General features: G+C 42.1%; 1 long non-coding RNA gene across 2 annotated transcripts; it reads right to left on the minus strand.

The window, feature by feature from the left end:
• Positions 1-527: 527 nt before the first annotated feature.
• On the minus strand, positions 528-103,937 carry LOC309353787. 2 transcript variants are annotated; one of them, XR_014162010.1, is made up of 4 exons: positions 103,784-103,937; positions 95,775-95,960; positions 2,965-3,045; positions 528-1,258 (listed from the first exon to the last, which is right to left on the minus strand). It is a non-coding gene; the product is annotated as an uncharacterized lncRNA (long non-coding RNA). The 2 variants fall into 2 exon arrangements; XR_014162011.1 differs by lacking the exons at positions 528-1,258; positions 2,965-3,045 and adding an exon at positions 57,474-57,919.
• Positions 103,938-144,179: the final 40,242 nt, after the last annotated feature.

Raw genomic sequence — 144,179 nt, forward strand, 5'->3', positions numbered from 1 at the left:
ACTTGTTAAAAGTCTGCAACATGGTAGACAAGATTTGGAGTTGCACAAAGCAGGCTCTCTCTCTCTCTCTCTCTCTCTCTCTCTCTCTCTCTCTCTCTGTGTGTGTGTGTGTGTCTGTGTGTGTGTTAAAAATTAGCAGCAGACAAATAAACCGATGATGAACCAATGATGAATGATGCTAATAATGAGTCCAGACTTTGCTGAAAGTGACCAAAGGGGTTATAGGGCAAGGAGTGGTTAGACAGAGGAGGCGGTGGGACAGAGAGAATTAACATAACAAAAAACTTTTAAAAGTTCATTTCATCATGATGCGTTTTAAAGTCTTACACATGCCACAAAGAGATGGCTATGATACTGGTATCCATGCACTTCAGTGCTCTCACCAGCTTTATGTTACAAGCAAAAGCAACATTAGCAGCCATAAGTCTTTTTAATATGCCAAGAAATAATGACATACAAAATGTATGCTATAAAATCTTAATACGGACATTCATACGACATAAATTTTGCATACATTTAAATGAGCCCGAGATACAAATGATATTGAGCCTGTACCCCAGGGCATTATCCATTGTCATCTGCAGTAATCCTAATTTGAATATATATTTTTTCTCTATTTTTGCTCATCTTAATTTATCTCCAAAATGAGGCTGTACAGTATGGGGCTGATGTTCACAGATACTAAACTGCTGAAACTCCAGCTGTCTTTAATCAGGATTAAGAGTGAATAGTGCCTCCAAAAGATATGTTTCCCCTGTGAAGAGCAATCCGTTGCCAGTGATCACATAATACATGAAAATGTATCCTGCTGGTAAGACCACTTGCCCATTCAGTCCTTTAAAGTAGCCAAAGCAATGTACAACAATGCAGCATTCTGTTCCCAGACTTTGAGCCTCTAGCCCCTGAAGTTACTTTCCTATAGATTAAAGTACTTCCCCATATATTAATAGTATATTCAAGGAATTCTTTTCGAAAAATCTAATATTTGGAATGATCAGGTTCACACCCAAAGCTGTGAATTCTGCAAGGCATTGACCTCTGTGAAAGAACCCGTCTGGCTATTCATTTCCCCCTAAGAGTGCTTTCATATCGGACAGAATTTCAGGATACTTGCTTTTGTTTCATGTTTAATGCAATACTTCATGTCAACAACGTTGTTCCAGACTAATGTCCCTTTCACTATACAATTGACATGTTTCTTTTAGGGTGCCTCACAGTAGGGGTCCTTGCAGAGAACATTGCTGTGAGCTGGCTTCACCTAGCAAAATATCAAAAAGGGTGGATGGAGAGGGAGAGAAAGAGAAAGAGATGGATAAGTTTTTCTGGGGAATTGCCAGCAAAATATTTTGCCCATTTACAGAACAAGATTTCAGATTGCATTTGATAAGAAGGTAGCTTTCCTCATAGGGAAAGACTTACAGAAATAAATGGGTGGTTGGGTGAAATAAATAAAAATTGAAATTGAAAAGCAAAGCAAGATATATATTTTTAAGCGGTAGACTCATTCACTATGGCTTACAGCTAGGAGGTGTTCATGAATATGAAAAGAAAATACAGTCAAGATAATAAAAAAAAACCTTTGAGCCACAAATTATTGTGAACAAAAGAGGATGGGTTGAATTCCTTGTGAACAATAGTGGCATTTTTATTGACGCCACTTCTTCCCAGTTTTCTGTTTCTAGTTTACTGAATCAATCTGAATAATTTAGAAACAGGATATTTAGAAAAGGCACATATTTGGAAAAGGCAGTGCTGGCCCTACCATTAGTAGATACTGGTGGGTTGTGATGAGGTTTGGAAGCACTGAGCTGTGTGGGCTGTGCAGCCAGTGGCAGAGGAAGGGGGCGGGGGGCAGTCTGCCCCGGGTGCCATCTCTGAGGGGGGTGACAAGAAGGCACCCTGCCGGGGGGTCACCCCACCACCCCTGGGCGCGTTGGCATGAGCCACTGCCATTGCTCCGCTGCAGCCGCGTGCGGAGAGTCCTCCGCTCATGGCTGCACCCTCCGCTGCCGTCCATGCGGCGCTCAAGTGGAACTGTCAGCAAACTGCCTGGCAGCACATGCACAGCAGTGCTACTTACTGTGCTGCGCATGCACCCTACATACGGCGCGCACGCACGTCCCGCCCCCCAACACCCCACACCAAGTGCCGGTTCCCCTTCCTTCGGCCCTGCATGCAGCTTGTCTTGTACCCATGAACTAGCAGTAACCACTAGTTATGGGAGGAAAAACGTAATCTTGCCCTTCTCCTCGGGCAGCAAACTGTCTTGGGCTGGCTGCGCTGTTTTGTCTGTAAACTCGGCATCACACTATCAGATGCAATAGATATCAGATGCTTTCCCCAGCCTTGTGGCCTCTTGATGTTTCAAATTACAATTCCCATCATCCGTTTCCACTACCTGGGGCTGATTGGAATTCTAGTGGAAACATCTGGAGGGCCATAGGTAACCCATCCTTTGTTCTATTTTCTGACAAGAATTGCTACCTATTTTTTACAAAAATATATAAATCAGTAAATGTTTTCTCAAGATATTATTGGGAAACTGAGAAACAGGAGAGAAGTAGCAGAGAGTCCCCGTTGGGGCAGCCTCCAAAAGCACAACTGCTCTCTGTATTTTAGGAAATGCTAATGCAGCTGGTTGCAAATGCCAGAAAGGCAACACAGACATCAGCCTGGGATTTGATTTCTCAATCTGGAGCTCACTGTAGATCGGTCCTGGGTGGGTTGGCTCACAAGCAGCCCTGCGGTGGTATTAGACTATGGAGAACTGTTATGTGTCAGCGTGCGTTTTACGCACACTCCTCATAATGAATTATGAAGCGGCAGGACAGCATCTTTGTGGGAATGGCAGCGAGGAATAGAGCCGGTGTGTGCGCATTAAGAGCGAGGAGTGAGAAATGGGAATAAATATCACACCAGCTCGCTGAAATACAGTTTGATCTTCTTGAGTTTCCATTGGCTCACCTGGGAAATGAGGATTACAACAGCCTCATTTGGAACATTGGAGTCTTCCTCAATTAAAGGAAATGGCAAAGAGCAGGAGATCTGAAAGAGAGTAAAACTTTGTCAAAGTCAGCACACTAACACTATTGCGTGTTTTGCTTCTCAAAGGTTCTGTTTTCAAACAGAACTAGCAAGAATATTAATTCTTCATGCATTACAATGCCATTGTTTCTTTTGAATGCTCGTAGACATAGGATCGAATTCAATGTAGTACTAAGGAGATTGTTCTGTTGGTGCAAGGATTTCTGGCTGTCTTGTGGAATAGCGGCGCTTTCCACCACCCATATGCTGTTCTGGGTGTTCTCCTGACCCCTTCAGAGTGGATGTTGGGGAGGGCAAATATTGTTAGGATATTTCCGTTCCACCTTAAGAGAGAGCAGGCTTGTGAGTCACAGAGTCTGCGTATTTCCTGTTTCTCAGGATGTTTTATGTTTGCTATTGCTTTCGTTTTCTCTCTCTGCGCCAGAACATGATAGCAGTCGGTCATGCTTTTCTTTGTTCTGACCAACGCTGAATAAACATTCTAAATGATACCCTCCTGAGTGCGACTTTTGCTGTGTGAATTCTGCTGACAGAGTGTAGCCCAGGAATGTGGCAATCTGTTTCTGAGGCTTGGTGCCGCTAATTGCTGATACTGCGTGACTACGGGAGGTCGATGGATCGTCTGGAGACGACGTGGAGGCAGTGATGGCTTTGTCTCCCTGGCAGTATCCCAACAAATATGGGTGTGGGGAGATGAAAGCCCCATTGCATGAGTGGCAGTCCTTCTGCTGGTTTCCGGTAGTGGAATCAGGTGCATAGTCACACAATAAAAATCCCATTCTAAACAGAATATATTCTGGTTCTCACCTCTTAGTGATTTTACTGTTTAAGTCTTTCCCCCCAGTCTTTAAAATCACATAAGCTGCATGGGGAATTTTATTAAAGGGCGTGGTACGAATTTCTCTGACAAACAAGCAAGCATAGGTTGTGCATCATAGCACTCTATCTGAATGTAGTCAATGGAAGATAAAAGAGAAAGCTGCCCTCCCACCCTGCCCTCAACAAAATGGCAGGACACAAGGCGCAGCTGTTGCTTTGCCAGTATATCTCTTCTTCCCTTGTCAGAGTGCTCTGTTAGGCTGCAATCCGGTGAATACCTTTCTGGGAGTAAACCCCATTAACGTAAATCCATTGGGACTTGCTTCCAGGTAAGCATGGCTAAGATTAGACTGCACAAGGCATCTCACTGGCTTGGGGAAAACTAAATTGACTATAGATTCTTTTTTCATATCATTAATCAAATGAAGAAGTGCTTTGGCAGTGATGGATCTGTTAGGCAGGCCTCCTTACAGAGGTGAAAGCAGTTGTTACAAGAGTTGAAAGTTTGTTTTTTTGATCCTTATGCTGTAGATTTATTGGCTTACTCAAAATCAAAAGCTGTGTAGCTTCTAAAAACAAAAGAGTTGATTAATTATTCTGCAGGCAAATATTTATTAAGCACTGTAAAGGTTTGGCCTACCAGAGGCATGTTACACCAAGCCATGTTACACCTAATCTATCTACATTGTTCCAAGCCTGGAATGGAAGTGATGTTTTCAGGCCGAGCCTTACTATTAGGCAAGGCACAGCAGTGAGACCTTATTCAGGTGGCATATTTTGCAGGGTATCATGCAAAGGCAGCAAACTACCAGCTATTTCATTCATTTATCTTCTCCTGCAACAGGTATTTGAATTTTCTGCATCATCCAGCAAAACATCTTTAGCTAACTCTGCATCCACCTTCTGAGTATTATGGTAAAAGTTTATGTTGGAATAATTTTGTTTGTCGAAGTATCTAGCATTTCACACATTGTTAGGGCCTTGTATGAAACACACTTTCTTAGCAAAAGTATGCATTTCAAAGTGCAGTGAGCTGTGCAATATGGCCATTTTAATTATGCAAGGCCGTAAGTGACTTTATGAATTACATTGCAAAAAGGCATTATAATTCCTCAGTTGCAATTATGCAGCAAATGAAAAATCTCATAAGGAAAATGAGGTTCAAAGGGAGGCCAGAAGAAATATCAACATGTGTATATACTGTACAAGGACACAATCAATATTTAATTGTCTCAAATGATCACATAGATACCTGCTGTTTCCGGGGCTGGATGAACCACCTTCCTAAGCATTTAATAGTGCCAGGTTCTGTCTAGGTTTGCAAGGCTTTATCAAGATTTGGGCCTTTATTATGGGTTATAGAGGGCTCCAGCATAGAAAATATGCTATACTTGCTGTCCGCATAGAAAAGATGAGTGGCTTCCTTATTTCTTGCAGCATATAAATGACAACAAAATGGCACACGAAACAACATAATTGTGCTTTCTTTGCCAGAAAAACATAAGAAGCCATTTTAGGTTTTAGCTCTTTGGTTGCATGCAGGGCCAGCACAAGACATTTTGATGCCTGAGGCAAAGGAAAAAATGGCACCTTCACTCCATTCCATATAAAGAAGTCAACCAGACTGGAAGCTGAATCTTATTTCAGCAGCACCTGGTTTCAACAGCAGTAGGGCAGCATCCTCTGTCACACCTGAGGGCAGTCGGCTATTAAGGAGCACATTGCTGGCCACACTGCTCTGTCCTCCAACAGAGGGAATGCTCAGGGGACTCGGAAGGAATGGCCAGGAGACTGATGCTGCTGCTATTCCCACCCACCAGCATCGGCCACCTGAGATGGCTGCTTCACTCTGCTTAATGGTAGGATGGCCCTGCATGAATAGTAACAGAAGAGCTATGCGAAATCCTTGAGGAGTTATATAACTCTACATGGCTTGGCCCAATGGGTTGGGTCCCATTGCACCCACCACCGAAGCTCTTTGAATTAGTGGAAGCATCAGTTGGTGGGAAAGGGTGGAACCAATTTTCACTGGTTCTCCCTTTCCCATGCAGCCCCCTAGATTTGCTCTAAAGATTTGGAAGAGTGTGGCAGGTAGCACAGAGGAGTGCAGAAGGAAGGGAGAATTTATAAAGAGCACCTCCCTTATGGAAGCTTCTGCTGAGTCAAAGATTCTTCCATAAGTGGATGGACAGAACCCCAGTGGGCCTGCAGGTATTTTGTAACCAACTATCAATACTCAAATACAAATGTAGAGACTGAGAACCCCGGCTGTAGAGTTGAAAATATTCTCTGTCATTCTTCTCTCTGATTGGAAGATCTTTACATGTCAAACTTCAGCCTTCTAAAGAGATGTTAAGATGTTTGTTAATGTCATTATTGCCTAAATTTGCATATTTAATATTGACTTCGAAATGGAAATGCTTTTTAAAAGATGAGAATTTTCTTCTTCCAAAGATACTTCTGCACACCTGGTCTTCCTAAGTCAGCAAAGGGGGAAAATTAAAACAGTATGAATATGTAAAGAAATTTCCCAGAGCCATCCGTGCATGAAAGCCATGTGTTAGGAAAATGAACAAGTCTAAATGCTAAATGATGTATTTGAAAAATGTAAATGTTATAAAATATTACCTACATTATGTGAACCTCGCATCTCAGAAATGGCTGATTATCTGAATCTACCATGTGTCTCCCATCTAATTAGCCTGTGTAAATAGCACTGCTATATAAACCTCAAGTTATTAAGTTATTTGCATGTTCCACAGCCATTAAGTTAAATGATTCCCCCCCCTCTAAAACCAAGATTCTCCAATAGAAGTATATAAAAGTTTCTGGGGTGTGCTTACCAAAAACTGAAAAGGAGTTGTGCTATTTTATTAACAAACAAACAAACAAACAAACAAACAAACACCATACCATCTGATCCACAATACGACTCATGTACTTACTGTATTTTTCACTCTATAAGACACACTTTTTCCCCTCCAAAAATTAAGGGGAAATGTGTGCGTCTTATAGAGCGAATGCAGGCTCCATGGCTTCAGTGAAAGCAACGCGAAGCCTACGGAGCACACCGATCCGTCTTACTCTCCTGACTTCGCTTCACTGGAGAGGCACTGCGCAGCTTTCCCTCTCTGCGCAGTTCCCCTTCAGCGAAGCGGGAGGAGAAATGGAAGGGTCTCTGTTTCTCCTGCCGGTTCGCTGAAGGGGCGCTGCGCAGAGAGGGAGAGGTTTTTTTTTCTTGTTCTCCCCCTCTAAAACTAGGTGCGCTTTATGGTCGAGTGCATCCTATAGAGCGAAAAATACGGTATTCATCTTACTCTCTGAGCCTGAGGGCTGGTTTAAAATGTGATTGATGGAAGTGCCCCTGTGATGCCTGTAGGTGACACCTCTTCTCCATAGGGAGATTTCTCATACTACGTCCTACCATTGGTTCAGCTAGCACAGAACTTTCTGCTCTTAATGACAGCAAATCCCCAGGGTTTCAGAGAAGTCTTTCTCAATCCCATTGGGGAAATGTTGGGGGTTGTTCCTGGGCCCTTTTCCATGCAAACCAGGAGTAGCACCATTGAGCTGTGGCTCTTCCTGCCCTTGACCCAGCCTTGCAGAATCTAGAGTGTATGTGGTTTTCAGATCCTGGTACAAATAGAATACATTGCAATAGTGTACATTGAAATGGATGCACTGGAACTAGGCAACTTCTGAACCAATTAGAAGAACAGCCACAGGTAAATAGCACTGCAATAATTCAGTCTTGAGGCAGCCATGACATCGGCTCCTTTGAGAGGAAAAGTGAGATATAAATTTAATAATAACAAAATAAATTAATGGATCACTGTAGCCAAGCAATCCCTATCCAAGAAAGGCTAGAAGGCATATCAGCCTAAGCTAGTGAAAGGAATGACCTGAAGGCCACTTGAGCTTCCATCAACCTTGCTAGATCTTTCCTTTTTCTGCTGTTGCCAAGTTACATATTCAAGCAGACAACTACAGTGGCTTCCTCTCTTTCCCCTCCCCTTCTACTTATTTAATGGCATGGAAGCCCCAAAGAAAAATGAAGCAAATAGTATATTCCATCACACTAACATGCCTCCATAAGCAGCTGCCACGTTAATCGGTTCTCTGCCGTTGACCTTTTCGGAATGGCCTTATTTTGCTACAGCATTTATCACTGGGCCAAAATGTCAGTGAAGAACAGGGTAGCAGCACTTACAGCAGTTTGCATATATTTCTGGAAATATCACCTTTGCTGATGCCCCCATAAAGATCTCCTCGGACAGGAACAAATAGAAATAGGCTAGGAGCTGATTTCTTAGCCATTGTTTCCTCTGTATAAAGGCAGGCAACCTGATTAGAAAATGTCAGGGGGGAAACTATTGCAAAATATATTAGCTATAAAGGCAATAAGAAAGTAGCAGGAAAGGCTAAAATAAGCTCTTTATTCAAGCAAATGCAAACGACTCTTAAAAAGGTGCAAAGTTTCTTTGCTGTTTGTTCCTGTACTGCCAATGAACTGAGCCAGTCAAACAATTATAAACACTTGGATAAATGCTTAATTGTTTTCATCTAAAATAGCACCCTTGGCATTCAGGGCACTTTCCACAAATGGGTACTCAATTCTAAACACATTTACTTAGAATTTACTTCATGCTCCATGAAAATTACATCCAGACACAGGAGGACAGAAGCCCAGAATAGGTGACTTGTAGACAGGGACACTTTGTTTATACAGCAGCTCATTCCAAAGAAAATATAGCCACAGCACACACATTTGGAGGTCAATAAAATATAACAAATCTTGGGTTTGGACCCACAGAAACTGCCCAAGTTCCCATATTTTTAATGGCCCCTCTTCTGCCTATAACAGCAGCTGAATGTGCAGAAATCTTCAGATTAACTTGGCAATGAAGTTCTTTCCAATAAAATAGCAGGAAAAGCTTCACTTGCTTGATTTTTTTTTCATTTGTACCACATTTTATTGTATTACATTTTTAGCAGCTGTGAAAAAGCGGAACTCCATGTTGGGGATCATTAAGAAATGGATCGAAAATAAAATGCCTGTAGTGAAATGTGATCCTGAACAGACCACAGTGGCTTATGCAGTACAGTGGTACCTCGGGTTACAGACGCTTCAGGTTACAGACTCCACTAACCCAGAAATAGTACCTCGGGTTAAGAACTTTGCTTCAGGATGAGAACAGAAATTGTGCGGCAGCGGCACAGCGGCAGCAGGTGGCTCCATTAGCTAAAGTGGTACTTCAGGTTAAGAACAGTTTCAGGTTAAGAACGGACCTCCGAAATGAATTAAGTTCTTAACCCGAGGTACCACCGTATAGGCAAGGCTTTATAGAGTGTGTGGAATGGAAAGTGAAACTAGAACAGATGACTGAAATGCAAAGGCGATATGTGTTAGTGAGTTTATTAGGACTGTTCTGTTGTCATCATTAGACAATAACAGAGTTGGTTAAAATGCTGAAGTCTCTGACATTCATGAGAGAACCTTCATTTAAATATGTGGTGCAGCCACACTTGGAATACTGTGAGCAGTTATGGGTATCTCCTCTTCTTGCTCAGTTCCAGTTTGTACTGGCTCTCTTGGTCTTACGTTGAACATGGCCCCTTAAACATGCCTACATTCAGTTCTGTTCTCAACAGAGGGGATTTCAGGAGTCCAGTCCCCGGCTTGATAACACAGTGAGCGTAGTTAATTAAAAAGGATGATTTATTGTCAAACAAAGAGGTAGCTCTGGACGGCTTTCAGACAGCCTCCACTCTCATCAATCAAGATGTCCTTTCTGAAGACTGCTTCCGGCATGACCAGGAGCAACTGAACTTTTGCTTCACACGCCTTTTGTTTTGCTTCCTAGCTTGCAGCCCTCCCATTCGTCGAGACCTCGGACTGAGTGGGTCAGCTCCCGCCTCTTCCCCATTCTCTGAGAGGCTGTCTCTTAACTCTTTCCCACCTGTTTGTGCTTCCGGCAAGCTTTGACTGCGTTCTAGCTTGCTCCCCGCCATTTCCTTATCAGCCGGCATTCCAAGGGGCGGGGGAGTTGGCACTAGTTGATGCTCATTCTGAATGGCAGTTAACCCTCTCTGTTCTTGGCTGCTTTCTTCAGTTGGCAGCAACCCTTCCCTGGGAGCTGGCTCATTCATGACAGGGGAGGTGAAAATAGCTTGTTTCTTTGAGTGCAGTGGTGGCTGATGTAGGTACATTTCCCCCACTGATGCGATGCTCACATCATTTTATGAACCTCTCTCTTATCTTGCTATTTTAGAGGTGGTAGCCATTTTGTCCCTAGCAGACTCGAGAAAGTTGGTGACTCCTGGCCTATACAGAGACTGAAACCATATGGAGCAGCAACACCCAAACAACAAAAATTCCCAGTTTTGTGTCACAGACCAGCAGTTTCTGACACTCCCTTGGTTCAGAACTATATTACAAATTATATTTCATATGGCAGTAGTAGTAGGTGTAATGAAAGCTTACATTAATGGTCCCAAATATACACAACACAATGCCATTTTGGAAGATAAAACAGCAAATAGGACATAACAGTGTATAAATCACACTCAGTGTGATTACCTAGTCAACATAAAATGCCATATTTTAGCTTTTTTTAAAAAAAGGTTTTTTTAAAGCTATAAAGAGCCATAAAATAAGAGAACATGTAAATCAATATATCTTTTCATTTTATGCTACCATTGATCCTGTACAGTTATGGAATAATCACAAATGGCGTTTTGACTGACTAAACAATTATTAGTTCAAACTTAGCTAGTAAAATGCTCTGCTTCATATACTGCAAAATGTGATTTGCACAGCTTATTACAAAGAGCACAATGATAAACTTGATCCAAACCCTATAAAAATGTATGGGAGACATTTATGTGACTACTGGGCTATAGATGAGGCTTGTGCAGTAATAACTAGTACTGTTTAATAGCAGGAACAATAGCAGCAGCATTTTAGTACATGTATTTATCCACCCTTAATGGGGATGCATTGCAGAAATAACATGAAAAATATGGCTGAACTGAAATGTCTACCCAGCTTCACATGTAATTTTATTAGTATTTGTCTATTTTGCTTTAAATATTTATAGCCTGCCTTTTGATCTGAAGATCCTCCAGGATAGCTTACAACAGATGATACTGCATGGTCATCATAAGTTCTATACCACTTTCCACCCAAAGCAGCTTGTAAAATATCAAAAGAAGAGCAATAATGATTTCTAAAAATAATAAGAATCATTACAAATCATCATAATGTCAATAAGTAAAAGAATCGTTTAAAAAGATCAATCCACGAAGCACTGTATGAAACAATACGAATAAACTACCCTAATTTAACAGTTTAAAATGAAGCAGGAGACTCTCCAGAATAACATCCAACAGAGAAATGAAATAAAAATAGTACTATAAAATCCCCCCATGTGCACTGTATTTCTTGTCATTTCCTATTTGCAGTTTTATCTTCCAAAAGGAAATTGTATTGCGCATATCTGAGACCATTTAAAATATTCTTTCATGATGCCTATTACGAATTATATCTTATATGGCAGTAGAGGTATAGCTCTGCACCAAGGAAGTGTCAGCAGCTGTTTGTTGGGCACCTAAACTGGAATTTTTGTTTGTTTGGTTTAATAATCAACCCCTTTTCCAGGGAACTCTGGGAATTGTAACTCTGGGAGAAGAGGAGGGGTTTCCTATCAATGCTCAGCACATTTAACAAATGACAGTAATTCTTGTGGGGGAAGATCTAACTGTATAAAGTAGTCTGATACGGCTTTAAATGTATAGTGCCAATGGGGTCACAAGTTCAGAAAGTGCTGTTGCAACCATGTCCTGTTATGGGCTTCCCACAGACATATGGTTGTACAGTGTGAAAATAGGATGCTGGTCTAGGTGGGCCACTGGCCTGATTCAATAGGCTATTCTTATGTTCTTACAGGGACACTGGTGGCACTGTGGCTTAAACCACAGAGCCTAGGACTTGCTGATCAGAAGGTCAGTGGTTCGAATCCCCGCGACGGGGTGAGCTCCTGTTGGTCCCTGCTCCTGCCAACCTAGCAGTTCGAAAGCACGTCAAATTGCAAGTAGATAAATAGGTACCGCTCCGGCGAGAAGGTAAACAGCATTTCTGTGTGCTGCTCTGGTTTGCCAGAAGCGGCTTAGTCATGCTGGCCACATGACCCGGAAGCTGTACGCCGGCTCCCTCAGCCAATAAAGCAAGATGAGCTCCGCAACCCCAGAGTCGGTCATGACAGGACCTAATGGTCAGGGTTCCCTTTACCTTTACCTTATATTCTTACATGGTGTACAAGTTAAGGTAGGAAACATGATGAAGATTAAGATGAGGATGATTATGCTTTTATTGCTTTCACACAATGGATGTCGCAGCTTTCTAGGGAAAGTTTTTCCCTAGCTTTTAAAAAAGTATGTGGTTAAAATGAGCACACATCAAACTGGAACTTAGGTGTACAAACAGTTGAAAATAGGCATCCTCTACTCCTGCCCAAATATTTTTCCAATATAGTTTCAACATAATCACTGTTATGAGGAACTTTATTATATGGTTAGATTATTTAAACAGTATTAGTTCAGCTTAATTAGTTTGTGTATCAAGAGATCTCTCCACTTTAAACACCAGATTAATTATGTATCAATCCTGGGCAGTTTTGTATAGATTCAGTGCTCTTTCAAGGTGAAGCAGATGTCATCTGCTGTGTCCTGGACTGAACATATTTCTCCTGAAGACCTTGGAGGGAAATGTAGATAGCTCCTATTTTCTGAAGCAAAACTTGAGTGTTTTTGAGCCAAAGTAAGACAGAAAAAAATTAGACTATAGAATCATAGAATTGGAAGGGACTTCTAAGGTAATCTAGTACAACCCCCTTCAATGCAGGATTCTCAACTAAAGCATCCATGATAGATGGCTATCCAACCCCTGCTTGAAGATCTCCAAGGAAGGTGTGTCCACAACCTCCCAAGGGAGCCCGTTCCACTGTTGAACAGCTCTTACCATCAGAAAGTTCTTCCTGATGTTTAGTCAAAATCTCCTTTCTTGTAATTTGAATCAATTGGTTTGGTCCTACCCTCCAGAGAAGGAAAAAACAAGCTTGCTACATCTTCCATGTGACAGACCTTTAAATATTTGGCTATAGTATCTCTGGAGGGTAGCATTAGCTTTTTTTTTTTTTGCTGCTGCATCACACTGTTGTGTCATGTTAAGCTGGGGGTCTACTGCAACCCCTAGATCATTTTCACATCTACAACTGACAAGCCAAGTGTCCCCCATCTTATATGTGTGCAGCTGGTTTTTCCTGCCCAAGTGCAGAACCTTACATTTGTCCCTACTGAAATTCAGTTTCTTAGTTTTAGCCCAGTTCTTCAATCTGTTAAGGTCATCTTGAATCTCGATTCTGTCTTCTGCGGCATTAGCTACCGCTCTCAGTTTTATGTCATCTTCAAGTTTGATTAGCATCCCCTCAATTCCTTCATTCAAGACATTTATAAAGATTTTGAGCAAGAGACACTTCACTTGTCCCTTTTTCCCAGGATGATGAAGACCATTAGTGAGCACTCTTGCGGTTCAGTCAGTCAACCAGCTACAAAGCCACCTAACAGCCACCTAATTTGCTCATCAAATTGTTATCAGGTTGAATCCAGAAGCTCCAAAAGAAAGCATCGTCTTCCAAGGAACAGAGTATTCCTTCCCTCAGAAGAAGCTCTTTTAACAGGAGAAAATGGAACCTTTTGATCCAACCCTGTTTGTGTGTGCGCATGTGCATATGTCAATAGCGAGATAGATATCATGCTTGAAGTGTGGTCTATTTCAGCGCTGTATAGTCACTTGGGATTCTGATTTATTAGTCGTAGAACACAAAAGCTAGTTTCGAAACTTTATCTCAAAATGAGCATCTAGTTTCATGATATCAGCTCATTTTCAGACCGAAGTTCAGATCTGCAGATAAGTGACTCATCGGAAAGAGATAACATTCAGAATGTGTAATCACGGCTTGTCACTTTACCTAACAAACAGCAACATCGCTGAAATTAACATGATTTACTCACATTAATTTGTGGGTGGATAATTACACTATTTTGCTCTTCGGTGTGTCATACAGGAAGTAGTTGAAACAATTGAAGCTCAGATTTATCTCGCAGAGCTCTGCGCTCCCCCAACCCTTTTCTACGCATCTGTGAATATGTGAAATAAAAAGGTTTAAAGAAATAGTTACACTGACAAGGTACTCCCTCCCTTAGCCCTCCCCTGCCCCCACACTGTGATGGATGTATATTAACTGTTTTCAAATGTCATGAAGATGCTTAGACGAAGCACAGTGGCGAAGAGGAGGAAATGGAGATCAGCTTCAAAAGTTAATGTTTCCAATCATGCGTGGTAATGGCTCTTAGTAAATTGATATGTTGTTATTGCTTAATTTTAGTAAACATTCTTGCTGAAAAGTATTCTCTCCATCACAGCCTATCTAAAATAAGCTCATTTATGCTAATGTCTTTCTCCTTGACATTCGGTAAATTTCTTCTAATGCATTAATTATGACTCCAGATAGACCAATGATTATTTCATATATGCTAATTAGGAATCATTTCATTCAGTCTGCCATACACATCAGTAAACAAGTGGAATCAATTCCCCACAGAGAGGATAAAAAGACAATGATTTCCTTTCCACCAGCAGCTCAGAGTTTACCCCACAATCAAGAAGTAATTAGAGAAGAAAATGACGAGTTAGAAAATACTCTTACAGGTGTGAGAGCCAGTGAGTAGAGCCTTCTTTCCAGCAGAAGGGATAAAGGCAGACAGCATCAGCGCTAATGAGTTTTTACCATATATGATTAAAAGCCTTCATCTCCTTTCAACAAAAGTAAATAAAAATAACAATCAAATTAGTTCCATTTCTAGGAGAACAGATTGATATGAAAGAGCCTGATTTTCATTGCCAGGCTTGCAAGAGATGTTTCTACAGTCTGTGAAATTCACTCATCTGCCTTCTGAACTTTGAATATTAAGGCTAGCTCTAACATTAATAGGATAATTGACAGTTGTTTTTTTGTTTTGTTTTTTGTGCGCTATTCAGACCCCTGTTTAAATCCCTAGCCCACAAATTAAGGCATTTTGGTATTGCAGTCCTCCCGGACACCATATACAGGTCAGGAATCCCCCTGCGTAGATTTCACCCGGTTCTCAAATCTAAAGTATGAAGTCCTATATCATCAATTACAGCAAAAATTCTACTGGTACTTTAAAATATCATTATCTCTATTAATTGAAGCATGTTAATGTTGGCATATATGTGCAGACAGAAGGCCCTATATATTTCAGGACCAGAGAGACTGCCTTATCCATTATATATCCAGTAGGTCACTGTGTTCTGTTGTCGATTTTATCCTTAAAATCCCCCAAACAACAGAAGCCCGCTCCACATTCACTTGCAGTGAATTTTGTTTTGGAAAGCATACCCAGCTGGATGAAAAGGTCTGCACCTTAGGCATTCATTCTGTAGTATTTTTAGCCTATGTTCCGTTGTTTTAGTACTGTTTTTAAACTATTTTCACTGTTTTTATGATATGGCTGTAAATTGCCCTGTGACATATATGCAAAAGGTGATTCATAAATTATTATTATTAATCATAATCATCCCTTTTTAAAATAGTGTGCTTATATATGTGGCACCTGTATTGAGCAAACATAAAACTGGAAGTTAGATTTTGAAACATTTGAAAAAAGGTATCCTCAACTTCCTTCTCATTTCTTTTCCAATTTAGTTTCAACATAACCTCTCTCGTGAAGATCTCTGCTATAGGGTTAGATCTGTTTAGGTGCTGTGGGTGGTTTTCAACGGAGTGAGGAAAAGGACTTCCGCTTTCCTCAGGAAAGCAATGGGACTTCCCCTTGCTTTCCCAATGTATGACCAGCGCTATCCCCAAATCTGTCCCCAAATCCAACAGAAACTGTTTCACACATGCAAAGAGCTGTTTAGTGCCACTTTGAATACAGCTCAATTAGGTTTTGCATCAAGATATCTCTTGATACAGTAATCATATTGATAATGGGCAGCTTCAGAGTTATTCAAGGGTCTTGTGAGGCAAAGCAGATGTCCTCTGTGGCAACCTGAACTGAACTGAACTGTGTTGCTCCCAAAGCTCCAGTGCCATCTCAGAGGAAAACTTGATGGGTCATCCACATCAGACAGAAGATAGCTTTTCTCTTCTGAGGCAGAATATAACTGTGATCAGACTAAAATAGCACAGAGAAATTCAGAGAAACAAAGAGCAGAACAGAATATAGTGTGGAAGGCAACTTTGAAGCTGAGAAATCCCACAGAGACAGTCTTGGACTTTCCATCTCTATAACCTTTTAATTATGGAGCAAGTAGCATTTTGAGTGGCAGCTGTACTTTTTACTTCCAATCACAATGCTTCAATTGAGTAGAAAACAAGAAGAAAAGCCTGAGATTATCTTTCATTCATCACAAGTCCATATTTCTTCTGCCTACCCCTCTAATATTTTGCAGGTTACTTACCTAAGGGATCCTCTATGATGTATTCCATTTTCTTACAAAGTGCATTACAGAGTAAGTGAATCCATTTCACCTCAACATTTTAGACTATCGGTTTTAAATTTGACAATATTCATCCCCTCAGAAGAAACAAAAATATCCGTAAAATGTTATCCAGTTCTGCATGGGGGCGGGAACCAAAGTTGTAGGTGTCCTATTAAACTTTAAGGTTCTTAGTGTTGAAACCCATCTGCCTGAAATAGGGATGGGGGAGAAATCCAAATCAGTTCTCATTTAAAGGTGAATCTATCAAATTTATACTTTCTGAAACAAAACAGATTTTATTGGGAAATTGCACTTATCTGAATTTTGTAATGCAGTTATTCAATGCACTTCCTGTGTATTAGATATCTTTTTCTTCAGCTGTTTTTATTTCATTTAGCAATATATAATGGACAAGACTGTTACAAACATCTTGACCATCTTTGCATTATTCACCCATAAGAGCATACATGCTACCATGACGGAGATGAAATATGTTGTCACCCCCATAAATATAGCCTACAAAAACATACTCTAATCTACTGTAATCAAGATCTCTGTGAAGTCGGCCATGAGAATGTGCGGGGGGGGGGAGACTTGGAAAACAAGCAAATCCTGGAAGATGGGTCTGTATTTAAGTTCCCTTCAGAGTAACCTGCCAACATCCTTCCAATTGACAGCAGTTCCATGTGGAGGTCATAATAGTTTGTGCTAGTCAAAAAGATCGCAAAGGCCAGGGATCCCCGGTTATTGCTTTATTGTCTTTTATTATTATGCTATGTAAATTATGTTTCTAATGTTGTACACCATCCTGGGAACTTTGGATAAAGGGCAGTATATAAATTGAATGAATGAAAGAAACAACAACAACAATAATACCATTAATACCATTAGTAGCCACTGTCCAGTTACCAGCCACCTTAGCAGACAGATATGACGAAGGTACTGTGTATGTATCTGTGTATGAATCTATTGTGGGTAAGGAAAATCTGGGCAAATTAGGCTTCATACTTGCAGACTTTCATGTACATCTTGGGAGCTGAGGTACATAAAAACTCACGAGCTATCATGAGCTAACGTGGATTCCTGTAAGATTTGATGATTTCCTGGTTTATAGCCCAGGGAAATGGAAAAACACTTTGATTAAATATAGAAGAGGTATTATATATACAGGCACACACAAAAGAGCACATTTTAAATATTTTATACTTCCCCCCTTTTATACTAGTGTTCCTATTAAAAAAATAGTTCCCTCTTCTGCATAATTTGGTTCTTATCAAGTGAAGCAGGTGCCTTCTGTTATTCCTATGGGGAGAATAAAGAGATGAGCCTGGTAACTACTATATGAAACAACCCATTTAGACAGGAAGTCAATAACTGTCCACTTAAGATTGTTGAGGCAACCCTACTGCCAAGGAATAATGGTTGCTTGCATTCAGATTCTGTTGATGCCATACTTGTAATGGATTCAAAGTGGGTAATTTTGGGAAGTGCCGTGGAAATAAGCAAGCTACAGAAGTCAAGAGTTTTCCACCCATTCACTTTTTTATGTCTAGAAGTGCAGTGATTCTCAACAGAGAATCACTGCACTTCTAGACATAAAAAAGTGAATGGGTGGAAAACTCTTGACTTCTGTAGCTTGCTTATCAGGTGTTTGTTGAGGGGATGATAATGAAAAAGCAGAAAGGTGTTGAAGAGCATTAGCCACCATGGTGCTAATAATCAGTGCAATTAGCAATTTAATTGTTTGAAAACAGAGAATGGGGGATTGATTCTAGAACACCGACAGGATCCAGCCAAAATTAAGCACTTGTGCCCCATTGAGTTCAATGGGAGCACTTCAAAAGTGCTTAACTCCTAGTTAATATGTGAGACTTTAAAGCAGAATTACAGCAAAGCAACATACTTCATTTTGTAGTCTTTTTCACCCCTCAATGTTGGCAGTTTTCAGTATTTGTTCCAATACAGTACTTGTTCCATTCCTGCTCTGTCAAGATTGTTCTTCTGCATACCACATTCCCTTTCTCTGCCTTTGTCCTCACAACATTTGCTCACACTGCTGTTTAATCCTAATGATGCTGGCAACTAGCTGCTCATGCTGGTCATGTCATGTCACCACAACTCATGGCACAATTCTGCAGATGTTCATAAACAAAACCATGTGGGTCACGATGGCCAATCAAACTGAACAGCTGCGTTGGTCAAAGAACTGGTCTGAGCAATAAGGTTATGATTTATGTCTGTTATGTCTTGTTTGCTTTATGTTTTTGTTTGTCATTGATATTGTAAAAACTAATAATTTTTTTGCAAAAAAAACCAAAACTGGTCTGAGCAAAGTGAGAGCAAAGAAGGAGAAATAGCACAAAGAAGAGTCAGTAGCTAGAACAGGGGCAGCCAGCGTATTGCTGTCCATATGTCCCTCAACTCATATTCCTGTTATCCCTGGCCATTGGGGCTGATGGGAGATGGAGTCCAACAATATATGGAGAGGTCCATGCTGGCTATCCTTGAGTTAGAGGAGCAAAAGGGCTTTGAACAGTGACAATGTTTGGCATGCTGATTTTGTGTGTGGAATGTGCTGCTTTCAATGCAAGTATCAAATTAGATATAAGAAATTAAATCTTAATAATATAATGTTGGCCTCCATCTGTCTCAAGAGACAATGGAGTGCGCCTCCTGGGGACAAAGCCACACTACTGCATTATCAGCACTGAAGTGACCTCCCTGGGGTGAAAGCTTGGGCAGTGTGTATGGAGGTCATGGGCTGCCCAGATGACAAAACCACCATCTTGGCCCTGCTGGTGTGGTCCAAAGGAAGGCAGAGCAATTCATTTGGCACCAGCTTGGATGCAGGAGTTACCAGGAGGAGGCATACAAGGTGCCATCCAGCTGTCTTAGAGACTCCACTTTGGATTTGTGTAAGCTTTACTCCATAGCCTTTTCTTCCCCAAAGATATCCCACAAGGCAAAGTTTAGGATCACAGTTTACTTCTCCAAGATGAGCTGCCCTCTCAGGTTGATGAGCCCCATCTGCCCCTCATTTCCCTCCACAGCATGAGCAGAAACTGCCTTCTTGACCATTGGATCCGCTATTGGTCTTGTCTGCTCAATCCGCCGGAGCCTGTCTTCGCATGCAGGGGGACTCCCAAACTCACTGAGGGTTTGACATGTCCCCCAGCAGAAGTACTAGCCCTCCCCTTACACCCCATGCACTTTTCTGGAAAAACAAGATGCAAATAGAACAAAACTACATCTCATAACTAAAACCGAGCAGAGTGCATTTTAAAGACGCTCTTCCAGGAAATTTCTGTTACCTTTCCTTGAGCTCTAATTGAAGTGTGGGTAGCCAGGAATGCTGCAGAATGCAGACCACTTGGTGTGATGATTTGTCAAATGAAAGAAAGGCCACTCAGAGACACTCCTTGGAATGACAAAATCCCAGCATCTCAACCCATAAAAATTTCATGGAAATGTTCTGTCCACTTTGATAATTTTTGAACCCAATTCTGTTTTTCATTAATTGATGGAGAATGGTTGCAGTGGGGTGCGGAGCACAGAATAAATTTGCAGCACAGCGCTAGGGGTTGTTGCTTTTGCACTAAGAATTCCTTTAGCTAATCAAGTCAAATAAAGAACATGACCCACCTTTCCTGCTTGTTCTTCCAAACACTTAGAAGAAGGGCTTCAGAGAGCTCTGTGCCTCTTCCCTTTGCTTCCCCACCACGAGAAATACTTCTGGCATGCCTGACCCTCTCATAAAGCAATCTAGGAGACAGATTGTGCCCCAAGTTTCCGAGTTCTCTTAAGATTTAGAAATGAAATGGTTCACTTAATGTTTATTTGAATAAAAGTTACGATTAGTAAAAATTCAATTAGCTCACGAATAACACATGGGAAAAAATGATTAAACTTTAATTACACTTTCTCCGAGGTGGTAAAAGAGTGAGATGCCTTACTTGCTGTTCAATAATATCTTCTTCTTTTTAATGTACAACTCTTGCAAAATATTTAATGGGACCATTCGAAAATTGAAAATGCCTGCTAATTTTCTTGTGTGTGCAGCTGTGCATGCTTTGTTAGGTGCACGTTAAAAAGATGCACGGATACTTAATGAATACAGCAGTATTTAAAATATTGTAATAGTTCTTTCACATTATTTTTTTCCTTTTTTGCCAGCCTAAGCCTCGTGGTGATTTCAGTTTTGTTGACCCTCACTTTTGTTAACCTGGATCATATAAATAACTGAGGAAAAATTGATGGATGAATCAACAAAGTCATGATTCTTGGAACTGCACACATCCAGAAATATAGACATTAACAGCCACCTTGATTAAAGTCATAATAATGTAAGAGCAGCTTTTTATCTATGCACACCTTGAGCTCCGCCTAAATGAGTGGCTGTGTCCTACATGTGATTTTCTAACCTGATTCAACCCCAGGGTTATATGTTCATAGCTCTTTAAAGGAAACTACTGTACAGTCCTACAGCTCAGCTGTTCATAAGGGGAAAGAGGAGACTTTATTGTGTCTTTCTGATTCTCCACCAAACCCTTGATCCATATAATTTTCATTTAAAGGGCTACATGAGCAGCTTTGGCACGGTTGGATCAGGGTGAAAGTCTCCATTATTTTAAGCCTCCTTTTCTCTTTGTGCCCTTTCTAATCTCACTCTTCTTCAACCTCCCACAACACAATCCTCAGCCCGCTTTGACTTTATCCTTTCCTTTTCCAACAATTTTATTACCCATTTCTTCACAAATAGGAAAGCTTGACCCCATGCAGTATTTTTGATCCCAGGCTTGTGAAAACACACTTAAAGCAAGATATTTTGTGGTGCTAGTGGGCGGCAGCATCTCAAATAATGCGAAAGAGCCAAGAAGTCAATACAAGCTTTTTATAACATTTACAATGCAATCCAATGAATTTCTAATCAGAAATAAGCCCTGCTGCTGTCGATGATCCTTATAGGATTTCAGGTTTAATGTTATTAAATAATTGTGCAGCTCTTTTTTTTTTTACATATTGACTAAGGAAAAAGTTCCCCAGAAAGCAGGCATAGGATTCCAGCTGTTCTTGATGCATTTTAATTTTAATACTGATAATGTAATTAATATTTTTTTTAAAGATCACTAGATTTAAATCCCCAAAATGGATTTATCACAGGGTGTGTGTGTTGGGCCAGTTGTGGTTTCTCCTCCCATCTCTGAGATGGGTGAAAGCACCACTTGAAATTCCCAGCTGTATGCAATTCTTAAAACATGTATCCTACAGAGCCCAAATCGTACTTATAATTAAGGATCTTTCCATGGGATTGTATTTGAAAAAAAAAGTAAGTTTCATCCTTCTGCAGAACACTAAAAGTAAAGCTTTAATTCCTGTCAGTAGTTAAAAACATTACCCAAGCTCCTCCTTGCAACTCTTGCTCCTGTAATTGCCATTGATGTTTTAGTTCAACTTTATTGTTATATGCTGTTGTTTTACTGTTCTCTACTGTTCTATGGCATGGGTAGGCAAACTAAGGCCCGGGGACATCCCCCCTTCTAAATCTGGCCCGCGGACAGTCTGGGAATCAGTATGTTTTTACATGAGTAGAACGTGCCCTTTTATTTAAAATGCATCTCTGGGTTATTTGTGGGGCCTGCCTGGTGTTTTTGTTAGAATTCCTGCTCCGTGATTGCAGTCATGGGATTTTGGGCTATCACATGACTGTATATGTTTTGACTCCACAGAGTGGGAAGCGACGGAGACAGGATGTTTGTGTTACTGTGTTTCCTGAAGTGGGACTATTGTCCTTTGTTTTCTTTTTCTCTTTGCTGTCTGATGCTAGAGAGAGAGGGAGCCATGTTGCAGTGCTCCATGTGTGTTTATATGTAAATAAAAATAGATTAGCCAAAATGCTGAGTTGCTGAGGTCCGTCACGCAAGTTGCAAAGACTCTGCGGATCCCTAAGTGTGCCAGTGTCGGTTGGCATTGGTCGCTGTGATGACCGGGCTGAAGAAAGCTTTTGAAGCTCCCAAAAGAAAGACCAGGAGGGAGAGAACATGCCAGTTGGGCATGTGTCTCTGCCAGGGTCCTACTTGAGTGTAGGCTGTGCTCCTAACAGTTTTTACATGTGTAGAATGTGTTCCTTTATTTAAAATGCATCTCTGGGTTATTTGTGGGGCAGAGGAATTTGTTCTCCCCCCCCTTCAAAATATAGTCCGGCCCCCCACAAGGTCTGAGGTAAGTAAGTAAGTAAGTAAGTAAGTAAATAAATATTTATAGGTATGTCTGATGCTACAAGTGAGTGTAAAATGTGATCTTCTCAAGGTTTGGATGTGTTGGTGTATAAATTTACATTACTGGCAGAGAGCTAGTCTTCTACTTGAAATGGTTTACACATGCAGAATCTTTACATTTTCTCACTCTCTCTCACACACAGAGAATTTATATGCTGCCCTTCACTCAAAGGTCATCTCAGACAAAAGCTGGGCTGATAATTTTCATAAAGATGAGCCAAAAAGATGATGGCTCTTTGAAGTTAAGCATGAACAGGCATATCAATCCAACAGATCAGCCATTTTATTTCTGTTGACAAAACTCATGTCATTTCAAAGGGCGGCAGTCCTAAAGATGCAATTTAGAGCAGGCATTTGATTTCAGAATTTGTTTGTAAAGCATGAATAGATGGGGATCAGACTAGAAGCCTGATTTATAAACTCCATGCTGTATTCACAAGCCATGAACCCGCACCACGTCTCTGAGTGAATGTGATTGGTACTGAGTACCTTTGTGCCTCTGCTGTGCTCTGGGAGAAAACCAACCAAGAAGAAAATGGATTTCTTAGTCATTTATATTTATTGTCATTGCATTTATAGTCCTGACACTCAAAACTAGAATCTTTCATTTGTTCTTGTAGATTTCTTTATTCTCTATTGCCTTTCTACTCTAAATGTCTGCCATATCTGTTTCAAATTTTGTCTTTTACATACTGGGGCTTGCAAGGATATTATGGAGATTTCTTGTCACACTGTTGTGTTAGCAAATCACCTGACTAGGGACTGCAGAATTGGGAATTATTATAAGTTTTAATTCAGTAAATCAAGTGTCTTTATTATAAATACTGTTTGCTATTTCAGAGACAAAGACCCCTCTCTTGACAAGTGCAGTAACCACTGAACAGGGACATTTGGGGCAGCTTGTGGGATGGGTAATTGTATTAATTACTTGCATAAATACCTGAGTTTCATCCCTGTAATGATTGTTTTTGCTTTTTATCCATATTAAAGGTAAAGGTACCCGTACGGGCCAGTCGTGTCCGACTCTAGGGTTGTGTGCCCATCTCACTTAAGAGGCCGGAGGCCAGTGCTGTCCGGAGACACTTCCGGGTCACGTGGCCAGCGTGACGAAGCTGCTCTGGCAAGCCAGCACCAGCGCAGCACACGGAAATGCCGTTTACCTTCCCGCTATAAAGCGGTACCTATTTATCTACTTGCACTTAGGGGTGCTTTCGAACTGCTAGGTGGGCAGGAGCTGGGACCGAAAGACGGGAGCTAACCCCGCTGCGGGGATTCGAACCGCCGACCATGCGATCGGCAAGCCCTAGGCGCTGAGGTCTTACCCACAGCGCCACCCGCGTCTCTTTATCCATATTAGATAACCCTGTCAGGCTTAGCTGCCTTTTTAGTTGCACGGTTAATGGAATTCCATTGTATTTTTGAGAAGAAAAATCAAAATTACAAAAGTATAGCAGGACCTAAGAGCAGTCCTGTTGGATCAGGCCAAAGACCCATCTAGGCATGGCATGAGAAGGGATAGATCAAACTAGAGTCTTTTGGAATATGACCACAAATCCTTCTAATAAAAGATCCAAATGTGGCCAACAAGGCAAAACTGATGTGTTTCCAAACACAAGTGGCCATCATGTAAGGAAATTACAAAGGAGAAGGGTTTGGTTTTTTCCCTGTTTCATTCCGTTTTTTATGATATTGCCATTTGGCATGGCCTTCTGTACTTTCTGTTAGAACTTTCTCCACAAGCCTTATTTGTCAAAGTTATGTGATATTATTCCAGTGCTGGGAAATACTTTATGTGTACCATTGGTTTCCTGGCCAGCAAAATCCAATTTGGGGGATGGTAAAACACTGTGGTCTCAGCAAAACACATTAAGAAAATGGGGAGGCTGATTTAGATCAAAGTTCCTTTATCTATCTAGTAAATATTCATGGACACAAGGAGTTATGCTCTTCAGAGCATAAACATATAAATTTTATTAACCCCTTTCAGTTTCTGTATATCTATCTGCATGGTTACAGATAGTTTTGCTACAAAGTTAGGAGTCACTGTCCCTGAAATTGTACATTAAAGGTTTAAAGCCAAACACAAACCTCCATATTTTATAGATCAATAAGGAAATAAAAGTTAATGAAGTGTTGCCGAGGCTGAATACAGCATTATACAGGCATTTAAAAAAGGAGGCCAATATTCTGGGCAACTCTCTGGTCTCGTGTTAAGCTTCATTTGGTACAATTGGGTGAGGAAATAGCATTAATGACTTGGCTATAAGTTACTATCTCCTTGAGAGAGGGTGGCTTTGGATGATAAAAAATCTAGTTTATGCCACCTCTCAGTGGCCTCCTGAGATCGTCTTCTTCTTTTCCCAACAGCAGCTCACCAGGCCACTCATCCTCACTGGTTCAAATGGGCACCCTCTGAGCATCATCCTCAGTTGTCTTTCTGTACACACAGGATCACAAAACAACTACATTGGGTTATCTCCCGCTTGGACTACTGCAATGCACTCTACGTGGGGCTACCTTTGAAGGTGACCTGGAAACTACAACTACTCCAGAACGCGACAGCCAGAGTGGTGACTGGAAGCAGCCGCCGAGACCATACATTGAAAGACCTACATTGGCTCCCAGTACATTTCCGAGCACAATTCAAAGTGTTGGTGCTGACTTTTAAAGCCCTAAACGGCATCGGTCCAGTATATCTGAAGGAGCGTCTCCACCCCCATCATTCTACCCGGACACTGAGGTCCAGCGCGGAGGGCCCTCTGGCGGTTCCCTCACTGCTAGAAGTGAGGTTACAGGGAACCAGGCAGAGGGCCTTCTTGGTAGTGGCACCCTCCCTGTGGAACAACAACTACCAGACTTTTAGAAGACATCTGAAGGCAGCCCTATTTAGGGAAACTTTTAATGTTTGATGTTATCACAGTATTTTAATATTTTTTTGGAAGCTGCCCAGAGTGGCGGGGGAAGCCCAGCCAGATGGGCGGGGTATAAATAAAAAATTATTATTATTATTATTGAAAACTCACAGTTGAAGAGAAGAAGAGTTTGGATTTGATAGCCCACTTTATCACTACCCGAAGGAGTCTCAAAGCGGCTAATTCTCCTTTCCCTTCCTCCCCCTTCCTCCCCCACAATAAACACTCTGTGAGGTGAGTGGGGCTGAGAGACTTCAAACAAGTGTGACTAGCCCAAGGTCACCCAGCAGCTGTATGTGGAGGAGCGGAGACACGAACCCGGTTCACCAGATTATGAGTCTACCGCTCTTAACCACTACACCACACTGGCTCTCAGTAGAGTAAATTGTGTACAGTAGAGCAGAGGAGCATGAAAAAAAGGGAAACCAAATCCAGAAAAGTTCTACTGCTTTTGTAAATGATTGGACAAGAGCATGCACAACCTTTGTTCAAGCAGGACTGCCACAGAATCTATGTATTATAGTGCTGGCCATAACTACACATGTGAAACAATTTGTAGGATGGTGCCAGCAGCTATTTACCTTCTGTTCATGGTTTTTTGGATCCAGCCTGCTGATCTAGTGTACAAGCATGACTGAAGCAGCCGCCATAGATTAATCGCTGCAGACTAAACTTTTCACCCACCCAGTTGTAATTCAAACACAATATATTTTTGTGTGTCACACATCTGTCTGAGTGTCATCAAGCAAAAAATTGGTGATCTAGGATAGTGACTGGGAAGCTGAGCTATGAAGGAGGAAGGCCTCAGTTCAACACTTGTTTCTGCCATGAATTCAGTATCCTGCTTTAGCCCTTTGTTATCAGGACAAGACTCACCTTAAAACCATTTACTCAATATGGGGGTGATAACACTGACTAGACATTGCATGATACTTCATGGGGAGTGGGGACTTGAAATGCATATCTGACTCTATTTTGAGTCAAGTGCAGAGCCTTTCAAGACAGACCTCCTTGAAAATGGGATTTTCAGCCTGCCCCTGGTGCTATTCAACTTTGCAGCTACATACCCCCACTTTCATGCAATTTCTAAGACAAACCAATCTTGGGTTGCAAGAAACAATGGAATGTCTTTTCCCACCTGGAAAGAACTACAAGTCCCATACTCTCCATTAGGAGAAGGGCAATAGCTCAGTGCTAGAGCATGTGCATTGCATGCAAAAAGGCCCAGGTTCAGTCCCTGGTGACTCCATGTTGGGTTGGGGAGACTTCTGTCTGAATCCCTGAAGAGCTGCTACCAATTGGCATTGAGCATATTGGGGAAGATGGGCCAGTGGTATGACTTGGTTTAAGACTATGGTCCTATGCATGTTCCATTAGGAGATGACAATCTGTTCAGAGCAACATTTCTCCCTAAGTAAAGTCCTTTCCTGTGCCTTGTACTTCCCCACAGAAAGTCAGGTTTTGCTTGGAGAAAACGAGTGGGACAGGGATGATGGGGTGCATATTTGGGGATGTTTATGCATTTTACTGGAATGCTTCAAAAGCCCATTTAGCCCATTTTATATTTCTTTGTATACTGCCTATTTCTATTTTGCTTTACGAAACCAAAGTTCTCGTGGAGTGAGCCTGGTGCTTGCACTGACTTCCTTTTCATAATTCTTATATGGATTCAATAATATCCAGTGCCTAATAAGAAAAAAACAATAACTAAGCATTCAGCTAATGCAACTAGACATCTGAGGAAAAGAGCCATAACTCAGTAGTAGAGCACACATTCTGCATACAAAAGGTGCCATGTTCAAGCCCTGCCTTCTCCAGGTAGAGAACACTGAGTTAGATGGTGCAGTGGTCTTGACTTGCTTGAAGGCAGCTTCCTATGTTGCAAGTTCAGTCAGGCTGAAGCATTTTATGACCATAATTCAGCAGAGAAAAATAAGTGAATGGTGAGACAGCCAGAGATAGATAGATAGATAGATAGATAGATAGATAGATAGATAGATAGATAGGTGACACTGTGAGATGCAATTTTAAGAACACTCTGAATAGTCAAAACAAAATAAAAAGATTCCTTCCAGTAGGACCTTAGAAACCAACTAAGTTTGTTATTGGTATGAGGTTTCATGTGCATGCTACTGGAAGGAATTTTTTAATTTTGTTTTGACTACGGCAGACCAACACGGCTACCTACCTGTAACTAGAACTCTGAATAGTGTCATTCAGAGTGTGGTATGTGCAAGAGATGTTTTCTTTTGAGGAAAAGAAAAAGGCGAGATAGAAATTATCTTCCAGTAGTCTGCGTGTGTATGTGTGTGCCTGTACAAACACACACGCACACAAATTTACAGACCACTTTTCAGCCAACGAGGCCCCCAAAGCACTGCACAATTAAATTAAAAATTCAATATAAAAGATAAACAAACGTAATAGCACAGATATCTCATCTTGGCACAACCCATAAGAGAACCATATTAAAACCAACTACCCAGGGAAGCAGGAAAATTAGCCTCAAATCAAAAGCCTATCTAAACAATATGGGCTTCACTAGGTGCCAAAAATTAAGACACCCCAATTAGACAGATGGATGAAACAACTGAAACTTGATTTGGATGGGCTGTCTTCTCCCTGAAGAACCAGGTTCAAATCCTACAGTTGTGGATGGCAAGGCGGGGCAGTGGTACTCAACTGAGCTCTGGTCAATCAATGTGCCACTTCTTATCAGGAGAGAAAGGGAAAGAGGCAAGATTGCCCATGTACCAACACACTGGTAGACTCTGATGGGACACGGAATTTGTGCATCCCCAGCAGACCTCAAAGAGAAGTCAGTTTCTATGTCATTTTGAAAGAGTAAGAAATAATTGAGTTGCAGTAGAGACTGTGGATTTCTCCTCTGCTCCCCAGCCATAAACCATGTGACCAAACTTTTGTGTATTCATATGTACCTAGAGCACTCAATAAAGAAACTTTCATTACAGTTCCACCTTGCCTATCCTAATAGCTCAAGGGGATAGCTGTAAATTAAAAGACCACCCCATGTTCAAATAAATTGGAGAGCTGGGTTTTCTGCACATAGTTTCATCAAGATATGTTGGCTAACACAGAGAATTAATTGATTGGAGGATGCTGTGGATTTTAGAATAACTGGCACAATTTGATATGATCTGAGCTACTTATATTACTTGGCAACATAGTATCAATGATCAGAATATGAAAGTGATACTAAATTATTTCACATATCTGTACAAATATACAGATATATGTGCAATCATTTACATGGATGAGGGTTCCTACCAAAAGTGCACAGCTATTATTTTGAATTAAACACTTTTGGAAGAACCTCCACCTCTGCCCATTGCAATGATCTGTGTTCCAGGTTTTATATTTTTTGTTTTGGCCTCTGCTGTTTTGATTGCATTTCTATTTCCATGCCTAACATTAGTGAGCATTGACAAGAAAGTGGCACAGATAAGAGGGTCCTTGTTCACCTATTTATTAACTGCACAGTAATTCAGAGAGATGGGCTTTGCTTAATCAGTACCTCAAAGAGTCTAGTTAAGATTCTGCCTGTATCAACAAATTGCTAAAACACAGTTTCCGAAGCAAACGGCTTGAGCTCAGGGAGGAAAAAACCAGTATAAATCTTCCCACTTTGCTCATCAGCTGCAAAGCCCCAAAGGCAAGCAAAAATCTAAAAGGCACAACAGTCTAAGAGGTCGCCAATCACATCTTCCACTCCATGCATGGCCAAAGAATATTCCCTTTGCTCACATTGGCTTTTATAGCAATCATAGATTTGGAATGGAACATCTGACCTGACTCGTATGGTGATTAGCAGATAATTACTTTTAATTCATCGCTAATGGTGATATTAAAAAAATAAGAGAAGGTGGATGGTGTAGAAAGCTTTAATCCTTTCAAGCATGGTTTTTGGAAAGCCCAATCTTTTATATGAAGATAGAGCCTCTATTTCTGGTTACATTACACCCCTATTCATAGAGTATAAATCTTTCACGGATAGTCTAGTCTATTCCTAATGAAAGTCTTAAACCTTAGAATAAGCACTCAGCTGAAGTGCTTTAGAAATAGTATCTCATTCCAAGAGTGTAGGAGGCTGGCTAAGTACCTCACTGTCCAAATGACTTAGGGAAATTAATGGTCCAAATTAAAGTAAAAAATCTTTCCTTGCCACAAAATCAGGGCAAGTAAAATGTAGAAAATTGCCAGAAAGATTATATAAGCAATCAGCTGCTAAAAATGCTTTCTTAAGTGAGCTAATATATCAACATTATGTGGAATTTCAAGAGATTTATGGGAAACCACAATTATCAGTTAAAGTTAAAGGGATTTTAGGCTGTTTAGAACTTCAAGAACTTCCATTTTGTTATGCTGTAACTTTAAAAAAGCACAAAAAACCCACCAAGAACCACTGCTACAAGGCAACTGAATTATTCAGTTGAAAGTACTGATACTCTCCTGGATATGCAAAAAACCTGACCCAGATACTTATTATTTTAGCACTTGGAAAAGTTTGGTTTAGAGATGTTCAGGACATTTTAACCAGAAAGCAACTTGTTTAATTTAGCAACAGTGTCACTTTTTGCCATCTGTTTTGCTATTAGTTGGGAAAGACTGCCTTTTGATATATGACAGCTTTATTAATGGAGAAACTCTAGAATAGAGGTTCATTTTGGTGGAATGTCTTTAATTTCTCCTTTCCGTCCATGTTCAAAATTTTTGACCTGATAATGACAGACAGGGTAAGAGCATAATGAACTGAGCATCAGTTGCAAATTTATTAACTTATAACCTCAAGCTTGCATAATTTACTCTGTTGACCTACAGGTATTATGGTGCAAAAGAGACTCTAAACTCCACAGAAAATGTTTTAATCTAACTGAGTAATCAAAACCCCAGTCCATTTTGGAGTAAACAGCCTCTCTTTAAATGATTGTATGCTGTTAAATGTGGCTAGATGAAAAAGGATTTACAATAAGTAACTTCAGCCTAATTTTATGCATGCTCAGAAGAAAGTCCTACTAAGCTGAATTGAATTTCTCCCCAATCAAGCGGGCATATGATGGCAGCACTTGATGCAATAATTATTTCCACTCTTATGCAATGGTTCCAATCCACAAAGTCACCCACAACTAACTGGGTTGGACCAATGACCATGTTGTATTAATCAATGTTTGATGCATGTCATAAGCCCCATTCTGGGGTTTGAATATGCATAGGCAGTGCTTTTTTTTTCTAAGAAAATGTTTAGGGGTACTCTCATTTTCCTACTCATATTGAAATACTGCCCCGAGAGAACTAACAAACAACAACAACAATTTATTATTTATACCCCGCACATCTGGCTGGGTTTCCCCAGCCACTCTGGGCAGCTCCCAATATAATATTAAAAACACTATAAAACACCAAACACTTAAAAACTTCCCTAAACAGAGCTATCTAAATGTCAGATAGCTGTTTAATTCTTTGACATCTGGTGGGAGGGTGTTCCACAGGGCAGCTGCCACTACCAAGAAGGTCTTCTGCCTGGTTCCCTGTAACCTCACTTCTAGAAGTGAGGGAACCTCCAGAAGGCCCTCGAAGCTGGACCTCAGTATCCGGGCTGAACGATGGGGGTAGAGACGCTCCTTCAGGTATACTGGACCGAGGCCATTTAGGGCCTTAAAGGTCAGCACCAACACTTTGAATTGTGCTCAGAAATGTACTGGGAGCCAATGTAGGTCTTTCAGTCCCGGTGTTATGTGGTCTCAGCGGCCACTCCCAGTCACAAGTCTAGCTGCCACATTCTAGATTAATTGTAGTTTCCGGGTCACCTTCAAAGGTAGCCCCCCATAGAGTGCAATGCAGTAGTCCAAGCAGGAGATAACTAGAGCATGCCCCACTCTGGAAAGACAGTCTGCGGGCAGGTAGGGTCTCAGCCTGTATATCAGGTAGAGCTGGTAGACAGCTGCCCTGGACACAGAATTGACTTGCTCCTCCATGGATTGCTGCGAGTCCAAAATGACTCCCAGGCTGTGCACGTGGTCCTTCAGGGGCACAGTTACCCCATTAAGAACCAGGACCAGGGAGTCCTCCACACCTGCCCACCCCCTGTCCTCCATTAGAATGGTAACCTCCAAATCTGTAGCACATATTGCTTCTGAGAGATAGCAAGTAATTTCAAAAGGCTTTGTAGAACTTTGGGAATTGAGAGAGACTGAAGCAGTCAACAGAGTTGCCACATATCAAATGTTTTTCAAGTTAACCCAGACATCTGTGAAGGAACTTGTCAAAGGAGATATCACCAACCAATGTATCCCTTGATACTCATTAGAGCCAATTAAGCTTTCTTGGGGGATTTAAATTTGCCAGTAGTAAGCAAGTCAGTGCCATTGAGGGTGTGAGGAACCAATTCAAATGTGGAGCCAAACTAGCCATGATCACTGGAAAGGGAATGTAAGAAAAGCCTAATTAATTCCATGTGAAATGCTTGGTAAATGCTTGAAAGGCTTTCAGGGGATTCCAACCTTGTCAACAGCAAAGTTTCCAGCTATTCATACACTCAGGAGTAAAGCAACAACATTTGCAATAAGTTACAATGGGGGAAGCAATAGACAGAAAGGCAATATTTTCTACCCCAACACTAACTGATCAGAGGCTTACATGAAGTAAGCCTGTACTTGAGTGGCTTTGTTTCCTAGGAGTAATAAACCTTAAGTTTCTTTAGTCTTTCAACCAGCAGTTTTACTAGATTATTTCTGCACTCAGGTCTCCTTCCCACTTTTTAAAAGTAGGGTCATAATTAATTGTTACCGTACATTTTTCATTCCTGATTTTGCTTCAGAGTCATGCACATCCTTCTGTGAAAGATCCATGTCACTTACCTCTGAGGAACATTACCTCATTGACCTTATTTGGGCTGAGCATAAAAAAATGCACGATTCTCCTGAAGTTTATATGTGTTAAGAACATGCAGGTCACTTTATCAGGATATTCCCTGCTGTTAAACTTTGTATTTTAGGACTTCTATAGCAGTTTGAAATCACGCCAAAAAGTGCAAGTAGATAAATAGGTGCTGCTCCGGCGGGAAGGTAAACGGCATTTCCGTGCGCTGCTCTGGTTACGCCAGAAGAGGCTTAGTCATGCTGGCCACATGACCTGGAAAAACTGTCTGCGGACAAACACCAACTGTCTGCGGACAAACACCAACTCCCACAGCCTGTAAAGCGAGATGAGTGCTGCAACCCCAGAGTCGTCCGCGACTGGACTTAACTGTCAGGGGTCCTTTACCTTTTTATACAGAGTTACCCTTGGAACAATTTGTATTGAACACAGTGGGGCTTATTTCTGAGGGATTAAATTGCACCTTCCTAGACATATATTTCACCAAACCCAAATATTTGTGATCTAGGTACATGAAACAGCTAAACCTGCAGAAAACTTTCTACAACTCTCAGAAATAACCATGCTTCATATACTTAATTATGGGCTTTAATATATTACCCTTCAACTAAATTCTGAGGATGAATCATCTTTGGGTGCTAATTGATTTTAAAAATATCCAAGTAAATATTTTCCCAAGTAATGTTTGGCACAGGGAATTCTGTAAAAAGCAGTTATATAACATATATTGTTGACTTGTATAACATTATTAATTTAAGAGTATATTTACTCTGCAGATCCCTAATCTCTCTCTTAAAGCTACACCCCCCTGGGTTCTCAAGAAAGAGACGATAGTTAAACCACTTTAAGTCTGTATGCCCAAAGGGGAAGGAGATGCAGGAACCACACATTACATATAAACATTTGTAACGAAGCCCTAATGGCTGTGTAGGAAAAGCAGCCTTGGGAGGGGTGATTTAGAGTTGTGTTCCCCCTACCTGCTGCTTCTCTAAAACTCAGAGTAATATCTAACCCCTTAGAATGGCAGTGCTTGCTTTATTTGGAGAACTTCATCTCATTGATCCTATTGAAGCTGTACATCATGCACAATCCCTCAGGAGAACTGCAATAATCCCCAAGGCCATTACAATACAATTTGAAGACTATGTGGGAGGAGGATCCCGTCAGATTTCCTGTCAGTCCAGGAGAAGTTAAACCTCCCATTATGATAAAGCTCCTATATTATTAATATTAGGAAAATGGGATATTTGTTTTTTTGGTAACAGAATTAAGTTTAATAGTGCATTTTCAACATCTAAAGCCCACATCCCCACTTTCAGTAGCATGATGGTGAACTCTAAACCTTTGCTAGAAGCATTGGAGATGACTTTATACATGTTTTGTCTTGCAGCAGGCACACACATCTTTGCCTTCCATATTCATATTCAGAGCTGCCTATACACGATATATTTTTGACAGGATGTACTTCTAGCACATACCATTTACTAACTGAATTTGAATAGATATGATCAACTAACCATCTTTCATTTTCACATCATGGAGAATTGCTAAAAGATATTGTCAGGAGAATATATAGCTGGACTTTTCAGACTGATTCCCAAAGACTCACTCATTGTTTGAATAAAGAACTCATTTCACTGAAGAGCTATGTCAATTTTCAGAAGTGTTCACAATCAGATTTCAGATGGATGTTCACCATGGAAAACACTGTAATATATATTACTGGGAGTGGGGGAAAGAGGAGACAATTCAATATGCTAGAAACAGAAGGCCCCATTCAGACATTGCCACATTACTCACACGAATAGGACTGGCCCTATCATTATGCAAAGTGTGGCAGCTGCCTCAGAAAGCTAATTTGTGGTGTCGTGAAAGGGCAGCAAATTGTTATCTGCTTATTAAAAGTGCAATCCAAAGCCAATATCCACTGGGATGAGCCAGTTTGTATTTAGCAGATGTTCAGTTTTCACACTGACTAAGTCCCTCACCCTAGCCAAACTGGAGATATGCTAGCATAAATCTCCCACTCCCACTCATCTGATGTAAATCCCTAAAAGAAGCGTGGCAGGGTAAGGACTCCAAACCCTGTTCAACTTGTTAAATCACCTAGGCACCAACCCTCAAAACTCAGGCCCATACTCAGCTGGCAGTAAGATCACCAGTGTTGAAGCAATGATTCTTCAACATCAACTTTGTTAGACTGGTCATGTTGTGCAGATGCCTGATGATCGTCTTCCAAAGCAACTACTCTATTCCGAACTTAAAAATGGAAAGCGTAATGCTGGTGGTCAACAAAAGAGGGTTAAAGACTGTCTCAAGGCAAATCTTTAAATATGAGGTATAAACACCGACAACTGGGAAACAATGGCCTGTGAGCACTCCAGTTGGAGAATAGTCTTTACGAAAGGTGTCATGGACTTTGAGGACACTCAAACTCAGGATGCAAGGGAGACACATGCTAGGAGGAAGGCACACTTGGCAAATCCACACCGTGATCAACTCCTGCCCGGAAACCAATGCCCCCACTGTGGAAGGACGTGTGGGTCTAGAATTGGCCTCCACAGTCACTTACGGACTCATTGTTAAAACCGTATTTATGGAAGTCAATCTTACTTGGCTACGAGTGATCTCCAAAGAAGAAGAAGATCACCTAGGGACCAATCCTCAAAACTCAGGCCCATACTCAGCTGGCAGTAGCTCCTTCCAGAGGCTCCTGAACAGAGTTTGGAATAGGGATAATTTATGCAAGTGTAAATTAAAAAGGGGGACGCAGGTGGCGCTGTGGGTTAAAGCCTCAGCGCCTAGGAATTGCCGATCGAAAGGTCGGCGGTTCGAATCCCTGTGGCGGGGTGCGCTCCCGCTGCTCGGTCCCAGCGCCTGCCAACCTAGCAGTTCGAAAGCACCTCTGGTGCAAGTAGATAAATAGGGACCGCTTACCAGCGGGAAGGTAAACGGCGTTTCCGTGTGCGGCTCTGGCTCGCCAGAGCAGCGATGTCACGCTGGCCACGTGACCCGGAAGTGTCTCCGGACAGCGCTGGCCCCTGGCCTCTTAAGTGAGATGGGCGCACAACCCCAGAGTCTGTCAAGACTGGCCCGTACGGGCAGGGGTACCTTTACCTTTACCTTTAAATTAAAAAGGTAAAGGTACCCCTGACCCTTAGGTCCAGTCGCGGATGACTCTGGGGTTGCGGGGCTCATCTCTCTCTATAGGCCGAGGGAGCCGGCGTTTGTCCGCAGACAGCTTCCGGGTCATGTGGCCAGCATGACTAAGCTGCTTCTGGCAAATCAGAGCAGTGCACGGAAATGCCATTTACCTTCCCGCCGGAAGGTACCTATTTATCTACTTGCACTTGACGTACTTTCGAACTGCAAGGTAGGCAGGAGCTGGGACCGAGCAACGGGAGCTCACCCTGTCGCAGGGATTCGAACTGCCGACCTTCCGATCGGCAAGCCCTAGGCTCTGTGGTTTAGACCACAGCACCACGTTAGCCTACATTGGGCTGACTTCCTTTAGTTTGGATTGCGATGTTAATTACTATCATAGCTTTGTTAGCCTCAGTTGCTGCCTATGTGAATGGAAAGGGGGAACATTTGCTTCTCTGCTTCAAGCAGCAAAATGTCTTGCACCAGCAATGCAAGATTCAGTTTAGACTCTGATTTGGAGCTTCAGGGGGGAAAAAGCACAATTATGTCGGAAGCACTTTGAGGGCTTTGGGTCCAAATCTGGATACTCATTCAGAAAAACAAAACTTCATACATTCCCCTTTCACTATCACAGGGAAATAGAGTAACATTTTTTTAAAAAAAATCAGATACAACTTCTTTTCTTTTTGACAGAATTGGGTAGACATTGCAGTCACTGAAGTCCTGCATGGATAAAGCCTCATACGTCCAAATACAAACAATTCTACCAAATTTCAGAAGGACAGCTGCAGTGGTTTTCCTGAAATGACATGTTTTAAAGTTTTGAGTTAGTTACAAAAGATTTGCTTAATCTCGTCTATGGTTTATGGGCAATTTGTATGAAAACTGCATACACCAAAGTGGTATACCCCTAGGTAAGAAAATAGTCAAATTGCAGACAAATAGACACAGGAGTTTTTGTGTGTGTGCTAGGCACCTTTAAAGGGTTTTGGGGAAGCATTAAAATGTCCTTTCCTTCCTGTGGTTTTTGGGCAATGGTTTTATTATGAAAATGGCATAGAACATACATCATAGAGGTCCCCCTAGGCTTCAAATTTTGCAGGTAGTCTGGAAAAATTCAGAAGGATGAGGTCAGGAGCCATGGAATTATGATGAATGAAAAAAACACCTTCAGGCTTGTGCTCTGTTCAATTGACACCAAAGTCACAGAAAGTAAGTGCAATGATGATTTGACTTGAGTGGATGTGTAGGCATGTGTCCCAGAGGCAGTAGGGCTTGAATGAAACAACTACCACTAGCAGAACTGGCCAAGAATGCAGATCAGACAGGAACAAGGTAATGCTTTGCTTTATTATCCCTTCCTGAGAACACTGTGAGTAGAGCTCTTCCCTCTCATTGGAAGCCAGACCTGTCTCTCACAAGAGAACTATCCTTTCTCTCCCCACCTTGGTGTTTTATTTATATGGCAGACAAGGAGAGGAATGTTTCATGTTTTCAGGGTTATTTTCAATCCAACTCTTCAAAGTGCCTACTTTGGGGGTTTTGCTGCAGTTTGGGGTGTTTTGGAAAGAGCCTCCTTTGGCTCAAACAAGCCTGGATCTGTCCAACATGCCATTTTGATTCTGGACTCATCTGAATCTGATGCGCACCCCTAATATTTACATAAATATGTCCAGCAAGTTCAGAAGCACTTTTTCCTCTTTTACTGATATATTTTCTTTTTAGGGTTTTATGTTAAAGTTAACTTGGAAACTTTTAGAATTTCGTTATATAGAACAAATGCTGCATCACAACCATGTTCTTTCCATTGGACATTTCCTGTACAGCTGTTTCCAATTTCTTCAAAATAATGTTACCTCTTCTTTGGTTGCTTCCATTCTTCATCAGTCTATCACCGAAATGTTACAAAAGCTAAATTATATGTGTACATTGTACCTTCAAAACTGCCTTTATAGATTCTAGACAACCACACCATGCATTTCTTGTGTATCTCCTTAATTAAACAAATGTCTTCCTTCTTCATTGTGGGATGCTCAACAAAAGCACCCATAGCTTCAGATACATGTTTCTCTCTCATGCTATGGCATGAAGAACAGATTAATATCTTAATTACAGGCTCCAAAATGAATAGGGGTTTGAAGAGTGTCCTTTGAATGGTTACAATAGCTTGAGAGATTTTGCCAGCACTTTGACAAACCCTTGCAAAACCCTAATGTAATTGTGACAATTGAAATCAATGATATCCTAATTGCTTTCAACAGTACATTGAAAGAGGCATCAAAAGTGCTGGGTGAAGGCAAGGAGAGACTCAGCCTTGAAGACCCACTTGCTGTTTGTCCCCTGCCAGCCACCCACAGAAATGTGCTTGTTTCAGCAGGATATGCATTAAGAACACACCTGTTCCTAACGAGGTTCCAACATAAGAACTACTGGAACAAAGTGGTCACAATGCAGTTGGCTGAGTGGCAGATGTTGATTAATAAAGGTTCATAAACTCCTCTTTGAGCCACCGTGCTGCCTTGAAAGAAACTGATGATGCTGTCACACACTTCCAGTAGCTGGTGAGATGATAACTTTAGTCTCAGCATCAGGAAGCTTGATTGCTGACTGTTGTGACTTCATTGGCAACAAAAAGTATTAACATGTCTGCAGAGCTTCTCTGAAGAAGTCATACAACTTTTTTTATCACCATCTCATTTAGGCATGTTGAGGCATTTGCCTGAACAGGTGAACTCTGCATCTATGAATAATGGTGGTAGTATGGGGAGAGGCATACAGGCAAGCCTCATCCCCCATGTCTCTGTGCACATTCCTCAATGCGCTTGGTCCCCAACCATCCCCACACTGAGTGAAGAAAATCTGCAGAGGCATTCTACTTGGGTTTGCTTGAGTGCAAGTAGAGTGCTCCTTGCAGCTGGGGAGCATGACATAGAATTCTAATGAATGCAGGTGGAAACCTTTTGCAGCCCTTGCAACATGAGGATGGTCAGGGATATGGGACGTGAGGCATCTGAGGATGCTGTGTGCACACTTTTGCCTCTGTCCACATGTTGAGAGTTTATATGTCATATGTAAGGGATATACTTTCTTACTGAATCTATTGAGATTTCTCAAAGCCAGAGGTGCTGCTTGCAGTGTCTTTGCCTGCCTCTGCTCTCATCACTTTGTTTTCCAGTAGCTATGAGAAATGAATAGGTAAGTTTCCTAATAGTACCCTATCACACCATGACTGCTTATGATATTTATTTCCTTCAGAGCCTGACCTTTTTGACACATTCTCATTATCCCAATGAGCCTGCCTTATCCTAACTCTGTCTAAACCTAAGCTAGCTTTCAAGAAGCTCAATAATTGGAGTAACACAATTTGCTGCGGGTGCGGCATGAACATCAACTATGCATTATTTAATTCTGCACAATGGAAATGGTTGTGGTTCTGACCATATTAGATGGTCTGATTTGGTGTTAGGCCCTTGTAAAATAGTCAGAAGTTTACCCTGTACTATCAAGGTGCAACTGGCCAAGAGTGCTTCCCACCAATGTCCTCCAAAGCCCTTAACTCCCAACTGCATCTCCATAAGAAAGTCCAGTGTGGAGTGAGGGTATCTATCAATTGATCAATATCTTCAGGGTTGTGCATCTTTACCCCAAGAAAGGAGTGGGATTTTATCAAGCCTTCTCCTCCTTCTTCATGGGCTCCACAAACAACATAACAAGGATCTCCTGGGTGCCCCTTTGCACTGGATAGTGCATTTGACAGAAAACATTCCAGAAGCATGCCTCTGCCTACCCCTTGACCACCACAAAATTAGTTCCAGCATCTGCTTCTCTCCCTCCACCTTCCCATCAAGTTCTATTTCTGAGCCGAGATGACTTAGAAAAGCTTATGTAACCAAAAAAAGCTTATGCAAGTGTAACCAGATCTTCATAGCATATGTTGAGTCAGTGTGGAGAAATATTACATATACTCAAATTAATTGTTGTGCAAGACATTTAAACCTTCCATTGTTATGCAACTGTAACTATATATAGCATTATAGTTATATAAAGCCATTATTAGAACCACGAAAGGAAGAAGAAGCACTCATGACCCATAAGAATGAAGACTGTTTCTAGCACTGAGATCAAACAAACCATTTGGCCAGGATGTACTTTCTCCATGCCATCCTGCATACCAGCCATGCATGGGCATAACATAACATAACATAACATAACATAAAACATAACATAACATAACATATGAGCAGGGTTGATGCGCCCATTATCCAACGGGCATGATTCAAATCAACAGTGCCACTGGGCTGATGTGTCATGGACTTTTCATAAAATGTTATGCCCATGTTCCTAGGGGGAAAGCACAGTTTCACTTCCCACTGTCTGTACAGGGAAGAATGGGAAGAAAGTAACATCCATTCAAATGTCAGTTTCTCTCTTGCAAGAAAAGAAGCACAGAGTAAAAGGGATGTGCTGCATCCTGAAAGCAGACCCAAAATACCACAGCAGACTTGGCTACATTTCTATCCATCTGTTTAATTGAAGGTATGTCATATTGCTAGCAGTGGCACTCACTTCCAAGTAAGTTCTCTTACAATTTCAGGCTTTAATAAGAAGTTAGTTCCAGGTGCTTCAGCAATAGCATTTTACAGCCCATCCACAAAAACACAGCACTTCATTTCTTATTATTGATTTCAAGCCTCCAATGGTCTAAAGTATCCAGAAACAAACTGGGCATGATTCAGCCAAAGCCAAGCATTCTTCAGTCCCATTGATTTCAATATGAGAGTTAAGACACCTTCAAAACTTCCCCATTAAAAAGGCTTAACTTGGGCTAGATCATGCACTTTGCCACATGAAAATGCATGCTCCGAATACTTTAAAGGCTATTAATATCCTTGGCTTTGATTGAATTGTTTACCATCAAAGGCCATTGACCATCCATAAATTCTATGTCAGAATGTGATCATGGGTGATGATGCCCACAGCTAGGTGAGGAGAACGTCTTCAGGTGCCCTGCTGCAGTTAAAGCAGCCCTAATGCTCAGCAGCTTCCAACACACGAGAGGGAAATCAGCACCATGGCAACGGTGAAAGCCCTTTGCCCACCTGCCCCCAAAAACCAAATAGTTATGCTATGAAATTTCTAAGGGGAAAATGAAATTTTTGGAAGTCAGTGCTGGGTTTCTGTCAGCCCCCTCCATTTTTGTGGGGGAGCAGACTCAGTGCAGTTTCTGGCAGGTTAGCACTGGATACAGATTTGGATGCCATATTATGCAAAGTTATGCCATTTCTGCTGAGGTTCCTCTAGGCTACTACTGCTGGGTCAGAATGTGTATCATGGTAGCACTTATAGGGAAACCAGTAGCTTACAGAAATGGTTGCCTGTACCCAGGTAAAGAAAAAAGGGAAGGGAAGGTGGCCAGCAGAAATAACAAGCTGAGTGAAAGCATTCAGAACAAGAGATAAATGGCTGAAAGGGAGAGGTAGATGAATCACTAAAAGGAATATTGTAGTAACTGAGATGACGAATAACAAGAAGGGGGGAAATAAGAAAAAAAATATCAATAGACAAAGAAGATGTACTATGAAAGAGAAAATAAATAACAGATTTTGGAAACAGATTGGATCTGGGGAACAAAGGAGTCGCAAATTCATCCCAAGAATGTGCCAGGGCAGAAGGATGGATAGTGAGATCAGCACAGTTCAGAGAAACAGATTGAGAGAGAGACTGTCATGGAGAGAAACAGCAACAAGCAATTACATATTTTGGTGAAATCTGAAAAAAATGGGAGGGTGTCTAAGGAGAAAAAGAAAATGGAAAATGAACGGTATCAATTCAGAAAAAGAATGACAGGAAGATATGGCTACAGACTGGCTGCATAAACGTGATTAGACAAGTTGAAGGATGACATGAGTGGGTAAAGGGGTAGGATATAGAGGGGAAAAGAAACTCTCAGGGCTCTTTGGGGCCCAGTGTTGAGGGGCCTGGGTCCCCTGCCAAAGTTGATGGGCATTGCCATTCAAATAGGGTGGGTGTACCACATATTGTGATTGATTATGCAGAGCGGGGCTTACCTGCCTCTTCCCAATATTTTATTCATGCTGGCACCTGTGACTGCTGGTGTAACCTGGGAGTGTGTGAGTGGCTGGAAAGGGGAGCAGACTGTTTTTGGGAGAGACTCATAGTTGAGTTCAGGGATGAACTTAGGCAATATGGCATCCTGTGTGAGGACAAAATCCCACCCCCGGCAATGGTGGAACAAGCATGTAAAGAGCAGGTTTGCTACTTTAAGGCTGTGAAAGAGCGAGCTTGGCTGAGGAAGACAGAGCTGCACTGTCTTGCTCTCCCTGCCTTCTCCTGCCTTGAAGTCAATCAGAGGGATCTCTCTGGATTCCCTCCTTCCTTCCTTTCTATCCTTCTCAAGCAGAAAGCAATAGGCAAAGCTTCAGAACTCCCCACTTTTTTCCTTTCCCCTTTTCTCAAAAAACAAAACAAAACCACCATTCACTAAAAAAAATTTTAAAAAAATCCAAGCACAAACCTTTGGCTTCCAGTCTCCAAACGTGCCTTACTGTTCTCATGCATGACATCTAAGAAGATAATTTATTAAAATTAAAATAAATCTAGTCAAAGGGATGAGGGTGCTGGCTTTGTAAACCAAATCACACAGCTTTAGTTTTTGGGTGGTTCTTATGGGGAGCAGGATCACACACACACACACACACACGTTCATGTTGTATGTGAAACACTCCTTGGAATTAACCAAGTCAGGCTTTGTCTAGAGAAGGCAGTGGTTCATTTGCCCTTTAGATTTTGTTTGTGAGGTCTTTTTTCCACACAGGGAATATCTGGGGAGCCTTAAACTGCCTCTAATCTGAAGTGCCTTTCCCCCTAATCGGGAGGTGACAGTCTAAAGGAAGGAACTGAGGCGCTGCCCTACTGGGTGAAGGCTGGAAGCCCTGATGTCTAGACTCTAGCAAGCTGAGGCAGGAACCTCTCAGCCCAGAAGTCATTGTGTGGGGCTGCAGAATGCTCACCCTCACTCTGTGCAATCTGTTATTCGAAGGTCCCAAATAAATAAGATTTTCCAAAGGAGGGGGGTCCACAGGAGAGCCCAGGGGCAAGCAGGAGGGCTGTCTGCTCACCGCTCCTCTCTCCTCCCTTTGGCAGTGCCCCCTCTTTTCCCTTCAGTGTGCCCCCTTTTTGCTTGGTGCCCTGTTCGGCCACACCACTCACACTGCCTTAGATCCACCTCCGCTCAGTTTTGGAGCTCTGTAAACCAATAGTGTTTTGGAATGTTGGTTGCCTGTTTCCTAAAATCTGAAGTGGTACAGTAGATTTGGTTGTCATTTGGAGCTAAGCTGAGGCTCCACCTGTGCTCAACTTGGATATTTGTAAATAAACTCAAATGCTGCAAAACACTATCTTATAAAACCAGTGACCTCCTTCAAAGGAAACTGAATTTGGTTAAGTGCTGCATTCCTGAAACTTCTCACTCCTTGAAGAGAGCACAGCAATACAAAGGGATCTGTCTAACACGAACAAATTTCTTTTTCTGTTCTTTTTTATAAGCCCTATTTTCTCCTTTTAAAAACTGAGCCAAATGAAAATAATTTTATTTACTTTTATATAAACCTTGGATTAAACAGCTGCACAGTGAGGTCTGTTAATGTACCACTGCTTTTATAGAAACCTCAGATTATATAGCTACACAGTGAGGTCTGTTAATGTTCACCACTATTGTTGCCACCAACTTAATACCAATACCTTGAACTCTTGTTGAGAAAAATTCTATAGATATAGCTGTTTGATCAGGCTTTTTTGGTGTTCCACAGAAATTAATGGGAGGTTTGCAATGATATTAAATGCATTAAAATTACTGCTTTCATTCATTTGCAATTAAGCTGCCTTTTAAAGCAATAAAATAACCACCCACAATTGCATTTTTATTGATTCGGATTTTTAATTACACTATGTAAAGAGGATATTAATTTACAGATGATTATCCAGTTAGTAAATATTTATGGTAATTAGGAGGTTTGAGGCATTTTGAGGGCCATTGAAGAAGCAAACCTGTGATTAAAAGACTGGTAGCATGCTAGTATTTTAAGTATACTTTCAATGTTTCTTGCCGCCTCTTGGGTGGTTCTTGCCAATACCTAGTGAGGTTTTTTTTTTTAAAAAGTCTCTTTATTTCCATGCTAAAGACTGCCTTCATAGGGCTATTATTAACTGGGCTTGGAAAGCATTTCTGCAGCTGAAACTCACCACTCCACTCTCAGGAAGCTTTTCATTATGAAAAGGAGCATGCAGGCAGCATAGTAGCACTGCCTTGTTAGAATTAGGTCAGGGAGAGAAAAGGGAGAGTTGGTGGAGGCCAATTTTAAAACCCTGGCATGATCAGGATTCAAGATCCTGTGGGGAGCCTATGCATGTAGAGCAGGCTCACCGCCTTTCTTGTTATTGAGACACATGTATAAAGTTGGCACATGTCCCAAATACAAATGATAGTCCTTTATTTGAAGCACTGCCGGAGCTGAGTACAGTCCTCTATTTTCAGGCATCTTCTGTCTGAAGCCCTCTCCATTCCAAGGCTACTTTAAAGAATCATGAAAAAGGGAGAGCAGGAATCTTTAAGCTGCCTACCCACAGTGAGCACCTAGATAGCAGACTGAGCAGGCAGACACCAGTGGTGTAGCGTGGGTTGTCAGCACCCAGGGCAAGGCAAGTAATTTGCACCCCCTAACCCATGGATTTGCACCCCCTAACCCTAACCCCCAGATGTTGCGCCCGGTGCGCCCGGCCCCCCTGCACCCCCCACGCTACGCCACTGGCAGGCACACAAGTCCACCTGCTCATAAACTTGCTTCCTGCTATGGAGAGTTGTATTGTATTTCTATTTGAATTATAAAAAATATTTCTCAAAATTCATGCATACATATAGATTACCACCTGTGTCCTCTTTTTGGGTAATGTGTGCTCTCTGTTTAGCAGTGCATAACTGGCCAATAAAAATGCTGCCAAAAATCCACTTTGATGTGATTTTATGTATGGGTGGTTGCATCAAGGTTCTTTTTTGTGCTGCATTTTATTGATGTTCACTAATAGTCCTGAGCATTAGTAAAACAGCAGGCAAAAATAAGACTGAAGCTGCCAAACATGCAAGCACATCAAGACCGATTGCTTATGTAGTCCAGAACTAAAAGAGCCAACAAACTGTGCGTGCACACCACTGTGTGCAAGATTCAGATGATCATTATTATTATTATTATTTTAAAGGAACAGTGGGGGACTTATGAAGCACCATTTCCACTTCAGAAACAAATAACTGGGTTATTCGAAACTCTAAAATCTGAACAGAAATTTGGGTAAAGATTGAAGGCACTTAATGACTATTGAATATTTTAACAGGTGAGAGGCCAGGTTTAGGAGGTTGGATTTAAAAACAACTCTGGGCTTGACACTGGGCTTCTTAGGGCTTAGCCTCCGCTCTCTGACTAGTTTCCTGTCTGAAGTTTTGTCAGGAGGATGGCAGAATAGAAATTAGCTCAGCTTTTGTGTTTAAGGATTGGATATCTGAATAGGTGACTCTCTCTCTCTCTCTCTCTCTCTCTCTCACACACACACACTCTCTCTCTCTCTCTCTCTCTCTCCAGGTAATACGTTTGTATTTTGCTGTGAAGTGCCCTGAAATCTTAGGATGAATGGTGGTATACAAATTTTAACAAAAACAACAACTCTATCCCCTCCCTCTCTTTCTCCACCAAACTCACCTCATTTCTGCTTGTCTCCTCCCTTCACAGCAAAGCTGTGTTCCCCAGCCAAGGCATAGCAAAAGGTGAAGTGCAGTTGGCTACTGGGTCCTGGGAAAAGCACTGCACACCTCTCCTTTCTTTACTAATTATTCTCAACTTCAGCAATGGCATTTTGGATTTGTCATCGTGTGTGTGTGTGTGACCCCACAGCCAATCTTATAGGGGACTCTAGCTCCCTCTCCTGCTCCCTTATATGGTCTGTATATACCAATCATGGTATATATGGGTGGTGCTGTGGTCTAAACCACTGAGCTTCTTGGCTTGCTGATCAGAAGGTTGGTGGTTCAAATCCATGCTACAGGGTAAGCTCCCGCTGCTCTGTCCCAGCTCCTGGCAACCTAGCGGTTCCAAAGCACACTAGTGCAAGTAGATAAATAGGTACCGCTGTGGTGGGAAGGTAAACAGTGTTTCTGTGCTCTCTGGCTTCCGTCACAGTGTTCCATTGTGCCAATAGTGGTTTAGTCATGCTGGCCACATGACCCAGAAAGCTGTCTGTGGACAAACGCCAGCTTCCTCTGCCTGAAAGTGAGATGAGCACCAGGGTCCTTTACCTTTTTACATTTTTAGTCTGTTGTGCAGCGATAGATCATTCATTCCTCTTGTTTACTGACAGTGGCCTAAGAGGTATAATAGGACCTTATACATAAACCAGAAGCCTTCTGTTTCTGCATTTGATGTCAGCACACCAAATCAAATGTGGAAAGTTGAGTTTGAAGTACCACATCTGAGAAGAGTTTGTAAATGAGAAGAGCCTAACATCTCCATATAAGCTCCAGCAAATCATTTTTACTGCTTTGATTTTATCAGATGTAGTTGGAGTGTTTCAAGTCAGGTGCTCAGAGAAGCTGAATGTACTTTTCTTTTTTTAAAAAAGAGAACTAGGCAGAAAAGCTTGTGTTTCTTTCTTCAGTGTTTCTTCATAAGCCTTAAAAAAAAAAAACCCACAACCCAATTCTTTAAAATAATCCCATTTTAAGATTTCTCATACTTTGATTTAGTTTAGGGAAATCAATTATGTGATTTATTTTAGTAAAACCAATTATGTGATAATATGTCCCTCCACCCATTTCTAAAATGGGTTTCCTCCCTTTTGCTTCTAAAAACAATTTTAACTTTCTTCAATCACTTCAGTGCTTTCCGAAACAAATTACTGTGTTTAATTAATTTTATCCCCTCTTTCTTTTTCCTATCTCTCCCTTACTAGAGAGTTAATAAAGGGGACAAATGCCAAGATGCAAGCATTTCTAAAACATTCAAAGCAATACATGGTTTTATAGGACAAGATCCATTAAGAAATATACAAATGGGGTTGGTTTAAACCTGCAGGAAATCCAATTAAATTTTGTGGGATTATCCACATTTGTATATGTACTGGAAAGTACAGCTATATTGAATTTCTCTTTCAAGTGTAATCATGAGTTATGATGTCTGAAGTCTAGTCTGTATAGTGTATGCTGCTGTCCATAAACTATACAATTTCTTGTAAAACTGCTATTAATGTGAATGGGACTACTCCAGACCAAGAAATGCAATTTAAATTACAGGAGACCCAAAACTTAAGTCTGGGTTATGTTCCAGGGGTCTGTGTGCAAAGGCAAAATCGTGAAAAATCAGGAAGAGCCCTGAAACCAACCTCTACCCCCTGCGCAATCAGATGCACTTAGCAGGAGAGATCTTTGAAGCCTCACAGGGCCTTCCCAAGCCCCACTGCAACCTCCCTAGAGGCTGGTAAGTGAGGCGGAGGGTTAAAAATTATTTCTGCATTGGGTTTTCCTGTCACTGAAAGAACTTTTAAAGCCTTCCACCTTGTTTCCCAAGGCTCTGGAACATAGCTGTCAAAGTTTCCCTTTTTTTAAGGGAAATTCCCTTATTCCGAATAGGATTCCTTGCAAGAAAAGGGAAAAGTTGACAGCTATGCTCTGGAAACTCTTTTGAGATCTTGCAAAGCCCCTTCCAATGTTCCCTCTCTGGCTCTCCTGTCTTCTTTTGATTCATTCATTCATTCATTCATTTGGCAAAGCATGCAAGACTGTGATCGCAGAAGTAAATTGGACAAAGTTTCAGGCCTACTGTATAGTAAACTCCCCTTACCTGTGCTGTATCACGTGGAATCGTTTTGGAGGGTTTGACTTGAGATTAATCACAGAAACAATATATGACTTTAATCATTGACTTCCTACATTGCATTAAACTCAGAAAAGCTCTTTATGCCTACTCTTGTGATTTAATGCAATGCATTCCCGAGAAAAGTATTTCAGCACGCCACTCACTTTGACATTTGGAAACCTGATCAACATAGTTCTCAATTTGGGAAATCAAAATGCTTTTGGGGGGAAAAATAAGATTTGTGATCGATAACAAAGATTCAGGTAAATGCAGAGGATACATCAATTAGTGGTCCTCCTAAGGGGGATTCATCCACAGAATCCTACATAGGAGAGCTGTTCCTGCAGACTGGCATTCTAAACACCAGGGATGGCTAACCTGTGACCTTCCAGATGTTGTTTATCTCCCATAATTCCTAACCATTTGTCATACTAGCTGGGGCTCATGAGAGTTAGAGTGCAACAACATCTGGAGGGCCACAAAGTAATCACCTCCTCTAAACACACTTATCTGGGAGTCAGCTTCATTCAATTCAGTGGGAGTTCCTTCTGCTCAGGTGTTGTTAGATTCTTTCTGTTTATAATCACCTTCACATAGATGTTTTTTGACACTGCAGAGTGAGAAGACTTAAAAAATGGCATGCCAACATACTCAAAATGGTGATGAAATAAGGAGAATGGATCTTCTGTTTCAGGGCTTTGTACCTGAAGGCAGCTGCAATACCTAGTGGTCTAAAAATGTCCGCCCCCCACCGAGGAACACAAAGTTTACCAGGTACCAGATCCAGGTCCATATATAAAATGAAATTATTTTGATCTTCCCAAAAATAAATGGAGCAGAGATGCCATAGGACTTAATGGCTTCTGGCCACAATGGCTATCTTCCATCTCCACTGTCAAAAGCAGTATGGATTCAGGTCTTGCTTGTGGCCTCCTCAAAGGCATCTGGGTGGCCACTAGCAGAAGAAGATGATGGACCATTGGGCTGCTCCAGTAGGCTCTTCTCATCTTCTTATGAATGAATGCTTAGGAAGTTGCCATATACAAGGTCAGGTGATTTGTCCATCTAACCCATCATTGTCTATACTGAATGTTAGTGGCTCTCCAGGGTCTGTGGCAGAGCTTTCTCACATCACTTAAAATCTCCAGGACTGGACCTTCTGCATCTTCATGCACAAGTCATCCTCTACCACTAGGCTAGGGGCAAAGCCCAGGTTTGTCAGGAGTGTCACCGTTATTAAAGGAGAGTTGATTTGCATTTAGAATTTGGGCTGCTTAACAAGAACAAATTAGGTGAAAAGTCAATGTTTAAATCCTCAGTGTGCAGTTTCACTACTTTTCTTCCCTAAAAGATGAGGCTATCACTTTAGAGAGCCCTGTAAGAATAAAACTCAAAAGCATAAGTGCTTGGTTAAGTATCTCTTGTGCACAATTAAAACTATATAAGTCATTCAGGTTAACTTGCGTGGATAATGCAGGGGGGAAAGCTGTGATTTCCCCAACCTTACAAAGTAAAAGGTGATTACATTTAAGTGACTATTGCAGTAGGCTTGGGAATGTAATAAAAACACTTTCTCCCAAACAGAAATAGCAATGTGCTTAATTTTTAATGAGCTGGATTTTCATAGCAAGAGAAGGAATTTAGCAGCCAAACAACTGCCTTTCAGATGATAATGATTTTGAACATATGAGTTGAAGACACTTCATTTGCTTCTAATGAGACAGTTGGTATCAGATATTGGATATGCCTTTCCCTACAATAATCCATGACAGACAAGTGTCAAGATATTTCCTTAAAAACCAAAACAAAAAACCTTTCCAAGCATAATTTCTCTGGGCCTGCTATACACTTGTAACATACACTCCCTTCCCCTCCCCACACAGTCTTGTCTGTTTTGAAAAACTGGAAAACTGATTGGTGCCCTTTAGCATCTGTAGATCTCTTTGTTTTAGCTCCTTGCATTTAAGGGTGCCTGATTTGCATTTATAGATAGGCGTATCTTGAGGGGTGATGACCCAAAGAGGGTCATGTCCCTCTGACTTTCAAATTACAAGTCCTAGATTTCCTCACAAGATCAGTTTCTAGTCTAACATTGCTTCCATTTGGCTCCAGCAAATCTAATAAAATCTTACACAAGATATATAGACATCTCATATAGATACAGGAAAATAATGTGTAGTTTAGTCTCAACTTTTTCCTCATGGTGATGGCTTTTCAACCCGTGCTGAGGCCCCAGGTATCTAAAGGCTCAGGAAAAGTGTTACCTTTCCCTCCATCATGCTTGGACTCTGGAGGAAACTTCCATTATTTCCCTCCCCACTTGCTTATAGGAGCACTAGCCTTGTAAACAAGGAAAGTGGGATTGAAAAATCAGTGGATAGAAGGACAGAAGTGGATTTGGGAAATGGATTGGTCAGAAGGGGGATTCTTCTCTGGTTCAGATATGTATCAAAACTGTAAAAGAATCCAAAGGTCGTAATACTTGCATCACATTTGAGGTGAGCATTACAAGACCTGCGACTCATATTCCCCAACCTGGCACTACAAGTCTCAGTGACATCATTAAAATGAATGTTGTAGCTGCTCATGTCATAAAATTTTGAACATGTTTTCAGGAAAGAAGAAAGCTCTCTCATATTCTCTCCCTAATGAATTCACATTTTACAGCAGTCGCAGGTTTATGGAAAACAAGTCCACAATTACTCAGAAAGTTTTAGTTGATTACTCTGGTGGGTTAAAAAAAGGTAGAGGACCCCTGGCAGTTAAGTCCAGTCATGGACAACTCAGGTTGTGGTGCTCATCTCGCTTTCCTGGCCGAGGTAGCCGGTGTTTGTCCGCAGACAGTTTTTCCGGGTCATGTGGCCAGCATGACTAAGGCACTTCTGGCGAAACCAGAGCAGCGCATGGAAACATCGTTTACCTTCCCGCTGGAGCGGTACCTATTTATCTACTTGCACTTTTGGGTGTGCTTTCAAACTGCTAGGTTGGCAGGAGCTGGGACCAAGCAACGGGAGCTCACCCCGTCTCAAGGATTCGAACCGCTCACCTTCTGATTGGCAAGCCCAAGAGGCTCAATGTCCCTTTCTGATGGGTTATATTTGTGTAAATTTGCACATGGATAATTGTGTCATTTCTAATGAAAGTATTAGAAACTTGTAAAGCAGTATACTGTTACTATCCATACATTGTTGGTGGGTGTGAGATTGAGAGAGGGTGGATTATAACAGCCCTGTAATGTAGAATATTGTTACCATTCCCATATTAAAGAGTAGAGTGGACATTACAGCCATTCTGTGAGTTCCACGTTTTAGATGGAGGATGAGGTTAATCAATAGTGGCTAACAACACTATATTGAATTCTAATATACCACCTACTCAATCTTTTTAGTATATTAGAACTCTTTCAGGAACAGAACTACAAAGTACACATGTTATCAGATTTTAAATGTCAGCATGTTCCATGAACGCTTACGCAACAATATATTTATTTTTAAGGTACTCCTAGATGGTTGTTTTTCTTTTTTAAAAGAAATAATACAATATACTCCAACATTTCTCATAGGATGTCAAATGAACTAAATAGCTAACTAGCTGGGAACTTAGTCCTTAAAACCTTAAATGTAGTCTTGGAGGGGGAGAGCCACTTTGAAAAGGGGGAGTAGGAAACAAGTAATTCCTTGACACTTTGGGATATTTTGATTTCTTGTGTCAGGGACTGGGCAGCGAAGGAAGAATGGTGGAGACTGCCTCCCCATCCTGACCTTTCCAGGTAGGAGAGAAAGGAAGACAGTATAGATTTACAACAGGGGTTTGTGGGAGGTAGTACCTCAGAGGCAGATGAGGGGGAAAACTGGGAAATTATGGGAGAGCCAGAACAGCACCCAGCTGACACGTTGTCACTAGAAAGCTTTCCAGACCCTCTATCTCCTAGAACCCAGCGAGCCTTAAAAGTAGGGGAGCAAAGAGCTCAAAGACAGAGGGCACTTAGCGGCCCCCGTAGAGGAGGTGATGATGATGGAGAATAAAGCAGTGGGAGAGACTGGGGTGGTAGAGATTCACTCAGGACAATACCATTACAGTCATACCTCTTGTTACATTTGCTTCAGGTTGAATTTTTTCAGGTTGCGTCTTGCGGCGACCCGGAAGTAACGGAACAGGTTACTTCCGGGTCTTGCCGCTCGTGAATGCGCAGACACTCAGAATGATGTCACACGCATACGAAGACGTGGTGAATCACGACCCGCAGACGCGGGTTGCGTTCTGCTGATGATGTGAACGGGGCTCCGGAACGGATCCCGTTCGCATCCAGAGGTACCACTGTATCCAAAAGGCTGGGTTCTATAGCATCTCTCTGTAAAGTTTGAAATAAAAAAGGACTGTAATAAACTTTTCCTTGTCTTTATACTTTCCTGGGCAACCAGCCAGGAGCAGCTGACAGCATCCTGACATCTTGGGACTCTTAGGAATCCACAACAATCCACTGGTTTAGGAACTGTGCTTGTCAAAGTTATTTAAAAGGAATGCAATATTCACCTCATTAATGTGATTGCATATATTTTAACACACCTTTTTGTTAATTTTCTGAAGGCTTATTGAAAGGTGTAATAATATTTCAGACTATTCCGCACTGCATTTTTAATGGGGTGTATGTATGTGCATCTATAGCTACTGTCAAAGCTGTTGTTGCAAAAAAAGTGCCAAACTAAGAGATTGATGAGAACAGACTGATTTAGCTAAGCTCCCTCTGCTTTGGATTAGGTACAGATATAAGGCAAATGCTCAATCGAATGCTGTGTGTGTGTGTGTGTGTGTGTGTGTGTGTGTAGAAGTGTTTTGCATAATCAAATATAAGTAAAGAACCAATTAAGAATATCTAATTATGTTTTCAAATTAGCATAATTCTTAGTCTCTGACCTGCCATTAACAACCAGACATGCCTATTTTCTTTTTTAAAATTAAAGGTTACTCTTCCCTCTCTCCCATAGCAAATTTGAGCAATGAGTGCCAAAATTAAGCAACCAAGGAACAAAATGGAGTATTGGCATGCTTGGCAGAACCCAAGGGTTGTCCAAATCTTAGGGGGCAACCTCCCCCCCAATATACCCCAATGAGTGGGACGTGGGTGGCGCTGTGGTCTAAACTACTGAGCCTCTTGGGCTTGCCAATTGGAAGGTCAGTGGGTCAGTGGTTCAAATCCCCTTGACGGGGTGAGCTCCCGTTGCTCTGTCCCAGTTCCTGCCAACCTAGCAGTTCGAAAGCATGCCAGTGCAAGTAGATAAATAGGTACCGGCTGTGGCGGGAAGGTAAACGGCATTTCTGTGCACTCTGGTTTACATCACAGTGTTCCGTTGCGCCAGAAACGGTTTAGTCCTGCTGGCCACATGACCCAGAAAGCTGTCTGTGGACAAACACCAGCTACCTCAGCCTGAAAGCAGATGAGCGCTGCACCTCATAGTCACCTTTGGCTGGACTTAACCATCCAGGGGTCTTACCTTATATCCCATTGAAGGTTGAGCATGCTCAGTAGTCACATAGTGGCGAGGAGCTGAAATAGCCTGTTGAGGCCCACACAACTTTCAGTATTCTCGAGGAGAGCAGAGGTAAGCTGGCCAGCAGTAAGCCCTGCTAAGAGCACTCCTGCTAGGAGGAGAGAATGTGCTGCAACATTTTGCAGCAGATTCCATTTGTATTCTTTATATCAAAGTTGTGTTGTTGACGTGTCATTAACAGGATTGAAGTAGGGAAAAGGAGTAGATCCTACAACAGTTTTGAGAAGGGGTATAAAAGGATGGTGTAAATTAATTATTATTATTTTTGGGGGGCTATTGTCAAACATAGGAACCCAGCCACCCATCCCCAAGTCTAAAAAGCTGAAAATCTATAATCTTATTATTGAGACTTGATTTCCCGATGGGTGGCATTAAAAAGAGCGATCTAGGCTGTCAGCTGTCTAAGGGGGAATGGTCATGTATTTAGGCTAAACCACATCTCCAATCCACCTTGGCAAGAAGTCAGTTGTTGATACATTCACAGCCATACATTCACATGGGATAAAGTAGAAGGATGCATTTAAATACACTGTTGGAATGAGGAGGGAAGATGCACTCCATGTAACAGGGGTGACCAAAAGTCGGTGACTGTTTTAGTCTCTCCCCTAGCAATGTCTTTAAATTCATCCATCTACCTTCTTCCATAACCTGGTCTATGTTTAGGCCATGCAGTGAATTTTGAAATAAAACCTTTGATAACAATCAAGTTAAATAGCAGGAATATGAACAAGCGATAGAAAAGCTGCCTCTGCTAGTCATACTCACGAAAATATTAGCAGGGTATGTGAGCAATCCATGCACCGTCCTGAAGTCAATATCGTTGTAATGGGCCCAAATAAAAGGAGGATGTCAGGGCAATGTAGTACATCCAGGTGACAAATTGATAGAAATACATTCAAATCTATAATTCTGTGAGTCTCTGAGTCTATGAAATCAGGCTAGATTGTATCCTGGAAGGTGAGGCGATAAGTAAACAAGCAAAGTGAATGGGAGCAGATTTTACCATAAAGCAGGGAAGCAAAATAAAGAGGAAAAGGAGAAAACTAAAGGAGTCAGATGAATGGGAGATGCATGAAAATGTACACAATGGTTAGGATTTCAATTACATTGCTGTTTGGTTTAAACAGCTGGGCTGTATCCTCAAACAGTTTACTCTGCAGCCATCTCACAGCCATCAACAGGATTTAGATAACTCCACACGGATGTGCTTCCCAAATAGAAGCTAAATTATATTTTCAAAGCCTTATACAAATGAAAAGACTGTGCTGTCAAGCTTATAACATTACAATGTGTTGCTGTGAAGCCATCTCTCCTCCTACAAGATATAAACTCTGTAAACAGTAAGTCTGGGAATAGCAACCTACGCCAAAGCTACTGTGTTACCTGTTAGGTTCTGTATACGCATCTATCTGGTGTAAATAAAGGGCACTATAGAGCTTTGTTTGGGCATTCTGAACAAGTGAGGATGGGAGAGTGTGCATGAGTGCACAAGCTCTTCCTCCATTCCCATCACCTTCCATGTATTCCTGAGTGATAAATGGCAGCAATGGTGCCTTCTGTACTCATGGAGGGTCCTGCACATTTTGAGACTCTGGAAAGTTCTACTGCTCTGGGTAGCTCCCTTCATTAGATGTCCTTGTCTGAAGCCACATTTGGGTGCACTGCTGCCTTAAAGTGGCTCCTGATAAAACTACTTCACAATCAAACAAAACCCTATTTAACACCTGGACAATGAGGTGGGGATATGTGGCTATTATTATATTCCCATTGGTTGCATCCAAGGGTTTCTGCAACTACAAAAACCCTGCCCCAGTCTACCCCAATGTGGGGCCCTCAAGATATTGTTGGATTACAGCTCCCATAATCGCTGAAGCTGATGAGAGTTGGAGTGCAACAACATCTGGCTGATCTCATCCTGCTGGTTGTTTGATCAGTTACTCCAAGAGAGGTGGGTAGGGGAGTCCACCCTTTGGGCTACTTGAGTCCTTCAGGAGGAAATGTGCATGTCCTGTGATCAAGTGTGAAAAATATTAATTTCCCAGTCACCACCTATATGGTGAAACCTCTACCTCAAAGAAGCAGTAGCAGCTTGTGGCCTGCAGCCTTGAGAAGTGCACAGCCCTACTGTGGCTGAATGACCAGCCACGGCAAAGAGAAAGCAAGGTTTCATTTCATAGGGATGGAATGCTTCTCATTTTAAGGGAAAGGACATGGGCTTGAGTATTCGGCCACAAGCTGAGGACTGAATATAATTAATTGCTACAACTTTTTAATCTTAGAAATGTAGAGCTAGAAGGGACCTTGAGGGTCATCTAGCCCAACCCTTGTGATGCAATGTGACCAATGTTGGGCTCAACACCCCTCCCACCCGAGATTAAGAGTCTCATGCTCTACTGACTGAGCTATGTTCCTCAGTTCGCTTGAATTGATTGGAACAGCTGCCATGAAGCAAACATTTAGCCGATCACAAAGAAACTCATAGTGGCATTCATTGCGATAGATAGACTGAGCTACCACACGTATGCAGTGGCTGAACTATGATCCCCATGGAGCAACGTGGCAATGTATATGGCAGAGGAAGTCAGCAAGATGTAAAGTTCTGCATTTAGGGACAAGGGTGCAGGTATAGGATAAGTGAGATATGGTATATGTAAAAAGGATTCCAGTGTCTTAATTTATCACAGGCTAAAGACAAGCCTGCAGTGTGACGCGGCTGTTTAAAAAAGCAAACGAAATTTTAGGCTGCATAAATGTCAGCATAGCGTTTAGATCCTAAAAAGGAAACTGAACCAAACTTTATAAATCCAGACAAATCAAAGCAGCCGTCTCTTTGATGCCATAAACACAAAGTTTAAAATACCTGTGAAGCGATAGAGGCTTTATTATTCTTAGCAGTTTTCTAAACCTGCTACCATTTAATTTGGCCTGCTATGACTCCCGTCTTGTTCTGTTTTGTAGTATCGATAGTCTCTTAAAAACCATTCAGTTCATATAATGCCAGCCTCAAATTGAAAATTTCTGTTAGTTACCCCTGGGAATTATAAAAGTCAACGCTAAATGATCCATTTTATCTATAATTCTGAAAGTAGCACTCAGTATTAAAAACCTCATCATCACTTTTTTTATTAGATCAGTATATATCCTAATATACTTCAAGGGGTGTTGAATAAACTGACTAATGCTTGGGTGAGAAAAGGATTTATCACAAGTTCAGTCACTTCTAATGCTTTCCCATTTGGATGCTCCCTGTGGAGCTAATCGGATCTCAATAAAAGTTCATGGGGAACCCGGCTACTAAAGTGACAGATGTACAAGCTTGCTCTGCCCTTCCTCTTGGGTGACCCATATTTCCTCTGAGTTTGCTTTCTCCTGCAGATGCTTTCTATCCTTCCCCCTATCCTATCTCCTCAGCATTTTCCCAAAGTGTGTGTCTGTGTGAGTGTTGTTACCAGGTTTCACATTATTTTGGTTTCTTGTATAATCTTAACAGTAGTAACCTCAAGGCGCTGAGAGAATTTAAAAGGCTAATAGCAAAAAAACCCCCCTATCTTCCTTAAATCACATGCAGGGGCATTTCTCGAAGGAGCTCAGTGGATTATTTAAAGTAGTGGCTGCAGTGAAATGACCCAGAACTCTATTCTTGTAATACCATTGCTCTCATCCATAGAGCCATTAATGGTCCAGAAATCACCCCAACCAACACACGGAAACAGTAATACATGTTAATGAAATAGTCCAGTTCTGAATGCTTAATCTTAATTGGAAGATACAGACTGGTCAAACAGTCCAGTTCTGAATGCTTAACATTAATTGGAAAACCAGCAAGGAGATGTGTGTTGCATACAAATGTGTAAATAAGGGGATTTTCTATGAACAAGTTCTTATGTAATTAAAAATCATACTTAAGCAGCCAGATTTTTGTCTGAAGACTGCTTATTTAAAGATAGCAAATCACTGTTGTTTTGGTACTGGTCATCTGAATCTGTCAGACTCAATTCAGTTAGGGTCTTCTCTTTCAGGGTATGGAAATATGTCTACTGAGCCCAGTGCATTTGAATTATTGTCTTCTTGGGCACATTTAGGTACAATCAACTTGAGGCTTGGGCCTACAACTTTGTTGCAAGATCCATTTGCAGTAGATTTTGCAGGCCAAGCCTAAACTTGGTGCATCCAACAGTGTCTCTAAAAAGGGATATCTGAAAATTGTTGGGATCAACAAACATATTGCTGTGCACCTGGAGACTGCCCCTTCTTTCCCTGTATTTGGTGCCTACCACTTGCTCTCTTTGATACCTGCCAACTCTGAATCTAGGGCATAGAGACCATCATCTGCCTCATAGTTTGGGCCCTAGGCCCACTCTGGCTCCACTCCACCACAGAGGATGTCACCCTGCTTCCATGTTGTTGTTGTTGTTGAGTCGTTTAGTCATGTCCGACTCTTCGTAACCCCATGGACCAGAGCACGGCAGGCACTCCTGCCTTCCACTGTCTCCCGCAGTTTGAGCAAACTCATGCTGGTAGCTTTGAGAACACTGTCCAACCATCTCGTCTTCTGTCGTCCCCTTCTCCTTTGCCCTCAATCTTTCCCAACATCAGGGTCTTTTTCAGGGAGTCTTCTCTTCTCATGAGGTGGCCTCAGCTTCAGGATCTGTCCTTCCAGTGAGCCCTGCTTCCATACCAGTTGCCAACTCTTGAAAGACCTATGAGTTGGCTGTGCTTAGCCAATGGAGGGAGGGCGTTTCTTGTTTCCACTACCTTGACAACTGCTGGATCAGGGGCATCAAGGGCAGAAGTCCCAGAACTAAAAAGAGAGAATAAAGCATAAGCTTGCTTGCTAATTGTTGCTTTGCAGCCTTATCTATTACTGAACTATGAATGTGAGAGAATTACATAAGGTTAACACTCAAGTCCTTTTCAGGGTTTTTCTTCTAAATCTACACATGGAGGGAGAAGCAGGGCTGCATTCCCACTGCATACTGATAATGCGTGGACATTAGTTGTGAGGTGGGTTTGTGAGCATGATCCTGCTTTCTGCTCCCAGATCATGCATGGAGGGAACAAGTGCATAGGGTTTCAATGGTGCATCGTCTTTAAAGCCCTTAAGACTCCAATGAGAATCCTGCTTGGATGTTGAAACCTTCAGGTGCCCTTCTATAGGCCTTCTGACTTTGGAAGTGGGACAAGTGGTGAACTGACATACGGCCTTTCAGCGGAGTTGCTCTGTCTCTTGGTATTCCTTCTCTAGAGGGGGTTTGCCTATTTTTATCCTGCTTCTGCCAGCCAAACCCAATCCCTTTAGATATTGTTTTAATCTTGCTTGGCTCTGCTTTTAAGGCTATCTGCTATTCTGTTGGTTAAAAGCCATTACTAGTATTTTGGTTTTGGGGTGGGTTTTTTTTAGTTGGGTTTAAGGATTTGTATAAGATGATACTTTTAGCTGCTCTGAAAACATATTTAGAATTACACTATTTATAGGCCATCTGCCAACATAAAACTACACAAGGCATTTAGAAAGAAATTTTAAAAACACAAGTAGAAATGACATGGGAGGTATCCAGAGAAGTAGTTTCATTGACCCAAGGGCTTCTGGCTGTACCATGAAACCTTAAAGTTACATCTAATTGTGTAAACCCCTACTGATCATATATCCAGTGGAATTAAAGTGTTTGCACTTATCTCTGAGTAAACAACATGGGCTCAGAAACAAAGCTGTAACCAATGCAGGTTTATAAGAACAGGTTTAATGTGTCCTTACCGATAACTAATAACAGATAGGCAGTGGCAATCTGCATCACCTTTAGTTTCTGAAGATTCTTCAAGGACTGCCCATGTAGAGAGATTAGATACAGTAGCCTAACCTGAACAGGTAGCCTAACCCAATGCAGCTTGGGAGGAAGGGATGTGTTTAATATGGAAGGTGCCTTGTCTCTGTAATGAAATACTTTTCACTGCTTCTGCGAGCCAAAGACGAACAATCTATCTGTTTCATTGTGGCGACAAATACACCCAAGCTGCTTGCTTAACACCACTGCTTTATTATTTAAAAGTTAATAGTATATGTCTGTATGGCAATTGGTGTTAATGCCCGTTACTGTTCATAATAGACTGTGCAACAGCCAACAGCACTACATACAAATCATATAGCGGCACTGAAATGGACTATAGTCTCCTCCGCTTAATAGAACAACACCACTATTATTTGGTACTGTCGATAACTCTACAAATTAGATTCTGGTAAACAAATGGAAGTTGGCAGAGTGAAGAAGAAATGCTTCATTTGCAGCACCATTGAGCAAATTACTGATTTTTCACTCCCCACCCCCGTCTCCTCGTGTATGCATTTTGTTGTCCTTTAAAGAGCATCATGTCTTCTGGCTTGTATGCCTCCCGGCTGGTAATAAAAAAACCATGTGAATGTGTATTTAAAGGCATCATGTGGTATTTCAAAGCTCAAGGAAGATTAAAGCAGGAGTCCAAACAAAATAGGACACATCTACATGGTAGACTTTTATCATGTATATTCCTTCTTTAATTTACACAATCACTGCTGCTACTGGAAAAGAACCATTCAGGACATAGACTACCTCCCCTGTTGGAGCCAGCATGCCTCTGAGCAACAGTTGCTTGGAATCTACTTGCAGGCCTCCCGTAAGCACGTTGGCCCCATGGGCATCTCCAGATGGGATTTTTAATGTGCATTCAGGGTGATTTGTGCTTTTGATGGGGTTGAAAAGAAGATGGGGACAGTAAGCAGCTATGATGTGAGTGATTCTTGGCATGCTGACAGTGAAAAGGGAAGCATCACACTGAGGAAGCACCGTGAAACAAATCATGCAGCGGCACAGAGAACAGGTGGTCCAGTATAAGTCTGCCTCGAAATCACCATTAATGTGTCAGTGACATGTCTCAGTCCTGTAAACGCTTCACTCTGCTCCCAAAGTGAGCATCTCCACCAAAACACAATTAACGCAAACTGCACTTGCCTGCCTGCTTGCCTTCCTCGGCTTCTGTGTGTTGCAAGCAGCCTACAGGTAAATACACAGATTCCCAGGTTACATCTTGTGTCTTATGATTAACCTGTGACAAGTCATGAGACTAGTCATGAGGTTGCTTACCACACCCTCAATGGAAAACCCAGTTTTTTGCAGTAGGCTTCCCATTATAGCATTTTAAACACAATACAGTGGTACCTCTGGTTACGTACTTAATTTGTTCTGGAGGTCCGTTCTTAACCTGAAACTCTTCTTAACCTGAAGCACCACTTTAGCTAATGGGGCCTTCTGCTGCTGCCGCACTGCCACTGCACAATTTCTGTTCTTATCCTGAAGCAAAGTTCTTAACTTGAAGCACTATTTCTGGGTTACCGGAGTCTGTAACCTGAAACGTATGTAACCTGAAGCCTATATTCAAGCATAACGGGTTATGTGCAATAAACCTATCTCTTTAACAAGCAGCAGATAGGCCTTTGCCCTGATCCAGCAGGACTCTTCTTTCTCTTCCGGAAGTGAAGCTCTACCTACTTCCTGAGACAGCAAACCTGTAAGAATGTTAAGAAGAGCCTGCTGGCTCAGCCTAGTCCAGCATCCCTGTTCCCACAGTGGCCAACTAGATGCCTCTGGGAAACCCGCAAGCAAGATTCAAGCACATGAGCATTCTTCTCTCCTGTGGCTTCCAGCAACTGCTATTGTGAAGCTGCCTCCAGCTGTAAAGGCAGACCATAGCCATTGCACTCTTCCAACTTTGTAGCTCCTCTTGAGCAAACAAAACATCTGACGGGTGGCTGCCTCAAAAAAAAAAAAAAAAAGGAGGAAAAGCACTTTTTGGATTGGTTACTTATTATTTGGATCGGTAACTGTTTTTGCTTTGCTTTTTTGAAGAATAGATTTTATGTCTACACTGTCGTTTTTATTTCATTTGTCTCTTGTCTCTCAAATATTTTGATTGCCTTAGATTGTGAGCCGGAGGGGGACAGAACTATTCGTGGGGGGAGAAGTGGAACTGATGTAAGCCACTCTGAGCCATAGGATAGATGTGGATATAAATCAAATATATACATACATTCCGGTTTTCCACCAGCTTAACTGACATGGCTTTGAAAAAAGAATGCAGCAGTTCGGCTAGGAGAATTCATGGTTAGAATGACAGAATTACATTGTTAGCCTTAACAGAACTACAATTCCCAGGGTTTATAAAAAGGCCATTAAACCTTTCTAAAGCTGTGCTCTAGATATGCCCTTTGCTGAAGGATTCATAAGATTGGGGACACTCGACTTCTTGCCGCTGTATTATCAGCCTGCACGACTACATAACAGAATTAGAGATGACTAGAACTGATGTTTCATGCATGAGCGTATTTTTAATCTTGCTGTGGCGTTGGCTTTCTGTTGCCACAGAAACGAGCTCTGGAAAGCCTCTGAATCGGAAGGAACAGTCCAGTCCATCCCAAACGAACTACAGTATTCTTTGTTTTAACACGGTGAATCTCTATTATTAGGCATCCTTGTGGGGGTAGGGGGCATACCAGTTTCATTCCCATTAATGGCACAGCACTGACATCCCTTGACGTGCAAAGAGAAATCCCAGCAGCTGTTCGTGCATTTCATTTGCATATGCTTCCTCTAAGGGAATCATTTTCTTTTCTGCCCCATTTGGAGTTAAGAATGTTTGACTTGAGTAATGGCTACTTTTCATATACTTTAAATGCTAGGTTTTTTTATTTTAGAGCACAGGCTGGAATAGGCTGTGTGCAGGAGAATGAGAATGCCCTGGTATAACCTTAGAGAAGCCAAGTGCTGTCTCAAGATAAGGCTGCCATGTTAACAACCCCAGTGAATGTCAGCCCCTTTAGATTAAATAGCTAAATCTTGACAGTCTAATGTGGTGCTGTAAGAATCCTGAATTCAAAGGCATGTGCTCAGGGAAGAGATTGCCTACTTTAGGCCTTTTCTCCTACAATCAACATCATCACTGCCATTTCTAGACCACCCATTGATCAAACTCCTCTGAATGGTTTGGAAAAATCAACCAAATACACAATTGCAATAAATTCAATAAATCAGCTTCCCTGGTGCAAGTAAGGAAAGCCTAAAATGCCCTCCCACGGAATCCTATTAATACAACTTCCTTGGTATTAAAAGCAAGTAGGGAATCAGATGCTCTAGGTCCGCTTGAGATGATGATAATATTTTCAGGCTGCAATTCTAAGTGCACTTACTAGTGAGTAAGCCCCACTGAGCACAGTGGGGTTTACTTCTCAGAAAACATGGCCAGGATAGCACTGCAGAGCAGGAGTACAATGTGAATAAAGCAGAGGGAAGAGTGGCAATCATGGCAGTTGAACTTTGTGAGTCTTTCAGTTTTCACGTCTGGGCAAAACATGGGGATAGGAAAAGGCATACCGATCATTATTAAGATTTTATTTAAATTCAAATCCGTTTATTGTGAGGACCATGCCTGTGCACAAAAATCAACACTACAGTAGTTAAAAATATTAAAATTCATTACATACTATGCCAACAAAACCTTCTTCCCACAAAATAGAAAAGGAGGGAAAACGAGCAGCGAGTTAAACAGACGATGAAGGGGTCTTTACATTGTCGTCCATAAATCTTTCCCTGGCTTTCATGGCCTTCATCACAAAGACCGCTACCACATGGGTAATGCGTGGGTTTGCATCAAATAACAAAAATTTTACTCTATCTTCAGGACTGGTTATAGGACTGGTATAATTTGCAGCAATGCGTCTCTAAAGCCCAAGTAAATGGGGCAATAGAGGAAATAATGTGTAAGATCCTCTTTAATTTTCATAAGGTAAGGACATAAACGATGTTCTACTGGGGTTTTTGTGTATCTACCGGTCAGATAAGCAGTTGGCAATGTTTGAAACCGTGCCATAGTGAAAGCTCTCCGAAGGGTGGGATCAGTGATCTCCACCAAGTAGTTGGCACAGATTTTGACTGCTTTTACTCGGGGGAACCAGTAGGAAAACCCAGAGTTTTTTATCTTGGTGGAGTCCAAAAAGGCGTCTTTTTCAAAGATCCATTCCCGAACTTTATCAGGGCTCCACAATTTGAGAGTATTAAACTCAGGTAGGTTGTATCTGGATAGAATGTCTAGTAGGCTTTTATGCCAAGTGGTATTATTTTGTAATGATACAAAGGCTTGTTTAGCCAATAAGGTGTTCGGGGCATCTATGAGGTTGGTGAAAAAATGCAGGAATCTTAAGTGGGCCCTGGCAGACACAGAAGGTAATCCTACTTCCACTCTTAGGAGAGCTGCTGGAGTACTCTGAGGGAGGCCTAGAATTCTTCTGAGATAAAATTTTTGGAAGATTTCAAGCCATTCTAACAGCTTCTGATTCCATCCCCAGAGTTCTACTCCGTATAACATCTGTGGAATCACTTTTCCAACAAAAGTTTATATAGTTAATTTATATAGTTTATTTATATAGTAATGAAAACATATTTGCTCTGCTTTGTATAGGATCCTCATGGCAATTAGTCAGACATAAATGTGCTTTTAAAAAAACAAGGTTGATCAGCATTTATAAACTAAACTCCAATTGGCAAATTTTTGCACAATTCAGCAAGAGCAAAACCGCCCCCACACAAACAACCACAGTAGCCAGGTTCACCCAAGTCAAAAGCATGTTGAAATAATAACATTTTGACTTGGCATCTAAAGGCAGATGGCAAGGTAGAGGGGTGTTGGAGCACATTAACAAAAGAAAAACAACAAGAAGCCATGTCTAATTAAAACAATTCATTTCCTTCCCCCAAAATGAAGAGTAACTGTCAGTGTCTCCATCTGGTTCCACTGCATGGCTACAGTCCAGATATGTCAAAGGAGACTTGATTCTTCTGGGTTTTTTGTAACTCAATAGCTAGTGGCAATGAGATTTAAAGAGCAGTTGGCTGAGGGCCTTAAATCAATCTCTCTCTTTAAAGGAGAGCATCCCATTGGCAGCATCATTTTTAAGCATCGTGCTTGGTTGGCATCTTTAATTAACACAGTTAAGCGCCTTCTTGTACAAGTTTGTGCCTGCAGGACAGAATTAACAGCAATGAAGAAAAAGACTGACAGACACATTGGGATCTGCTCTTCAAGATGTTTCCATTAAAGAGAGGGTGGGCAATCATAGGGGCAAGTGAGACCTGTGTCAAAATGTTTCAGTGTGGAGGATTCCAGATAGCCTGCCATGTTCTCTTCCAAGATAGTCTGCTGTGGGAGTGTTCCTAGCCCCTTATGGAGATCTGTGCTAGGAGCCAGTGCTGGTTCTTGGCCATCAACATAGGGGTGAGAGGCCCACCAAGGGAAGGTGCCAGGTTTTTTTGCGACCGCCTCCAGGTGGCAGCACTCCTGAGCACATGCAAGGCGCATAACTAATGACAAGGCTGCCTCTGAAGGGTGCTCTGCCTGCGGAGAGTGTGCAAAGGGTGTTGTTTCCATTCCCCTACCCTTACCCTGCTGCTTCCTATGCTTTTAAACCCTTGACAGTCTTGATCTTGCACACAGTACTGCCACCTTTTCCCCCTATGCCTATGCCTTGCAGTGCCCCTTAGCTTCCTACATTAAATTCATGCAATGCCCAGTTTGATTGATTCTCAAGTTACTTGGTCTACTTCAGGGGGTGGTTCTGTCGTCTTCCCTAGTGCATGGAAAAGATTGCATTTGTGCTGGTACAAGGCCACTTCTCTAACCACCTTATACAGCTCAGATCATGACAGTGAACAGTGTAATGATGCTTTCAGTATTCATTTGAAGATCTCTCCTCTTGTAGAAGAGGACAATTGGAGAATAAGAGTCCTTGTATGAATTGGAGCAGAATCCTTTGTTGGATCCTGGCATGACACAAGGCTTGCGTGTCTTTGCACTTTGCTGAATATCAGACTCTGTCTTCCCCGACAAAGGCTCTGAAACACAGTGCATTGATCCAAGAGATCTGATAAATAAGGAAGAAAGATACTGGTCTTCTGTAGACAAAGATTTGGATGTCTGTTATTTAATGAGAAAACTGCTGAATATCTCCTGCAAGTCCTTTGGCTAATGCAAGCTATAGAACCTGCTGATTAAAAGAGTGAAGTTCTGCCCCATCTCCTAGAGAAAAGTGCTGGAATCTTATCCTAGGAATCTGCAATCATTCAACACAGATACGACCTCAGTTCTCTAATACTCTCGACTTTACCCAGACCAACAGCAATGCAGATCTTGAACCAGTGCTGGAGTAAGATGTGGTGAAACGAGACATTCAATTGCTAGTACAAGACATTTAAAACTGCATGGTTGCTTCTTTCTCCAGATCAGAGATATCCACAACCCCTTCAGCTGAAGCCCAGGCCCTCAATGATCAAAATGCGGGGTAGAGATGAGTGTTGTTGCACTAATTAATGGGTGGGGACCTTCAGGCCCCAGGGACAAAGGCAGCCCTCCAATCTTCTGTCTGATCCTCAGGATTCTCCGAGTCACACACACACATGAGCCACACCCTTTCCCAGCTCTCCTTAGCATCGTCTCTGACTGCTTTTACCTGGGTGGAATGTGTCATTGCTTCTTGCTTGTCAGGGTAGAGTACAGAGAGGGCCATGTGAATGTTAAGAAGGTGAAATTCACATTTATTGATTCACTCACATTTGCCTCTGGCCCCACTAACATGGACCCCCGGCAGGTTGCCTAAAAGGAAATTTGGCCACCAGGATATGTTTCCATGCATGGATGCAGTCTTCCCAACTCTTACCTAACACCTGCCATTCCAGCTACAGAGTAGACAGAGTCAAGCAGGGCTGTTCTATTGCCTCTGCCGAGATACCAGCTATTGTCAGCTGATGGTAGCCATTACATCTTTCTAACTTAGGTGGTCATTGAAGGCCCAGGCATCACGCACCTCCATCCCCAACCCCCCAGAATAATTGAAGACAACATAGATTGGTTTGGATCAAAACAGGCCACAACTCTATTGAATACAGATGAAAGAGGTTTGTCTTCGGCATGGGACAATTGAATACTTCCAGCTCGCCTTCCAAAAGTGATGCCATAGGTGAGTCAGTTGATTTGGGTTCCTAAGACTTTCTTCATATAGCGTGACCCCAGCAGGGATCAACGTCTGGGGGAGCCCCATTGGCCCTGGCCCCCTGGCAGCTCCCCCTCCCACGGATCCCTTTAATGGGATACCTCAGCATTTGGAGGAGCAGACAGTAACTATAGGCTCCCCTCCATCCAGAACTAGGATTGCCCCAATCCCCAAAGCCACTTTTGAGTATTGTCATGAGGTAGGCAAAACCACCAGGCCAGAGTCAATTTGCCTGGTGGACAAATTCCTGCCAATCATAGCAAGCCATAGCAATTATAGCAAGCCATAGCAAGGTCAAGGAACAGTAAAACCTGTTGGGTGGGTGCATGGGGGGATTTGATGAGGGGGAAAACCCAGCTGCAGACTCCAGGTACGGGCTGTTTAAAGGCCCCAGGAGCAGACCTGAGGGAAGTCATCCTGCTCAATAAGCTCCAACCCCCCGGGCTCAGCCCAGTATCGAAGACTGCCCCCCTTTGGCCAATCCAGCAAGCAAGCTTGGATCCAGCTCCTGATAGGCAGCAGAGGCTTACGCCCCCACCACCTATCCAGGTTGGATTCCAACCCTGAGCTCTCATCTAGGGGCCTCTGGAGGAGGTGCCACCATCCTGCGAAGCCACCGCATTGAGAGGGTGAGTGGACTTCTCAGAACTGATACCTGAGCTTGCTTTGTGCCTCCTCCTTCCCCATCTTCCCGCTTCTTCTTGCATCATGCATTTTAGATTGCAAGCCTAAGGGCGCAGATTGTGTTACTGCTTACCTGTGCAAGCCACTCTGGGAGCTTTTTGTTGTTGTTGTTGTTCAAGGGCAGGGTTAACTTTAAATAATTAAATACAGAAGCACACACAATTAACTCCTTTGAGTACAAACCCCTTTCTTTCGCAGATTGCCCTCTCTCTGTTTCATATTTTTGCACTCCATTTACTTTGCTTTTTCAGACACAGGATATCTGTGATGGTTCCAGCAACAGGATACATGTGCAAATGTGTTGTGTGAATGGTTCTGATGCAATATACTCCTTCCCAATGAATCGACATGAAGCAATGAGAACTCTCATTGCCATGGAACCCTGTTTAGAAGGCATTTGAAGAATGCATCACATACCCATCTAGTCATTACTATCATCGTGGGATCAACCTGTGTGTGTGTTTTATTGCAAATTTGTTCCCCTATAGGCTACTACTACTTATTGTTTCTTCTCTCTTTACCATCAGAACAGTAAGGAGTTGGAAAATAAAATTCTATTGATAGAGAGAAAGTTTCAATTGATAGGATAAAGCTTTATATCCAGACTAACTTTGTAGTATTGCTGTCAACACATCATCATCTGCCGGATCCCATTTCCTCCTCTTCCCTTTACTAGGTTGTGACAACATTTGGAGATTCAGCTTTTCTCTTCAGTATGAGAAAGAGAAAAAAACAGTCCTATCTGGATGGGAAAGATGTAGGCTCTTCTCAGCACTAGGCAGTTTATGTCTAATTATGCCATAAAGGAAAAGATGAGTTCTCCATGTGTGGATCTTTCTTAAATTGGATGTTAATAAGAAACTGCCAGTGTAAAACAGCTGTGATCTATTGTGGAGTTCAGAAAAGGTGAGTCTTTGGAATGAGGTCCATGGAACAGATACTAACCATTAAAGAAAAGCTGTGGTGATAATTTTACCACTTTCCACACAGCCAGCTCTACTTAATTTGGGGCTGGGGGTGGACACACAACAAAAAGACTAAAGAACAACAAAAAGATGAAAGGATAGGCCAGAGAAAAGCGCCAGGAAAGCTGTGAGATCAGTTATAATTACCCACAAACAACTGTAATATGAATGCACATTATGTAGAAAAGAACATCTCTTTTTTAAAAAATGGAATGAGTGGAATGATTGTGTAAATATAATTATACGGATTCAGTGATTGGCTTATTTGCTGCAATGCTGATATTATCTCATCCACAGTGAACAGTATCCCAGTTAGCTCTAACTGCATAAAGAGTCCTAGGAGTCCTAAACATTTTCCAGTTAAACTTATTACTTGCACTTTGTTTCATTTGTTCCTGCTTTTGGTTTGCAACCTTTGGTTGAGTGCTGGTTCGCCCAGCCCAAAGTTGTGAAGATGGGAAGGCCTCCATTGGCAGGAAAGCAAAGCAGTCCTAAATCAGCAACAAAAGCAGGAGTCCTGTGGACCTTTCCAACGTAATTTCCTCCTCCCAAATGCCAGGCTACTCTGCAAAGTTCAAAGGCCAGCTCAGTGTGTGTAAAATGTTAGAGGCAATTCAGGTTCAAGTTTCAGGTGCTCTTTAACTATAATGTGGCTTGCTGAACAAGTTGCTGCTTCTAATATTAGTGTTTGAGCCAAGCAAATGGAAACTGGCTTTATTATGAGCAGTACTTTTTTAGGAAAAACCATGAAGCTGTTACAGTAAGTGCCACACTTTTAACATTTGAAAAAAACACATTTGCGTATCCCCCAAGAAAACTGATTATAACTATTATGTGGTTGATATTATATCACAGTCATTATTAGTCATGTTGTATTCTTAAATATTATCATAATAATTTATTGTTAATCGGGTCCTCCCTTAAAAAGGGCACGTATTGCGGTGAGACCTGGAAACCGACACCCTGTGTTGTGGGTGGGTACGATTGGTCAGCCACAACACCCGATTGGTAGGTCCCTCATAACTGGGTGCAATCTGGCCAATGGGACGCAGTTCAAACTTATTTATGTCCATGCATGTGACCCAGAGCTTCCTCTTTCGGCATGTGCATTTGGAACACCCGCCCACCTCTCCCTACTTTTAGGGCTTGTGCACTTGACCTTGCTATGCCATTGTGTGTCATCTGTCATTGGGACAGGGGCATGGCAGGAATTTCCCCACTTGGCTGATTGGCTGGTGCCATTTGGGTAGCAAATCATCACAACTTCTAAGGTTGTGGATAGGCTATGGTTCAGGTGATAGGGATGGGAGAACGCTCTTGCCATCCCTATGTGAAGGGTATTCCGTTAAAGGAATCCATGGACTAGATGGTTTGGTCAACCCCTGAGAGGGGGTTGTGCCCATGCCTGAGTCCAGGGGGACATTTGGGTGCGGAGATAGCCTGTTCCCGGCTTTCCGCTTATCCAAGTGTTCACCCTTGGCTGACCTATGCTGGTGACCTGGGTAAGCGCTACCTGCATGTCAGGGAGCTAGTCGAACCAGAGCCTATGCAACTTTCTGTAATCAATAAATTCTGGCCTAAATTCTGCCAAAAACCAAAACCAAAATTTGAGTCAAGTGTGAATTTATTTAGGGGGGAAGTTTCTGGGTCTGAACATGCAACTCTTCATTAAATTTGTCAGTCACTTTATCTTACCCAAGGGAAGCTCAACAACTTTGAGTTCGCCCCCTCCCAAATCTGGGGATGGCTAAACTAAATTTGCAGGCGCTGGGTGGATCGTTGCACCCTGGCAGCACATATGCTAAAGACGGCCCTGCTTACAACCAAACAATTTATTACCCACCCGTCACTCTAAGATCCCAGGGTGGGTTGCAACAATTTAAACACAATGTTAAAAACAGTTTGAAACTTATTACACTCCCAGAAAGAGTGTGGGCCCTATGGCAGGTAGCACGTGTCTATTCTACTAGCTGCTCGACCAATTCATGCTGATGCCACCTCAATGAGGAGGGTAACTGACACCCTGATCTTCAGTCCCTTAAAACTAGTAGAATTCCATCAGCTTCGGATGTAGGTCTGTGAATTTGAAACAGGACTCCAGAAACTACTGAAATACAACTCGGGCTCTTCACCATTAATTAAGGTCAGTGCCAGTCTATTCTACAGACCAGTTAATCTAGAGTACTTGGATCTAATCCAATTTAGCCCTATGGAAGTCAATTAAAAGTAAGATGATATGAAGGCAGGCGGCTTAGATATAATCATTCTGGCTTAACTGGTTCATGGACTGTGCTGCCAGTGATTGTAATTAATGACATAAAACTTGAATTATAACTCTGACGCCCCAGTCCAAACCCTCAGCTATAGCGTTTTAACAATACTCCAATCCTTTTAACACTGTAATATGCTGGGAATTTATAACACTGGTTGAAACTTTAGCTCAAAGGTTCAAAATGCTACTAAGATTTACTGTTTTGCCATGTAACTTTCCAATCTTATTATCTGGCTGCGGGGATTTTTTTCTTTTGTGGGGGCGAATGAAAAATTGAACACATTCTTCACGTATCCATAGAAAAAAGGACAATCTCCACATTGGGCTTTGTGCTCTGGAAGGAAACATTGGTCAGCAGTCTGATAATACTGGGGCCATGTACACCTAAGTTAGGATAAAAGGATACAGAAAGCAAGGAAGAAGGTAAGTTAAATGGAAGTGCAAAACTGCCCCCGAGGAATACATTCCATAATAAAACAGCTTGTCTAAGTTTCTCCTGGATGAGCAGAGTATGGCAAATGTTGAAAGAGCCTGTTCTGTAGTCTTGAATTAGGAGCCTCGTGTTGGAGACTAGGACCACTTTACGTAGAAAACTCACACAGACTCCGAATCCAAATTCAGGCACTGAAGGGACTGTGGATGCTCAGCTTTAACCAACGTGATGGGCAAGCATTATGTGGTCCCTGGATTGGAAGCAGCCTTATGGTCTTCTCTTGTCAACAGGGCAAATCAAAGGGGAAGAAAACTGCTTGTTTATTGTGCTTCAGTACAAAGGGGCCAACATAAAAGTTACTTGCTGCATTGTATGCTAATGAGATATCCGTTTTTTACAGATTTTGGACTGCTACTTCTGCTGGTGTCGGGAGCAGGACTAAGCTATTCACTCACACTTGCTTTGTATTCTCCGGGGCTCGTGGGTGTTTCCCTCAGATCTATTTGTCATTGGTTTAGTAAGAACACAAGGACAAGCACCCGCTCTAACAATCGTTAATAACCTTTTGCCTGTGACAGGTCCATCATGTGTGGAATCTATTTCATTCACATTTCACTGGTGATTAAACTTTTCGTTCTATTGAATTTCTGTTGCAATCTGCCAAGGCTTTTGTCAACATTAGTCCCTTTACACTGCACAGGTGCTATAATTAAGGGCCTCGTTTTGGCTAAATTGTTGCAGTAGCTTCACTCCGCGACCAAAAGTGAGAAAAGCAATTTATTTTCTTGACAGTACGCTTATGTTATGAGCTAACCACCTTTCTGCACAAAGCTATGCAAAACTCAGCTTATTATGGTTAGTTGTAATGTTCCGTACTGCAGTTATATTAATGTACGATGCAATTAATTTTCCTGTTTGAAAGAGGGCGGTGTCTTGATGCACTGTCCTTTACGATCGAACCTAAAAACACGATGACATTCAGAGTAAATTGAGGTTGGCTTATATTTGTTGATTTATTCATCAGCAGTCCACAAAGAGAGCAGAGTGTATTAATGCTGGCTGCAGACAAACTAGCAAGACTTCAGCTTCACTACCATCTTGATGAAGAAATCTTGTTTGCTTTACTGGGAAATGTTGGTACATTACTCTGGAGCATCAGCCAGTGAATTCTAATACACAATTGACCTAGAAGATTGCTGCATGGGCTCTTATAGCATATTAAGAGCTCCCCAAATTAATATTTTCATCTGCAGGCAATTTTTTTCCTGCAAAGGCCAGCAGTTTAGTTGTAACCTATGCACAGTGATCTCAGAAACAAATCCTATTTCTCTTAGATTTGCCTGTCAGTAATTATGTGCATTTTATTTATTCTTGCTTCCAACCTTGCATAGCCAGCAAAATAGCTCGCGCGCCAGCAAGCAACACTGTTGTATTTTTCATTTTGTTATGCCACTGTCCAGCCTATTAGAATATTTATCAGACAGAATTATCTGGAAATTTGCTTACTGAGTAGAGTATTGCTGTTCTCTCTAGGTCAAAATCTAATAAACCAGGTACAGCAAAATTCAATCAGGAAGCAAGTCTGGGGGAAAAAATCTGTGCAAAGTTCATTTTCATGGAAGATTAAGGAGAATAGGTCCTCCATAATTTATTCATGGAGGGTAGGCCTATCATTGAGTTTTAACCATAATAGCTAAATGGAACCCCCATACTGGGATGCAGTACACCTCCAGCTGTCAGAAGCTGAGGGAAAGCAACACAGCTGAGATATTGTCTATGCCCTTTGAAAGATTCTTCAGGGATGTAGGAAAATGCAGAAAAGTGATATAACCGGAGTATGGCTTTATTACAATAACTGTTTAAGTAGGGTCACAAACATGGTGCCCTCCAGATACTGCTGTGTTCTAACTTCCTTCAGACACAGCCAGCATGGCTAATGGTCAGAGGTGAAGGGAGCTGTAGTCCAATGAGCAGAGAACAACACTAGTTAAAGTTCATCATGCTGAACCAAGCAAGCAACCTCTTAAATTGGCTACCCAACCAGTTCAGGTTTGTGTGAGAGAGAGCTTGGGTCCTTTATAAAATTTATGATACTATATTAGAACTTCTAGGAAAATACGGAGTGAATGTCTAAAACATTATATCCTGCATGTAAGCTTCTCAGAAGCAGAATCCTGGATTAGATGGTCTCTTGGTCTGCCTACTAGGGCCCCTCTTATGTGATTATGGGGTTCGTTTTAAATCCGAACTATTTTTTTTCTTAAGAAATCCCCAAAAATGTTTCCTTTGGTGGTGGTGGCTAGCAGATTGATGCATGTGCATGTGGTTTCTAATTGGTGCCTATTCACTTTTAAATAACATCCATAATCAAGAAAATGAACTATAATTGTTTCAGTTCAAAATGTTTCAACGGAGAGCTTTGGCTGAGAAAAGGAGAGGGTTGTGGGGCGGGTGTGTTTTGCCAGTGCAGTGTTTATAAAAGTTTTGGTATAGCGACTAGGAAGGAAACACAGGTGTGTAATTTGTCTTCTGCTGTCCTCAGTGAGTCCCACAAGCTCACTAAGAGCCACCATCTCAGCATTCGCTAAGAATAGGTTGCTATGCCTTTGCAAAATTGATCCAAGAATTCAATCTCAGATGTCAGCACTTCCTACCTTCCACTGCCTACCTGCTGTTAGGGATCCTCATGCAGCCTCTGTTTGACAGAGTTATAGTTAACAGAATGCAGCACTCTCCCCATCACAAACCAGATTATCAGCCACTTCAGCTCTGTCAGCTGCTTTAAACATCTCCCTTCCCCTCACTTCAATACCAGTAGCCTGAAGTCCCAAGAGGTAGGGGCTCTGGTTGAAGCAGGCTGGGGGGACAAGGGGAGCTATCACACACACAAAAACACTGCTTCTCATAAGCAGCAAGTACAAGGGCACAATCACATTTCACATGTCGCTGAGGCAAGAAATCTGGCTTGAGACTGGGTGGTGGTGGTGAAGGGGGAGACTATCTCCTCTTCCTCATTCAGGCCTGAGCTCATCCCTCTTGGGATTTCAGGCCACCGAACCAGAAAGGGGGGGGGGAGAGGACGACCTTGTGCAGAGTATGGATTGGTAAGCTCTCCTCCACAAGAAAGAGTTCCAAGGTTTCCCTGCAAATTGTCTTTAAACTTGTTACAAAAGCACTGAAAATACAAATCTACACACTGCTCTTAAACAACTAGCAATGCAGTCCAGTTTTCAAAGAACTACAGTGGTACCTCAGGTTACATACACTTCAGGTTACATACGCTTCAGGTTACAGACTCCGCTAACCCAGAAATAGTGCTTCAGGTTAAGAACTTTGCTTCAGGATGAGAACAGAAATTGCTCTCTAGCGGCGCGGTGGCAGCAGGAGGCCCCATTAGCTAAAGTGGTGCTTCAGGTTAAGAACAGTTTCAGGTTAAGTACGGACCTCCGGAACGAATTAAGTACTTAACCCGAGGTACCACTGTATTCTCTTTCTGGTCCCAGAGAGACTCAGATAAGCAAGTTGCTTCCTTAGTACAGTCATACCTCAGGTTGAATGTGCTTCAGGTTGAGCATGTTCGGGTTGTACTCCGTGGCAACCTAGAAGTAACGGAGTGCATTACTTCCGGGTTTCACCGCTCGTGCATGCGCAGACGCTCAAAATGGCATCACACGCATGTGCAGAAGCGGCGAAACGCAACCCGCACACACACAGATGCACTATTGCGTCTTGCGTTCCGTTTGGGATGCAAATGGGGCTCCGGAATGGATCCCGTTCACATCCCGAGGTACCACTGTATAAGTGAGACCCAGACTCCTAGGGACAAGTCAATTAACAACACTGAAACAAAGACTCCATCTGCTTTTTGCAGCTTTAGCTGGTCAAGAACCCTTTGCATCTGCTATGTAAACCTAGACATAACATTTTTGCACATGACACCTATATCTTTTGCAATGTTTACATGGTCCTGAGTGTGTAAATAGCCCCATCCAACCTTAGCACTATGACTCACTAGGAAACTGGACAGAGATGGCAAGCCACAGTCCACAGACAAGCAGGCTGGGAGAATGAAGCAGGAAAGGAAACCAACAAGAGTCAATAATTCATTGCCAAAATCAAGAGCTGTGGATTTCAGTGTGGACGTGGCATCTTAATATTTCTCCCAGGGCAGCAAAACGTTGAGGTTCTCGTCTTAATAGACCATGAGATTAGCTGTAAACAGACTGGAAGTTCCCTTCAAGCTCTGTCTTTCCTGGAACCTGGAAACCCTGCCTGGCTCTCTTGGAAACAACCTGGCTTGCTTTTTGTTTATTTCATCAATTCTTCTCAACCAATATAGATGCTTAAATAACGATAGCAATGGAAAAGATTCACAGCATCCCAATTTTTGGTCTTCTGAAGAAAATCTACTTCAGCAAAGCTGTGCTACGCTTCAGTAGTGTTGGGTATTCAACAATATGTGGCTGTAGGAGGTATATTTGTCAAACCCATTACGTTGATTAATATTAATATCTGTCCAGGGCATGCTTTAATATGTAAATGTAGTGGGAAAGATTGGCCAAAAGGGAACATTATTTTTGACAGATTTATTATTTTATTTATTCTTTATTTATTTCCATTTCATCAATACTGCCCTAGAAAAGAATAAGATAATTCTTAACAGGAAATGGGTTGAGCTTTTTAACATACAATATTGCCCATTCAACTGCTATAAAACTCTTTAGTATGTGAAGAAATATTGCTTCTTCTCTTATGTAGCACACAGACTGCTAATATTCCTCCACTGATATCAGAAAGATTTATCAGCCAAACTCCTATATGTATAGAATCATCGGTGTCTTAAGTAGGAAATTCACTGAAAGTTTCTCCAATAGATTAGAAAAGGTTATTCAGGGGAGAAAGGGGTGATAGTGTGATGGAGTTTTACAGACGTGTACATTCTGAAAAGTGTCAGTAAGATATCAGGGAAGATCCCACAAGTTTGCACAATACATGTGAAGAAGCACATTTGAGGGGAATAACTTACTATACAAGTTCCAAGGAGATCTCTCAAGGTTCTGTTATGGCCAAATACTGATATCTTTTGCTCTGAGTTGAACTCCCAATGCAAGCGACAGCTCATCTGTCTATCAAGATGCTCTTGACAGTCCTTGACTTAACAGTGTTCACTAAATTCTGCTGGCTTTCTAACTTTTTTTCCACAGGCAAGGAGAGGAATTGAATGAAGGGGAGGAAATAAATAAAAAAGACACTTTGGCTATCTCAGTTGTAGTATACTTGTCAGCCTTGTGAACACTTACATTCCCTAAGGGTGGGAATAACATGGAAGGAAAATATCAGCTGCCTATACATTGCTCGAACAACAGAGAAAACCACCAGAATTCTACTGCAGGTGAAATTTGGATTGGTGTCAACAATCTTCCTAACTCAGGCGGGAGGTAGAAGTATTAGGAAAGGGATTAAGATGAAAGCATCCAATTCCCAGCAGCATCTGGATGTGACACTGAACTTAATTTGATTTCAAGGACTAACTGGAATGATTTTCATGAACTTCAGTGAAAATGAACAAAAAACACTAGCCTCTGTTCCATGTGATTTATTCTTGGGTAACGCCACCCCCATCTTTATTGAGTATAACTTTTTTTTTTACTTCTATTGTTCACTAACTATTACAATTTTTATTTCTTTTTTATTTCTAGTATTTATATACTGTTTTTCATCAGAAAAGATCACAAAGTGGTCTTCAGTGGTATCTCGGGTTACATACGCTTCAGGTTACATACTCTTCAGGTTACAGACTCCGCTAACCCAGAAATAGTGCTTCAGGTTAAGAACTTTGCTTCAGGTTGAGAACAGAAATCATGCTCCAGTGGTGCGGCGGCAGCAGGAGGCCCCATTAGCTAAAGTGGTGCTTCAGGTTAAGAACAGTTTCAGGTTAAGTACAGACCTCCAGAACGAATTAAGTACTTAATCCGAGGTACCACTGTACATTGTTGTGAGGTTGAAGGAAGGGGTTAGCCTGTATGATGCCTGAGTCCCTTCTAATTCCTGGGGCTCTGGACCCAGCAGGTGTTCTGGATGCTAGGAGGATTCTACTGGTGAACTAGCCAGGCAAGATTATTGGTGAGTTAAGGGCCCTAAGTTTGGTTGCTAGTCCAACAAAGGAAGCTGCTCTGTGCCAGAGGGCAAATGGGTGGGCCCCCTCCCTCACCTGCCTGGTAGTGAGAAATACAAAGGCCTGGACAGTTGAGTGTGTGAGAGCTGGTCAAGAAGCAGGCTGAAGCCACAGAGTTAGGGCCATTTTTACTGGAATCCAAGGCTGTGACCTCTTGGTGTATTATGTTGCTATCAAAGGGTTAAAAGAGTAGCAGAAACGCTCTAATCACTGAGCAGCTGGAGGTCATTAGGCTTCCAGGAACATGAGTCTGTATAAATAGTCCCCCTGTTTGTTTGTTCTTCCCCTTCTCCCTTTTGGGTGTGTGTTTTTGCTGAGATGTGTGGTTCGTCGCCAGGATTGTTTTTTGGTGTTTTGTAAATAAACCTTATTTTGATTTACAAACCGCATGCTCCAGGACTCCTTTTTGGGAAGATGCTGCCTCTCCTGCCCTTCTTAGCTGCTGCGCGAAATCCTCTGCCGTGGTGAGACTTTTAAAGAAGGAAGTGCACTGGGCATTTACATTAAACTAATTAAAGTTTAATGGGACAGGTTATGGGTGTTTGTACGTCAAGAAGGAGATAAGGAGAGCAGTTCAGAGTGATTTATGCAAGGACTGGAGTGAAGACAGAAGCGGTTGCTGACAACGAAAGCCTCCAAAGCAGCTTGAGTCCTGCAACGTGCCTAGAAAAGTTTTAAAGAGGCACTGCGCAGTTTGTACTCGCTGGAAGACGTCTGATTCCTCAAGGAGCCACCTCAGCAGCTGGGAGACGGTCTACAGGTGTGTGAGTATCGTTCCTAAGCCCCAAGGAGGATGGCAGAGTCCCAGGAAAGTTTTACTGTCCCGTTTACGCGACTCAATGGGAAAAATTGGCAAGATTGGAAGGCTAGAGTAAGGGTTTGGTTGCAAGCAAAAGAGTTGTGGAGCTGTACTGAAGCACCGCCTTTACAGGCAGCTGCAGACGCGTCTGCAGAAGCCAAAGCAGCAGCAGCAGCTTCACAGAAACGCGACAGGAAAGCCCAAGGTCTACTAGTTTTGGCAGTGGGACCAGAGCAAATGCCTTATGTTTCTGAGTTAAAGAACACGCATGAGGTCTGGACGGTTCTGCAGCGGTTAAATTCCAGAAACACTGCGGGGGCCAAGATCCATGCTACAAGATGTTTGTTTGATTTACGTCTCCAACCGGGAGCGTGTGTGAAAGAACATATTGCCAAAATGGTGTCTGCCTTTAATCAACTAAGACAGCTGGGCATTCCTTTCTCTATGGAGCAGCAGTCATACATATTGTTGTCTTCTCTTGATAAAAGCTATGAGACTCTAGCTCTAACTTTGGAAGCTATGCCTTCAACTGAATTAACCCTTGAATACATTTCTTCTCGGCTTGCGGATGAACAGGATAAAAGGCAAAGAGAAAGAGGTTTGTCTTTAAAGGGGAGTTATGCTGTGCCTAAGAGTGTTGATGCTGAGTTTGAGCACACAGTAAATGCTTTTGCAGCTAGACACTGTTTTCGCTGTGGTTCCCCTTCCCATCTAATCAGGAATTGCACACGTGAACCTGGTCAAGACAGCAACAAGGCCGTTACCTCTAGTTACCAGACAAGGAGTTCCAGGGGACGTCGAAGAAGAGGAGGAGGTCGTGGCTACTCCCACAGCACACAGCACATGGCTTCAGCAATGGCGTTGATGCAAGGGCGTGGCCAAGGCAGCAATCTACGCTGGTTGATCGACAGTGGTGCATCTCACCACCTGGTGGCGCCATCTAGTGTACGTTTGCAGAATTGCAGACATTTGCTAACCCCTAAAGTTGTGACAATGGCAGATTCAACTAAACGTTCCTTAGAGACTGTAGGCACAGTGTTCTTAAATTGTTTGCAAACAGAAATTGATGCCTACGTGCTAAAGGGACTGAAGGGGTGTATTTTGTCTGTGTCAGAACTTGATAGAAATGGGTTTAAAACTGTGTTTGAAAATGGGGTTTGCACTATTTCAAAGAATAACGTATCTCTTTTGCAGGTGGAATGCAGAAATGGGTTATATTATTTTGAGACAAGTCCAGATGAAGTTGAACAGGTTCATGCTGGTTGTGTGAACACGCCTACCCATAATTCTTGTGTTCATTTATGGCACCGCCGTTTAGGGCATATTAATTTTCAGTATGTTAAAAGGCAACCTGAATTATCAGAAGGGTGCAAATTGAACAAATGTACTAAGTATTTGGATTGTACTGCATGCAAAAGTGCGAAGGTTCATAGATGCAGCTATCCCAGTTCAGATAGGAAATCTGACAAAGTATTCCAACTTGTGCATATGGACCTGTGTGGCCCAATGCCTGTTGCTAGCATGGGAGGTTCAAAGTATGCACTGTGTCTCTCGGATGACAAAACAAAGGTTACATGGTTTTTTCCTCTCAAAACAAAAGCAGATACTGCAGAAACAGTTAAAAATTGGGTTCATGCAGTAGAACTTGAATTCGGTACTAGAGTACTTGCTTTTCAGACAGACAGAGGGTCAGAATTTACCGGGTCTGTGTTGCAGAATTTCTTTAAGAAAAGGGGAATTAAGCATCGTCTGTCTACACCTTATTCCCCGTGGCCGAACGTAAAAATAGGGTTCTGCAAGAGTTGGCAAACTCTATGTTGTTTGATGCTAAACTTCCTCAAAGTTACTGGGCGGAAGCCTGGCAGGCGGCTACTCATATTCTGAACCGAGTATATAATTCGGTAATTGATACTACGCCTTATTTTGCTTTATATGGGAAGAAGCCCAAAGTTAATTACTTTCGGGTGTTTGGATCTCAAGCCTATGTACTTATCCCAAAAGCGTTAAGGAAAAAGGGAAGTCCAAGGGCTAGGAAACTCATCTTTTGCGGGTACGAACCACATGCCAAATCTTGGAGGTTTGTGGACCCAGGTGGGGATACTACAAGAGTGGTCCTCAGTAGGAGCGCTGATTTTTGTGAGCAGTCCGGATGGACTCACTTACACGCTAACCCTGACATTTTGAGAGATGATTTAGGCATTCATGCTGAGAAAGAAAGTCCAGAGAGTGATGAGCCAGAAGGGGATGGTGCACATGGTTCAGATGCAGATTCTGATCAGGCACGAGGTTCTTCTCCTAAGGTAGAAAAGCCAGAATCTAGGAGTGCTCCAACTTCGCCAGTCAGTAGGCCTAGCAGACAGCAAAAGCAAAGCAGGTCACCTGCAACACCAAGCCCAAGGGAGGTATCTAAACGGAGGTCTTTATCCCTAGAGGCACGTCCAGATATAAAGTCTGAGACAGATTCTGACAGCCAACGGTCAGAGGGGGCACAAGAGGAGCAATTGCGCAGGTCAAAACGCGCCACGAAGGGCAAGCCGCCAGAGCGGTTTAAGGTGACAAGTGTATACGTAAATATGGCACAGTGTGAGCCAGAAAGCTATATGGAAGTACAACAGCTTCCAAGCTCAGAAGCCGTAAAGTGGCAGGAAGCAATGGAAAAAGAGATGGCTTCAATGAAGTCTCTCGGTGTGTTTACAAGTACAGAGCTTCCGAAAGGGCAACAAGCTGTAGGTTGTCGATGGGTATATCGTTTAAAGCCCACAACTACTGAAGAGTTGCAATATAAAGCCCGACTAGTTGCAAAAGGGTTTTCGCAGCGCAAAGGTGTTCACTATTCTCAAATCTATGCCCCTACTTCAAGATCGGAGTCACTAAGAATGCTTCTAGCCTCTTCAGCTAAGAAGGGTAATAAGCTGTTTCATTTTGATGTCAATGTGGCTTATTTAAATGCAGACTTACAGGAGGAAGTCTATATGACACCACCACCAGGTTTTGAAGGAGACAAGCCAAACCAGGTCTGGCGCCTACACAAATCCATTTATGGGTTGAAACAGTCCGCCCGTAATTGGAATTCCTGCTTAAACGATGCTCTAGAGAGCATGGGGTTCAGAAAGAGCGCAGCAGATGCGTGTCTTTATCTAAAAGGCTCAGGATGTGAACAAGAAGCAGTTTTGATATTTGTTGACGATTTATTATACAGTGGAAAGGATGATAAACTTGCACAACAATTTGCCACAAAGCTTGGAGAAAAGTTTCAGATAAAATCACTAGGCAATGTATCTGTTTATCTAGGAGTTAAAATTCAGCAAGATGAAAATGGTAACTATTGGCTTAGCCAAGAAGCTAAAATCCAGCAGTTGCTGGAAAGGTTTAAAATGAACAACTGTGCTGGTGTTAAAACCCCAATGGAGTTAAGTTACACAAAGGATGCTCAAACTGAGCAAAAGGCAGAGTTCTGTAATCCCGGGGTTTACCAGTCAGCGATAGGCAGTCTACTCCACATTGCACAGTGGACTCGGCCCGATATAACATATGCTGTCAACATGCTGTGTAGACAAGCTGAAAAACCATCAATGCATGCTTGGCAAGGAGTAAAAAGAGTTTTAAGGTATCTCCAAACTACCAAAAGCTTTCGCTTAAAACTATCAGCAGAGGGCAGCACACAACTTGAATGTTGGGCCGACAGCAGTTGGGCAGATGCTGGACCAGATAGAAAATCAGTGTCAGGAATGGCGATAAAATTTGGAAATGCACTAATTGGTTGGAGAGCAAGAAAACAATCACTTATAGCTTTAAGTTCAACTGAATCTGAGTTCAATGCGTTATCAGATATATGTAGAGAACTGGAATTTTATAAGCAACTGGTACAAGAATTGTTTGGAGAATGTTCCCTACCTATCAGAGTGTGGGAAGACAATCAACCTTGTATTAAACTAGCTAAATCAGGTCAATTCAAGGCGCACACAAAACACTTGGATATCCGTTATCAAAATGTATGCCAAAGTGTAAAACAAGGTTTAATTGAACTAAAGTATTGTCCAAGCCAAGAAAATCTCGCAGACGGTTTTACAAAAGCTTTGAGTCCGCAATCTCATAAATGTTTCTGTTCAGGTTTAAATTTGTATTAAGGTTGGTACAGCTCAGTGTTACGAGCGAGAGGGGGTGTTGCTATCAAAGGGTTAAAAGAGTAGCAGAAACGCTCTAATCACTGAGCAGCTGGAGGTCATTAGGCTTCCAGGAACATGAGTCTGTATAAATAGTCCCCCTGTTTGTTTGTTCTTCCCCTTCTCCCTTTTGGGTGTGTGTTTTTGCTGAGATGTGTGGTTCGTCGCCAGGATTGTTTTTTGGTGTTTTGTAAATAAACCTTATTTTGATTTACAAACCGCATGCTCCAGGACTCCTTTTTGGGAAGATGCTGCCTCTCCTGCCCTTCTTAGCTGCTGCGCGAAATCCTCTGCCGTGGTGAGACTTTTAAAGAAGGAAGTGCACTGGGCATTTACATTAAACTAATTAAAGTTTAATGGGACATATTAATGCCGTGAGCCCTTCCATCGGAGGCTCAGATTGTATATATGTGTAAATAAACCATTTATTATAAAGGCAGCACAGTCTCTGCTGGCCCTCCTTCCAAGGAAGCCGAACCCTGAGTAAGTGCCTGGAACCCCTGGAATTTCACACTGCTCAGAGATTGGGATGGTGTGCAACGATATGTATACCCCACCCTTCTTCCTCCCAGAACTCAGTAAAGTTAGTTAGACTGAGAGACTGTGACTGGCCCAAGGTCATCTAGCAAGTTTCATGGCTGAGTGGGTATGTGAACCCACATCTCTCTACTCCTAGTTCAACATGCTAACTTCTAACTATGGCCATCAACTACTCACCAGGCTACACAGTAATGAGTCAGCACAGAAGTTGTAATCTTGAAAAAAAGAAACTGCTGCCCACTCCACACAGTACATGCCAGAATCTCCTGTCAAAAGTACTATTTTTATATCCACAAGTACAATTAAAATCTCCACAACAGGAATAAACTCTGTAAATGTGTCACGTGGCCATTTTGCACCACTGTCCAGATTATTCCTGAGCATGACCATGTCATTTCATCTTGATGCACAATGCTTCTGTTCCTTTCCACCCCACCCCACCCAGCTTCTTCTTTTAGATTCCAAGACAACCATTTTAAAAACCTATTTCATCATATTTCAATATATTTGCATTGATCTTGTGTGTTTGCATTCACATATGTCTAGAATAGAGTTACTGCATTGGTGGCCATTTTCTTATTATACACACTCCTAACCTTGTTGCAAAAGTGGTAGCTAAGGGACAATATTACTAGACTAAGGACTCAACAAAATACTATGCTTTCTTTTTTACTGCCTATTCAAAGGAACCGAATGGGATATTTGTCTCCCTGTGAGTTATTCCCTAATTCTCTAGTGACTGAATATTTGATTTTATTTATAAGAAGAAAGTTGTGTGTTGACTTGAGCCCTCCATGGGGAGCTGACGCTTTAATGCCGGCAAATGGAATTATGGATAGCTGTGTTCATCTAGGATTTGGCAGGTAGGGAGATGTTGATCCAGCTAATCTTACTTTAGGCTAGGGAGATCCAGCACTAATTTGTGTCTCTCAATCTTTTCATCATAAGAAATAACTCTCAGTGATTGTGCATATAGCAACAAGCAACAGGGTGTGGGTTGCTGAGTAAACTTGCTCTGTGTTGTATTGGGAACACAAATGCAGACAATTCCAACAAGAAAAGAAAGGGGGGAGGCATCTAAGGAAACCAGTGTGGCTGCATAAGGAGCTTGCAGATGAGCTGAGATTTATGTAGTGCATGTATGAGGAATGGAAGAAAGGAGGTGTATACATGAGTAGCCAACAATTGCAGGGTGAATGTCAGGTGGACTAAAGCTCAGAATGAGCTCAGGCTTGCGAGAGAAGTTAAAGATAATAATAAATTGTTTCTTTGGCTAGGTTTGAAGCAAGAAGAAGAACAAGCAAGTGGTAGGTCTTCTACATGGAGAAGATGGTTAATGCTATTAGGTGACAGAGAGGAGGTGCAGCTGCTTAACACCTACTTTGCTTCCTATCTTCACTCAAAATAAAAGCAGGGCCCAACCTGATGATAACACAATAAATGGTGTAAGGAGGCAGCTGCAGCCCAAGATAGGAAAAGTGGTGGTAAGGGAATACTTATTTGAATTCAAATATCCAGCGCCTGATGAGCAGTTATGGGTGCTAAAGCAGTTGTGGATATAATCTCAGGACCTCTGTCTATAATCTTTGATAATTTTTGGAGAACAGGTGAAGTCCCTGCAGACTGGAGGCGGGCAAATGTTGTTCCCAACTTCAGAAGGGAAGAAAAAGAAGACCAGGGTAACTACTCACTGGTGAGCTTGACACTGATACCATGAAAGTTCTTAGAACAGAGAATTAAATGTTTGGTCTTGGTCTCTGAGCACTTAGAAAAGAATGTTGTCCTTACTAAGACCCAGCATGGGTTTCACAAAAACAAGTCATACCAGAAGAATCTCATTTCTTTCTTTCTTTTGGTGGATCGGAAATACTGTGGACGTAGTGTATCTTGATTTCAGTAAGGCTTTTGACAAAGTCACCCATGATATTCTTGCAGAGAAGCTGGTAGAATGTGGGCTGGACGAGGTAACTTTTTTTTGCCAATTTTTTAAAAATTGATTTTCCAAATTTCAGCCCAATCTTCACAGATTATTACAAATCAATACCAAATTAATACAATTTTAATTAAATGACTTCCCACTCACCATTGTTGACGTGACCTTACTTTCTAATATTACCACGTTAAGTATTTTACATGGTCTCCAGTTACAATCCATTACCCAAAATTATTCCCTAATTGTCCGTTGTATTTTTAGCCGTTTCCATTCGTGTTGAAACATTATTTAAAGCATTTACATACTTTTGTAAAACTTCAAATGATAATATAATACTTCTTTCCCTTTCATTCTGTGTATGACAGTTTTGATATGTAACCTTCATATATAATCTTCATTGGCCTTATCCTCTGCCATTTATATCAAATGTCTCTATTTCCAAAGATGACCTTGAGCAGCATTCCTTCTGAGTGCCTGCAGTGCTATTATGGTTGTTGTTCAGGGCATAGCTGGTATCTCAAGGTTAACTCTGTTGCTCCTCCTGCTCAGCTGGGCACTTCCATCCCACAATATTCCAAGAAGTCCATGGTTGTCTAAAAATGATAGTCCTCGCCTTTGTTCTCAACAAGTTCCAAGATCTCTCCATTCTCATCTCCTTTAAATCTCATCAGTGCAGAAGGGGGAAGGTATTTCTCTTAGTACCATCCCACAGTTTCGGACTGCCTTCCCTTCCTGCTTTCTTCCAGCAACCTCCTCAAGGGACCGCCTCTCACTTGAGAGTTGCTGAATCTCTCCATGTTGTTCACAGATTTTACTTTAGCCAATGGCCTTATCGAGAATAACAAGAGTGTATCTCAAATTTTCCAGATCCAAATTTCCACAGTCTTTTTAGGGGGATAGACCCAAGTTCTCAAACATCCTCCAATCAAAATGGAATGGCTCACCCCTCTTCTATTCTTTAAGCATTCCATACACAGATTCAGATTCTCACTTGTAGTCATTAATCATTATTTCAATAATCATTATTTCAGGAGACAGTTGACAAATAACCCAAGAGACTTCAAAATACAAAATATAACAAAGAATCTCCCCTCTCCATTTTCCACTTCCCAACACCTTTGGAATCCTTTCCAATCTCAAACATAAATCCTTTACACCTGTTTAGTCCACAGTTCCGATGTCAAGCATCTTCTCTGGCAATGGCCCTTAATGCCAATTGAGTTCAAAAATTACAAGGGTCATCCCCTGCTCTCGATGGCAGACCTGGGGGGCTTGCGTCATGGCAGTGGACTTAGCACCCAGCACTTCCCTCCCCCCTACTGCAATCTGCTCAGGAAGGGAGTATCAAGGCATCTGTGGGCCCCTTAGTCCTCCCGTACTGCCAGGAGGTTTCAGAGACCAATTTTAGCCCCATTCACTCACCTCTCTGCCGCCTGCACCTCTCTCCAATGTAGAGAGCCTCCTCCATCACATGGACTGGAAACAGGAAGCCTGAACAAGGCAACTGTTAGGTGGATTTGTAGCTGGTTGACTAACTGAACCGAAAGAGGGCTCAGTAATGGTTCCTCAACATCCTGGGGGAAAGTGACAAGTGGGTTGCTACAGGGTTCTCTCTTGGACCAGTTGTTCATCATCTCTATAAACAACTTGGATGAACAAATTCAGGGGATGCTCATCAAATTTGCAGATAACACCAAACTGGGAGGGGTAGCTAATGCCACAGAAGACAGAACCAGGATTGAAGATCACCGTAACAGATTGGAGAACTGGACTAACAAAATGATTTTCAATAGGGACAAATGTAAGATTCCAAACTTAGGCAGGGATAACTAGCTGATTTGTCAGTAGTACATGTGTCAAGCATCTAGGGGGTCTTCATTGATCAAAAGCTTAACATGAGTCAACAATGTGATGCAGCAGCAAAAAAAGCAACTGCCATTCTAGGATGTATCAACAGAAGTGTAGTGTCCTGATCAAGGGGAGTAATAGTACCACGCTGTTCTGCCTTGGTCAGTCTACACCTGGAGTACTGACAAGATGGAACATGGGCAGAAAAGGGCAACCAAGATGATCAAGGGTGTGGAAACCAAGACTTATGAGGAACGATTGGGTATGTTTAGCCTGGGAAAGAGGAAACTGAGAAGAGCTATGATAGCCATCTTCAAATATCTAAAGGACTGTCACTTGGAAGATGTAACAAGCTTGTTTTCTCCTGTTCCAGAGGCTAGGACCCGAACCAATGGCTTCAAGTTGCAAGAAAGGAAATTCCGACTAAACATCAGGAATAAATTTCTGGTGGTAAGAGCTATTCAACAGAGTTCAACAGACTCCCTCAGGAGGTGGTGGACTCTCTTTCCTTGGAGATTTTTAAGCAGAGGTTGGGTGGCCCTCTGTAATGGATGCTTTAGTTGAGATTCCTGCATTGCACAGTGTTAGACTGGATGACACTTGATGTCCTTTCCAACTCTATAGTTTTATTATTCTAAGTACAACATTAGACATCATTTCAACTACTGTGTTATTTTGAGAGTCACATGAAAGCTTGGGAAGCAAAACTAGGCTGGGAAGCCAGCTGTTATTCCCAGTTTTGTAAGCATCTGCCTTTAACAAGAAGATAATTCTATAGCTAATGGAGATATTTCTTCTTCTTTTTTTAAAGGAAAATGAAAAGAAGCTGGAGAGATGAGATGCTGATAAACAGGAATAATGCCTGTGGCCTGCGAATAAACCAGGAGATGAAAGAAAGAAATGAAATAAAAAATACAGCAGATAACTTTCATTCTGCTGTGGATTTGTCTCTGTAATGAACACAGCTGAACAAATAATTCATGGGAAAGAATTTATTTGATTAACTGTTTGCATTTCAATAACTTATATCCAGCTAGGAGTTTTTATTGGAATAGGTTTTCTCAGGTTTCATCCTTTCATGAATCTGTTTTGCATTGCTTGAAATATAAGATTTTAACATGACAGAGGCAACCCAAGACCTCAGGCATGGGCTGATAAAAGACTGGCTAAGTATAAATGTACTTACTATAAGTGGCTGCAAGGCCTTCTCTTTTCTTAAGTGAATAGTCATAACAGGGTGAGGAGGTAGAGTCCAGGGTTGTCCTTTATTCAGAGGGATCATAGATTGCAAAAATAGGAGCCTCTTTCTTTTGTATGGGAAAGGACCATTTACATGAGGGATGGCATTTATTTCATTCTCCTGGCATGACCATATTTTCAGATAATTTGTGCTGATGTCAGAGATTTGTAAATCATGTCCTTCATTGTCATAGGTGACTTGTTGTTTTTGGCTTTCTTCCACCCCCTGGCATTGCACTTTCTTTCACTTATCCACAAAACCTAATATATGTGGGCCAAACACATTACATCAGTTACATGTTTTGTCCCTTCACAAACTCATAGAGCAGGTCATTATATATTTCAGTGCCATCACTGATCATAGCCCAGTCCTTATCATGGATGACTGTGAAACCTTCATGGAAGGCATAACACTCAGCTGAAACTACTGTTACATGGGAGGGAATATGGATGATGGAACTGCAGCAGTTGACAGCAGCATATTTCCTCATCAGCACCTGTGTGCACAGTATCTAAAAAGAGTATTTTATATTTCTTAATGGAGACAAATAAGCCTATCTCCTGCAGTTCTCCCAGCTTTCCACCTGTCTAGCTATTATCAGCAGGCAGTGCTATGTAGACAGTTAATCTATTTTTTATTCCTCTGTGTGAAATAGCAGAAGAGATCATTGGCTCTTTCATCGCCTCTAGAATTCATTAATGACTTGAAACATTATTCAACTCTGGTAAAAAAAATTGAGGGTGACTCTAGGAGAGCCACAGTGTACCCCTGGGCTTCTTTGGCACACAGAGAACAGGAGACACAAGAAATACTGGTGAAGCAGGTTAATGGACAGTAAAGGGACCCCTGACCATTAGGTCCAGTCATGGCTGACTCTGAGGTTGTGGCGCTCATCTCGCTTTATTGGCCAAGGGAGCCGGCGTACAGCTTCCGGGTCATGTGGCCAGCATGACTAAGCTGCTTCTGGCAAACCAGAGCAGAACATGGAAATGCCGTTTACCTTCCCCCCGGAGTGGTACCTATTTATCTACTTGCACTTTGACATGCTTTCGAAGTGCTAGGTTGGCAGGAGCAGGGACCGAGCAACGGGAGCTCACCCCATCGCGGGGATTCGAACCGCCAACCTTCTGATCGGCAAGTCCCTGGGCTTCTGTGGCACACAGAGAACAGGAAACACAAGAAATACTGGTGAAGCAGGTTAATGGACAAGGTGTCCCCAAATAACTTTGTTTTTGGCAAAAGGTCGGGTTTTTTGTGTGAACTGTCCTAAGACCCGTGGGTATATGGCGGTATACACATTTATTATTATTATTATTATTATTATTATTATTATTATTATTAGTGGGCACTCAGGGCTCTTCCAGATGGCCTGTTGATTGAATATTAATTCTAATTTGCTTGCATAAAGCTTATGCAGAGGTTATACAATGCCCACTTTTTACTAAGTACTCATTCTGTTTGGTTTGTGGGGAGGTCATGCTACAATGAGCATCCATCTTTATTTGTTTGTGCAGTTGTATGCATCTCCACCCATCTTACACCTTTTAGTACATTTCCCCCATCAATTATCTAGCCACAAAAGTATCCTTTTTTTAAAAAAAAAGTGGATCTGTTGCAAATTTTAAAATCCACGTTAATTGCACAAACCTAAGTGGTTGCTATGCGATTGAATAGTGATGACATAGTGACAGTTTGAAGAACTTCTGAACCCATTCATTATACTGTTGTGATGGGATGAGGGGACTGTGCATAGGGAACATCACGGGCTAGGCTGGAATTTATTACCATTAGCTAAACATGTTGTCAGGAACGTGGGCTCCCAGGACCTGGCAGCGGAGGCAACCTTGGTAAGGGAGCAAGAGGCTGCCTCTGCAGATGAGGGAGAAGTGTTATGTTTCAGAGCTGCCAGCCCACAGACCCTCCTTTCCAGGCCAGACACTGCTAGCTGGGATGAAGAGGGAGAGTTGGAAGGTGGCCAAGGTGAAGCCGGGCTGCAAACAGATAAGATAGGCTCAGAAACTGTCCACTGACAGTGGGGAAGGGCCAGTCCAGGCTCTCAGTCCTCAGTTCCAGCAATGGGAAAGGCTCAAAGAAGAGTGGGAGATTGGGGTAGAAAGACGAGGTTCTTCCATAGTTCCTGTTGGGGGCAGGGTCAGACTAGAGGATTCAGACTAGAGTATCTATCATGGCTGACAGGGAGTGCGAAGCTCCACTCTGGTTGTTTGTTTCTGTAAATAAAACTATCTTGAACTGACAGGAGTCTTCCTACTGCTGGTCAGCCGGCTCGTTGCCAGAGATCGTTATACATGTCCCCACTAACGGAGAGAAGAGTAGTGTCTCATTATTAAAATTGGTTAGCTAAAATATGGCTTACAGCAGAAATGTCCAAATATATTAATTTGTGTGCAGTAAGTGTAACCAAACCTTTCATGATTTATGTCATCCTTTTACAGATGATATGAAGAGTAGATATAATTTATATGTTAATTGTTATAGTTCATTTAATATGACACACACCTGTATTGGATGATACTGTAGTGATTGTTTGCTTCCCTCCACTGTTTAGGTTTTCTCCTTTTCTTTGAAACTTCTTAATAGCTTTTATTAGTAACTTTTAAAACAAATGATTTTAAAAAAAATCTATAATCAATTTAAATTTATCATTGGCAATGAGGATGCTGTCCCCACCCCCAAACAATATTACATCATAAGGCAAAATAATTTGGAGAGGTATTCTGTTCGAGAAACACAGTGAAGTCAAGAGTAACCAAGTCACTGTCCAGAATGTTTTAGGATTTGCAGGGGGTAGGGATGTTAAAAGAGATAAATCTCACACTCAGAGACTGGGGTTGCGTGCAAAAATAGGCATTTTCTTGGTATACTGCGTTGTGTAGAAACTGCCTCTTAGGTTACTATGTTTTACCATAGTTGGTTCTCATCTTCTTTTGGGTCACATATGGCTAACATGAATAGGTGAGTTGCTGTTATGGACTTATTTCAAGACTTTAATAAAGGTGTGCTGACCATCCTGTCCCCCTTTCAGTATGGAAACATTTGCGCCCTGTGAAAGCAGGTGAGATATTTAGTGACCTCGTGGACAAGTAAATTTAAATAGGGCATGTGAATTTAAATAATGTTTATCTTTTTGAAGTGTTTACCCAAGGTTCAGTCTCCTTGGACAGTAGAGACTATGGTATCTTTATTATATTATATATTTACACATATATGCAACATGAGCCTATGAGAAAGGGACTTGCAACATTAACACCTCAAGAAGATCTTGCTTCTGCTATAGTCACAGCCTTGGGTTCAAGCAGAAATCAAGCATGTCTCTCCTTCTCCAGCTTCCATTTACAGGCTGCTTATAGCTCAGCTCTCTCTCACACCTTTACCCTTGTCCTTCTTACCAACAGCCAGGTGAAGGAGGGGTTCCACCTATTTTCCCTCTGGCACAAAGCTACTTCCTTTGTTACTTAGGGGCCATTAATTCACCAAGAAGCTGGCCTGGCTGTTCTGACCATTGAATCCTTGCTGGATCCAGAAATTAGAAGGGGCTCAAGCATACAGCCTACCCCACCCCCAGAAAAAAACACCTCACAAAACTATTCACAAGCCTGATGCTATATTTGCATCTTACAATCTGTTTCACCAAGGAGGCCTTTCTTTCATATTTGGGTCAATAACCAGGCACTATTTTGGCAGTGATTCATACCCTACTAATGAATTGTTAGGTTCAGTATATTTGCTGGCACGATACTGCCACGATTATGAAACGTCATATACCAGAATCTAGGGAATAATAAGAAATGATCTGTGGCTACATCATTTTGCTACATCAACATTTTCTTGCTTCTGGAATGTGTAAGAAATGTGAACTGTTGAATACAAGCTGGACTCAACTACATGTAGCTATGGGTATAAGTTTTAGCCATATTTAGTGAAATTACCAGTCTTCTCTACCTGACTTTGCCATTCTGACAGATATAATTAAGTTTCCAGGAGGGAATTAAATCTTAGCTTTCAGATTTGTTTTCCAAATTGAGACATTGTCAATTAATCTTATCCCTTTTCAAGCATTATTAAAAGAGCTCACTGATACATGAGGGAGCAGCAGGGATACACACTAGTTCCACCCTTCACTGCTACTCCTGTCACTCTTCTAGCAAAGCTTTCCAAACTGTGTATCGTGACTTGTTAGTGTGTCAGCTGCAGTTTGTATGTGTGTCATATGAATGCTCCCTGCGCTCCTCCTGGGGCTGGAAATGGGTTAGTTTTACCTCTGGTTTGCTAGTAAAACTGAATCACTGTGTTGCAAAAAGATGCATGCCTAAAAAGTGTGTCACCAACATGAAAAGTTTGGAAAGCTCTGTTGTAGAGAGTAAACTTGTGAAGCAGCGGAGACTTTGCTATTTGTGGAGGTTCCATGGGTTAAATTGGGGTTGTAAAGTGGGGGTGGGAGTGGGGTTAGAAAAGGATCACTGTTTCACACCTTCTTTCTGATGCTGCTTGCCAGAAGAACATTTGGCCTATGCAACCTCACACTGATGCTGTCCACCTAAAGAAGGGAGCAAAAATGGCCAACGTGTCCTTACACAAAGGCACTCACCTGAAAGAGAATGACATTGGTCTCCACACTCACCTCTTGCCAAGCATTTTCAGGGGAAAGATGCCCTTTGCACCTCAGACAAGACAAGAGATCTCTTGGCTTTCTTTCTTATGCTCTCACTCTCTGAAATGCATGTCTCATCTCCACAGAGACAGGCATAACTGTCCACTAAGACTTTTTAGGAGATGGAATGATGGCACTCTAATTCCTGCTGGCTGTCATTTGTAACTTCCCCATTCTCGCCTCACCTCAAAATACTCCTCACTGCAAGACCTCCAGCCTCTGTTCTCTTCTTCCTTTTGGAAATGGCTTGTCTGGGTCAGGTATTCCTGTCTCTGCTCTGGCGTAAGCAGAAATGCGTTAAAGACGTGTCTTTCTTTCTAGGCTGTTCATCTTGATTCATAGAAAGTGCTCTGTGTGATTTTTACGCTGGAAGAGGGCAAATAGAGACCTAACCTGGAACATCTGTTGTGGCAACCATTAAGGAGTAAGACAGTATGCAGATCAGCTTAGCCTCAAGACCTTCTGGTCACTGGAACTGGTAAACTCACAAAACTGATTTGTTCCGGGGTAAGCACTTACACATTGCAAAAGAAGAAGAAGAAATACATCATAAAATACAGATTTGCAGAAAATTGCATGTGCTAATTTATTTGTATAAGTGCAAATTTAGAAATAATTGCTATCTTCAATAGAAATACAGCAGTGTTTCCCAACCAGTGTTCCGTGGCACACTAGTGTGCCGCGAGACGTTGCCTGGTGTGCCGTGGGAGGAAGGCGGTCGGGGGGGAGGGGGCGCCGCACGCACCCGCGTCAGGAGCCAGCACTTACCTCCCACGGTGCAGGGAAAGACTGGAAGAGCGTCGCAGCAACGCGCACGCGCAGAGCAGCCGTAAAGGGAGGCGTGTGGGTGGAGAAAAGGAGGGAGGGAGAGAGAGAGAGCGGGAAGGGGAGGGGGGAATCCCCCTAGGCATGAAGGGAGCGCGCGCCAAAGGAGGGAGGGAGAGAGAGAGAGCGGGAAGGGGAGGGGGGAATCCCCCTAGGCGTGAAGGGAGCACGCGCCAAAGGAGGGAGGGAGAGAGAGAGCGGGAAGGGGAGGGGGGAATCCCCCTAGGCGTGAAGGGAGCGCGCGCCGTACGTTCCAAATTTAAAGGAGGGAGGAAGAAAATCCCCATGTGACGGCATTTGCCTCCAGGACGGCATCTGCCTGCGCCAACTCGCGGCTGAGCCAGGACTTTTCGTACACGTGTGGGCGCTTCGTAGCATGTGCTCGGCTTTGCCCGGAAGCGCTAAGGAAAGCGGCTTGGATCAGAAAGCCTGGGCTCTTGCCGCGCGCGGCATTGTGTTGAAGCGTGCTGGTAGTTAGTGGGTTGGGAGAGCCGCAGCACCCCATTTTTTTTTCATACAAACATGGTTAAGAAGCTTTGTGGAGTGTCAGTAGGTTGGCACAAACCATGACGTTTGGGGACATTAATCTAGCTCAAGGTTCTTAATACCCTGAGACGTTGCCTGATGTCCTCTTTGAATAAGCGGGGCCTGAGCGTTCCACCAATTTAGGCCTCCTGCCCGGATGTGATATGGCTCCACCTTCCTCAAGGTGGTTCTGCTTTTAAATATTTTCCACCCTGTCACCATGAGGACTAGCGACTTTTTTTTGTAAAATATAAAATCGCTGCTCCTTGCTCTCGTGAGACTGTGTGTTTTAATTCGAAAAGGGTGTTCCGTGTACATTTGTGCGAGCTGTGCTGTAAAAAAAAGGGGTCTGTATCCGTTTGTCAGTGGCAATTGGATGGCCGGATACTGCAGTGATGGAAAAGTTTTTGAAAAGAAAAGAACTGGACTCTGAACAAAATTTGGAGCCAGATGAGAGCCCAAGTATGAGTGGGCATGAAAAGAAAGCAAAGATGGTTAGCTCAATCAAATTCTCCGGCACAAGGCAATATAGCGAAAGCTATATTTCATTTGGATTTACTTTCACCGGAGATGCAAACCAACCAACTCCACTGTGCGTGGTGTGTGGTGAAAAGCTAGCTAACAGTGCTATGGTCCCAAGCAAACTTAAACGCCATCTCCAAACGAAACACCCTTCGCTTCAAAACAAGAATGCGGACTATTTTGTTCGCCTGCGTGAAAACACGGAGAAACAGGCAACTTTCATGAGACAAACCTCAAAGGTAAATGAATAAAGTATTTCATAATTTTTCATATTTCTGTTAACTTACTATTTCATAATAAAGTAATTATAAAATACTTTCTTTGTGTTTATTTGATTCCTATTAAAGAGAGTTACTTTATATATAGTCAATATAGGCACAGAGTTAATTTTTTAAACATTTTCTAATGGTGGTGTGCCTCGAGATTTTTTTCATGAAACAAGTGTGCCTTTGCCCAAAAAAGGTTGGGAAACACTGAAATACAGCACCGCTTACGACAGTGGGGAAGATTGTGACCAGCTGACCTGAATATCTCTGTTCAGGCTGACGTTGAGGACCAAGTTGCTGATGGACAACTTGAAGGCTCCTGCTTCCCCCTCTTAAGATTACTTATTTTTCATCCAGGCTTGGACCAAGCAGGCCTTCAAATAGAGGATCCCTTCAAATAGAGGACTGTCAAGTCGAAAACACAGTCATGCTAATTTGTTCCCAAGGGAAAATGGTATCCTTTGCATTAGCAGAATGACTGGGATAAAGCAGATGGAGTTCAGAAGAAAAAAGGACCTGATCCTACTTTACTGAGGTAACCTGAACAACAACAATATGTTGAGTAGACATATACAGGCCTGCACAGTAGAAAAACTCCTTCCGACTCCCCCCACCCAACTCTGCTGTTAAATCTCAACCATTTTCCTAAATGGCTGATATCCCCCACTGACTAAAACCTCCAGCTAAGTAGAGACTGCTGTCGTTCAGACCCATGACAAAACCAACCCCTTAAATGGTCCCTGCTGTTGCAATTCTAATGCTTCCATTACTAAGTACAGTAAAGTACAGTAGTTTAATCCCACCCTCCCACCCAAAAGTTTTCCTAGAATGGAATGTAGCCCTCAGGCTGTAATTTTTTCCCACCCTTGAAAAACAACATGATGGAAATAAAAAAATCAGCAACACAAAGTATGAAGAGCAACATTATTCAAAGAGATAGCTACAATTTGCTCACCTAACATGTTATAAACAGATTTGATGTCTGAATTACAGCACAAATATATCACATATATCAGGGGTTATAGTTAGTGCTGCTACTTACTCCTCTGTTAGGGTATGGATCCCAGACACTGCTGACCTGTGATACTAGGGCTGTTGAAATCAACCTCACTGATTTCATCTGGTTGCCAACTGACGCAGATCCTCAGACAAGATAGACATGAGGTGTAGTGATGTGTTTCATAATGGTAGCTGGATTCATTGGGAAGTCAAATTCTGCCTCTGGTCCAGATTCCACATTGAATATCTGTAGTTTTCTGTGTTTAAGGCCACCATATTTGTGCGGCAAACTGTAAAACTCTAATCCACAGCTCTCAGTAATGTCACCAGTGTCCACACCTCTTGGCTGCACATCAAACTTTTGCAATTACTGTGAAATGAAATTGGCTGGAGAATTATAATAGAGCTTTAAGAATTTAAATAAAGTTAAGCAAAAATAATAAAAAATAGAAAGGCTGATACTGCTAATTAAAAATATTTGGGCTCTTGTTGTCAAAGAACATTAAGACAAGTGAAACAGACAAAGGATAAATTATAAGATACTGTAGAATTTTTTCCTATGGAATTATACAGCCTCCTGTGTATTAACATTAGAATGAATATGAAAAGAAGCAGCATTCTCTTGTCTATGATCTCTGAATTAATGGACTCTGTTCTCCCAGCGGAATAAAGGAGACAGAATACAAAAGAAGAGAAAGAAATACAATGTAGAAGATTTCAAATATAGCTTACTGTGAATATAGCTTTGACCAGTTGTCAGAATCCGTGCTGATGCATCCAGTGGGCCCAACATTGTGAGAGAGAACAGGTGGTGCTGGATGATGCTCAGAGGAATCATATATTAGCCCGAATGTTGATAGATTGGCGAATGAATTAGGTGGCAAAAAGTCCATGTGTGTCTGAGATGTGATTGAAGGGCTGCAAAGAAGGTGTTTGAGACAGGATTAGGGAACTAAAGTAGACAATTGATATGGCAGGCCTCCCTTTGCCGGGAGGATGAAGACAGCCTAATCTGTTTCCAGTTTTATTCCAAGCCTTTTCTATCCATTTATTATAAGTGCGATATAAAATCATAACTCTCTTTAAAAACATTGTATGATATGTAAAATTAGTTTTCGCCACTTTTTGCCACAGATCTGTCCCTGTATCCATAGCTACAGTTCCACAATGCATTTCTGAAGCTTTGCTGCATTCCCTGGAGTTTAAGATGTCTCTTTTTTTCTCCCACCTCTCAACATTCTGTCTTAATCTGTGACTATTCATCACATATGGGTGTGACCAAGAAACAGAAGATAGGATGGTGCTATACAAATGAAGGGATGGGCTTGTTTCTCAGTTAGGGTCACCAATGGCAAGAGCAGTAGCGCCTCAAAGAAATAAAGGAGAAAGAACACTGTACCCAGTATCTTTCCCCACAAGACTGAATAAGGTGTCCTGGGAGACCCTCCTGCAGTGGTGGCTAAACTGGCCCTTCACTCTTGGTTTATGGTGTTCCAGCCTTCTTGAATGTCTTTTCACAGACACACCACACCCCCAACAGTAATACCAATTTATATCACACATGTAAGAAAAACACTGGGGCCTAATTTGAATAGTAGAGTGCTTGTTATCTGCTGGGCGGGGCTTGTGTGTTTTGATCCAGAATCAGCCCCTCCCCTGCCTCTCCTTGTTTTCTTGCCTCATGTTGTTGTATTTAGTTTCTCTCATCATGTTATTTTGTTACCGTTTTCTTCATTATTGAAGCTTAGTTCACATTTACGTGAGCCACTTATTTTTCTCAAAGAAAAAGAAACTCTGCCGAAGAATGGTGGAATATCCTAAACTTGAGTCCATGAGGGGATATTCCTAGTTTGGCAGGAAGATTGATTTTGTTAGTCATCCCCCACCTCCACAACAACACACAATGGAAATACACAAGTCTTTCTGTGTGTGCATGCAAGTGTATGATATAAATCAGTGTGTGTGGAGGGAGAGAGGGAAAGAGACAGAGAGAAAGCTACTGCCTGTATCACACTGGTAGGAAGCTGTTTCCTAGGTGCTTATATCCCATTTTTCTTTCCCAGAGTGCAATAAAGGGATCTTACATAAGAACACATCATGCAATAAGTAAAAATACAATATAGAAGTACAACAACATCAAACAACATCAAATAAAACATCAATCATGGAGGCAAACGTCAAGAGAACAATCAATTAAAAGCCTTCTGCAACAGTTGAGGCTTTGCCAGATGTCTAAAAGAATAAATTGTTCGAGCTAATGGACCTCCCTCGGAGCTATGTGCTTCATCCCTAACTGAAAATAACTGCAGGTTTGTGAGGGAGACAACTATATTCCCCCAGTCCCCCCCCCAAAAAATATCTCAGGAATGATGTCCAAGCAGGAAGGCAGGCAATTTGTCTCAGTATTCTTCCCTTCTTGGAAGTGCTTAGAGGCTGAGATTGGTTTGCGGTAAAAAAGGGCAGGCCCCAAGTTTAGAACAAGCTACAATAGATAAAATGGTAGGATTGGTGGGGAAGAGATAGAACATTCCGCCCACCTCAGTCTAGTTCAGGGATTGCCAAGTTGGTGCCCTCCAGGCGCCATTAGACTCCAACTCCCACCTGTCCCAGTCAGAGTGGCCAATGATTAGAGATGATGGGAGTCCAGAAGTTGGGAGTCCAACAATGTTTCTGCAATCTGCAATACAACAATGTATCTGCAATCCATTCTTAGATACTTCTTCACATGGACATTTGTATTTTCAATCTATTTAGCGATTTGAGGGGCTGCAAAGTGATTCTGCATCACAAATTGTATAATATTTGTCTACTTCTCATGTGTTTTTATGTACTATTGCTGTAACATATTGTTATTTCTACAAATTACATTGATTACCTCTTACACTGTTATGGGTCCCATAGACATGTTTGTGGGTTTTGTACAATTTGGCAACTCTCTCTTTTGTGTTTGTGCACTCTGCCATAGTGACATTTGTCTACAAGAGATTGCTGAGTTTATCCTTCAAAGATCTATCACAATTTTGGAAGTTATAGCATACTCTCCTAAGGGCCGAGGCAGTTTTTTTTTGTTTTTTATTAAAGTTTCACATATAAAAAAACGACAATAAAAACATAACAAACCCAACAAGCACCAACATAGAGAACATAAAGAAAACGAAAAAACAAGCATAATTTCATTCCCTTTTTTTCTACAACCTTACTTCCCCGACTTCCTCATACCTTCCCTTTCTGTATTCCAATTTCTAATCTAAGTTCAGCAAATCCTTTCCTTTCCTTTAATCTTGTTTAGATCTTTACCTTTCTTTCCCTTTTCATACCCATTACAGCTAGTAACCACTTAGTATCTAAACCAACATCGTTTCAACATTCATTAATTTTACAATGTTTCTTGAGATAGTCCTTAAATTTCTTCCAATCTTCTTTCACCGTCTCTCTTCCCTGGTCTCGGATTCTGTCGGTCATTTCTGCCAGTCCCATATAGTCTATTACCTTCATCTGCCATTCCTCCAGAGTGGGTAGATCTTGAGTCTTCCAGTACTTTGCAATAAGTATTCTTTCTGCTGTTGTTGCATACATAAAAAATGTTCTATCCTTCTTTAACACCAATTGGCCGACCATGCCCAGGACAAAGGCCTCTGGGCATGGTCGAGGCAGTTTTGCCACCCCCCATGTTATTTTTTAAGGGACTGGGCATTCAGAGGGTGTTCAGCTCTGCCCCCTGGCTCCTCACAAGGCTGTGTGAAGTGGTGTGTGTAACGTCAGGACGGACCCCTTCAATCAACTTGTGAAGATGGCGCCTCTGATAGCAATCATGTATAACCAGGTATGCAAATAGCATCCACTCAGTTAACACACTAGTTCACCCAACTTCTGCCCAACAGGCAGGGCTGACCCAATATTTTTTGGCTCCTGAGGTGAACCACAAAATGGCACACACACCCCAGCCAGGAAAGAAGGGGGGAGTGAAGGTTTACATCAGGAACAGGGCAGGTGGTCAAATCAAGCTAACTGGGTGGCTGAAGTGGGAATCAAAAGCTGTTGTATGGGGAGGGGTGCTCTGAATTACAGAGCCCAGGAGACCCCAAAGGGCAGCTCCTGCCATTTCTTCCCTAGGGGTGGAGGGAGACCAGAAGAACATAAGGCAGGTGGAGATCAAAAGCAGGTGGAGCCAGAGCCAATGACAGACAGAGCCAATTCTAGTTTTGTTTGCATTGGCCTCCCTGCTGATTTGTACAAGCGCAACATTGAGACTAAGAAGGAGCAGGAAGATAACAGCCTATGCTACTGCCTGGATAAGTTATAAATGAAAGGCCAAGCAAGTGGGGGCTGGCTGGGGACAGGGTGAGGTTGCTACAGCAGTGACCCATTAGCCCTAATAGACTCATCTCCACTGGCTGCATCACCAATCCTTGGACTCCATTGCTTCCTCTTTAACCAGCTCAGTCACTGAGTTACAACGTGTGTGCGCATGTTATTTGCAAATATTAGTGTACACATAACCGAAATGATTCAACATTCTTGTAAGGAAGTTCAAAAGTTAATTCTAATAACATCACAAATGATTTGACTTTATTAGAGTTAACTTCTAAACTTTCTGACAATTAAGCCCCAGGACAACATTAACTTTGCAGCATCATTTGGTATTGTTACTCTTTTAATTAATATGCAGATTTCTTGCCCTGGTGGAGCGAACACATTTGTCTCACAGACAATTTGGAGACTGGAATGAGGCACCCATCGATTTGTCCGTATTAGAGTTAAAACCTCTTTCATACCTGGAGAAATAAAGGCAGGTGATTATATACGAGAGCTTACCCTGCTAGCAAAACACCCATCCACATACTGTCTCTAAGTACAAATGGCCAACACTATTGTGGATACATTAAGTGTATATTTAGAACTGGAGGCTTACATGTGAAAGGAAAAAATAATGTTTTCTAATCTAGTAAACATACATAATTTAAGAAGTAATTGACCAACAAGTGTTATGTGCAACCCTGCTTAATGCAATTATGCAAGTCATTTATAAAGTGAGAAGATAGCTACTGCCAGAAGAACTATAAATAGTAATTAAGAGCAGCTAAATGTTTGCCTACTTTCATATCACCTCTGGCTCGTTGCTCATCAGTTCTCATAAACTGAGCAAGTTTGGATTCCCTTTGCATTAAAGAGTCTTGCTATCAAAGTCACTTCAAAGTTAATGGAATCATACTCAAAGGACAGACCACTGCAAAACAACACAGGTTATCAAGAGGTAAAGCTGTGCTGCTCCACTCCTCACCAATTTCTATTGAGTTAAACCAAGGACAACCTCACTTCCAGCAGGTTTTGAAATTAGCTCTCCATATCTTGTACAGCTTTATTCTTAGTGCTGTTACACAAGTTCCCTTACCTGGCTTTGTGGTATTGCAGTGGACTGTGTGGGGGTGGGGGTACAATTCCCAGGAAACTACAAACAGCATCCTTCCTTCCTTCCCTTAGAGGTCACAGGGAACCAGGGAGAGGGCCTTCTCGGTTGTCGCACCACCCCCTTTTTACATATTTCTTATTTATTCCATAAAATTTATACATGTGCATTTTTTAGCACTGTGATCTCACACTTTTTTACGAGCCGTGCAGTTGACTAAACAGAGCAGTTGCAGGGTATGTAACATGCACAGCTACACACACAAGACATTGTACACATCATACTCACAAGACATGATACACAGTATTATCTCTATGCAGGTAAAAAAGAGAAGATGTCTGATGCAGCACTTATTGGCTAGTTTCCCCCTTGCTGTGACTTTGTTTTTCATTCTTTCATTTGAATAATGGCTGCACTTGTGCAATAATTATACTGAAGCTTAACCTTGCTGCTCCAATTGACTCCTATGCAGATATGACACAAGCTATGTAAGGATCTGCTGAGTAAGTTTTGTAGCCTGAGACCTCAATTCAGAAACCTAATCTGTGAGGCACACACTTTGTCCTGGTATTTGGGTATGGTATTCTACAGTACAGTGGTACCTCAGGTTAAGAACTTAATTCGTTCTGGAGGTCTATTCTTAACCTGAAACTGTTCTTAACCTGAGGTACCACTTTAGCTAATGGGGCCTTCTGCTGCTGCCGCGCTACCACGCGATTTCTGTTCTCATCCTGAAGCAAAGTTCTTAACCTGAGATACTATTTCTGGGTTAGCAGAGTCTGTAACCTGAAACGTCTGTAACCTGAAGTGTCTGTAACCCAAGGTACCACTGTATATGCATATACATAAGGATTCATTACTTGCAGTAGGATGCAGCAGGATATTAAGACTGATTTCTCCTTTTTAAAAAACAAAAATTTCATTGGTGTATACATTGCTGGTACATTTATTCCAAGAATTTACACTTAACACCATGAACCGTATGAAAACGAACAGGTTTTGATGTATAGGGTTGCTGTTGTTTCCTGGGGCATGCCATCTGATATTTTCATTAGCTAAGAACATGCATGCATAATCCACACACAGTTATGAATGCTTCCTAAGCAGGTTGCCATATGTAAAACTCCCAGCTCAGGCCAAGAAAATTTGCATATTATGCAAATTAATTGTGTTAATTTGGTGAATAAGATGTACTCTGTGTAATTTTAGCAACTTATAGCTAACTAGTTGCTAAATAGACCAGAGAAAATGAGGGAAAGGAGAGTGGTGTTCTTAACCATTTTGCTTCCTACTCTCATGTTTCTCGGCTTATGCACAACTTCTATACTCTGTGAACAACCAACACGGAGTGTCTGTCACTGCCTGGTAATTTTTAGAAGCACACAATAAATGTGATTTGTAAATGTATAGTGCAATTTGTGAGTTGGGACCTGTCATGCCAAAAATCAAGTAAAATCATGCCAAAATCACATTTTAGTCCACCATCTTGATTCAAAATAGTGACTGGCAGCTAAACATTGACACAGACTGCCAACCCCACCTCAGGGATGCTCATGCAGAGTTTGGCAATGGTATTGTGAGAGATGGCTATGTAAAAAATGGGTCATGCTCAAGTGATGTTTCGGACCACCACCTTGATTTAAAATGGATCCCAGCATCCAAATGACAATGAAGTTTCCTGATCCACAACAGGAACCTTTTTGCCAAGTTTGGGGATCTCTCAAGAGGAGACCAAACCTATGCCCGAAAATGGGTGAAGTGACATTGAAGTCATGTTTTGATCTGTCATCTTGATTCAAAATGGCACCTGACATATAATGACAAAGAAGTCTGCCCCACCCACCTCAGTGGATCTCTCCAGTGTTGATGGTGTAGTATCTCATGTTTACATAATGGAAGATAAGCCTCCTATTCAGCACATAAGTGTCTATTAGGGCAGATCTACAGTATACATTTAAAGCACATTTAACGCACATGACTCCCTTCCCCAAATCCTGGGAATTCTAGTTTGTTAAGCGTGCTAGAAAGGCTAGCTCTTTGAGAGGAAATCTATAGTTCCTATGAATCTTTGAATGAAGTAATTTGCTTTAAATAGTTTTGAATATTTTTAAAATGTACAGTGTGGATCTGCCCCTTAGTGTGTTCTGTTTGTCAAAGGGAAGGACAGGTACTCTGAGAAGAAGATTAAAAATACGGTGGTACCTCGGGTTAAGTACTTAATTCGTTCCAGAGGTCCGTCCTTAACCTGAAACTGTTCTTAACCTGAAGCACCACTTTAGCTAATGGGGTCTCCTGCTGCTGCCACGCCGCCGGAGCACGATTTCTGTTCTCCTCCTGAAGCAAAGTTCTTAACCCAAGGTCCTATTTCTGGGTTAGCAGAGTCTGTAACCTGAAGCGTATGTAACTTGAAGCATATGTGATCCGAGGTACCACTGTATCTAGTAAAAGTATCTGAAGTGATCTATCATTTGGGAGAGAACAGCAGTTATGTGTGGGGTGCAAGGCAGGGAGAATGTTTAAGAAAAGTGAGAAAGCCTTCAACTTTTAGCCAGTAGATTAATCAACTTAACATTTTGTTAATTAGTCTGATGGACCCTACTGAATTACAGCCACACTTGCCTATTTATTTTACAGTTATTTTCGTTGTAGGAATATAATTGTTTTATTATTTCATTTTATTTCTATACTATCCTTCCTTTCATGGGAGCCTGGAGTGATCATGACCATAAAAATATGAACTACACAATAAAATGTATCCCAATAATATTTTTCTAAAATAAAAAGTACAAACATTAATACCCATCTTTCCATTAAAAAATTATGAAGGTGGCAAACAACAATGAACTCAATTATAAAACCAAGCAATCCACAAACAAGTAATTAATATCACACACATAGTGATAAAAGCAGATAAAAAAGAAAAGACAGTCAGTTGAAAAAACATAATCAAATTAGAACTATGGAGCAGCAGAACAAAAGAAAACAGCCACTAGTCCGAATGCCTGTTTAAATAAAAAGGTTTTCCCTGTCTGTGGAAGCAATGGAAGATAATATTACAGACGGCCTTGTACAACGAGTGCTTGTAAATTGTAAGCTCACTATCTTAGAAAGACCCTTCTATTGCAAAGTTGGCAGCATATACATTATTTAAATTTAATCATATAATTAATCAATGACTTGTATAAGAATGTGGGGCAAACAGACAGAGCAGCAGCAATATCTAAGGCCTGAGGAGTGGACATTTTCCATTACCATCCCCTCAGAGCCCTCATAAGATACCACAGCCTTGTAAAATAATCATATTATGTGTTCCTAGGAATTCATTTTCACTTACTGTCAGCTGTCTTGGAGCCCTGTTGTCAGGCAGAAAGGCTGTATATGAAAATTTCAAGTAAATAAATAAATCGCAGATGATTAATGAATGGTGCATAATGGCGCTTGTGATCTGAGCTGTGTATGATAAGGCATTGAAAATAGTTGCTGTAGCTTGGGAGAACTCTGTTTTTCCACTGTCAAAATGTTACAGTTTAGGAATGTGTGAGAACTGAAGGGAGGGGGTTACTGTTAAATTTAGGTTACTGAAATTCTATTCTCATTAGGCAACATTCAATTAATTTTGGCAGGCATTCACTAGCATACTCCCCACCCTGCTCCTTTCACTGTTTTTTATGCAGCTGGCCATGGTAGTAGAAGTAGGAGGAGTTGGCTTTTCTAACCAATCCAGGCAGCCCATATTTACTTTTTCCGACAAGGTCCTGCAGGTCTCTTCATTCCATGGTATTGTGGGAAAAACAATATGGTGGCTGCTACTGAAATGATAGCTCCTCCACTAGTGGGCATTATCTTTTTCCTGGCAGACCATGAAACAATGCATCATCTGAAGCAGGCATGGCGAAACCTGGCCCTCCAGCTGTTTTGGGACTACAATTCCCATCACCCCTGACCACTGGTCCTGTTAGCTAGGGATGATGGGAGTTGTAATCCCAAAACAGCTGGAGGGCCAGGTTTGGTCATGCCTGATCTCAGACATTGTAGGAAAAACAAAATGGTGGCTGCCAGGAGAAGCTGTAGAATGAGTCTCCATTGTGCTGTCAGATACAGCAACAAATCATAGTAAAGCAAAGAGAGAAGTAAAAAGAAGCCAAATATAGCTACAGTGATACCTCAGGTTACAGGCACTTCAGGTTACAGACTCCACTAACCCATAAATAGTACCTCGGGTTAAGAACTTTTCTTCAGAATGAGAACAGAAATTGTGCGGTGGCAGCGGGAGGCCACATTAGCTAAAGTGGTACCTCAGGTTAAGAACAGTTTCAGGTTAAGAACGGACCTCCGGAACGAATTAAGTTCTTAACCCGAGGTACCATTGTACTTCCACTGCTAGAGAAGCTCCCCACACCTGACGAAATGGACATTTGTGTCCATTCATCCCCTCTCAGCAATCAGCGCAGGACAAACAGAGATTAAACCAAATGGAGCACATCTGGTTTGTTTTTCCATTTGTCCCAAAATGAATGCACGTATCTCTAGTACAATCTGAGCATTGGGACAATAAAGCAAACTCACCACAGGAGTTTTATCTTCAGAGACTTCATCTAGGGGTTTCTAAGCAATGAATAAGTAACGTGAGTTTATTTTGTAAAAGGAGGTGAGGGTGGGGGCGAGAGGGAGAGAGGCTGTTTAACAGGCACAGAATAAATCTTAAGTGCAGAGCTCTGTGATATTGTGAGAAGCTTAGATGAAAAGCGGTCTGTGTTTTTCAGATCCTGCAATTTCAGGTGGCATTTGTGAAAGTAAGCTGTGTCATGTTTGATGTGACTGCTTTCCTGTAGCAGGAGATGTGGCAGCTTTTCTGCAATAGAGAAACTTTGCACATTTGAGCCTTGCGTTCTCCTTTATTAGCAGAGTCTGTCAGTGGACTGAACGCTCCTTAGGGGGCTGTGGTGATTTAGTTACTTCCGCACAGAAAGGATGCATTTGAATACCAAAACCTGCAGCGCCAATTCATCTTTCTGTCCTTTCAACTGCCATTATGAGAAATTTCTCCGGAGCATGGACACAATTATAACTTGGCCCATATCTAGACTGTGTGTTGATTTAAGACCACATGCTATGAGCAAACCATGCCTACCAAACCCTTTGTGAACTGAACAAACAACCCCCTCAAAGAAAAGCACACCAAAGAGACATCTTTATGTAATAAGCTTCTGACCTTCTCAATGAAGCATACCAGCTCTTATTTTCATAGAAATCAGACTTAGATCATTGAGAGCTACTGCTACTCCCTCAGAAGGTGGTGGACTCCCCTTCATTACAGGTTTTTAAGCAGAGGGTGGACTGGGTGGGTATCTGTCATGGATGCTTTAGCTGAGATTGCTGCATTACATGACATTGGACTAGATTACTCTTGGGGACCCTTCCAACTCTACAATTCAGTGATTCTATGATTCTATGTAGAAATAAAATTATTGCAATGTTTTCACATATTCTAGAGGGAAGGAAAAGGTCAGGGCATATTTGCCTGTGGTGGTTCATTTGCATATGTGCATCTGCCAGTTGTCTTAACACTGGGAACCAGTCGGGTCAATTGAAAGCTGAGCAGGTTGCAACCCTTCATCACAATAACACGCTCTGAATGTTATCCTGCAACCCCAAATGGCTGTGCAGTAACATCTTCTGAATACTTAAAGCCAGACTGAGTTTTTGAAAATGATTAGAAATTAAAATGATTAGAAATTAAAATGTAATATTATGCCTATGCTTTCCTAGAGAAAAACCGAAACTGATATTTTTTTCCATAGCTACCTATTGTCCATTGAAGTCTTCCCACCCTCTGAACTGAGCAATGATAGATTGGAAAAGTTCAAATGTTTTTGAAGGTTTTTTTAAAAGCTATAGCTACAACACACACACACACACAGACAGAGAGAGAGAGAGAGAGAGAGAGGAGTTGTTTCCCCACAGCAATCTGGCTAACAAATTTTGGCTCCAGGATGTGGCAAAGGGCCTTAGGGATTGGTTGCAGATGTGATCAGTTGGGTGGTAAACCATCAAAGGAAGGCCAGCTTGGGTGGTGGTTAAGGCGTTGTGTCTGGATCTTTAACATTTAGGCTCTGTGAAGGGGTAAGGCTGCCCACAAAGGGGCCGATTGGCCAGAGCATGCCTTTGAGAGGCAGCCCTAGAGAGAGCTCCACACTTGATGTATGTCAGAGGGGTGGCCTCCTTGTCTCAGGGCCAACCCATCCATTATTAACCAGCAGGTGGGCTGGTTAATAATGGATACATGTCCAATGCCTTCACCAAAACTGGTTTACATCTGTAATCAATAAAGTTGTGGCCTTTCTCATCCCAATACTGATGTGGGGGCTTGGTTGGCCCCCACCGCTGGGCAGTGTGCTGCTTGTGATTGGGCCTGTGAAGCTACACACTAAGTTCCTTTGCCCAATGTTCTCTTAACTTGCAAGCGGAGGTGCCCTCCGCTTGCCTCAACAACTCATCTGACTCAAAGGTCCAGATCTTCCTCCTGCACTTACTTATTTACCCTTCATGACTCAGATCATAGCTTATATCCCCTTTTCTATCTGCAATCAAATTTGGGGTGTCTCTATCCTACTGAATCTCTCAATTTTATCTCCCCTCTGGTGACAGTCTTTAACTGGGTTCACTGCCTGCTTTGGACAAGCTAAGCAAAGGTTCCTCTTACACTTTGTCAAATTGTTTGACTTTCTGTTTCTATTCTTGCCCACCCTTTTCCAGGTTAATATTCACATCTGCTTCTGTGACTAACTGCTTGAACCAATGATTCTGTATTGGGTCCTCACCAAACCTTAGTTATTTGGTATGAATTGTTAGCCCATCTTCTTTTCTCCTACAAAGGCAACAAAAGGCTCTTGTTTCTGGTCAATGTGTGTTGTTGTTTAGTCGTTTAGTCGTGTCCGACTCTTCGTGACCCCATGGACCAGAGCACGCCAGGCACTCCTGTCTTCCACTGCCTCCCACAGTTTGGTGAGACTCATGTTTGTAGCTTCGAGAACACTGTCCAACCATCTCATCCTCTGTCGTCCCCTTCCCTTGTGCCCTCAATCTTTCCCAACATCAGGGTCTTTTCCAGGGAGTCTTCTCTTCTCATGAGGTGGCCAAAGTATTGGAGCCTCAGCTTCACAATCTGTCCTTCCAGTGAGCACTCAGGGCTAATTTCCTTAAGAATGGATGCATTTGATCTTCTTGCAGTCCATGGGACTCTCAAGAGTCTCCTCCAGCACCATAATTCAAAAGCATCAATTCTTCGGCGATCAGCCTTCTTTACGGTCCAGCTCTCACTTCCATACATCACTACCGGGAAAACCATGGCTTTAACTATACGGACCTTGGTCAATGAGTAGTGTCCTTAAACTTGCTTGCTTTAACTGGCAGATTAACTGAGGCTAATTTTGATTAGTAGGGCTGTTAGATCTGTATCATTTCTGGGGCCATTTTTTTCTGGTTAGGTACTGTAACTCCCCTCTCCAGATCTTTTCACGGAATAGGAGAACCTGATGTAAGACTCAATGAGAGACAAATTACACAAGACCTTAATGATGTGGTTCTATCTTTGAGTGTGGTTTTCCCCACAACCCACACAATGCCAGCATAGGGTGAGATTTTGATTGATACCCTAATGTAGCTTTAGATGGGCTTTAGCCCTTTGTCCCCTGCTGTGATTCCAATCTAAATCTACCCCCTCCTGCGCTTGTAAATATTCACTAATATGTGATGAAGGCCCCTATTGGGCTAGATGGGAGGCTAAAGAAAGTGGGCCAGCCTTTAGTTTATGGTGTGACATGCAGTGGCAGACTTTGGTCATCTTTCACAATACAGCACCTTGTGCGAGGCCAAAATTTGGCACCTCCCAAATGGATCTTCTCAGTTATGGATATTCTCAATTTTGTACCCCCTCGACTCGGCACCCTGTGCAGAGGAACTATTCATGCAACCCTAAATCTGGCACTAGGAAGAGATGCAAATATCAAAAGAAAGGAGGGAAATGTCTTCTTGATTGACAGCTCCTGCCCAGGATAATATCCTTCACTTAATAGCTTGCATCTCCTGGCAATATTTTCTTCCAGTGTGCACTTGTGTCATTAGTAACTGACCCTTCAAAAACACAAAGCGGTTCAGTGAAGAAAAAAAACCCCCAACCTTACTTAATCACCAAGAGAAGCGATAGGTTAGGATAGAAATGCAATGTCAAGTACAAGTTTGTCTTTGCTAGATTTTTTGGCATTTAAATGGTCTAAATCTTACTTCTTAGCACAGCCATTAGAGATTTTTTGATTTCTTGTTCTTTTGCTGTTGAATATAATCCAAATTGTAATTCCCTCCACCTTTCCTGTGAGCTTTCAAATCAATTATTAGCCCCAATGAACTGGGCTTGAACCAGACACAGCCTGCATACAAGGCCAGGCACCTAAGATAAACAAATGGTCTGCTTCTATAGTACAAGGTTAGGCAAAGTAATTCCGTTTGAAGAATTACTTTGTACTCAGCATGGTAGCATGTGCTAACTTGATTCTGAAAACGTTATTTATCTTTGCTTTGTCCGAGAGACGTGAACGGTTTCTAGGCATTGCTCTTGTTTGCCAGTGCATATCCCTCGGAGTGCAATATATTTTGCTGAGATGTGAACACCAATTCGGCTGCGAGAAAAGGCAAAGAAAGTTTTCCTTGTCCTTTCAATAACTATGGCAACATTTAAAATGTAATTGGCTTAGCACACTGACAACTCATTATTGAAAAGCAAAAAGGATGTTAGGCATTTAGATAATGAAGTGTCAATCAGCATAACAGATGTGTCACTTTGCCTAATATATTTTAGCTTCTGAAACTGCTTTGCCTTTCTTATTTATAGTTCTACATTGTGTGGAAGTGCAGATAACTCGAGATCTAGCAAATCTGTTCAAGGATATGGAGGGTAGTGCTTAATTTCATAGACGTTAATAAATGTGAACAAAATATACACAAGGCAACAACACGTTCTATATACAAGGAGTACCTCAGTGCTGTAACAGTCCATTCTGCCACTCCCTCCCCAATTAAGCAGTTCCGCTTAATCAGACCAGAAGTAATGGGTGCTGCATCTGGGGCAGAAGCAGAGAATTATACAAAAATGTTTATAACAGACATACAAACAGAGAATGATTCTTTCTCTACTCTTAGATCTTGGTACACTCCTGTAGGTGATCTTTTCTCCTACGCCATTCTCCATTGTTTAAAGAGCTCTTGCTGAAAGCCAGATTATAATGGTTGGAGCCATTGATCCAGGGCCCTCGCTGGGTAGGGTCCCTGCTGCTGGCCCAAATCCTCAATCTTCCTTTTAAGAAACAACTAATCTCTAGTCCTTGTAGATTCAAAGATAGGAGACAAACTGTGTAGGCACTCTCCTGCCCATTTGTTTTGCGATAAACAAGCCCAGCCACACCTTTCAGTGTTTTCAGTTACAGTGGTACCTCAGGCTAAGTACTTAATTCTTTCCGGAGGTCCGTACTTAACCTGAAACTGTTCTTAACCTGAAGCACCACTTTAGCTAATGGGGCCTCCCACTGCTGCCGCGCCACCAGAGCACAATTTCTGTTCTCATCCTGAAGCAAAGTTCTTAACCCGAGGTACTATTTCTGGGTCAGCGGAGTCTGTAACCTGAAGCGTATGTAACCCGAGGTACCACTGTAATGAAAATAGTCACCACTTTGATAGACATTTAGGGAAGCAGTGATCCAGAGATCTATATTAAAGCATAGAGTAAATACACACTGTACCCCTAAAGCCCATTTAAAGCACATTCTTCCCCCTCAAAGACTTCTGGCCACCGTGGCTTGATAGGGCTTGCTGAGAATTGTAATTCTGTGAAGGGTAAACTACACATCCCAGAATTCTCTGAAGGAGGAAATGTGCTTCAAATGTGCTTCAAATGTGTCATGTGTGCTTTTGTGCAGAGGGAATTCCATGGTTTATTAGGAAGTCCTTGGGAGGCATGGGATAGAATGGTTTTATGGAAGAAATTTCTCAGACCATAAAGTATGTAAATGGAAGCACTAACGTTTAGACTGAGTTAAATAATAAAATATTGTTTTCAGGCTATCAGTGTGCCTTAAATTAATGTATATGGGCAAGTAGACTAGTTAAAAATATCATGGGCTAGAAACGATGGCGAATAAATTTGCAAGGCTGATTTAAAAACTAGAATGTCTGAGAACTACATCTCAAAAATTTGAGAAAGAGGTAGTGGCTTCTGCTAGTGTGTGTGTATGTGTTTGTGTGTGTGTGTGTGTGTGAGTGAGAGAGAGAGAGAGAGAGAGAACACACACACACACACACACACACACACACACATCACACACCCAAAACTTCATTTTATTTATTTGAAAAAATGAAAAGGTGACAGCTACATATTTTTAGCTGAACGTGAAGGTTTTGCTCAGAGAAAGATGCATTGCCCTTGACATTGAACAGTGCTGGAAGCTGAGCGCTAGACCATCCAGCAAGGATTTAGAATGTGCAAATGAAAGCCTTTCCCCCCATGAATATTTATGTGAAGCCGTGTTCAATTTGAGGAGAAATGATAAGGATGCACCATTGATAATATGGTTTTAATAGTATTTCTTATGAAACCAATGTGAAAATACTCATTAAAAAATTGGAAAATGACTCAATTCAGGGAGAAAGTCACCATTTTCTAATGCTTGGATCCTGCTGGAGGTAAATATATATACACATTTATTTTCTGTTTTGTCCCATTTACAGTATCATCAGTGCTTAGAAGACCACCTCCTTATCCATATCCTGCTGTGTCCTCTTTGATTTATGGAGAATACCCTCTTAATTACATTAATTCATCTTCAACATGCTTAGACAATAAAAAGCCATGGGGAGATGTGTTAAGCGTTCTCTCACAACTATAGAATTCTCTTACGCTAAAACCTTAAAATCTTCTATGATCAGGGGGTTTTCAGAGCCAGTACTATCAGTTGTAAGGCTGGTTGGACACCCACTTCAGAGAGACAAAACTCTTTTCCTTTTTGTCAGGTACTTGCATCCCCCCATCTCCTCTTCCAACCATCTTTTCCCTAACTGAATTCTCCTCCCTAGCAACTGTTCCCTAGCACCTGTTGCTATGTGTGTTCCTGCTTCCACACATTCCATTTTCTTAGATACTTGTACCTATGTCCCTAGGATTTTTACCCTATGTCACAGTAGGAAGAAGGGCAAACCAGCATAACATCTACTGCCCTTGCTTTTCCTCATGCAAAGCCCCCAAACCTTTCCTGCAAGCAGAGATCAGGATTGCATCCCAGCCCTCTTCTATGTGAAGTAGCCTGTTTTGTTTTGTTTTTGACAGCTTCACAACAGACATAGCACATTGTCTGATTTCTTAACTACCCACACGTTGGAAGGAGCATAGAGGGTCTGAGTTTTAAAATGTCACATTTCACAAGTCATGTAGTTTGAGGAGTTTTGAAAAGCATTCAGAGCTTAAGATAAAAATCGTTAGGGTGGCAGATTTTTTTGTTTTGTTTTAAAAAAAACAACCCAAGGAAATTTCTATTATGGAGAAAAGTTTGAAAACAGGCTTGTGAATCTTTACTTGTCTGAGTGCCTCAAGAGCAGGTGACGTTGACATGAATTATTTTTATGCCAATTTGTTTTTCTGTTAAGAGCAGGGTGTTATTTTTCAGCAGGCAAGATTAAATGTTTCCCTATCACTTCTTTCTGATTGGCTTTTGTTATCTTAGTTGGCAGTAAAGCATTGCTGCCTGCACACTCTTTTTATGATTTTATCCAAAAGAAAACGAGAGGTGTTAAAGGTCTGGTGGCAGTACAAAACAGATGATGCCTTTTACATACATCTCAAGTTTTTTCTTCTAATTTCTGCAGAATTTGTTTTCCCCCTCTCAGTTTTGCTTAGAATATCCTAAGCTTTGACCTCCCTTTCCAACTACTCCGGAAAGCTCTGCCCTGAGTTTCTTCTGCTGTGTGCTGAAGGAAACAGCTTTGTCATTTTCCACAACCACCATCTGTTTTCAGCAGCCAATGGAGGTAAATTTCCATCCAAGGTGAAGTCCAACACAGCATGGGAACATTCCTGAAATGCAGGTGGCGTTTCTGCAACATGCCAGATACTACTTCTATATAGCAAAGTGCAGATGCAAATCCTAAACATAGTTACAAAGACTGAGTTCTGTTGAACTGACTGTTATTTTAGGTTTTGCTGCTTTGACTTATTTACTGCAGTCATAGCACACTTTTTCTCCAATGTGGAGTACATGGCTCTCTTCTGCCCCCTTTTATTCCTCACAACAATCCTGTTAGGTTGAGAAATGGACTCGTCCAACTGAGTTTCATGACTGAGCACGGATTTGATCCCTGGTCTCCCAGGTCCTAGCCCCATACTCTGACCACTGTACCAAACTAGCTCTTAATGCATTGGTTTAACAGTTATGTGCAAGGAACTTGCTGCTTGCTTCTGAGAGATCCAGGATTTGTATACATTGTATACAACTGTATGACAAAAAAAAAAAAAACTCCTTCCAGTAGCACCTTAAAGACCAACTAAGTTAGTTCTTGGTGTGAGCTTTCGTGTGCATGCACACTTAACAAGTCTGTCCAGAAATAAGATAAACTTTTGTCTAAAATGTATAATTTGTTATCAGAATGGGCAACAAAAGACGAGCTTGTTAAAGCCTCAACGATACACTGGGCAATAGATATAGGACACAATATAGACTTTAACCTCTGGGGAAAACTCGGAAAAGTGACTTGAAATTTACAGCATGTTATTCTTTGAAGGAGAACTACCTGAAAATGATTCACAGATGGTATTTAAATCCGAGTAGGCTTGCTAAGATGTACAAGACAGAATCACATAAGTGCTGGAGGTGTAAAGAGGCAGAGGGAACGTTACATGTGGTGGACATGTAAAAGGGTAAAAGAGTATTGGGAAATGATTAATAATGAATTGAAAAAAATGTTTAAAAGTACTCCCCCCAACCCCCCCCCCCCGAGTCCTTTCTGTTGGGAATAATTCAGAATGAAATCTCCAGGTGTCAGAAAAGGTTATTTATGTATGCAACAACTGCAGCACATGTTTTGTTAGCCCAAGAATGGAAAACAAGCGAGCTCCCAACCAAAGAATGGCAACTTAAGTTGACAGAATATGCACAACTTGCAGACTTAACATATAGAATAACAGAACAAGAAGAACATATGTTTAAAGAAGATTGAAAACATTTATTGAATATATGGAAAATAATTGTGTATAGCTGAAGACACTGGCAGCATTAAGAGAAATTCAACAGTGTAAATAAGTTTTGATGGAGGCACTAATGGAATACTGATTGTTATAGTGTTTGTAAAATATGGAGGGATTTAAGATATGTAAAATAAACCATGGAAAGAGAAGAAGGGAAGTCATTGATATTTTAACAATGTAAAATGAGTATTTGAAATTGTAAAACTTTAATAAAATATATATATAAAACAAGTCTGTCCAGAAATAAGTCAGAGTTGATATATATGCAAGTTCAGTGATGCTCACTTCCAAGTAAGAGGGCATAGGATTGCAGCCTTGTTTATTCATTCAGCAATACCTCCAGGATGGTTTACAAAAGCAAGATAAAATATAATATTTTTAGCAAATTGGCAGGATCAAGGGAACAAAGCTAGTGACCCAAAATTTGAAAATAATCTCAATAATGGGTATGCATCCTGGCAATAGTACACAGCAATGTGGAAATATAACTATGGAAAATAACCTGAGCTACTTCAATATTCTACGCACACTTAGCAAAGCTGCTGGATTTTTTGGGCACAGATAGCAGATAGCTTTCCTCTAAAGTCTGTGAGCAAGAACATAAGGATCCCCTGGTGAGCATCTTCTTAAGCTAACTACCAGAAAGAAGCCATTGCTAGGTCTCATGATAAAATGCAACCACTGAACTTTCCTAATAGCTGATCCGTCTGCAGAGCTCTGTGAATACAGTGCTCATGTAGTTCAACCGGCAAACTCTTAGGGCGCACAATAAAAGAGTATTTAAAAGAAAGTATGAAAGAAAGTTGCTGGGTCACTGCTGGAAATTTAGCAAAATGTTTGTGGTGGGTAACTTTAAGCTTCCCCACATTGGCCAGTTGCTGTGCTAACCCGATTTGCTCCCATTTGATTTGTGTATTAAAAGCTATCTTTGCTGCAGTTTCTAGTGACCCATAAAAACAGAAAATGGTCTGTTATGTTTTCCTCCCCTTATGGTTTTGATCTATGGGCTACTTTTAAAATGAGGCTGCATTTTAAATTGCATTTTAACCTGTATTTTAAATTGGTTCCCCCCCTCCCTATTATGTTTTTACTGTAATTTTACTGGTGTTAGCCTCCCTGAGCCCAGCTCTGGCCGGGGAGGGTGGGGTATAAATAAAATTTATTATTATTATTATTATTGGGCAAAAGAGTGTAAGGTGGCTGCTTTCACATGTAATATTAAGTCACAGCTGGAAATATTCAGCCTTGCCTACTCTGCCTTACCCTCTGGCTTAATGTTATATGTAGCCCAGGACTTGTGGTTTGTCTCAAACAAACCATGGCTGGTAAGCTAAAAACAAACCTTGGCTTGCGCTCCTGGCTTTTTTCTTTTTTGAGAACGAGAGAAACAAACTAACTGTTTATTTGCTTATAATACAAAACCATGATTTGTTTCTTGGCTCTGGAAAGGGAGAAAATGAAGTGGGCATGATTGAGCACCAGTATGCTGTTAGTTCAAGTTTGTGCAAACCAGGTCATAAGTTACGTATTTGTCTTGTGCTATATAAAAAAAAGCTCTTTCAAAGTTGAATACTGTTGATGAAAGAGGCTCTACCAAATTATACAAGGAAGTCTTTGACAATATTTTGCTTATCACTCACATAGGACTAAAAGCTTTACGGTCTTAGGATTTGACCTCCTCTAGAGAACTACTATTTTTGAATTATGGTGCTGGAGGAGACTCTTGAGAGTCCCATGGACTGCAAGAAGATCAAACCTCTCCATTCTTAAGGAAATCAGCCCTGAGTGCTCACTGGAAGGACAGATCGTGAAGCTGAGGCTCCAGTACTTTGGTCACCTCGTGAGAAGAGAAGACTCCCTGGAAAAGACCCTGATGTTGGGGAAGATGGAGGGCACAAGGAGAAGCGAATGACAGAGGACAAGATGGTTGGATAGTGTTTTCAAAGCTACCAGCATGAGTTTGACCAAACTGTGGGAGGCAGTGGAAGACAGAAGTGCCTAGCGTGCTCTGGTCCATGGGGTCACGAAGAGTCGGACACGACTAAACAACAACAAGAGAACTATTATGGACTGCTTGTATTCAGGCTTCACATTCTTCTTCAAGGACAGACAGCATCAAGCATATGAATTGGTCGGTACTAGGAGGTTCACCATCTGTCTTTGACTGGTCAACACAGCAGTGTGCCAGGGACTGTAGGTGTGATCCACGGAGTAGGACTGCACCTGGAAGAACCATGCCACCTGGGTGGTGTAAGGAAGCAGGACTTATTCGGGTTCCATCAGAAAGCCTTAGTGGTGAAGACTTGCTGGCTTTAAGCATTGAGTGAAGCCTCTGCCACTTCAATGAGGAAAGTCCTGTCTCAAATGGAGGAGACTTCAGGTCAATCCACCATCCCTTTCACAACAGGGAGGGAAGGACCTCCATTCCTTCTTCCTGACTTCCCAGCTTCAGGTCTCATATGGGCAAGAGTGGCAGCTGCTGTGGTTGATTACTGGTGCTGTTGCTTGGCTTTGGCTGGCCAGCACCCAAGATGGAACTCTTCACACCGTACCTTCTTCCTGTGTCTTGGAAAAGATTGTACCCTGGGCTAGGTGGAAAAAGTCCTACCCGATCCTCCTCTGTAGTCAGCTCAGTTTATGCTGTTGAGTTTTGGCGGCTGTGGCTGCTAATAGCACAGGTCAGTTCAGCCACTGTGGGCAAGGCTGGCTACTACACTTGTCAGGATGGTACTGAGGGATTGGAGTAATAAAATTTAGTAGTGGATGTGGGAGAATGTAGAGTTAGATGGAGTCAGCTAAAACTTAAGAAGTGAAGAAGGGCTGCCTAAAGGCTATAGTAATAGAACTAGCTGGATGATATTGCCCCAGAAGGACTACTATTATGGTTCACAGTAGCTCTTTATTTCATAGTGCTAATCCAGGATACTGGTAAATAATGCATCGCAATCCCCCAAAGTGTGGCCATTTCATCCCCTTGTTGCAAAGATGTTAAAGTGAGATTCCTGTGGCATCTGTTGGCTGCATTATTACCTGTTTTTCTTAGAGCTTACTAGTGATATATCTTTGTTCTGCCTTTATTTCCTCGTTCCTCTTTAAGAAATTATGTTTGTCCTTTCCAACAGTAGACTGCATGACTCTGTAAACAAACTTTGTAAAAGGTTCTCACTCTCTCTATGCAGAAGCTATCCTTCCACTTCAAGGCTTGTCTCAGCTTCTTTGGATGTCAGAGGGATAATGCTGGAGGTGGCAAATGCATATATAGCAACAGAAAAAACATGCAGTTACCCTTGGTGGACAGGTGCTGTGTACATTATACAGGTAAAGCACATCCTCACTCCAAAAGATTCTGAGAACAGTAGTTACCCCTCACAGAGCTACAATTCCAAGCACCCTTAACAAAATACAGTTCCCAGGATCCTTGGGGACATGCTTTAAATGTATGATGTGTACACAACCAGGTTCTTGTTTTGTAAAGTTTTTTAAAAAAACTTTTTCAAAACTTTTTTTAAAAAAACCTCTTACTTAAAGAGGAATGGAGGCCGTATGAAGAATGTAGTGACGCGCGGCGTAAATTAATAATGCAGAGTTTTAAAGAATAAAAGCTTTACTGAGTTAAAATAAACTTCTTCATAAACAACATGGTTCCAAACAGTTTGACTGAGATTACATACTGACTCTGTTCACAACTGCAGCAGACTGACTCTGCTGAAAAACTTACAGAGAGCACAAAGTGAAAGTGGCTACTAAGTCACATGTCAGAATGACTCATCAGTTAGTAGTTAGGCCTGAATAACTTTAGTAGGCCCAAATGATTGTGCAGTCCCAGCACTTCCCAGCCTGCTTTGCTGCTTCTGCTCTCATGCGTCTTTGTCACATGACATGTAGATCTCATGCACTCAGTGAGATTTTGCGAGGTTTTCGCAGGATCGCACTAGAAACCGCTGCTGCTGCTGCTTCTTCTCCACTGCTTGCAGTGGTGAGGCAGGTTCTGCCTCCTGGGCTTCCACTGCTTGAGGCGGCTGCCTCACCCTGCCTCATCAGTGGGCCGGGCCTGTTGGATAAGATTAGCAAATGTAAAATAAATTTTAAAAATCCAAATTGCCAAAACTTTCTAGCAGGCTCAGCTATTGTAAGAAAAGGAAGCTCAGGGCAAGAAGACGTGTACTATATGAATGAATTCACCCTGCATTGATTCACTGGACGTGCTGAAAATAGTTAGCCGCTATAGATCCACATAGGTGTCTTACTTACATCTTCCCAGGAAAGCAAATTCGACAGGCCAAATTCTGCTTTCCATAATATCGACAACCATTTGGAATAACACTATTTAGTGTTACAAAACCTCATCACCGTAAAGTCATTGTGAGATGTGAACCATCAATATTTCATAGGGAGAAACCGAAGGAAAGATTCAATCTGCACAGGCTTCTTTTTAAAAACAGCTTCTACTTTGAAAAGCCGCTCTCTGTATCTGTGATTAAGTGAGGCCATAGGGGTTAAAGTACAATTTGTGTAGGCACACCTGCAGCAGATACAGGACTCCAAAGGACTGGACACAAAACAGAATGGAGTACCATTCACATAAGTGACCTCTGTCCATGTTCTCTGAGACTGGTGGGAGTTAGAATCCACCCAGCATCTAGAAGGGACCACATTGTCTTCTCCTGATATATTGTATTATAGTGATATAAGCAGTGTTGTGGTTGTTGTTGTTATTATTATTATTTATTTATTTACTATTTATACTCCGCCCATCTGACTGGGCTTCCCCAGCCACTCTGGGTGGCTCCCAACAAAATATTAAAATACATTAATTTTCTAGAAAAAGAGGTGCTGGAACTCACCATGAACACCTCCCTTGTCATCTTATAATGGCAACGTTGCTCACCTAAGAGGTGTCAGAACTGAGTTCTGGTGAGTTCTGGTTGAAAAAAAGCTCTGAATGTAATTACATATACGTGTGTGTATGTGAGAGAGAGAGAGAGAGAGAGAGAGAGAGAGAGAGAGCGAGAGAGAGAGAGCGAGAGAGCGAGAGAGAGAGAGAGAGAGAGAGAGAGAGAGAGAGAGAGAGAGAGAGAGAGAGAGAGAGACTTTCACTGTCCAGGGCATTAACGGGGCTTTGGGTGGCACACTTCTTGTCAGGGCATGTGCCCAGGTTTCTTAAGCCCTTTAGTTGGATGGTGGGCTGTTTAAGTAGAGAGTGGTTTTTCTGAACTGTAGAGGTCTTCAGAACTGGATGGGAAATGGTTGTGTGAATCTGTGCTCTATTGATGTCATGGGAGGGGCATAGCTCATCAGCTGGGCGCAGGCTTTGAATGCAGAAGGTCTCTGGTTTGATCCTTGGAATCCTAAGTTAAAAGGACCAGGGCATGAGATCCTGGAGAACCACTACCCATCGATCGATCTCTATTTATACACCTTCTATATGGTTAACATAAAAATATCTAATTGGTTTACAAGAAGGAATACAATCATAAAAGCAGAAAGCTAAAACAAAAACCCACATGAGAGATACACAGTATCAAAATGCAGTAAAATACTAAATTATAACATTCAGCAGTGCAATCAGGGAAAATAAAAACCCTTTCAAATAATCAAGGAAAGCTTGAATAAACAAGTAAGTTTTAAAAGAGTGTTTCAAACATGCCACAGTTGGTGCTCCCTGGTTGATACAGGAGAGGGTATTTCAGAGGGTCAGTGCCATTGTGGAGAAAGCTATCACAGGGTGGCAGTCTACCGGTCATGGGGTCTATGGAAGTCTGTGAACTGGGCACAAAAATATCCTCCCCCCACAATGAAATGAAATAAATAGTATGCAAGATTTTGTGTGTATGTGTTTATGTGTATTTTTCTGGGGAGGTGTCCATAGCTCCCATCAGATTCTTAAAGTGGCCCATGACTCCTCCCCCAAAAGGTTGAGAACTATTGGTATAGGGGAAGTTGGTAGGCTGGAAAGCTCTTTCTCTGTGTATGGAACATGCAAAGCAGTTATTTGAGTGTTAAATCAGGCCTTGCCATGAATGCTGCCCACAGCAGGAATGCTCAAATTCTTAACAGTGTGAAACAACAACAACAACATTTATATCCTGGCCTCCCTGGCCAGAACTGGGCTTGGGGCGGCTAACATCAAAAATATAAATAATACATTAAGACATAAAATTCAGCAAACAACTGAAAAACAGCTTAAAATTGGATTAAAATCACAATAAGATCAGATGGCTACCCGCAAATTATAACTATAACTAAAGGGGTTGGGAAACTTAAGTACTCACCAGGCTCAGCTATTTGTATGAGCCGGTGAGAAGAGTTAGAGAGGCCACTTATATGCAGCGTCTTGTAAAAGGAGAGGGGTCAGACTGAGCCCTGACCAAAGGCCTGGCAGAACAGCGCCATCTTGCAGGCCCTGCGAAAAGATGTCAAATCCTACAGGGCCCTGGTCTCTTGCAACAGAGCGTTCCACCAGACTGGGGCCAGGCCTAAAAGGCCCTGGCTTTGCTTGAGGCCAGTCTAACCTTCTTGAGGCCTGGTACCTCCAAGATGTTATTGTTTGCGGACCGTAAGGTCCTCCGTGGGGCATACCAGATGTTAAATAGTGGGTAGACATGGCAGACGACACAGCGATTTCTCCAAAGCAGCTCTTTATTTTGTAAGCTGGAACAGAAAACTGAACAGCAAACAGCTCAGCCGGCCTGCTTTTATAGGCAGCCAGCTATCAACATTGTAGCAACAACAACCCAGGGTTTCCCGCCTAAAATAACTGACGTGGACCTGAGTGAAAACTATCTACAGTATCCCCCTGCTAGCCCAGGGAGAGAACTTCAGTACATAACACCAGAAGAGACGGTTCCATAGGTACAAGGGTCCCAGATTGAATAGGGCTTTAAAGGTTAGAACCAGCACCTTAAACCTGTCCCTGCATTCCACCAGGAGCCAGTGCAACTGATATAGCACTGGTTGGATGTGGTCCCATGGCGAAGACCCCCATACGTAGTCTCGCCACAGCATTCTGCACCTGCTGGAGTTTCTGGGTCAGCTTCATGGGCAGCCCCGCGTAGAGCGAATTACAGTAATCAAGCCTGGAGGTGACCATCGCATGGATCACAGTGGCTAGATCAGGGCGAGAAAGATAAGGAACCAACTGCTTAACATGGCAGAGATGGGAAAATGCCGTCTTTGCTGTAGCTGTAACCTGCACCTCCATGGATAGGGAAGCGTCGAGGGTTACACCCAGACTCTTGACAGAAGGTGCTGGCACTAATTGCGCCCCCGCAAGGGATGGGAGTTTACCCCCCAACCCCATGTCGTCTTGACCCAACCAGAGGACCTGAATGATCCTGCATGGCCTCAGGTTGTGACGGAGAGGTATGGGAAACAGTCACATAGCAGGAACTCCCCTGCTGCTTAAGGTAGCAATGGTTGGTGTATCATGTTGAAAAAGCTGATAAGCAGGACCTGGAGAGTCATCAAGAGGTGTTTGCTCTCTCTGAATTACTACACACAGTGTCAGTTTTTTCTTAAAATAAAATAAATATGCCAGGACTAGGGAGGACTTGATCTGTGTACTATTAATGGAAACTTTATACATTCAAACCCTCTCCGCCTCTTCATAGAAACATTTTAGTTGCTACTTGTAAATATTTTAGAACAGGAGAAGTGTTTTATGAAGTATTTTCTGTTGACTATTTTGCAAAATAAAATAAAATAAAATAAAATGGTTGTCTGTTGCACAGAATCTGTAGCACAGCCCTAAGCAGACACTTATAGTCATCCACTAGTACAATCTACCCTGACTTCCTATCATACCTCATTTCCAGTGCTCATTTTGTGAGTGCCAAAAGAAGTACCACGCAGCTGACTTGGAGGGGGATTGCTATGTTTACAAAATATTAAATATTTAGGGGGACCTAAGGGGGACCCCCCCAAACAATCCAGTGTGGGACGTGTGTGTTTAGTAGCCCAAAATGCCAACTGCTTCAGGTGGGGATAGAAATTACTTAAATCTTGAACAATATCATGGCGTACTGCAACATTTTGTTGCAGTTCTCATGTGACATCTCTAAATGGCAACAGGGACATGTATCTTGCTTGTAAATGAAAACTGGTGATTTACATTGGGGGAGTCTGTGGCCGTCCAGATGTTGCTGGACTCCAGCTCTCATCAGCTTCAGCCAGTGACTGGGAATTATAGGCCTTGTAGTTCAACAGCATCTGGAGTGCCACAGAACCTGGAGAGAAGTATGCTTTTTACTCTGGGGGAGTGATTAATACAAATTTCATGTACCGCAATGAACTTCTGCCTCTTATCTGCAATATCTCCTGCCTGAAAAGTGTAGACTGTATCATTTTGAAGGAGTTTGCAGATTTTGATGCATATCAAAATATCTGCATCTTATGGTATTAGAGTGATTAGTTTTGGAAAGCTTACCTGAACAGCAGGTCAGTCCATGTGTAAATTTTTGTATTGCACTCCCCTATAGATGCTTGTTTGTTTTGTTTTGTTTGAAATGTCATGTTAAGATAAGATCAGTTTTCCCAGGAGAAGGATGTAGCATATGCAAAAAATAAATAGATCAATTTTATATGTCAGCACTGACACAAACCGCTATGTGCAGGGTTTTTAAAACATTTGGTTGCCTCAACCTGGCAAGTATTTTCATGAACATTCTAGCGGAATTTTATCTGCCCCCACCCAGCAAAAAACCCCATTAACACTGCCTGGATGTTCTTCCTGTGACTGGAAGTTTTTTGAGCTCCCACACTAAATGGAGATAACTTTGCTAAATTGTACACTCAGTCTTCTGTATGCTTACTGAAGGGCTGGAAGACCACATCTCATGCCCTTCCAAAGTCACAGCTTCTCCAACCCACCACGGATAACACAGCAGAAGCCACTGCAAGGACTGCAGAAAGAATCTAATTCTCCGATTCTGTGCAGAGAGTGGACCTCTGCAACTTTAGCAGCAGGGAGAAATGGGAGCCAAGCTGTGCTGTCAGTAGCTGGAGTGAGTAAACATGCAAAGCGATGACGCATCTTGTCACATTAAAACTCGCACACCAAAGTGGCCTTCCTTTCATAGTGCACAGCAGGATCCCTCGATAATTAGAAACATCCCAAGAATGAAGAAATTAAGATCTGGAAGCCGTGGCTTTGCCAGAGCACAATCGCTAGATGGCTATGCCCCGTCTCCATGGTTGAATGCTTTGTTCTCTAAATGGCCCATCACCGAGGCTATCACCTCAACACAGGAGGCTAGCCTAGCTTAATTAGCTTTTAAAAACTTGCTGATTCTAGGAGATTAGAAGTGTCTAGCACACAACTTAATGCACAGAGGTCTGGCCCAATTTTAACACCCCACGCCTTAATTAAATTCTAACACTAGCTTGATAAAGAAATTATAGGGGTCTGGCACCAAAAAACTCATAGCACTACCCCTCCCCCGCCCAAGAACCAGACTTACTGCTGATGAAACAAACCATGGGTGTTTGACTCAGCCTGCAATCTTTTATATGCCAAGTGTCATTATATTCCATAGGTACAGAAGATAAGCATGGACAGAACTGTGCCTTTAGTCACTTTGAACAGTAGAATGTCCATCTTATATGTCACTGCAAACCTCCTCAAGGTGGGTTCAGTACCAATGGCTGACACAGATACAAGGGAAGGAATGATTGTCATGTTCACTAATTTTCATGTTTGATGGACAGTTTTTTTGGGGGGGTGGGGGGCCAGTATCTCATTTACGTAACTTTAGCAGTTAAGTTTGACAGGTAAGTCAAAACCCCAACTCCAATGAGATTCTCCTCTGGCTTCGGAGCAATTAGGCACTGCCAGAAAAAAGAAAAACTTGGAAATTACAAATGCTCTAGAAATCAATACTGCTAACTGCAGGCACTGTGGAGTCTCTCAACTGCACATGTGTTGAAATTCATAGAGAGAAAGCTATTTATCCTGTTATGCCTGGACCCATCCTGCTTTTACCGGTAGCTGCGAACCGTGTCCCCTTCAGGGTGTAGTTGCAGATATAAGATATTAAGAGAAAGAAATAAAGAAAGCTGAAAAATGCAGGTGGGATTTCTGGCATATCTACACCTTCTCCTACTCTAAGGACATATGACACATTACATTAATTGTGTGGCTTGCTGCATGTCCGGGGCACAGGGGGCTCCAGTTGCCATCGAAACAACAGCACATGTCTCCAGCAATTAATGTTAGAAAATGGATGCCATTGATCTCCCAGCAGCCCCCACCAGCAGCATTGCCCATGGTCCGGGAAGGTGGGAACTGTAGTTTGGGATCTGCAGGGCCACAGAATCCTAGCCCTGGTGTAAACCTACCCTTAAGGAACCTAGGCCATTATTTTGCTAGGTGACCCAATTAACAGAAGAGGAGAATGTTCTAGCCATGGAATGATTCTAACCAGATCACCATGTCCTGGTGGGACATGGAAACTGATCTTGCTAACTAGAAAAATGATTTTCTTTAGTCTTAAAGGAAGATCGGCCAATATTAGTAGAACTGCCACATTGACTTTGCATATTTGTCCTTAGAGGCAGGCGCACTGCATCAATATTATCTTTCCCCCTTCGCCCTTAAAAGCAATATACTAAGTTCAGACATTCATTTAGAATAGCACTCTGGAGTAAATGCTCCACAAGTACTATTTATCATGCTCCTGACTTTTAGGTATAACTAATATATGCAATTACTGTTTGTTGTTGCTGTTTTTTGCTAGAGATATTTTTGATATCCTCTTTCGCGTCTATAGTTATGCTTCATTTCCTCCCGCTCATGAACTTGCATATTCCAGGCCATTTTGCAAGCCCTTTATAGTGTGTGTTTTATGTCAAAGCAGACAATACAATATATCATTGCTGTCTCTGTGGATACATCACCTATGCAATTACTGTTTTGCATTCGCTGCGCCTTAGATTTAACACTGGTCTTTATTGTTCTGCAATTATTTCTAAAAATTCCTGCAGGAATGTAAAAATCAAAAAGGGGAGGAAATCACAGAATCTGTTTTGCCCCTGTGGATAACAGGGCCAAGTTTAATTGTAATAAACACAGTTTGTTATTAGTGTGAATTCTGTGAGAATGCAAGATAAGGAAGATATAATAAATAAAGACTGAAGCATAGTGAGGAAATAAGTCTATGATTCTGAATGGGATTGTGGACCAGATAACTGCCCCAGTTCAGCTCTAGTTACACAGTTACATGTGACTAATTGTGCTAGAATGTGGATTGGCTTCTCAATACATTGGAATGCACATGCATTTGAAAGCAGAATCATTGATGGACAATATCTACTTTTGGATGTGCATCTGAACTAGGTTCCAGCATGGGATATAAGTATAAGCCACCCCACTCTGCAGTTCTCTTTATCTGAATGCGAGATTGTGTATTTTTCACAGCCTTGGATCCTGGATTCCAAAGGCTCCAGGCTTTGGAGCAAATTTGGTTCATACTGGTGATGTAGTCCTGTTCAAGGTCCTTCTCCTAATTTTGTTTAGTCATGTCCAACTCCTTGTGACCCCATGGACCAGAGCACACCAGGCACTCCTGTCTTCCACTGCCTCCCGCAGCTTGGTTAAACTCATGTTGGTAGCTTCAAGAACGCTGTCCAACCATCTCGTCCTCTGTCGTCCCCTTCTTCTTGTGCCCTCCATCTTTCCCAACATCAGGGTCTTTTCCAGGGAGTCTTCTCTTCTCGTGAGGTGGCCAAAGTATTGGAGCCTCAGCTTCAGGATCTGTCCTTCCAGTGAGCACTCAGGGCAGATTTCCTTAAGAATGGTTAGGTTTGATCTTCTTACAGTCAATGAGACTCTCAAGAGTCTCCTCCAGCACCATAATTCAAAAGCATCAATTCTTCGGCAATCAGCCTTCTTTATGGTCCAGCTCTCACTTCCATACATCACTACTGGGGAAAGCATAGCTTTAACTATATGAACCTTTGTCGGCAAGGTGATGTCTCTGCTTTTTAAGATGCTGTCTAGGTTTGTCATTGCTTCTCTCCCAAGAAGCAGGCGTCTTTTAATTTTGTGACTGCTGTCACCATCTGCAGTGATCATGGATCCCAAGTAAAATTTCTCACTGCCTCCATTTCCTCCCCCTTCTATTTGCCAGGAGGTGATGGGACCAGTGGCCATGATCTTAGTTTTTTTGATGTTGAGCTACAGACCGTATTTTGTGCTCTCCTCTTTCACCCTCATTAAAAGGTTCTTTAATTCCTCCTCACTTTCTTTAATTCCTCCTCACTTTCTGCCATCAAGGTTGTGTCATCTGCATATCTGAGGTTGTTGATATTTCTTCCGGCAATCTTAATTTTGGCTTGGGATTCATCCAGCCCAGCCTTTCACATGATGAATTCTGCATATAAGTTAAATAACCAGAGAGACAATATACAGCCTTGTTGTACTCCTTTCCCAATTTTGAACCAATCAGTTGTTCCATATCCAGTTCTAACTGTAGCTTTTTGTCCCAGATAGAGATTTCTCAGGAGACAGGTGTCCTAACTTACAAAGCCCTAAACAACTTAGGTGCCTCTTAGGTCCAGGATGAACCCTTATATGCCAGCTTGATCACTGAGACTATCATTGTTCCTTGCGTTGCCGAGGCTCATTGGACAACAACAAGAAACCAAGCCTTTTGCGTCATCAGCCCAGTATTTGGGAAATCTCTGCCAATAGAATTCAGCAGGTGCTTTAAGAACATACTTTCTTTCATCTGTCCCAAATCTCAAAACATTCAGCTTCAAAGGATGTCAACAATTGAAAAACAAACCATAACAACACTTTCCTAAATCCCAATTACGTAGTATTGCCAAATCTTCTCAGGAGGTTTCTCATGGTCAAAGTACAGCATTGTTACAATCCATTATTTCAAGTATAGAACACTGTCGCTCTTGCCAATATATGGAATCACCAGAAGCCCACCTGCATGAACACATGACTTTTTTATCCCATAGATTCTTAGGTAGCTTTCCTTAATTAGGGAGTAATGGAGGTAACAATTAACCCATTGAAGCTGTAATTGCTTTCTGTATTACAGCCACCTGCACACTGGGAATTGGACTGTGATATATACTCATATTCAAAATATTACAGTCAACAGATGGTATCAGTGTTCATTTCCGATCATGCTACGATGGATTTTGAACTGTTGGCCTTGAGGTGAAGAATGATTGTCTACCATTGCCAGTGCAACAAGCCAACATATTACTCAAGAGGGCTTTTAGCTAATATTTCTATGTTGCTTTCATTATGCCAGAAAAAACGAGTGCACTCAGTGTTTTCCAAGTGTGCACATGTTCAGAATTTGAAGTAAATTCACCAAAAGTTTAAGGCAGTCAATAGCAGAATTTACAACTGAGAAGTGAATTTGATCCAAATGTTGCATTTTTAAATTGATTTACTCTTATAGAGTATAACATTCACAGCTGTCAGGTTTAACCAAGTGAGAGCAGAATAATGATTTCGCATAATGAAGCATGCAGTTGACAAGCAAACAATATCTTTATTATTTTATCAGGTGCCTTTATAAGAATGCTCTTCTTTCTGTTAATGACCTTATCAACCTGATCCAGAACTCAGCTAACCCCAAAACTACCATTCAAGACAACATAGCCTCATTTGTTCCAATTTAGAGATAGAGATCCATGTAAGTTCTTGGATGCAGAAGGAATTACTGGATCAGAGTGGATTGTTTCAGTGGGGCTAAACTGGTATATATCTAAAGGCTGGCTCATATGCATATACTGTGTAAATGCAGGAGTAGGAACACTGTTCTTGTTCCACCACTTCGTCTTCACAGCACTAACCACCCTGCTGCCTTGCCCCTTCCACTGTTCTACCCAGTAGGCAGCAGTGGCCCACTATCCAGAATGTCAGGCAAATGTCCCCCCCCCCCCGCTCTGCCATGGTAGGAATCACTCCCTTGTCCATGAAATACAAGAGAGGCTACCAGAGGCTTGAAGCCTTTCTGCCCTTCATGAGCAAAAGCCCACTTTTCAAAGCAAAATTGAGAAATTTGGAGCCCAAGCTAATAGGAAAACCACCAAAATGGTGGAGGAACATGCTCCCTCAACAACACAGGTGTTCTTCGCAGCCTTCTTTATTCCCTCCCCCCTCAATCTTCTTTATTTATTACATTTATATCTCCACATGAGCTCAAGGCAGCATACAGCACTCTTCACCCACCTTTTATCTTCACAAGAACCCTGTGAGGTAGATTAGACTCAGCAATGGTAATTGGCCCAAGGTTTCCCAGAGAGCTTCATGGATGGGCAGGGATTTGATCCAGATCTATTAGTCTCCCTGCACATTAAGCACTACACTGAACAGTCTTTCCTATTGAACTCTTTAACTGGAGATGCCAGAGATCAAACATGAGTCCTTATTGTCAGAAACTGGGCAGAAGAGGAATGGAGGAGGCTCCCTCCCCAGCTTGACCCTTCCAGGGAGAAGGAAGAGGAAGACCGTTTAGATTTACAACAGGACTTTGAGGGAGGCCACAGCTCAGAATCAGGTGAGGGGGAAAGTTGGGAAATAATGGGAGATGAGGAGGAAGAGGAAGCACCAGGGGCGCGGCAGCAGATGGACATAGTGTCTTTAGAAAGCATTCCAGATCCCCCCTCCCAGAACCCGGCGAGCCTTGAAAGTAGGAGAGCAAATTGCTCAAAGACAGAGGGCATGTAGCAGCATCCATAGGAGAGACGATGTGAATGACGAATGAGGAAGTGGGAGAGATGGGGGGGAGGAGATTCACTCGGGACAACGCCATTATCCAAGAGGCTGGGTTCCATATCCTCTCTCTGTAAATACTGAATAGAAAGTGGACGGTAAGAAACATTTCCTTGTCTTTGTATGTTCCTGGGTAACCAGCCAGGAGTCTCTAGCAGCAGCCTGACACATGTATTCAAAGTATGACCTGCATCATAGCAAGTTCTCCTGTACGAATAGCTTTTAAGTGAGCATGGCTCAATATATACTTACACATAAGGTAAAGGTAAAGGGACCCCTGACCATTAGGTCCAGTCGTGGCCGACTCTGGGGTTGCAGCACTCATCTCGCTTTATTGGCCGAGGGAGCCAGCGTTTGTCCACAGACAGCTTCTGGGTCATGTGACCAGCATGACTAAGCCGCTTCTGGCGAACCAGAGCAGTGCACGGAAACGCCGTTTACCTTCCCGACGGAGCGGTACCTATTTATCTACTTGTACTTTGACGTGCTTTTGAACTGCTAGGTTGGCAGGAGCATACTTACACATACAAGACATAAACTCAGTTCATATACTTAGACAGCAGTTAGACTTATCTGGCAGATAAGTAGTGGGCACTCCGCTCTCCACCTTGAACATGCAGTATCACTTCAGGTGAACACACTACATGGAATCCCATTTAACTGTGGGCTCCCCCTTTGATTTGAAGGGGAAGAATCCCATGAATTACTGCCCAGGTAAGTGCCTGAGCTTGTTTGTTAAATGAAAGCAAGTCTTCACCCAGAGCATAGTTAAACTGTGGCACTTGCTCCCACAAGAGACAGTGATAGCCACCAACTTGGATTAGACAAATTGACGGAGAAGAAGGTTAGCAATGGCTACTAGCTATGATGGCTGTGCACTGCCTCCGTGATCAGAGGCAGCAATGTTTCTGAATGCCCTTTGCTGGAAACCGCAGGAGGGGAAAGTGTCCTTGTGCTTGGGTCCTGCTTGTGAGTTTCTCACAGGCATCTGGTTGGCCACTGTGAGAAGAGGATGCTGGCCTGATCCAGCAGGCTCTTCTTAGGTTCTTATAAGCTAAGCCATGGTTGTTTTGCCAAGAGTTAAATTCATCAGCAAATCCACCCACCAGAAAGGACAGTGGACGAGGGAAAACATTTTCTCTCAAACTTTTTGAACATTTCCTCATTGGCCTATTTCTTGTTGTCTGACTGGCACCATTTTCTTATGTTTTATTCATCCTTTGTGTGATAGAAATGCACATGCTTCTCTGTGGCCCATTGTGTTATTATGCTACTGGTGTAAATGGGTAAAGACCTCAACAGAAGCAACAGGATCTGCATTGTAAAACATTATATACAGCATGATTGTTGTTTAAATACAGAGATTATTTACAGGAATTACTCATTATTCATTTTAATGCTAAATATTCCCCCATAGTCACCCTGGGCTTCTAGAAAATCCACCCAATGTCTAAATTCTATTGTCTGACACTAATACATATTTTATGTTTAATCATGATATATATTTTGGGGGCATTGAGTTATTAAGAATGTACATTTTTATGATGAATAAGCAATGGCTTGCTGTTAAGAAATATACAGCACCACTCAATGAATAAATTATTCAGCTAATATTGTTCAGCTGTAAAGCTGGTCAAATACAACGGATATTATTCATAGAATAATATTATTTTGCCTTAAATCCCAGTAAATGAAATTTGTGCAATGATTGCACGTGATGAAGTCTTGTCCATAGTACTTTATTTGGGTAAGCACAGCAAGAATTTGGATTTTGTTAAAAAACAAAAAGACCAGTAAACTCTGTTGTTTTTTTAGTACCCTTAAAAATAATTGGTATTCTGAAAGAACTTGAAAAGCTGGCCTTGAATTGGCTTTTTCATTTTGTCTTGTCTTTGTTTCTGGTAAATTGCAATATGGTATCACTTGATCTGACCAGGTTACAGCAGCGAACAAGAAGAATTGATATAAGCAGAATTAATTTGTGAATTGAAAAGTGAGTCATATTAAAGACAAAGACCACACTGGAGGTTTGCTCATGCTATTTGTCCTATGTCAGAGTGTTGTTAATGCAGCTTAGAAAGCAGATGTTAACTACCTTATAGCTAAAGAGAAACACATTTGTTATGGCATAAGCTTTTGTGGACTAGCTGAAATTACAGCCGCCCTGAGCCTCTTTGTCATCCAGCTTTCTGTAATGCAGTGCATGCACTGAGCTAAATTGACACGCACATTCCTGGCTGCCTAATAGTGCAATCAAGGGCACGTCTAGTAAGCCCTACTGAGTTTAATTGTGTTTACTTGCAGGTAAGAGCATATAGAGTAAATTTTGAAGCAGGGATTGCAGTCTTATTTTAATTCCCAGTTTATGATTCAGCTGTACACTGTATGTGAAAAATGCATTTCCTTCCAGTAAGCTGAGGGGGCAGCAGCGAGGCGCATACACTTGCTCTGACAAGGTTAAAAGTGGATTGAGGCCTTTTGAGTCTTTGCCTCCATTCCTCTCTTCTAGGCTTTGCCCCTTTTTTGAGAACCACACACCCTTTATTTGCATGATGCCTCTTCATGTATACAGTGGTACCTCGGGTTAAGTACTTAATTCATTCCGGAGATCCGTTCTTACTGTTCTTAACCTGAAGAACCACTTTAGCTAATGGGGCCTCCCGTTGCCGCTGCGCCACTGGAGCACGATTTCTGTTCTCATCCTGAAGCAAAGTTCTTAACCCGAGGTACTATTTCTGGATTAGCGGAGTCTGTAACCTGAAGTGTATGTAACCTGAAGCATATGTAACCTGAGGTACCACTGTATAATGCATGTATTGTGTCCAGTATTGTCCTGTCCTCTGATAGTGGAAGCCCTGGGTTGCATATGTATTGTTGTATGTCACCCCGGTATCCGAGTGGTGTGAGATTTCAGGGGTTCCAGATAGCTTAACCAGGGTCTCCTTTTGAGAATGAGGCACAGTGGAGACTGGGGGTCTTCATGCTATATGGTTCATTTACACATATATACAACCTGAGCCTATGGAGGAGTTCACGGTAAAATCACCACTAGAGGGTCTTGCTTTTACCACAGATGCAGCCTTGGATTCAAACAACCATCAGTCTTCCTGCTCTGCCACTTTGTTGCTCTGTCACATAACCCCTAACTCTCCTATTCTAACTCTGGCTTTATCTATTGAGGGAGAGTGGTCCCAACCATTTGCCATTTCACACCGAGTCTTAGTGGCCTATTACCACAACACAGGAGGCAAGCCTAGCTTAATTAGCTTTTAAAACTTGCTGATTCCAGGGGATTTGAAGGTCTAGCACATAACTTCATGCCTCCTGGTTTGGCACCCAGTTTTAACACCCAAGCTTTAACTAAATTCTAACATTAGCCTGATCTAGAGATTATAGTGGTCTGACACCCACAAACTCATATCATTATTTCCCTTCTCAGATAAGGACACATTCCAGGTAGTCCTTCCTAGCTCTAGGCCCACACAGAGAGCCTTTAGGTTTTCCCTGCCAAACCCAGTCATTCCTTAGGGCTTAGTCTTCTGATGTCCAACCTTTGAGTAGAAGTTGCCTGAAGGCAACAGCAAAGGACAAGGAAGGTGGCAAGTCATTATGAAATGAGGATGACACCTAATTAGTACCACTTGCAACAGAGCCTTATTAACACTGAAGGAGGTTCCTATGCAGAGAAAACTCACCTGAAGGGTGCCTCTGTTCCGCCACACTAACTTATTTTTGGTTCAAGATTTAATACATTGATAGCTTTTCTGGAACACTTTCATCATCCATCTACAGAACTGACAGCAGGAATCTGTGAGCTGTAACCTTCAAAATACAAATTGTTTTATTGCAGAAGGTCTGCTGATAACAACCGTGTCAAGTTGTTTTCCATGAAACTGAACCTGAGAGATGAAGTGCCCAAATGGCAGGAGAAATGCCGCTTTTTAGTCTTTGTTTTTGTTTGCATGCCTGTTACGCCTGAGTTGTGCTCAGGAAGCCTGAAGAATCACTTAACTGAAATCAAGTCTTGACACAGCAGGGTCAGAATCAGTTTAAGGAAAAGCTTTTCATTATTTGGATTTTTGCAAATCTACAGCATTCCTGCGTGGCTAGTGTCAAGAGGACGGCATGGAAAGAATAGCAATGGAAAACTGCTCTGCCCGTGAACAGCTTTGGATAGCCAACAGCATGATCCAGGAGCAGACAGATGTTTAATGGGTATCAGCTCATGTCAGGTTTTTCAAACATCTAATAATTCCAGAGACAACAATTTTACATTGCAATCCTAAGCATTTTTACTCAGAAGTTGAGTCCCAAGAGAGCAGCACAGATTTACAGCATAATCCTAACCAGGTCTACTCAGAAGTAAAACCTATTTAATTCAGTAGGGATTCGTCCTGAGTAAATGGCATTAAGATTGCAACCTATATTATTGGTCAACTGTGAATGATATTTTTGTGTTGCTTTGCTTTAAATCAAACACCACACACAGCCACACCAGACAACAACCTCCAACATACACACACCCTACATTTTTGGGATGTCTGTCCCTTGTTTTGGTGCTTCCCTTAAAGAATTGAAAATCTGGGAGTGTGAAGGCTTTTCAATGGTGGCCGTAAACTACTACAGTGGAACCTCGGTTTTTGAACGTAATCCATTCTGGAAGACCGTTCGACTTCCAAAATGTTTGAAAACAAAAAACTCAATATGGAAGCCTCAATACAATAAAAGGTAAAGGTAAAGGTACCCCTGCCCGTACGGGCCAGTCTTGACAGACTCTGGGGTTGTGCGCCCATCTCACTTAAGAGGCCAGGGGCCAGCGCTGTCCGGAGACACTTCCGGGTCACATGGCCAGTGTGACATCGCTGCTCTGGCGAGCCAGAGCTGCACACGGAAACACCGTTTACCTTCCCGCTGGTAAGCGGTCCCTATTTATCTACTTGCACCCGGAGGTGCTTTCGAACTGCTAGGTTGGCAGGCGCTGGGACCGAGCAGCGGGAGCGCACCCCGCAGCAGGGATTCGAACCGCCGACCTTTCGATCAGCAAGTCCTAGGCGCTGAGGCTTTAACCCACAGCGCCACCTGTGTCCCCTCTCAATACAATAGGGAAACTCAAAACAGAAGCCGCATGGTATGTTCAGCTTCCAAAAATCGTTCAAGAATTGAAGCAGTTACTTCTGGGTTTTCAGTGTTCGAAAGCTGAAATATTCAACTTCTGAGGTGATTGAAAACCAAGGTTCCACTGTAAACCAATGCTGTCTGCTTTGGGGTGCCAGGCAAAAACTTACTTGTTTACCCAGGCTGGTGTTTTTTTTATTTACCCAGTGGTCTTTATGGTGCTCATCCTTTAAGTGGGGCCTTGTACCTTTTAAATATATAGTTGGATGAATATTTTATGGGGGGAGGTTGTTACTGGTTTTCTCTTATTTTAATGTCTTTGTTATTTTATTTTTACTGCTTAAATCACTTAGAGGCACTTCAGTGCAAGAATGCAAAGACCCGGTAAGTAGTAATAATAATAGCAATAAAAATAATTATACTTTTTAGAATATAAAAAGAGAGATGTCCCTGAATACACCATTTTGCCCAGTGACTCATTGAGATAAAAATAAAAATTGTGATTTCTTTTTCTTTTTCTTTATACAGCTCTGATTTTGTCTTGGTTTCTGCCTAATGTTAAACTATGGTTTATTAAGCCATGGTTTAGAGATTTGTGAATCCTGACTAACAGCGCAACTATGGTTTATTTGCTGCCAGCAAACTGGGATCTGAAGCCATTGTTTGTTTCTGGCTTACAGACTTTGGCTTGGTGTTACATGTGAAGCCAGAACCCTTCTTTTACCATGGCTTGTTTGACCACCCCATCCCAGCAGGTCTTAAAACTACAAAGGCATGGACAGCTGGTAAACAAACCACTTTGGAGAAACAAGCCATGGTACATAGCCTCCGTACACAGAGAAGTTAATCAAAATTATGATCCTGTTTCCCCACAGCACATACACTGTACACATCCAGAAATCACTCCAAAACAGACGGAGGATTTCAGTACACTAAGTGAAACCCAAAGAAGGTGCAGAATAATACAGATGGAGAAGGAGCTATTAATTAGATGTTCAGTTTACATTTTTTGAAAATAAGATTTTATTAAATGGGGTTTTTTTTGTAATACAGTAAGATAAAAGAAACTAATCAAGATGAAAACAAAAACATAAAGAGAAAAGAAATTGCCTTTAGCTTTTTACAATGGACTCTTCTCAAAATCAGAAAGTAGCTCACACACCAGTTGTAAATTTCCACCGGCAGAGTAACCTCTCAAAGTCATAAATTATATCTGTTTCAGGGATAGTTAGAGGTAATTAGAGAAAGGGAAGCTTGCAGACCCTGTTTTCCAATTAGGGCTCTTACATGGTTGTTAGACAAAATGTTGGTTCCTTGCTCTTAAGTCACCCACCCTTGTTTGAGTTCCCAGGAACTGGCAACTTCTCAGTCCTTCAACTTAGGTAGTGGCTTTTTCAGAGTGTTAATCCCCCATTCACTCTTATCTCTAGAGTGAATTTTGATAGCCTTGGCTAACATCAATCATCATGTGATTATCTCCGTTAGAAGATGGTCAGTCCACCATGATCCTCCCCAGAAGTTTGTTCAGTTTACATTTCTGAAATTTTTCCCAATGACTATAGCTTTGGAGGCTTCACTTTGTTTTCCTGATTTTCAGACTCCACAAATTGCAATGCAGTAGGACTCTGACTCTGACCTGTCTGACTTAAGATGAAACGCCATTGATCTTGGTGCAGTTGCTCTTCATCTGCTGTGGTGACAGCAAGTTGTAAGTTGAAGCTCTCATCAAATGGAGAATTTTGCTTATCTGGTCTTTTAAAACTCTCCCATATTTATTATCTAGCTATGTTATTCTGACCTTTGGTTTTGTCTTCTATTCTCCTGCTAATTCCCATCTTTGTGATCTGCTGCTCAGGCATACTTTGGAGCCTCATGCTCCTTTAATTGGTCTCCTTCATAAACTTCTACACATATATCTGACAATTTTCTTCAACATCAGGCATACTGTGTTATAAATATCCTGCTGAGAAACACAAATACGTTTCCTGGACGTCAGATAGCATCTTACCTAAGCCATAAATATGAAATGTGCACGGACATTTCTGAGCAAACACTTTGTCTCTGGCAGAAAATTTGCAGTCAAAATTTACTCCCCATGAGACATCAAAAAAGAAAGAAAAAAGTTTCGATCAAACCAGTTATACATTCATGCCATGTGCAAAGCAGCAGAGCATACGGGACCTTCAGGGAGTTATTAGGAGGCATGCTGTGAGTTGCTAGGATTTCAGATTATTGTTGTACACCAGAGAATGCTCAGCAGTCAAGGAAATGGCAAGATTAGAAGTTGTAGGCAGCTGTCATCTCCTGACTGAACCACACCCTAATTTGTACCTATTCCAAAGCATAGAATCATAGAGTTGGAAAGGACCAAGAGGGTCATCTAGTCCAACAGCATGCAATACAGGAAACTTTTGCCCAATGTGGGACTTGAACGCACAACCCTGAGGTTAAGAGTCTCATGCTCTACTGAATGAGCCACTAATTCCCTTGTGAGCAAATAAAACATAACTCTGTGATCTATGTCCTTTTCAGATGCTTTGTATCTGAGAATAGCTTCAATTCATGACCAGGTATTTGTTTTAGCTGCAAATCATCTTAACTGAACTGAACTAGTAAGTCCAGGATTCATATTTCGCCTCAGGCACTAACTCACTAGCTAATCTTAGGAACTGAATTACACACACACCCTTTTTGGCAGCAGAACTTACACCGTGATTGGAAGGTCAAGTGAATGAGCTGAATAGGTTTAGAATACAGCTTAAGATCAAGCCCTGCCCCTCACCACTCCTCTAGAATGCCCCTTTTTCTGAGCTCATGTTGCATCAGGGTTGGAGACATGTGCACGGCTAAGTTGGGAACCAGTTGTCTCAGCCAGATAAATTCTACACCCTAAGCTGCTCAGCCTGGTGGATCTTGGCTCAGGATTGTACCCTAAGCATTTTATTTTGGTTAAGAACTGTGTGACGGTGGCTCTGTAGGGCCCACCCTCAGTTAAATATAGTGCACCCACCTCACAGAACACCAGTTACCTGAATTCCTACAAACTACCCCAGATTATCTTGTGGGGGACTTGTGTGAGGGTAAACTTAATAATTTGGAGTCTCAGGCAGGATTTGATCAAACAAACAATTTTTTTTTTATTAAACATAGGAAGTTTATGACACAAAGTGGGTAAAACATAGGATACTTCAGATTCTAATGTTATTTCACTTCAGTTCTTTCTCAGTTGTTGCACAGCTGTTGCCACTTAATACTTTGGTTCTTCAACAAGGTGGTATTTTCTGTCAGTTACACACGACTTTGACAACCCTACTCCTGGGGTACTCCAAGTAACAGACCCAAGGGATCACCACGCCCCTCTTAACTGGTTTGGGAGTCTTCTCTTTTTGTAGAAGAATCTCTCCCTTCCTGACGGGAATGAGTCCTAAGTAGACTGTATCCTCACAGCTTCTACTTCTCCTGGATCAGCCTCCCAGTTAATTCCTGGCCTATTACTCTTACAGGACACCACACACTGTCCTTTGCACTAAGCTCAGGGACTCCTTTCTCCAGCTTGTGATATATTCCTCAGAGTGGATGTTTCTACCCAGAACCAGTTCTCTCTCCTCTCTCTCCCTATCTCCCTACTTATCACCCAACCTATTCTCCCAACCTAATAACTGTCTCTCCTGGAACCCTGGCCAATCATAAGCTGTCATTTTTTAACCATTTGCTGGCAGAGAAAAAGAAAACACTTGTTGAACCAACCTGCCCAGCAAAATAAACTTTTCCGTCCCTACAAACTGCTGCCACAAATTCTAGTGTGGGTTCATGCCAAAGTTGTATATTACTCAGAGATAGTAGTAGTACTAGTTGTTGGCATCTGTCTGTCTCGAGAGACAATGGAGTACACATCTAGGGGTGATGTCAAACTGCTGTGTCTCATTCTCTCTTTCTGCCAGAGCCTGTCTTTGCATGCAGGGGAAGTCTCTAACTAACTGAGGGTTTGAGACCCAATGGCTATCCTAACCTGGTTTAGCTGGCCAGTCATAGCTGTTACAGGTGTGTGGCTGCTGTCACATGCTGACAGCTTCTAGGAGCCACAGGTGACAGCTAAGTGCAGGGTGGGGACCAAAGGTGGACAAACTACCCCAGAAGGAACATGGCGTGTCTCCCATCAGATGTACTACCCCTCCCCTAACACCACATACACCCCTCCACAGACGTAAGCCCTGCTGGATTCCAAAGTTGCCTCCCCAGAATGGGAGTTTGATCTCCATTACTGTTTCAAGAGCAGAGTGAAGATGTAATCTCCCCTTCTTATATGCTGCCTTCACAGTGAGAATAGGGCTCACTGCCCCCCTAGTTAGCTGAGGAAAAACAAGCTATGTAGCTGCCTGCTGTGTATTTATGTAAGGGGAGGCGGGTGGCATTGTGGTCTAAAACACTGAGCCTCTTGGGCTTGCCTATTGGAAGGTCAGTGGTTCGAATCTGCACGATGTGGTGAGCTCCCACTGCTCTGTCCCAGCTCCTGCCAACCTAGGAGTTTAAAAGTACACTAGTGGAAGTAGATAATAGGTACTGCTGTGGCGGGAAGGTAAACGGTGTTTCCATGCGCTCTGGTTTCTGTCACGATGTTCCGTTGTGCCAGAAGCAGTTTAGTCATGCTAGCCACATGACCCGGAAAGCTGTTTGTAGACAATTGCTAGCTCCCTCTGCTTGAAACGACATGAGTGCTACACCCCATAGTCGCCTTTGACTGGGCTTAACCATCCAGGGATCCTTTACCTTTTTTTACCTTTTACCTATTTATGTACCCATCTAATTTGACCCAAAGAAAGTAATATTTGCCTTCAACCCCCCCCCTCCACACACACCCATAACTAACTTGACCCACCAGATTACCTTGCATCACAGACTTTCTCAGGCAGTTTTTCTATTTATTTATGTTTTCGGAATTAACTGATGAAATTAGAAGCTTTCCGTTATATAAACATCATACTGTCTATTTAATTTTGCTGTTGTTCCCCAGCACAATGCAAAAGGCCCTTTGCTTACAAATGGCTGTTCTGCTCTGTGGTTTTGGAGGTACAGAATACTAATGAGGTGGGATGGGGTGGAAAATTACTGGTGATGGAAAATATGTTTGCCTTTTATGTGCGGGCGTGTCATTCCGCACGGTAGCAAAAGGTTTTATTTCGGGGAGTAGTGCTGCCTGCCATTCTGACATGTGGGGCCATTGTATACCTTTCTTGTTTCAGTTTAAATTCATACAGCAAGTGAATTAAGTAGCTCTCTGCTAGCCGTTAAACAGCTCTGCAAACTACAGAGGCTTTTGAGAGGCTGTATGGATATGAAATTGCAATGGCATTGTTTCATTCCCAGCATCATTTATTACCTTAGAGAAACACAGAAAAGGGGATGTCATATTGTGGCAAAGACTGTAGTTTTATCTCAGATAAACTTATTAAATGAGACAGATTCTTTATTAACAAGTCAGAAGGCAAATGATTAAACAGCTTTCCCCCTCTTGGAATATCAAACAGAAATCAATGTGCATTATGCAGCTTCGGCAGTTGAGATTGCAACAGACCCAAGGACAGCATAAAACCTGTGATTTGCTGAAAATATTTCTTCAGGGGTTCAGCCCCAAAGAAATGTGCAATATGCTCACAGAATGCATTGCTTCTGGCATACTTCAGGATTGTCTTCGAAACTAAAAGCAAATATGGGAGGCTGGTTATGTATACAATACAACCCACAATCTCCCATTTATGCATCCCAAAGAGCTGGGTAAGGATTATTATTGGACATGATGGAGACTTTGCTCCCCTCCCTCCTTCACTGCCAACCTGTATCTGGCACATGTGAAATCCATAGTTGTGTAACACACCATACGTTAAAAGCACACAACTTCCCCACAATAAATTCTGGGAACTGTAGTTTGCTAAGCATGCTTGGGACACTAGCTCTGTGAGGGGGTAAACTACGGTTCCCAGGATTCTTTGGGGGATAGATTGTGTGTACGCAACATAGTTATGGGAGAAGAACACATCATGGTGCATTTGGCACAATTCAAGTTTGGCACAATGGGGAAGGACTCCACTATGTCCTGTCTAAGAATCCCTTTCTATGAGTGCCCAGGAATGGATGGACTGTGATCACATCATCAACAACAACATAATCATAATCATAATCATATCATATAATCCATGACTCCAATCAAACTTAAAACACTCAAACTTAAAACAAATCACGGAATTTCAGCCTACAAGTATTCTCCTCTCTTAAAAGCAAAGAAAGTTATAGAAAGCCACATTCAGCACAGGAGACAATACTATTTTGCTATTGTGTTCTTATCACAGCTACCTATAAAGGGAATTTAACTGCTGAGCAATATGTTTCCTATCATCTGCTGCAATGTTTCAATCATTGACTGAGAGAGAATATTACAAGAAAGCCATGCTCAGCAAGATTGCATGATGGTGCAAGCAATGGTCGGTCAGAACTTTAAAAGCACTTCTGAAACTAGGGAACAGATATTCCTACTTTAGAAGCATGGGGCTGATGGCCGAGCTGAAGCAAGGTCTCCACTTAGTGTTGTTAACAAAGACTGTGAGACACACAGAACAATTCGGAAGTTATTTGAGAGAATGACAGGACACAGTGGTAGCCATATAGTGGTGGGTGTTAGAATAATGTTTATCTCAGGAATGAAGAATCATTGGACCTTGGGGGTTCCCTATGAAGGGAAACTCTTGCTTTTCTCCCAGTATACTGCCCTCACATCTATTTGTGGGCTGCACAATCAAAAAATAAGAGCAAAAGAAGCTGCTGCTTGAACAATACCTTATTTTATCTTTAGGTACTTCGAAATGAGCAACAGCCATCGTGGACCATGAGCTACATCGACATTATCTTTGATATACCTGCACTTCTCTGGGTAGGGCTGCCTTGAAAAATGATTCATAAAGTAGCTCCAGGATGTTGGCCAGAATTCTAACCACATCACTGCATTTTTACAGAAACTTAACTGGCTGCCTAGTTGTTTTCAGGCTCAATTTAAAGTACTGCTTCCAATTTTTTTGGTGGTGGCTCCAGATCAGAATCAACTACAGTAGAATTTGACTAGAAAACAAAGCATATCATGTGCTAATTTTTGTCTACATCTGAAATTTCCAAATGGGCCCAATAGATCACTTTGGTTATTACTCATGGAAGAGGCATAGCTGAAATACAGGTGTTAAAGGAATGATTGCCTTTCAGTGCCTTGCTGTCCAAATAATGCACTGTTGGGGAACCTCCAGTCCAAAAGCCTAATTTGGCCTGCCAGGCCTCCCCAGCTGGCCTACAAGGCTATTTTGGCTAAGCCATTCCCCCCAACATGTACTTGACATAATATATGACATTAAGAGTGGGCAGGCAAAGACACAGCTGGGCCAAAAATAGGGTTGCATGCACTGCCAGTAGCTGCATCAGCAAAGTTCTGTGCATCCTGTGTGGCTCTTTGCAAGCCCTAACAAAGCCCTTTCCACCTAGGAGGAGAGGGGGTTGCGGGCAGAACCCTCCTCCCACACACGCGGGGGCGGAGATCTAGCCCCCGCATGGATAGGGAATCCCCGGGCGTGCCTTCCACCCCGTCCACCAATCGGTGGGCTGGGGAGGCGGGGCCTGGCTCATTTAAGGCCAGGCACACCCGGGGACCGCCCTCTTTTCCCTTTCCTAGCTGAGCGGTTTTCCCATCCCACCCACCCTTTAGGTTTAGCTAGCTTTGACCTTGCTATGGACTTTGGTTGGTCGCCGCAAGGGGCCTGGTAGGAATTTTTCCAAGTTGGCACGCTTCAAGCCTTTTGGTTTTTTCGCCTACCTCGTAGCAAACGTCACAACGTCCTTAGGCATTGGCAGGGGTTAATTGTTATGCAAATGTATGGGGGGAAGGAAGCGCCATCACCTTCCCAATGGAAAGGGTAGTCTGGTAGAGGACTCCGGGGGGCGTTGCCTTGTCTGAAACCTAGGGAGGTAAGGGCCCCCGGCACGCCCCCAAGCGGTGACACCCGTGGGATCCTAGTTGGCGTACTTCAACAGGACTCCCACGGCTTGTGGACAACCCATCCCGGTCTCCATGCCGGGTAGACGATAGGAGCCAATGCCTAAGGCCAATACCTTTCAATCCTGTAATCAATAAAGTTGTGGCCTTTTTATGCCCATTAACCTTAAATAATGTGTCCAGTGTCTTCATTTCTCATGGGGGAGGGGACTTGCCACGCAACCAGCTGATTGTTGGTTCCTGCAGAGAGCTGTGCATGAACTTTGAAATCCCAATTGCTGGCTGATTGTCAGGGCTTCGTGCACGCTGCATGGTTAGGTCCACCCATTTGCCAAACAGGCGCATTGGAAATGGTAGAGTTGAGGATCCGACCCACCACCCACCAGTGATTTGTGCCATTTGAAAACATTAGACTAAAGGTTGTACTGGTAGGTAAAATTAGCCATCAATTTTCCCCCAGAAAAAAAATAGAAGTATAAACTAATGTATGGGTAGATATCAAACTAACAGAACTGTAATTTAATTTAAAAACAAAAGCTTTGCATTTCACAGTTATTGCACTTGACTAATTCCAGGTTCTTTATTTAAGGTCGATCATTTATGTAATTTGGTTCTCAGGATGTAAAATTAATAGTTCTCTGCCACATGAGGAGATGATATGAAAGCAAAATTAGTACTCTGCTTGGAAAAGGGAAAAAAGACAAAATAGAGTTGCTATATTGGATTAAATCCATAACCTATCTAAGACAGAGCCTCATCGCAAACACCTAGGAGCTTAGCATTGGAGGGGGGCACTGTAGATGGGATAATGTTCTGGATAATTTTGGGTGACTACAACTGACCTTACATATTCAGCATAATCCTTTGAAAAAACTAAAAACTTAAAATAGTAAAAACATAATTAGGTTTGACTTTAGCCTTACCCTGTGGCAATGAGATCAATAGGTTAATTACACCATGTGTGAAACAGACTGTCATTGAACACTTCTGAATGTGTTAGCTTTTATTTTCATCACTTGGATTTTCATATTCAGAAGGATAGCAGCCACATACTATTTCAAATAAGCCTCATAAATGGCAAACTTCATTGGTAGCCCTTAGAAATTAGAGTTAGGGCACTATTCTATTGGGACAAGACCCAGATAGTTTTCATCCTGCAACCCTAATTGCACTTAAAGAACAAGTTCAGCAGTTCAGTCCCTCCCCTTCATTCATCAGCAAACACCAATAATTAATTACTGCTGCCATCTAATTATTGCCACTTGCTCTCTCCATGCCTTTTTCTCCAGAGACATAAAATCACAAAATCACAATTTTATGAAAGTTGTCTTAACTATGTGCTGAAAAAGAGAAGCACTCTCTTGCTCTTCCTAGGAGGCAAGAGGTACTGCCACAAGACATCTCAGAAACAAAACCTACCTGCCTTGATCAGGAGGAAAATTAGTCTACAAAGAAACAATGGACTGAACAAGGGTGGTCCAGAATTGGAGCAGTCGCAGCTGCATTTTGACAGAAGTGGGTCATGTGCTGTCCAGTATACATTGCACCCTGGAAAGTCACCACTCCCCAAAATCTCCCATGGACGGGCTTTCCTCACAAGATTTGTGCTCACTAAGCTTATGCTTTGTGATTGCCAGCTGGACGTCATGATTTACAAGACCCTTCCAGGTACCATCTTTCAACAACATCACAGCATTCCTGTTTGAGCATTTCAATATGTAGATGAATCACTGCACATATAGAGTTGGTTTCCTAATGGAGCACCTAGAGAATGAGAAGGGCAAAAAATAGGGATCAGATTAGAATTCTTAATTGCATAAGCCATTGGCACAAGAGCAGCCACATAAATCAATACAAAAAGACAAGATAAATCACAAACTAAGCAGTATGAAAATATATTTTTCTTCCAGTGTTGTATATTAAAATTAGACAGTCTAAACTGCAGTTAGGACAGCAACACACTTTGAGTTGGGGTGGAAGGAGAAGGACATAGAAGCCCCCTCCCCAGCGATGAAAAAAGGGGCTTTGCAGTAATTTCTGTCATGCACTTTAGAGTCTACATAACTGTGAAGCAATCTGCATAACTGTGAAGGTCATCCTACTGCTAAAAGGAGACTTACAGTATGTTTCTGGATGGCTGTTCTGTACATACGGTATTCCCTCAGCCAATATACAATCAGATCTTGCATGGTAGCTTTGCAACAACTCTAGGTTATGAGAAGCAATATAATCCATGGATTACCAAAAATAACCCCAACCCATCCCAACCCAACCATAGTTAGCTGTGGTCCATTAGAAAACATTCAGAAGCCACAGCTGAGTAATATTACAAATGAAAATGTAACAAAGTATTGAGCAAACTTTTCACACACACCCCAGAACCCTTCTTCAGAGAAGGGGTGCGTGTGGGGAACAGAAAAAGCTGGGTGTGATGAAGAAGCCCCAAAGTCGGCTGTTTGTAAGTGTAAAGACAGTGTCCAAGAGATGTACTGAACATTCAAGTAAGTGATAGTGATGATTCATTATACTTATATTTCACCCTTCAGCCAAAGGTAGTCATGAATCCT

The sequence above is a fragment of the Podarcis melisellensis genome, assembly GCF_964234715.1.
Source record: "Podarcis melisellensis genome assembly, chromosome: 1".
In the NCBI taxonomy this organism is placed as follows: domain Eukaryota; kingdom Metazoa; phylum Chordata; class Lepidosauria; order Squamata; family Lacertidae; genus Podarcis; species Podarcis melisellensis.